Source organism: Apostichopus japonicus, chromosome 14, assembly GCF_037975245.1.
Source record: "Apostichopus japonicus isolate 1M-3 chromosome 14, ASM3797524v1, whole genome shotgun sequence".
In the NCBI taxonomy this organism is placed as follows: domain Eukaryota; kingdom Metazoa; phylum Echinodermata; class Holothuroidea; order Aspidochirotida; family Stichopodidae; genus Apostichopus; species Apostichopus japonicus.
In genome coordinates this window covers 16335946-16455094 of record NC_092574.1, presented here as the reverse complement: position 1 = coordinate 16455094, position 119149 = coordinate 16335946, and the positions used below count along the sequence as shown (strand labels likewise).

The following is a 119149-nucleotide window of genomic DNA, read 5'->3' as shown; positions in this document are numbered from 1 at the left end:
TACGATTTGTCCCAACATCAGCCTATGCATATAACACATTTTCCTCTCCTCAGTTAGGTAGCTATAGCCCATTTGAACTTGCATTTGGACGTAAGCCGCCAAATCTTACAAATTTATCGTTCAATCCAATGGCAGGATTATCACAATCTCATGGAGAATATGCTGCATTGTTAAAGAAACGATTTGATCATTTGTCAAGGGTAATGTTGGTCTTACAAAATAAGCAACAAGATGCTCAAAATGTTAAGATAAGTGCAAAACTGGACAAAGGTGCAATTTATTCAACGGGTCAATTAGTGTATCTATATAAGCCAACGTCTTCCTCCTTGACTGCGAACTCTCGCAAAATTGCTGCTGAATGGTGTGGACCATTAGTGATCCATCAAGTTTTTGATAGGACTCATTATTTGTTGGCCACTCTCAAAGGAGAAATTCTTAGTGATGTATTCAATTATAACAGGCTTAAACCATGTTTTGTAAGAGCATCTTCTGAAACTAAGAATATCACCAACATTCAGAAATTGCGTCAGGTCTTGAAGACAAAGGGTTCATCAAGTGAAAAGCTTGCACGAATGCGAAATGTTTTGAGTAGTAACACTTCTAATGCAGAAAATGTTAATGTCATGCAAGATGCACATATTGAGTTTCATGATGAGTTTGGTAACATTTTGCCAGGGGTAACTTCAGATCACGTCATGTGTCTTATGTCCACTAAGCCAATGAATGTTGCGTCCTTTCTAGAGAATAGAGCACATAATGAAGGATTAGCACTTCCATATCCTTCCATCAAAGATAGCATATTAAGGCAAAAGAAAGTTTTTGCAAAAGCTCCACAAGGAGACATGAAAGTCCAACGTGCTAGATACAAATTGGGTGAATTACAGGTTCTGGTCACCTATCAGACACCATGTTTTCCAACAGGCTTTAAGAGTCATGATTTTTGGTGGAATGTAGGAAAATATTCCAACACAGAGGAAATAATGAATTTTCTCCATGAAAAGGGATTGAACATTACAGGCAATCCAGGCAGGATGTTGCAAACATTATATGGTTAGAATGTATAACTGCATATTGCTTTAAGTTCAGATGAACAGGTGTTTTACCCACGATTGTATGAATGGAATGCGTTATGGCAATTACCTGCATACCTATTAAGTGGAAGTCATTGTACTATATGGTGTAACAATATAAGCTTTATTGTTAAAAACGCCACCAAGTGACCTAGTTTCATCTTTTATAACAAATGTGTAATGAGTATACCTTATTTCTCCTTATGAATTCGTTCAAACGTTTACCCGGCAATTAGAACCTATCCGGAATATTAGCAACATGGGTTTTCATATATCGAGAAATATTTTAAGGATATTTACATTTGCATCATTTATGTTATATATTGAAGGCTATTTAGAGACAGCATTGGTGATATGCAACTTTTGCTTACAGCAACAGTTATCGAAGCAAATGAAAGTATAGATCTTTTGAGGAAGTTATGTATATATTTTCTTTTCCTCAAATATTCATGCAAGTTAATTTCTTCATGAAGCAAGAAGTTGAAAAGACAAGATGTTAAGTATTATGTTAATTTGAAGAAAGATTTGTTGATGTCATAGTCTATGGGGTCTCTTTTATGGTATCGAATATCTAGTACTTTGGTACTTTACTAGATCAATTCGGAGTGCATACCTAGGGTCACCATGCTATCGAGTCACATTTTGTTGATTTTCTGGAGGTGAATGTATATGATTCACAAGGTTTCAAAGCAGTTTTGAAACTATGCCTTCATTAAAGAGGAGGTTTTGTAAATGAGTTTGTAATACTTTAAGGTTCGTTTTTAATATACGAATTTTTTTTATGGAACGCTAAGGTGGTTCTGTTCAGTTAAGAGATGACTAAGTCAAGTTTTCTCTGATCTCTCCCCATATCACGGCATGATTTCACTTTTGATATAAATGTATTATTGATGTATGAAATGCATAAATGTATTTTGTAAGAGATACTGCATATTTTGCTGTGTCATGTAACTTTAAGATATCTTAATGATATTTTTTTTTATTTTTTTGGATTACATCATATGATGTCATCAATATTGAAGAGGTACACTTCAATTTCAATTTCAAGGAGATAGTGTCAATGTATATACATATGATCATTTTTAATAATTCGTAACCTAGATGTTAACCTTTGAGATATATGTAGACCATTTATTGAAGTCAATGAATATTAGTGAATGTGCTTACAGTACTCTACCTTCTTGAGATAATGATAAGTTAAAGCAGTATGATGTTAAAATTTTGGAGTATCCAAAAATTTTAAAAGATTGAGGGGGATGTTATGAAATAGTAATACCATCTCTTTGATGTTACCGAAACACTCCATCGAGACACCTTACAGGGCCTCTTATGTATTTATCTAGGTCATGGATTCAGTTTTCCCACGAGAAGTTTTAACTATCTTATTGAATCTTGGTACAGGGCCTTTTTCCCAAAATAGATTCCATTATGTCTGTGGAACATTCGAGAAGGTTCTCTCACGTGGTATGGAAGTTTCCATAGAAAAGGGGATGGACTTCCAAACTCCCAACCAATCAGGGCAGATCAGTGCCAGCACAATTATTTTTATATCATTAAGTTAATACAGGATGGTCAGGTTATTGGCTGCCTACTGATTATGCGCAGTGAGATTTTATGGAAGTAAGGGTATAAAACACGGCATGGGGCCGAAAGTTTTATCTCTCTGTCAGCAAATTTATGACTTGATCAGCAAATTTATCACTCCGCCGAAAGTTCATCACTCCTAATTGTTTAATTGACGGAGTCAAGTCAAGTCAAATCATTGTAATTTAATTTTATTTGTAAAGAGAATCGACAGAGAAGAAATTATACCGAATCATTAATCAAATCCTATCTCGTCAAATTGTTTTTCTGTGAACTCATTGTTTTCTTCCGTTCGAGACATCTCCTGAAGAAGCATAAAAACGGCATCAAGATATCCCAGTACCTTTCTATCGCGAGTCCCGATATAGTTTTACTATCGGAGGAGCCGGGCTCGTCACAATATTACAAAAGTAACAATACAACTTGTATTTACAGAGATATTTACACCGTTCCGTTTGTCACAAAAACACGAAGAAACAAGGAAACAAAATAAACTGTTAGTATGATTGACTCTTAAAAATGGCGAAACACACGAAATACTCGAAATCTATCAATGTAGGTCGTTAATGGTGCAATTTACAAACTCGTAAATACCTTGTTGGCCTGTTGGCCTTCAGCACCCGAAAACATAAATAACGTTTTCTTATGGATGGCCAAATAAGCAGCTCTGCCACTACACTGAGTAACCCCTCCATAAACATCATGGCTGTGGGGGAATCGCCGCGGTACTACGAAACACTGAACGAACAACTGACTTTAGTCCCAAAAATTTGACGTCTTTTATCATTATTGCGATAAAATATGAAAAGAACGTTAATTCTGTAATAGAACGTCTTATTTAAGGTATGTGCGTTGGATACGGATAAATTAGTAAACTTAGTTGCAGAATCTTTTCGGCGCACTCACCAGTACAATTGTACATAGCAACACAGAACAGAAAGATAGCTCAGGTGTCTGAAAAGTTTTACAAGGCCTGCCATTGGGGACTGAAATGTACAAACTTCAATTTTGTCCAATCAACATGACTTGTATATCAATGGAAAGAGAATTTTCTGACGTACTGTCCGAAAGGAGAAAGTATTGACTATTCTTTTAGAGGGGGTAATCTTGCTTTGACAGGAAAGCCCATTAAATCGATACACATATTCTTATATCACACTTTGCAATTGTTTAGGCGGAAAGAGATTAACATTGTCAGTCGTCTTCCTCGTGAAGATATACGAGCTTAAACAGTGTTATCACAATTTAAAAGTACTTAGTGGTTGACGAGATAGATTTATCTGTCATTGAAAGAAATGAGCAAGTTCGCAGTGAGTTATGGGAAACAAAGATTAGCCTCCACAGTGTATACCAAAGGGCACATTGTCAATAATGTTTGCATTTACGGTGGCATACTCCTATTAGAGTTAATGGAATGTAAACATGTTAAAATTTGAGCCAGTATATTATATATTTAAAATTTAGCACAATTTATTAAGTAACACTGACACAATTACCACACCAAGCACGTAAGGTGCCGTAGCATACGCCAATTAAAAGTCCCATTGAGTTACACACTAAATCGCAAAAGTAATGTGGTCTCTAAGTCTAGATAAAAGTTCTCACTAGCTAAACGCTACCCATCACCGGATAGCTGACAAGTTTGCCTTTCATTGCACTATCAATTTTCTATATCATGACAATGCAGATTTGTTGCTATCCGAGCCGAAAGTTTTCGTCACTTGTAAACAAACCTCTTCACTCAGTATAGAAAACAATTTTCGTACGCTGCTCATGGGAGGCCTAAAGAGGTCTAAATTTGCCTCTATTGACCCAATTTTTGCACCACATGTGCTTCCATTCATGCCCTTCACCATGCAAGCCACAAGAAACCAGATCATGATTGATAACGTATGAAAAAAGATGTTCTCCTATTGCATTTTGGTACTTTTCCTGAGATAGGAGAATATCCAGACGGATTGATATAGACTCTATTAGGAGTATGCCACCTTCAGGATTAATCACTCCTTACTTTTCAAAACAGGAACTGCGCCCTCGAATTAGGCCGAGCAATTTGATCTACACTGACCGTTTTCAGAAGTGCGACAAAGGCCGAATGTGACGGCGAGACTTGATTGACCAGGAGAGCTGTCTTCAAAGGAAAAACACACCACTACTTACGCACTGTACTCATTATCAGTGAAGTAATGTTAATCAACTTAATTTCAAGCACGAGAAATACACCGATATCAGACTTGGTTCTATCTTTCTCAATCTTTGCCGATTTCTGATCAGTCAGCTATATTCATCAATGACGTCACAGTTGCTATCAAACAAATGTTTGCAGCAACCGCTTTAGCATGGTAATATACAACGAAGATACAACAGATTAAAAAGAGAAACTAGCTTTATAGTCCTGAGTATGCGGGAATCTTGACCAAAATGGACACTGAAGAGAGCAAAGGACCAATTGACTTCGATTTCTTCGGTGATGACGCCGAGAAGGATTCGCAAATTTCTAAACATCGAACGACAAATGGTATAAGACACCTGTCAAAGGAGAGCCTCAGTCAACACGATAAGGCAATACATTCTACAGATAACACTAGGCCCAGTGAAGCTATTCAAACAAACGGTAGGTTCAAAGATACAAATTTATCGGACAGTGATAATGATAGTACTAGCGATGATAGTTCCGAGAGTGAATCGGACGGAGAGAGGACCGCCCGTACTGTAAGCAGTCGTAGTACCAATATAAGTGTAAAAGTGCCCTCAGCTCTTGACAATATTAGTGACACAGAATCTGATGGTAACAGCAGTGGTGCAAGCAGGGACAGTGAAAATGATGATAGGGAAAACAACAATGAAATTAGGCCCAAGAAGGAAAATGGGCACAAACTAACAACGGGTATGAAAAATCCAGAACCGAAAGAAACACCTTCAGGTAGTGAAAAGAAAGCTTCTCGTGCTAACGCTCGACCAAAAACAGCGAAAGCTGGGAGGAAGCATCATGATAGTTGGACCTCTGAAGATGTTTCGGACAGAAATGGCTCAGACCTTTCAAGGTCATTTTCCTCCTCAGAAACAGAATCTAAATCATCCGGTGATTCTGATTCAGACTCAAGTGTAACAGATGTATCCCCAATTCACAGCCCAGATAGAAGCAAAAAGTGTGAAGGACTAGACAAATCATTTGAAAAAAGGCAGAAGCCAAAAGAGAGAAGTAGGAAAGCTGAGAGTGTTCGGTTTGTAGAAGTAACCCCAGGATATTCCATTCATGGCAAATCAAGATCGCAAAATCAGGATTCCGAGACGAGAGAACTTAGTATGTTGCTGAGGGCTGTTCTGGAAATGGACGAGTGTCCAAGCAGAACTGACCTTGAATCATTGCAAAGAAAAATGAACAGACCATCATCAGGCAGACCAAAGAGAGGCGGGAAGCGCCCTCAGTCTGCTCACTTACCACATCAACGGATGAACATGTCATTTAGCAACAATGAGGTTCAAAGGATTGATCGAGAAAATCAGCGACTTCTCGGTAAAATCTTGCATAATAAGCCCCAAGTTCCAGCAACTCGAAATTCCAAACTACCAGGTTCGTCCGAGACACCTGGACAACATATGAGTCATGCATCAGTACGAAGGAAGCGAGAACAGAGGAAAATTGAGTTGGAGAACATGGTGAGTGGTGCTTAAATACTGTACATAGAGTATTCTTTTGCAATGCCCAATGAATCGATTTAAAATCTCTGTCCTGTAGCCTACACGTACAATGTATGCAACTTGAAACCTTCGGTCATGAAGTAATTTTGCTCTGTCTTAGCTGATGTCGAAAACATTTCAAGGTATGAATCTTAATTAGAATTAGGTACATTAGATCTTCATCAGAGCAACGCTCTACCCTATAATTGGAGGGGAGGGGGTGGGGGATGGGCTCCTTATTATACAAGTATGGGATGTTCTCTACCACACTGTAGTTCATGGTAAGCATTTGCAAATCCCTGCATGTGAACATTTCTTGCAAAGTTTCCTATCTTATAATGAACTTTGTTATTCATTGAGTGAATTAGAACACAATTTACTCATTTACAGAGCTTTTTGTTTGCTAGTATCAATCATCATCAGTTTTTATATGTTTGCTCTTTCTGTTTTGAGTTATCAGAGATCAAAAATATGTTTATTCATGGCCTTATCTCTATAATTTCAATCCCAATGCTCATAACATACTTCAATTCAGTCACATACTGTAAGAGTTTATATAGAAAGGGATTGTCCTGAGCACGTTCAGCATTCTCTCATTATGGCCAATTCCCCATCTACTTTTGAATTGCACCAATAGACACATATGTTGCAAAACCTGTACTTAATTGCATACGATTTCAATCAAAAAGTTACATATCAACAGGCCGCCAAAATTCAGGCAATCTACAGGCTGATTGCCAGTGAATTTTTCAGTTTGACAGAAGCAAAATTAAATGACACAGTTTGCTTAATTCTGTCAGTAGACATGAAGAACAAAAATATGATAAGTTGGGTAACAATCATCACTTTGCATTTAGGAAAGGGGGAAAAAATTGCATGATTTAATATGCAGATAAACCCTGTGTTACTGCTTATTATCAGCAAATATTATTGAGCCTTACACCAGTTGATGTGTGCTGTAACTCAAGAAAATGCCTAACTTGATGTTAGCAAGTAGATAATATATATAGATATATAGATATGTAGATAATATAGATCAAATATACCTCGAACAGTAGAGAACATGACGTCACCTTCCCAAATACAGATTGCGTCATAACCCACCCTCCATATAGTTCCTACAGTAATGACAAAATAAACCGCGTTTGAATATAGATTAATTTCTTCCTTAATTTTCAGTGAAATTTCTTATAAATTATATATGTTTTAAAAAAATCTTTAAAGCCGTCATATATGTAATGCATCGGGGATTTCGCGATGTGTACATAATATATAATAGGCAATCACCTGTGCGTGAACACGCGAGAGTGTATTTGCTGCGGAAATGGGAGTGCTAACTTCAAGTCGCTTGTTTTGCTTATTTGCCTGCACTACGTCAATAACCAAATTGATGCGTTCGAACAAACGGTGCTTTTGGTGAGAAACTGGTAAATTTGAAAACCAGATTTCTACAAGAAGAAAACGTTGAATGGGGACAATTTTCACATGGATAGAAAGAGAAAAATAAGAACTATGAGGACAATGTATCCAAATCTTCCACCAGACAATTCCTTTAACCTCTGAGCTTAAGGTTGGTCAAAGCAGACTCAGTGCTAACACATTACTAACTAGTTGATGTGAGCTTATATATCAGATTGCCTCTATGTATCTGTAGTCCAAAGATGCATTAATATGTCTGTTGTCTTTCCTTAATATCCCACACAGTAAGTTTTGGGTAAAAGCCTATGACTACTTAGAGCAATACAGTGGTGTAACTGACATAACCACACATATCAATGTACAGTGTCTACCATCCATACTAATCACTACTACAGTATGTTAATTTGCGTAGAAAATCTTTCTGCCTCTGAAAGCAATAAAGTAGCAATACCCACACAGTAGAACAGAAATGTAAATAACCGATCCAAGATCTGTTGTGAAAAGTCAATTTTAAATACTAAGCAGTTTTTTATGTTGAGGAGTACCTTCATTATTTCTGACTAGATACATTGTTACAGTACAGGTTCAATGTATTTTGTGTTTGAAACGCAGATTTATACTTAACCGTATGGTACAGTAGTCATTCATAAAACATGAAACGGTAAAAAAAAAGCCAATTTGTTTGAAAACAGGACCTATGAAGATTTCTATATCCAACCTAAATCATTTTCTCAATCTTGCCGTATTGGCAAAAATGAAGTGGTATGGGTCCTTTAAACAAACACTGTACATAAAACGAGATAGATTTTTGAGAGTCTTTTAATCAAAAATTGTTTGAAAAGAGACCCTTCATTACATGAGACAAAGAAAATGAACAGCAAGTTACTTGTTTTCAATGATTAAAATGAAAAGTGACTAGAAGAAAGAAACCTCTGTCCTTGATTGTCAGACTCTGTCCATGACAGCCAGGTTTACCCTAGTGCAACAAAAATGTTAACGGTAGCAAATCAGAACGTGCATACATGTTTGCACACAGTTAAGTGTGTCGCTATGGTAACCTGAAAGTAAATCTAGTGTTTCATTTCTTTTACCTTCTGTCTAATAATTATGAAACCTTGACTTGTTTACTTACGGATAACCATTGTTGAATATTTAATTATTTATTAAGACCTGATATACATTACATGGCTTGATCAGAATCTTGTAAAAATTAACAACTGAATTGAATCAGAGGTAAGAGGGAATATGGCCTTACATACAGTACCCACTGTTAGGTCACATTAAAATATATCTGCAATACCAGGAAGTAAAATTTTATTTAAAAAAATGAAAAATGAAAAAAAATAACCAGAACTAATAAACCAGATTATTCCCAGTTTTCCTGATTCCTATTTGGAAAAAAAAGGTAAAAAAAAAACAAAAAACTTGTTAACCTTCTTGAAAATTGAACTGTTACATTGAACATTATGCATCAACTGGTATTGTACACTTTAATGCACAATACAGTATGTGGTAAGTAAGTGACAGTAATTACTTTGCTGTTAAGTTATATATTAACCCACTCACAATATTGTTTTGTATTGTTTAGGATTTCTCCCTGTGAGGCTTTTAGAGATTGCGGATGACTGGAAAGACCGTTCACCTTTTATTAAATTGAAACTCTGATGCATATCATGTTACCTTGTCTCTTAGGAATAGTCAAAAGATTGTTTGTTTATCTTCTGCAAGGGAAATGAAAATCGGAGTGTTTAATTATAAATCGCACTTGTTGCCACATCTTGTTTCGCATTAATCAGTTTTATAGTGTTAGAAAGGTAGTCTTCATATACAGTAGTTCATCTATGTACAGTGTTTATAGAAACTTCAAGGGAGAAAATTTTGAAATTTGAGGATTGAGACTGGTTTGGCATAAATAAAGTTGCAACCGTAATAAATCACAGCATCCAGTGGATATAGGATATCGAATTGTTCCAGGTATGAAATACAGTAAAATGTCATATATATATGCGCCTGTTCCTTTTGTCCTGTGTGTACAGTTTTTGATAGCAGTACACCCTGTACAGTACTTATGATATTTAAGCACAGGGGCGTAGGAAGGTACTTTTGAGTGGGGGGGGGGGGCTGAAGACTGCTGGCCGGTCTGGGGGAGTGGTCTAAGGGGAGGGGGTGCCCCCCTCCCCTTTGGAATTTTTTGGCATTTCCAGGTGGCCTCAGATGCAATTGGTGCAATGTAGCACACTTCAACACCCACTCCATTTTGTAAAAACTTTTGCATTTTCACCTGGCTTTAGATGCAATTTGGTGCTCCAAATGAGATTTTTTTACTCATTTGGAAATGAAAAAGGGGTTTATTAACTTGCGAAGCAGGGGGGGGCGGAATGATACTCCATATTTTTCACTGGGGGGGCTGGTGCCCCCCAGCCCCCCCCGGTTCCTACGCCCTTGTTTAAGCAGTATTGTGAAGCCACTTCCTAACTTCCTCACTAATAAATAATGATGTGTGTATGTGTGTGTGTGGAAACTACAGTGTACCATCAAATCCTGTACATAATCAAATTTGGTGTCCGGTTGTGTACTTACTAAATAATTACTGAACCACACACTGCTTGTTCTTCCAAGTGTCCAGAACCATTCTGTGAAACTTACATTGAATGGTTGGATTAGTTGAAACAGGGAGTTGTTATGGAACAACTCCCTGGTTGAAACTTTTTCACAGGAGGGTCAAATATCTTTTACTATGATCAGCTTGTTTATTGTCCAGAATACGATTGCCATGGTTCATAGAGCTCTCTGAAGATTGTATGGCGTGTACTGTGGTGTTTAGCATGTCGTAGAGGCTATATTAGGTGCACGTATAAACATACAACATGTGGTCATTTCTTCGGTCAAACTTTTATAATTCACAGTAATAGCAGCATATGTTGATCATATTTACACAGTTTCAAGACATCCATATTTGGCATCAAGAAGGAAATGAATATCAGCAAATGAAAACAAGAACAGTTGAAAGGATATGATATAAAAAGAATTTACCAATATGTTTTCTCTCTTTCATGGTAATATTGACTACATAAAAACTCAATACTCTTTCAATGGAGAACTGTGTAGATAATGAACTTTTTGTTCATTCATTATGAATATCCCAACTGGGGTAGAAATGATTAAGACTGACTATTTAGTAAATTTTATAGTCAGTCTCCATCATGGTTCCCTGGGTAAATCCATTCCCATCACTAATTAATATTTTCTAGCATAATATGATAACTAGCATGTTAATATAGTTATAGTACTTGAACATTATAAGTTTCATGGGTTCATTTAACCCAGGTTGAAGTCTAGATATATTCAGTTGAGCACTAGAGTACTTCCTGCAGATTATCGCAATAGGGCTACAATTGTTGTAATTTATAGGCCTGCAAGCTGTAACTTATGAGATTGGTCTAAGTTGAAAGGGCAAGTGGTAAACTGCAGTTCACCTTTGAACAGTGAGCACTTGGTATATCCTATATAGGACGTACTGTATACACTCACATTATCCCATAAAAATTAGGCCATCTGTATTGTTCCCTAATATGTCCAATAAATACAAAAACTGGGCAGCTATGAAGTCTATGGTCAAACTCAGAATCTTGTTCACTTTACTGGAATATCAAAGCATCTAATTTTACTTTAAAGCTTCACAGTATCTGGGAATAAGTAATAGTTTCAAGGTTCAATCTTCAGAAAAAATAAAATATACCCAGCAAATTTTTGCATACTAAATTTGGGCCATCGCTCATGACCTCAAATACCTAATTACCTGTGTGGTTAAAATCTCAGCATCCTTGACATTGCATCATACTTTCATTAATCATAAATTTACTATTTTGAAAGAGTGAAGGGGAGAAAAAATGAAATGTTTAATATGTTATGTAGGAAGGTCATTCAAATTCTGACACCCCTAAAAAATACACGATTTCATCATGACAACCTACAGCAAGAGACAATTTCACGGAAAACTACAAAGCTACAGTTATTTTCTCTCTAAAATGACCTGTGTGCAAGCAATTACTTACATATTTGTCAATAAAAGGAATTTATAGTTTTGGGGTGTTTTAATTCTTGGTGTCCGAACTTCGCAGTGTCCATGCTATATACGAATATCTCAATATATCGCTTGAAACACAGTGCTTAAAATGTCTTTTTCGTTAACAGCAAATTCTCCAGAGAATCGAGTCAGCAAAGGCAACTCCTTCCGTCAGAAAGGATGATCACGAGAAACATTACCAGAGGCAAGTGCAATATTCCAACCAAGTTGGGAAATCCCCTCACCGTCCTAGCAGTGCGAGAAGAACAGGTGAGTTGCAATTAAAATGCTCTACATACAGGAAGTTGCTCGAACGATTTCCGTTTTCTTTAAAAAGAGACTTAACAAGTGAAGCAAAACGAGGAGAGCTACGTAGCTGGTACAGATATTTAGATAAAACTATATACGGAACTGTACTTGCTTGTACCTCGGTCAAGTGTCCTAGTCTGTGTCGCTATGACAACACACGTGTAGAAGAATAAGGCTGTCTTTAAGAGCTCTATCATTTATCATGAAGACAGTTCTAGATTATCTGTTCTCTCTTACTCCATAGGGCAGGGCACATACAACATAGCTCTGTATAGTGGAGGACTATGTACAGTAGATTCTATGTTGTAGGGTGGGTTGTAAGGATCTAACAATATAGGTTTGTGGGAAGTTAGTTTGTTGTCTTCTTTCAAACAGTTGCAACATATCTAGAAAAGTTTGTTCTCTGTATGCCGAGAATTCTCATTTGTTCGTCCGAATTAAATAGCCGAATGCTGTAATTATGCATCTTTGAAAGCCATCATGATATCTGATGCTAAAGTTGTAATATTCCACCATCTAAATATATCTCAGTGCTCAGTATAAGCATCTTTCTTATGTAAAGTCAGCCGCTGGGGGTTCTCTCATGAATGTTAAACATTTATCCTTTCGTTTTAGGGTCAACTTATGCCAACAAAATGGCAAAGGCCTCTAGTATGTCCAGCCTGAATAGCGACTTCAGCAAGAAGAGTACTGGATCAAGACCAAGCAGTAGCAGGCAGTCAATCTTTTCAGAATCGAGACCCCCAGCGCAGTCTCGTCCAGCTTGGGATGAGCACTGGCAAGCAGGCTGACCGTCTAGAGGGTTGTCTGGAATGCTAGATTTTCCTGCAATAACATGCAGAGAGATACTTTCAGTTCATTTCCTTTTTATGAAGTAAAATACCAATTTCTATTGAATTAGGTGTTAAAGGGAGGTTGGAAGGCTACTTACCTGCTTCTTTGATGGAAGGGGCAATGTGTCCACTCAGTATTTGAAACAGTTGAAACAGTGACCCAGAGATAGTGGTACAGTAGTTCAAATTGTGGTCTATTGGTTTTGACTCAAGCTAAAATAATCAGTTATTCATCATAGCTAGCTGAACATAAATCATAAAGGCATCCTTGTTCAGCTCTCTCTTCGATGAAAGCTGACAGAGGATTGTCATGATAATGAAATGTGTCTGTTTAAGGAGGGGGGGGGGGGGTTGCGAGCATGTTTATAAGGGAATTTGCTGTTTGTGTGATGTATTGAGTGCAATCTGAAATTTCTTGTCCAAAATTGCTTTCAGTTTAGCATTGACATATCCACAAATGAAAATATGCTCAACAAAAGTGAATAAAACCCTGCATAGTACAGTACACCAGAGAGGCAGTTATCGAAAGATCTCTAATGAGGGGAGGGGAGGGAGAAGGGGGGAGGATGGGGAGTTTAGTACTGTTGTAACTTGAACACAGAGCTAGTTTGCAGCATTATAGCATGATAGGGGTGAGAGAGATTGCATTGAGATGGAAAAGACCATAATATCACATTTCTGATACACACAAATCTTCTACAGGAGCAGCTACCATTTTGTGAGACTCTAAAAAATGTTTCACTATGCAGACAAAATTAAATAAATCATAATATTTCTACTTGACCCATTACTTAAGTTTGCACAGTAGGACAGCAACAGCATTCCATATGTTATAGAGGTTTTGCTCAGTGCTGGAAAAAATACATATTCAAATGATGTTAGGTTCAAAACTGGTTTTAAGAAGCAAATAAATGGCAACATGAAAAGTCGTCAGTCACTTCTTGTACATATCATTTTGCTGCATCCACAAAGAATAATCTATCTGGTATTGCATCGCAATAATGGTCCAATTGCTTTACAAGTCAAAAGGTCTATACCAGTTCTGTACACAGGAACGATACTTACTAAATGCGAAACAAAACTGAGAGACTCCACGACCGCTTTACTAATTTCGTTGATCTGGGCTCTGAGTGGGGGGAGAAGTACAACTTTAAACCTTACCGGTAATTTCACTTGTTGGAGATGAAGGATATATATGTTGATCCAATTTTTGTAGGCCACGATTGAATGATCTCTCTCTATTTAACAGGCAGCCATTGCTGTAGCAGTCTCTATTGGAAGATTTTACCAACACTTTTGAAGGTACAGCAGGTGTCTTATCTTAGACTTGCAAGTTTAATTACAAAAGATTTTTCTACAATTCTTTTCCAACATGCAAAACATCCTGCTATTCCTGCTGGTGTCAGTACGAGAGATGCACGTCTTAAAGTTCATTAGTACTGCCCCCTTCCCCTACCCCTCCCATATTATATAAGGTTATGACAGTGGCGGAGCTAGGGGTATTGGTCAGAGGGGGCGAGAATGGTCTGTATGGGCGCTTTCGACTTTATCTAAGCGGAGCGCCACCACAGGTTGGCGCGGAGCGTGCAGAATTTTTTTGAGTAAAGATACTCCCTAGATCGCCGGAAATGACCCTTTCCAGGCCTTGCTAACTTGCAGATAAACGAAGAATAAATAGGTGTCATCGCCAACAAAATGTGACAAATGTCAATAGGTAGAAGAGAGCAGCAATAAAAAAGTCAATAATCGCGAATAAGTAAAAAGTGGTAAATAGCTGAAAAGGGCGCCAGCAGTCCATTTGAGTCCGTCAGGGGGGGCATCCGCCCCCCCCCGACTGTATGGACGCTCTGCCACTGGGTTATGATGACTTGTGTTCAAGTTTCAGTAATCATCTTACCCACACAACCTAACCTGTTCATTTTATTCTTTCAGAGACATTTCATTATCTAATGTAGGGCTTGTGAAGGTCTGGGAATCATTTTTTTGTGTGGTTGTAACTTTGTAACGTCAAGAAAAGTACTTCAAAGAACCTCTGAACAGTTCAATTATTAAACATGCAACGGTTTGAGGACAATCCCAATGGTATTTTAAGCTTCCATTGATATCACACTGAATAACCTTTGTTTACTCTTGAGTATTCCATCAAGGCTACAATTCTTCTAGATCAGAAACCTATTCTCTCCATTTGATATATCTTGTTAGCCCTGCAGTTTATGTGCGGGAAAACTGAGAACGTCAGTTCGGTGAAGTGGATGGTCAAATATCATTCGTTCTGGCTTGAATTGCCCTTTGGACCCTGAACAGCTAATAGAGTAGTGAGCTATTACCTTGAAGTATCATTCTTACCCACCTTGTTGGCAAACTAAAATTCTTTTACCTCGTAGTTAAAAAAAAAGAAGAAAAAAGTTGGACCACTTCCAAAATTGTAACCTTTATAAAAATTCTCCAGTGTGACCATCCAATTGCATGCACATGTCTAACATTGTGGAAGGTTTATGGGAATGGTTCTGGCCTTTGTAAAATAGAGTTTAAAACATTGAGCAGGGTTTAAAATATTCAATTTTAAAATGAATCAAACAGGATTAAAATGTGAAGTGATATCCGAAATGCCTCCATCAGCTTGAAATGCAGTCACTCTATGACTCCAAGTCACACATAGAAATGTGTGAAATGCGGTTTTAGGTTTCCTCGTTTCATTTTGGCAGATGCAAACGGAAATTTGCTGTTTGGTAAAATCTGTGGCAAATGGCAAATCAATTTCTAATGGCAATCTCAAGTGGCAAAGCAAGCAAGGGCGTAGGAACCGGGGGGGCTGGGGGGGCGCCAGCCCCCCAGTGAAAAATGTGGAGGGGCAGAAGTATCATTCCGCCCCCCCACTTCGCAAGTCAAAAAACCCCTTTTTCATTTCCAAATGAGAAAAAAAATCTCATTTGGAGCACCAAATTGCATCTAAGGCCAGGTGAAAATACAAAATTAAGTTTACAAAATGGAGTGGGTGTTGAAGTGTGCTATATTGCACCAAATTGCATCTGAGGCCACCTGGAAATGCAAAAAAAATCCAAAGGGGAGGGGGACACCCCCTCCCCTTAGACCCCTCCCCCGGCCGGCCATCAGTCTTCAGCCCCCCCACTCAAAAGTAACTTCCTACGCCACTGAGAGCAAGTGTCATGTTAAGTTCATTTCAGTCAGTCCCACCACATTAAAACATTACTATCCAGTATATACCGCAGTGTGTGGGCTGAGAGAGGCAGTGAGGTTATACCTAAAGCCGCATGCAAGATCTGTTCTTTAATATAAAAGCAACCGTTAGAAAGGAGCTAATTCAGTTCAAATACATAAAAAATTGAAAAGCAAGCACAAATTTGTTTGCTCCCTGTGCAACTGTTCTTAACTTCTGTTATATTTTACTAAGTTAACACACAAAAAAAAGACACAAAACAAAACAAACAGTGTGGATGAATGGTATAGATAAAAATAAATGATGTCACTCTGTTTCAAGTTGACTGCAGAGTCCAGTTTGCAAGTTGTCTGTATTCTACTGTGAAAACAATCCTGAAATATAAGAACAGACTTGTCACACTGAAGATTAAAATACGAAGAGCTGAGACATGCCTAAAAAATTGCACAAATTGGGCAAATTTGTGGTATAAATCGGAATTTGATTCTAGGTGACCATTTATGCTCTGTCTAGCATATTTCTAGGCGCTGCTGTATTAAAGATGCAGAGCTTTACGTTCAGATTAACGTTGGCCAAGCTCCATGCTGAAGAGAATGCGAACTCATATTCTATTACTACATGTTTACATCTCTTGGGAAAAACTGGTCTAAATTTTGTATTCTTTGTTTTTTTGAAAAGCAATACAGTATGCTACAACTGTTTGGATTCAGTCACAGGATGTATGGAATCCAGGGGTTGTTTACTACAACAACGTGTACACTTTAGTGTAGGGCGCAGCAAATGTGGTGGTATTCAATCAACACACTCATTGACCTGAACAGCTGGTGATGAGATGAGATAACAAGTCGGTCAATATCATGTGTAGGTACTTAATCTTATCTCTGCAGTTAGCTAATTACTACAAGCATGGTGGTAAAGAATATCCTTGCAAAGGGCATGACACAGATTTAATCAAGAAAATAAATACTGGGTGTGTAAAGTGAGTTTGCAAAACAAAAAGAAAGATTTTCATCGCAAGATTAACTGAACGTACCAGTCAGTAAGATTAATAAGTTCAAACCTTAACAGGAATATCTTTGCCCCTTAATCTTGTCAGTTAAAGGAGAAATGGTTGTAAAATGAACTGACCAACGATCCTTCAATAATGTCTCTCCTGGTACACAAAAAACGATATAAGAAATAAAAATTGGATGTGTTTCCCTTTCTTGTAAATAATTAATCCGTCTCAATTTCCTGTCGGATAGAAGAAGATAACTGTAAATATATTTTTTGTCTTTTAGTTGATTGTGAATGATGAAAGCAGACAATTACTACATAGACGATACCTTGACGTAAAACCAAACATTTATTTTGTATATATTGCTGTTGCTTACATTCATGGTTATCTTGGCTTGGTTACATTTTTCTCATAAGAGTTACATTTATTTGTGTGGATTAAGTTACAATTGGTTTCATTCATTAATTCCTCCATGAGCCTTCAATATGTATGAATATTGATGTGCACTGAGGAAAGATAAAGTACTAACTGCGCTACAGAATGTCTCTAACTTAAAGTTGGTAAAGAGGGATTTTGTTAGGGGTTAGACAACGGAAGAAGACTGGTCTTTCGGAAACAAGTGTTCCCTTGAGTCCAACCTTGTAATAGCACCATAATAATTTGATGAATAATAATGTTTGACCCTGCTTGATGATTCTAAACAATTACATATATTGAGAAACCTGAGTGGCTTGTGAAACGGGAGGGGAAGAGGGGTGCATGGCCCCCACCTCCCATTTGTCAGTCGGAGAAAGATGGTTCAATCGTGGGAATCTTGACTTTCAGCTGGGAAAGATAGCTTGAATAAACAAATTACCCACATATCTGACTTGAATATATACAAACTGTTTTGCAATATGTATTCATTCATAGGGCTTACTGTGCAAAATTTGCTTAGTTTTTTTCTTTTTTTGGGGATAAATTGTAAAAGTTGCTTGGACATTGTTGTTGTTGTATTGTAGAAGTCTTAGATTGAATGTTTCATGTTCATTACATTTATACCCAGTATCAGAAAGTGCATTATTTTTCTCAGCTCACATATTTCTGTAGCTTTTATAAGTTCCCATTGATATTATAATATATTGAATTGTGCAAACAAGGTGTTGAATGTAGTGAGTGGTTTAAACAACATAATTAAGTGTGTATCATAGCTTGATGTTTTTGTTAATACGTTGACGTAATCGTTGGTGCTCCAATTGATGCTATTTCTGTAAGATTTACGGCATGGTAGGATAATTTATTCATCACATCTCTATTTGGACTGTGCTGTATTCACCTGGTTGACCTATGACCATACAACTCGTACTGTTCATAAAAACAATTATTGTCCAACCCTTTGATCAACAGAACAAATCGTTAGGTCCAAAATTTACACCCCCCCCCCTATTCCTATTTTTGGTCCCCCTATCCTCTTGGTTGATAACAAATCTCAACATTTATGATAATTTTGTGATTATTGTGGTTACAGTTTGGCACTGTAACACAAGGTATAATTCTTTCATATCTATCCTAACATACAAACTAAATGTAACCTAGGCAATTTTTCTTTCAAAGTCTACAAAATGGACATATTAATAGAACTGTAGTGCACACACATACACACATAGCAAGAACGAAAAAGCAATACTGATTTACAACTGTATTAAACTTGTATATTGAAGATCAGTGGCATACAGTGTGAAATTTATGTGGCAGATAGACGACATATTTCACACTGCTAAATAGGGCAGTAGTCCTGAAGAGGCATAATTTAATACTTAATGTTGGCAGTTAGTAGGACAGTTATATAAGGATACCCCATTGGACTGGTTAGTTACCTGCTGATGTTAACTACAGGTGACATTTTGAGATCAGACGATGATAATGACAACATTAATGGACTTGTTGAACTTGATATTCATCAGATGTCTGCAAAATGCTTTATGGGAGGAGTTTTTTTCCTTTTCTTTTGTCCTCCTACTGTATATAAAACAGTTTGTAAAGTATCAAAGAGAAGGAGAAACTGTGAGCTATGTTCCACATCAAAGCAAGCGTTGATTGCCGCAATTTCAAAATAAGGTCCATTGATTCTGTTGATTTATGAAATAAGTGAAGAAGTGCCGTCTAAATTTGTTTTTGTTTTTGTGTGTGTGTAGGATGTGGCTTAGTTAAGATCTTACTGTCTATGAAGTTATAAGTATTGAATATATTTGTTAAATAGGAGACTTTTCAATCATTAACTGTAATAGTACTTTGTGTTTTGATCTGGTACTATGTCATACTTATGTTCCCATAACTTATTATAGTGTATTGTTGTCAGTTAGTGAGTTGATTGTAGTAGAGTAGAAGACAGAATTTGACGCATTTGTGTAATGATAATTTGAAACCGATGTTCTGTCAAGTTGGTTTCAGTGATGTTCTAAATATACTTAGAAATGTTCATGTTGTGTATACCATAATAGCAAACAAAGAAAAAGACAAAATAATTAGGGTACTTTTAGAGAGAGGCAAAAACTTTCAGGAAGTTACTAAAGCTCACCTTGACCTTAGCTTTCATATTTGTCTATTGATGTGTTCCATTATCTTCCTTCTTTGTGTGCCTTGGTTTTACGTGAAAAATAAAACAATAAAGCATCTAAGCAATCAGCTATCATTTAATGTCTGTGTTCATATTTTTGTTAATCGTTTATTCAAATATGCAATGGAAAATTCTGACACTGAACTTGGTGAACTTTGACCCTTTCAAGGATGACTTTTGACCCTTCTGAATGTGAAGTCTGACCTGAAAGGTGAAGCACAGACAGGGCACAGGAAATATTGTTTTGAGGTGTAATCAAGTTATATGCTCAGCCTTTCCAAAGTGATATTACTTGCTGATTTCTGCACCTGAAAAATTGAACATAAGGGAGGGAATGGGAACAGTTGCCTCTTAGCTGGTATGTGCCTCCTCTTTACCTTCAATGTTTTAACATCCCATTTGGTGTCAGGACATGCCCCCATCCATCTTAATATTAAATGAATGTATTTGTGAAGTTTTGAGTCTGTGAATAACAGTATAAGTGTTTAAAAGTCCTCCCTCTCTCTCCCTCACCCCCCCCCCCTCCCCAAAAAAGAAAGTAAAAATCATCTTGTGATTTATGCAATGACTATCTGCATCGCTGCACCATTTTTTCCAATCTTATTCAAAGTGCCGTTTGGCTTAGTTCAGTTGGACATTTACAATCGCATACAATAGTTATCAACAGAGTACAGAAATTCTCGAGCATAAAATGATGACACACTACAAACTATACAAGTCATTTCAAGCATATTTAATAGTATCTCTCGAAACAGTCCCACATCTCCCAGCCTATAAAAGAAGCCAATCCAAATTATCATATAAAGCTGTGTGATGTAGAAAAGATTCCAATGATGGACAACTGCCTTTAATATTCCACTATAGAAAATTTTCACTTCTATTTGAATATATGATGATCATAATACTCAATGATATATATATATGCAAGACATGATGCTTGGGAAAAATTTAAAGCCACTGGTGCTTGAATTAGTATATCTACTGTTTTCTTGTTCTTCCCTCTGCCCCCAAAACCAAGGTGATATTTATAAATACCAGTGTTAAACTGACATTCACTTTCACTCTTTTAATTTCACTACGGAAATGTAAGAAATAGATGTGTATGATCCAACACCTCACATTGGGCACATTGGTATATCTGGCACAATGGAACTGAATGTTTTTCTTCAGTTTGTGCAGGAAACTCAATATAAGTATCTCTGCCACAACAAGATATTCCGCTTTGCTCCATTACATTTTGAAATATAATCTCATATGTGAGAAATGAAAATATCTTTTTCCAAATAGCCACAGGTGCCATGGCTACGGTATGACTTCTTGGCTCTTTTGGTATTTTAATAGTAATATAATATTAAATAAACCAATACAACCAGGAAGGCTGGAATCTCTTTTCTCAGTTAATGCCATTTATTGGATCAGATTCATATCTCTGTGTCAGATGACCTATGACTGTTGCACAGAGATACCTTCACTTCTAAGATTTAACCATTGCGGTCAATCAATGAAGAATAATAAGGGTATTAGCTCTGCATTGCACACAGTATCAAATGGTTCTAATTTGTTAATCTGGTGGTGTGACGGACAGAATCTACGAGCAACCCTGCCTTTAACAAATATCAGTCTCTTGGATAGCTGGCCAGAGGGAGGAAAGACGAGATTTTCCTTTGAAATGGCTCTGAAGGGTGCAAAGAAATTAGGGAAATAATTTGCATACTACTTGTACGAACTTTTGGGTTACTTGCCATTGGCAAGCAAATAACCTATGCAGTCAAGTTGGTTTGTGTTTGTACGTGTGTGTGTATATGTGATGCCCTAGCTTGTTAACACGATATCTCAAAATAGTTGGCACGTGGCCTCCCCATAGTTAGTAAAATAACCCTACTGTTTAAGGTGGAGGTCAAGGTCATTTGGGGTCAGCAGAGGGCAAAATGTGAAAATCTCTCCAGAACCTGAACATCAAAGAAGCTCATATATATGTATGATAGGATAGCCTTATGTTGTGTAAAGTTTATAGTTTGGAATGCAAAATGAACATTGAGGGAAAGTTTACCCTGACTTCTCTGCTACTGAAGGGGTTTCCTTGTCTGTATTGGTAGTACAGTAAATATGGTTCTGATAGGAGAAATTGTGCATTTCTAATACCCATTGCAAAATCACATCATATTGTCCACACAATGACACATCCATCCCTTGGAATGAAACACTATCAAAACAATAAGCTAAGGATGTCTGCTTTCATTCATACATATTTCTCCGTGACGAAATTTGGAGCAAAAAATGATTTCTGATCTGTGTATATGAAACAGCAAAGATTCTAGTGATTACTTCAGTGGGTCAAAGTTATGATGCATGAAAGATGGACATGTCCATCTACAACCGTTTTCTGATTTTTTCCCTGTAGAATCCATCTTCTTTCTGAATCTCTCCATTCCTGACAATTAATGAAACCACTCTCCATCTTTCATCGAAATGAGTGAGACATGGGACTGAATGGGCAGCCACATCCTCGACTGTGCTTAATACTGCTTTCATCTTCAGTTTCAATCTATCGTCACGTTTCCTCGTCCTGAGTCTGTAAAGCAACAAGTGTGCAAACCATTTGCTTAGTTAAAAAACCATACAGTATTTTGCAATAAACGATAACATCATAACAGAGGTTGATTAAATATTAGAATGTCACAAAAGACGACGAGATTATTGCATGCACAACTAAGTGATAAAGCATCGTCACGTATGCAATGAAACCAGATTCGTACCATGCACAGTGCAGCCTCCATATACCCTAATTTAACACCTGTAATGGGATCGTCTTCGATAAATCTTGCCTTTGGTAAAATAACAAGGAAATTATGAACCAAGTTGCTTTCTGAAATGTAATGTTTTGCTTGACCTTCCATGAGAGAAATATTATTCCATATATGAAAAAACATATTCATCCTCTGATTTCTATTCCAGATCAACTTTTATATTTTGCATTAAGGACTACAATGTTTTTAAATGATAATACTTTAAAGAAAACAAACCAAAAGTGAGCAACATATCTTGAAAAAAAACACTTGAAAAAAAAAAAAGTAAAACCATGAGCACATCAAATCAATTTCATTAGGTACAGAAACAATCAAAGACAAACAAAACTATAAGCTATGTAAAAATTATTTACATAAAAATTAGGTTTTACCTTACAAACACATTTCTTTGTCAATTTCAACTGTGCATGCTGTTTCATACTGGACTTTTCCTTTTGAAATAATTTTTCCTTTTACAAAAATTTGCACTATATATTTTCTTTTAAACCTGAATCTGAATTTTGATTTTATCCTCTCAGATCTTTATATTTTTTTTGTGTCGATGCTGAATTGTTTTTTAAATCTCCGGAGTGTTACTGAATTTACCTGTCGTTCTTGATTAACTTTCTTTTCACTGAACTCCCAAGTCGAATTCTGTCCTCTGTCCTGTAAATGAGATTTGAGAGTCAAAAAAAGGACAACACTGACATCAATGTCAGATTACAGGAAGATTTAAAGATTAATGCAACCATGGCAACAATCACGCGCTGACGTTAGCTTGAAGGGAAATTAAGGTGAATCAAAGGTAAAACATCAATCAAATATTGGATTACTGCAAAAGGGCACAAGTCTATGAAATGGAGTTTTTATTACATTTAAAAGTTTCAAACTTCGCAAGTGTCATGTCTGTTTTTATTTCCCAGAGCAAGATCGCGCCATGCACTGGTGTATATGCAGATCATGTAGCTCTTCAGCTTACATGTAAGATCATTGGATCTGTAATTCTGTATCATGATGGCGGGGGGAACAAATGCTCTGAGGGTGTCAGAAAAATATTTACTGCAATTTGAACATGAGTGACCATTATCTGTCATTCTAGCATATTTGGAGACAATACCGATGACCTTTAAACATCTGTTGTCACAGTAACACTTTTTAATATCAACATGTCCGACTTAATTTTTTTTTTTTATATAACTTGCTTCCTTTTGAAGTGTTAAATGTAATTTGAACAATTCTGAATAGAGATGTATGGTAGGAACAATAAAAATTACCAATGGATACATTAGGATCCTATTCTTTTGAAAAGGTCATCAGTATTGCCCACCTCTCCCCCCCCCCCAAAAAAATCTAGAAAGTCAAATAATAATTTCCAATGCTAACAGTTTTAACAAGCACTTTACTTTCATTCTAACAGTCATTCTTACGGTTTATTGTCTATTTTAATACCCCTCAATGGCTGCAAAAATATTGAGGATCGAAGCCTCTAGGATACTACTTTTGAAGACTTCTAGCAATTCATAGCATGCTATAATGTGGGGCCATTACTGACGGTCTTTAATGGTGTTTTTCTCTGTTAATTCAATACCTTGATTTGTATACCATCTTCTGTTAACCTACTTCTGACATCATCACAGGCTGTGAGTAGAGAGCTTCGTTCTTTATTAATTCTCTTCCTCTGCTCTTTTGGTGTCTCTCCTGGCAAGATGGAATGAAGAAAATTCAGAATGTCCCCAAAATTCACAAAGAACAGCTCACAAAATTCCTGGAACTTGATGGTAAATTATATACAGTTGCAAAGTGACTTTTCGCGTTACTCGGAGAACTTCAAACAAAAGCAGTATCCACAGATGCAATCAACGGCATCAATGGATGAGGTTAACAGGATCACCAGAGGTTTGTTAAGTTACTTTCAATAGAGGTTAACACAGGGTCAATGAAGCCATAAACAGTATCAATTGAGACTTAAAACCCGTGTCAATAGAGGCTTAAAGTGACATCAATACAGGCCAATAACGGTATCAATACATGCTAATCAAACTTATCATTACATGAGAGGCTAAAAACTTGCAAAAATAGAGCCATAAAACAGTATCAATAGAGGCTAAAGTAGAGCCTAAAATCAATATCAAGAGAGGCTAAAAAATGATATCAATAAAGGCTATAAATAATATCAATAAAGACTAAAAACAGTATCAATACAGGCTAAAAATGCCTTATGAATAGAGGCTAAAGCAGCAAAAAGAGAACCTAAAACAATATCAATAGAGTTTATAAGCAGTATCAATAGAGGCTAAAAACAGTATCAAAAGAGGCTAAAAACAGTATCAGTACAGGTCTCAAACACTAATTATACAGGCCACAATTAGTATCATTAGAGGCTACCAACAGTATCAGCAGAGGCTACAAGGAGCATATGACAGGCCAGTTTCATAAAAGGCTACAAAAAGTATCAATAATTCATATACCTGCCTGACTGGTAGCATTGTCGGTCGATAGAGCCCAGTTCCTGACCTCTTTCCTGAAAGACACCAGTGTGTCCAGAGTACTGCTCAGGCTCCCTCCATAACCAGTACTACTTTCATCCTTAAAATTGAAAGATTGTAAAATGCAGTAAAACATAGTCACTGCTAGGAGTAACAACCCTGAGATAGTAATGGTCATTGAACAGAATTCTGCGCTGAAGCTTCGGCAGTTTATTAAACTGACCAAACTTAGTGATATGAATATTCTTAATATCTACCTAGACATATGTAAACAACAATAAAGACTGCAGAGAAATGTACTATTGATCAAATACAAACACAACACCTGGGTGAAGTGTTCTTCAGTCTCAGTGATCACCAGCAGATTTTAACCTGAGAAACTTTACTTATAAATCTATTAGACCCTTTGATAGTTTGCATTCAGCACTATTGTGAATAACATAACAGCAATGGTTGGCCAACCAATACTGGTACATATGTCATATATTTCTTTACATACATCAATTTAATGTAGACAATGTCAACTGATACATAGGTGATCAGTGCAGGATTAACCCTACATATTACTTATCATTCTTGTGTCTTACCTCTCTGCTCGGAAGATCAAAGCCGAGACTTGTGAGGGTGCTACGTACGAAGGAACTCACATACGCAATAGTAACAGGACTTCTGGTAGAGCAAGGGCACTGTGAGGTAAACATACATGATCAAAGAAAAGATGCTGAAAATCTGTTTTGAAATATATAGTAAAGGTTTGGTTCATGAATAAAGTCTTATTAATTATTCAAAGCAGTTTATATTCACAAGAACAGAAACCTGACAGGGAAATTATAAACAACTTTGAAAGAGCAAAGAATTAATTGCCTAGAAGAGGGTTCAGACCATTGACCCAATCATGACAAGTCCACATGTACTCTAACTAATAACTGAGATTTCCAGTCCATTATGGGTGGTGATACCTATACAACTATGTTTAGGCTAGGCATACCACAGTCCCAAGCCACAATACTTTGCACACTGGTTTATTTATCAAGTCAACAGTTTTAACTATGCGTAAGATATTTCCGACAACTTACTAAAATATCAAAATGAAATTATATATATATTTTTAAGAAGTTTACAAGTAAATCCATGGTTATTCTTACAAGAAAGTTTCAATCTATAACTAAATTGGTCTAACTTCATTAATGTGAATAACACTATGTCGTATTCTTTGAAGTGATTCAATTCAGTAAGTAATTCCAGTGGCGTAGGAAGGTACTTTTGAGTGGGGGGGCTGAAGACTGATGGCCGGCCTGGGGGAGGGGTCTAAGGGGAGGGGGTCCCCCTCCCCTTTGGAATTTTTTGCATTTCCAGGTGGCCTCAGATGCAATTTGGTGCAATATAGCACACTTCAACACCCACTCCATTTTGTAAACTTAATTTTGTATTTTCACCTGGCCTTAGATGTAATTTGGCGCTCCAAATGAGATTTTTTTCTCATTTGGAAATGAAAAAGGGGTTTTCTGACTTGCGGAGCGGGGGGGCGGAATGATACTTCCGCCCCTCCACATTTTTCACTGGGGGGGCTGGCGCCCCCCAGCCCCCCCGGTTTCTACGCCCTTGAGTAATTCTACCAAAGTGCACCACACAACTTACATCCCAAATTGAATGATACGGTTAAAGTATACAAGTATACAAACCTACCGATTGTTGTGATGGTTGCAGCTGAGCATTGGTTGTTTTTATCAGATCCATGATAGCTTCCAAGGCTCTTGGAGTGTCAAAATCATTTGCAAAGGCTTGTCTGACTTTCTTGCTGGTATCACTTACCCTGAAATCAAAATGTTTTTATAATAAAGTCAATCATGTATTTATCAGTTTGTAGACATTTTGCACTAACATGTATGAAATATTTGATATTTTTACAAGAAAAAATTGAATCGTGAAGATGGTTTCTCTGTAAACTCTTTGGATGGAGACAGGAGATCGAATAATGGGGTGGAATGGTGCAGGGTGGGCGGGGGGGAAGGATGGGCTAACACATATATGTAACACATTTCTGTTCCTAAGAAAACATCACCACCTCCCCCCACCCCATACCTCCCCTTTCAATGCAGCTGTTGAAATTCTGTTACTGGTTTCACCCAAAGCACACTTTTTGTGGGTTTGAAACCTACCTTTGATGTGTAAGTGCTTCATCCACAGGACCACTGTTAATTTGGCCTCTAACATAGGCCTCAGAGTCACTAAGAAATGATGTGATTTGATTTGTTGTACTAACAGCTTTACTGAGCGAATCCTCACCATATTCAATATCTGCAGACACAAAAACAATGAAAGTCTTTTAGAAGAAGTTAGCTTTTTCGAAAGTCTAAAAATAAGAAAGTGTATATGTTAAAATATGTCAGAATTTTCTCCTCAAATTTACACAAAGGTAACATACAATTTTTTATATCGAACAACACCAAACTAGGCCATGCATATTAAGCCTAACTCAGTTCTGGTGCATAAAGCCCTGGTAGTCAAACGTTTTTGTTTTGTAACCCCAATTTTAAAACTTGATCTCCTTGGCGACCATCCAGTTGCAAATGTTGTGGCCTAGGAAATGGGTCTATGAAGAAGGAGCCATCCCCTCACATTTGAGAAAGTTTTATGATTAAAAATGGTTGGTATATTATGCAACTAAAGTAATTTACATATAAGAGCTTTTCCACAAATGTAGACAATTTTTTTTCCTCCAAATGTTTGTAGATCCTCCACAACATTTTGGTGGTGACCACATGAATGAATATTAGGGTCCTATAGAATTGTGTGTATTCAGTGTGGTAAATCTCACCAACACGGTTAAAGACAGGAGTATTCAGTGTGGTTACCATCACCAACAGAGTTATAAATTATTCAATGCAGTTATTATCACCAACAGAGTTTAGAGAAATGAGTATTAAATGTAGGGATATAGAAAGGACTATTCCACTTGGTTATTCTCACCAATTACAGCTCAGGAAAGGAGTATCCATTGTGGATACTATCACCAACAGGGTTAAAGAAAGGACTCAGTGTTCATTATACTATCACCAAGTAATGCTTGAAGAGAAGATTCCTTAATAGGTTTGTATGTTATCAAACTACTTCACAGGAAGGGTTAATCTCTTTGGTTGCATACCATAAACAAACTTAAAAAGGTTGGATGTTTAGGAGGGGGTGGGGATGAGGGGTGGGCAGAAGGGGGAGTTGGTACTCACTGTGGTTGTATCTCATCAGCAGACATAAAGTCCTAAAATGATTGGCTGTGTAAGATTCAAGAAACTCAGGAACACTAATCACGTTTCCGAGAGATTTGGACATTTTATCAGAATCTCTCTTGAGGAACAGATGACCTAAGATGCAAAAAGAGAGAGAAAAGACATTCCATTCTTAAGGGCATAAAAGAATTTTGATTTTGTTCTTTCTGTTAAAGCAACTGTTGATTGTGAAACAGATATTAATATCAAGTGAGTCTAAATAAAGAAAACAAAATAGTTATCAATGGGATTGCATTCTGGTGGTCCAGGAGTGATAAAATACTGTATTAATAAAACATATGAAACACAGTTCATCAAGAGGATGTTATGCTGTCAAAGCAGTACTGTTATACACCCATATGAAACAATAACACCCTTTGCCCACTCTTAAAACTTTTACCCACGTTTTCTTATGCACCACTGTTTGGGTAATAATTTCGACATGCCTCCAAATTCAGGCTGTTTATTGGATAAATGCCAGTTAATTTCACCATTTGTCAGTCAAAAATATAGGCACTTGCATTTTTCCTGGCAGTAGACATTAATTAAGAACATTAACACATGATATTAAAGCAGCATTTTGCATCCTTTTCTATGATTTTTCTCAACCTCACTGACTCCACTATGCCATAACGACAAACATAACTAGCTTATCTATTTAAATCTTACTTCAAATGGTGGCATTATAGTCGAAAATTTGCAACTTTCAACTTTGTTTTTCTCCAAGATATTTTCCGTTGGGATCCCAATAAACCTCGCCCACAATATGAATATTTAAACACTTCGAACGTCATTAACCAATACGTAATATAACACCATGCTTGATTTGTGTACAGTCTATATGGCAGTAATACCAGGGAGTTCCATAACAACTCCCTGGTTGTACCAACGCAAAATCTTGAATCTATTTTTAGCAACGGCTCATAACTAAACCTGCATCTCTGATTGGTTGAATTCAAACTAGTGGGTTTGGGGGAACTGTATGCGATTAATTTTAAATGTGGAATTTGTCGTGGACACTTATCTCATTATCTGCAAATATCCTTAATTACTCGCCAATTAACGTTGTTGGCAGGGAAAAACTTGGCTAATATCTTAATTTGCTGTTTTGTGATTGATATATGTAAAAAACTCGATGGACATGTCAAAAAAGTAGAAAACGGCGACCAAATGCAAAATGCTGCTTTAAGATGGGTAACGATTGTCAGACAAAAAAGTTGGCACAACTTCCGTACCTCACACAAGCCCCTTATTACTACTTAATTATCAGTAAATGATATAATTGGGCTGTCCACATGCCAGTACAGTAACTGATATGTGTTGTAATACATGTAATACATACATTTATGTAATAATACATAAATGCCAGTGAGAGCTTTATTTCTGCCAGAATATCTTTTTAGGTAAGCACTTGCATTTCTTTAACAAGTGGTTAATATTGTGAAATTCTCAGCCTGTTCGGTATCTACAATAATACCAACACTTGTCTCCTTAGGAACCCTGATAAGGGAGAATCTGTGTACCAACCACTGCTACAAAACAGGACAGGCAGTTTTCATTCAGTGTGTTATGACACATAGTTACTATAATTGCAACCTAGCAATATCCTTAGTAAATTGTCATCATGGCAAGCTATCGCATGTGTTGTATCCGGTTTTTAGACGAGATTTTTACTCACCGGCATGAAGAAAATAGTTTGCCCACTGATTGGTTTCAAAGCAGCCTTCACATTGGGCAATTTCATTTGTATGGTGAGGAAAGGCAAGATCAATCCCTCCAGTATGAATGTCTAGAGATTCTCCAAATATTGCACTAATGAGAGAGAGAGGAAGAGAGAGAGAGGAAAACTGAGGAAATTTAGAACAGATTTCATAAAGTAAATAGAGAGAAAATTGGCTTTTAAATTGACTTTAAATAGGATGTAAAGAATGAACGGTAGAAATATAATAAGTGTAGACCACAAAAGGGATTTTTAAAGTATATACATCCCACATCTAACAGCTCACACCATAGACTGAGGCAATTGTGTTTGGTATTGATGAATAGAAAGTGAAGTGAATATGGGTGGTAGGGGGGTGGTAGGGGGGAACTAGTGTTGAGGTGATTGTGAACATTATGTGTAATTTGTAACAGGCTAAACACAAAATGACTCAACATTCCTAACATACCACCACTCCAGCATTAACCCCCAACTTCAGATAACACTGCTATGCTTTTTCTGTCTCAAGGATACCTCCAGCTAATTATGCAAATTTTAACTTTTTTTTATGATTACTTTTAAATAAAATTTTCATTAAAATTTGGACTATTTTTGCATACCTTGACATAGCTGAACATTCTATATGCCAACCAGGTCTACCCTTCCCTGGTCCCCATGGAGATGTCCACCAAGGTTCCCCCTCTTTTGCAGCTTTCCAGAGAGCAAAGTCGTTAGGATGACGTTTCTCTGACTTTTCAGTTTCCTGAATGTCATATATGTCAGTGTCATGACGATGGAGCTTACCGTATCTGTCTGCTCCAAATGACTTGACATCAAAGTAAACACTTCCTGAAGAAAAACAAAATTAACAAAACTGATAACGACATTTGCACAACGACAACAACCACTAAATATCCTCAAACTGACGAGGAAAAGGTCATAGGAGGTAAAGGTCGTAGGAGGTAAAGGTCGTAGGAGGAGAAGGTTGTAGCAGGAGAAGGTCAAAGGAAGAAAGTTCGATGGAGGAAAAGTCAAGGCCTCCACAAAGTGTAACTCTACTGTTATCTTATGATAAAGAGATAGAATGCCAGCCAACAGCTCCTCGAAGACTTGAAGGAATTTACACAAAATTGTAGTCTTGATATGTCATAGTTCAAGACAAAAGAAAAATTTGAGCTCTAGTAGTACTGAGTTTTGCTATAACTCTTCTGGTTTGCAAGATATTTTAATGTAACCTGCAGCTATAAAAGCGCTTTGAGACCTATCGATGGTGTAAAGCACTATACAGAATTGAATATTATATTATAATGTATTGTCCATGTAAGTGAAATAAAGATAAGAGATGAAGAAAGCTTTACTTGTTATAAAAACATATACTGTCCATAAAAAAGATATGATTCTGGACTATAGAAGACTTAAAGAAATAATGCATTATGAAACATTGTTGAACAGATTGCCCATGATGATTTTTTTTGTTATTTCATAGAGAAGACAAGGGACAAAGACTGCAAGAATTCCTTCCTCAGTTCTGTGTTTTGAGGTAATTAAAAAATAAACATTGCCTGGCTTCCAAAATGCCAGCATCCCACATCAATATTGGTGGTTGGGGAAGGGAGAGGTATCGAATGGAGTGGAGGGGTAGAACAGGATAATATGTGTAAGTATACTATATCCATAAGCAAGAAAACTTTGTAGAATGCTCAGAGTCACAGACATCAGCATCTTGCAAAGTAGTAATACCAAGGACCTGCTACTCTAGAGTAGCAGCTCCCTAATAATACAGTATTATGTTCTTTTGTTATAATTATTTCAGCAGGTTACTTCAATAAGTTGTTTATACATTGTTGATCAACTATTAAACAACATAACCAGACATGTTTGCACATTTCATACCAAACACCTTGAAATCTTGCCTCACCTGAAGGAGTAGCATATGCATAGCCATTGTTTATAATTCTTGTAATGAAATTCAGAATAGCTGGTATGTGATCTGTAACCCTTGTATAATGAGCAGCTGGTTGTACCTGTTAAAAGACAGGGAAAAAAAGTTCAGGATGTGTCAGCACAGATCCAACCAGGCTTATATCTGGTGTGTTTGTCATAGTGATCTTGTCAAAAGGTTGATGGCTTTTATCAGGTACATTCACCAGGAGAGACAGAGCTTCAGGTTCAGGCGCATAGCCAAGGGGGAGGGCAAAGGGGGCGGCCGCCCCCCCCCTTGAGCATATTTTTAATTTTTTTTTTTTTAATGTTTTCATGATATCGCTAGTAATTGCAAAAGAGAAAATGCTAAGATGCAACTTACAAGGCCTGGGAAGTGCCATTTCCAGCAATCTAGGAGGCATTTTCAGCCAAAATTTTCTTATATGCTTCGCACCAACCATGGTGGCACTACGCTTAGATAGTTTGCAATGCCGTATCTACGGCTCTGATAGTTTGCCTACATTTTCGCCCCTCCCTTGGCAAATTCCTGGCTATGCGCCTGTTCAGGTTTGATGCAGTTTAGTATTTAAGGTAGAAACACAAATACATAATCTGACAGATGGACAACGAAGGGCAACATCATTCACTCACCATCTAATTTTTACAAGGACACTGATGTCAGTTATTGTACAATGTTTAGCAATACTGACTGAGGATTGACACAATATTAAACTTTACCTGTGAGGTAGTTTGGTCTGAAATGACATATATACAATCCTTTTAATTTCTTTTTTTAAAGGAGTAGGTAGGTACCCAAACTGTTCTGAAAGTACCTTCATTGCTGTCATATCCTCAAGGAACCTCTTCTCTTCTCTTCTAGTTAAAACTTGGAAATCTTCACTTCTTTCGTTAGCTCGTTTTATGATCTTATCGTCAATATCTGTTATTCCCATCACCTGGATAACTCTGATGTCGTAAAAAGTTTCTAAGATTCTTCTGATGATATCGAATCTGATGTAGGAACTGTAAAGCAAATTGTAATTCTTGTCATTAATTGACTTGAGTTGAAATTTATCTCTAAATTGATATCTCAAATGACAGAAAAATTAGGTAACAGCAACAAACGAAACTAATAATCATGGCACATGAACAACAGAAGTGATAATTGTAATAAATCAGAGATATCAACTACATGATTTGTCACTGTTTTTAAGTAGGACTAAGAAAAAAGGATTAACATTAACTCTAGACAAAAATTTTTGTGATATAATTTATCAACATTGGATTATATTCACTGTATGAATTGTTGAGATTCAAGTGAAAAACACGACTATTTCAACAACAACAAGAAACTCTGGGCCAAGACAGCTGATTTAAAAAAAGTAAAAAAGAATGATTACAATTAGTTTACACACTTGACTAGAAAATTTGGAAACAAATTTGATGCTACTGTAGCCAACTGTGCAAATTGGGTGAAATCTTACCTAGCATGTCCTATATGTGCAGCATCGTAAACAGTTGGTCCACAGGCGTACCTGAAAAGTAATAAATCAAAGGTAAGTCCCTGCATGCTCTTAACTTCTGGAAGGTCAAGAATAATGAGAATGTGGTGGTACCTTAAGAGCTTAAATTTACTTCACATTTAAGACAAAACTCAGTCTATATAGACATTATTTTCCATAACATTGAATGTGTTATTACCAATATTTCCCAGGTACATGCAAGCCTATTAAAATGGGTGTAGACAATTATCTAGTGTATATCTCATTGACAAGCCCTAAAAGGAAGAGCAAGTTCACATTTTAATCAATGGCATGTGTGATGCTGGTCATGAATATACTCCCCTACAACAGCCAAGAAAACTCTCATTCCATTTTGAACAAGTATGATAGTGAATAATGACGAGACTTGGCCAAAATTTGACTACTGTTTGTCCTTACCATCTTGCTAATTTTCCATGAGGTAAGATTAGAGGGACTAAAGAATCTCCTTTGACCTTCTCACACAATGTATTCTGAACTTTGACCCCTGTGTCATACCCAGAAGGGGTGCTCCACTGTTCCTGCTTAGAGCACAAACATCGACTGGAAAAACCTATCGATCTTGTTTGTATATTCCAAGTAGTGAATACCCTGCAACATCTTAAGGGTCCAGCCATTACTAACCTGTAAATAGGAAAGAACAGTTACTGTATGCACATGCATTAAAATCAGTGATAAAACACTGTAGAGCAGCACCATTTTTATGTGACACCCTATTGCATAGGCCTCTTCTAACTGTGTAAACAATCATATCATACTCAGTCATAGAGATAACCAGGCTTGGCATATCTCCCATTTTTACATTATAATTTTCCAGCAAAATTTGAATTCTTATGGTTTTTTAACTGCAACCACTAATGGGCAGCATGTTTATGTTTTTTACCTGCTTTAGGAAAGAAGTGAAGATTCACTTGAATTTTAGAAAGTCACTAGTGACTTCCTAAAATTGTAGCCTACCTCTACAAGATGCTTATTCCATTGTGTTCTGCAAGTACTAACGATAGCTTCAAAAGTATTTATATGCAGTCTTTATTGCGAAGGTGGGTAAAGTTGGAGTTTATCCAACTCCCCATATTTCCCCTTTATACACCCAAAGTATCAATGTTACTAGTGGCTGTGCAGGATTTAACAGGTAGAGGGAGGGGCAATGATGACGATGATTGGAGGTTAGGGCCTAACTTTAGAATCCGTACCATATGGATGGGAAAGCTTACTAGGGGCTAGGAATTAGGGTTAGTAAGTAGGGAATAGGGTTAGGGGTTAGGAAGTAGGGCTATAGGAAGTAGGGAATAGGGTTAGGAATTAGAGTTAGGAAGTAGGGAATACGGTTAGGGGTTAGGAATGGTACGGATTCTAAATTAGTAGGCTACCGAGGTTAGGGGTGTAAGGGGGGGGTTGTTCCTACCGTCATCCCAACCCCGTTTGCGCATGCCACTGTCATAATTGACATCACTAAGGCTTACGGTCTAGCATTAGCAGGTAGCTTAGTTTAAGCTTCAGGCCAAGGAAGTCTGCAAGCTTATTTCGCGCAACTACTTAGCCCTAATGGATATGGAATATATACATTACTACAACTGTCTACCTTTTTTCTACAAATAGGGGAAGCATAAATGATTCCCTGCTGTTTCCGGTATTCTATATTGAAGAAAGTTGTCAGTTGACATATAAATATCCACTTCACAAACGAGTATACCTACTTTGTGATAGAATGGTGTTGTTTACGACAAGTAGAATTTCTATTTTAACCGGTGTAACCGGTTAGTAGCTGCTGTTAGTGGCTGCTAGCTTCCGACAGGCCATATCCGACAATTATCCTGCAGACGTGCGACCATATCTGCGTATACACGTATATTCCATGTATCCCATTGCTATTACTCGATCTTTTATTTTAACTAACTAGAACTAACTTTTATTTTAACTGCTAAGGAGAATGCAAATTTAAACTGCATTGACCTAATAGAAACGAGGATGATTGCAGCAGGAAACAAATAAGCCTTTTGCATTAAGTTAAATACTTGTTTCCTAACTATAACATGGACAGCTCTTTTTCTGGCATAAAAAAAAATGATGAATTGTCAGACAGGAAAAAGTGTTTATAAAAATAAGAATTACGTCATCATGAGACAGTCATTAACAACAAACTGAAAAACATCTGACGGTCAAGAGATTATTCTTACGTGAAACCTTGATCAAAGATCGGGTATTGTTACTCGGATGAGATACAAAGCGGGACGAAACATCGAAAACCTTATAAGCCATTCTTAGAATTGTACAAACTGTAAGTTATGTTAAATTCTGTTGATCTATAGTAAGTAAACTTAGGCTAGGCCTTACATTTTACAAGTTACATATAGCAGTGACATACATCTAGGCTCTTCACTGCGTGTAGTTTGAAGCCTAGGCTATTGTATTAAATTGTGATACAACCTAACAAAGCAAGGCACAAGTTGAAGTTTGGCCTTCGCAGGTAAAGTCAGCACAAAGTTTAGGTCAGTATGTGTACTTTGTACAACAACCCGCAGGTAGCGTGTTTACAACAGTAGCACTTACTGTAACGATAACAGTTTGAATTAGGCTAGGGCCATATGGTATTTACATGAATATATCTGCATAAAGAATGTAACAACCACGTAGTCTACACTTATTATTTATTGGGCAATCTCCCAATGAATCAGTAAGAAACATGTATCCTACAGCTCTTACCACAAAATGCGACAGTTAGTTAACCAAGCAAAGTGCAAATTACACTTTTGGTGAAGTTGCTAAGCAAGGACCCAACTTGATCAGTATTCACATTACTTCTTTCAAACAATGTAACCTATCAAAGAACTTTATAATTAGAAAATAGAATGCTATTATATGTATAATAGCACAGGACAGTGTTCTTATTTTATACAGCATACCACAATAGTTCCAGGACTGACAATCCTACTTCTATGGGAGTGTCATTCTTCAAAATGAAAAATATGAACTTTATATGGCTCAGATCACACATTGTAGATGTATACTAAGGTTGCCAGACTTCGCTGGGGACATTTCCTGGATTCCATGTTCATAGAATCAGCTTGAAACGTTAGCTGTGATTGTTTAGAACGAAAATTAAAAGGCAACCATGGTCATTCAATAATTTCACAGCCTATAATTTACATTGTCAATTGTTTTACACTAAGCTGCATAGTGAGATTTTCAAATTCTTTATTGTTTTTTTGGGGGGGGGGGGACTTAAATATATTTTTTGACAAATTTTCTTGTTTCTGAATAAGCTGTGTAGAACCAACAAATCACTGAGAGGCAAGTGCTGTAAATTCCACCCATCCCTTTAAAACATGCGTTGCAGGTGCAAACCCTTTGTATCAACCATCAGGGGATGAATATCACTAGGGGGCCTATAATTTCCAGAATAAAATGTGGTCACCTTAAGAAATGCTAATTAGAGAAGTTACAGTAAATGGAAAATCTACCAATGCTCAACTTCTGGCAATAAATATAGCCATGGCAATTAGAAGCTGGCTAAATGGAACGGTTTATCTTAAATATGAAGGTTTGTTTTGTATTAATGAAGAAACTGAAAGCAATTTTTAATTGTTTATGTATAGAAACCACCACTAGACCATCATGGCAGAGGCTGCTCGTCCAGCTAGGGAGAGGTCAGCTGGCTCTGATCTGGAGGAGCAAACGTACCAGTCTTTGAAGAAGAATCACGACAAAACACATGCAGATGTCAAACTTGCCCTCAATTATGATGAACAGGGACTCATCTCCAAAGCTATAGAGTTTTATCAAAGAGCTCTAAAGGCTATTGCTAAAGGCCTCTCTTTGAACTGCAATGGAGAAGGAACTGTCGGTAAGTTTTGGTTTTCTATTGATGATATATTGTGAAGCAAAGATTATTATTGGTCAAAATTGATTTTCATGGGTTTTTTTTTTGTAGCTCAAGAGCTTTTAGTATATTCCTACAGTATATATTAAATAATACTGTGATCTGTTTCCTTGAATAAGGATACGTCCATCAAAATAAGTCACATTCTGGCAACCACGTCTAGAGTTTCTAAGAACAATCTCTTGTGGCAGGGATTTCATTGAAATGTTGTTGTCTTCCACCAAAGAACTAATTTAAATCTATAAGAGTTGGAGGGCCATTGAGGTGCTTATTTCTGCTCATGGAAAATGACTATGTTTCAAAGTTGAGTTTACAGGGAGGCTCCAATTCTCCAGGAGGTTGAAATTTGAGATAAGAAATATGAGGCATCAAACTGAAATTCACCTTCAGACTTGAACTCTGATACAAAATTGTGATCAATTGATTTGAACTTTTGTTGAAGAAAAAACAAGAACAAGAACAGAAACTAAACAAATGCGACTCATGGTGTCAACCCCTTTTCCATGAGAAATATCTCCAGCATCTGCAATCTTGAGAACTTTAATGTAATACATCTACCTCCAAAAACATTTGATTACACATGAAAAACTTTATGAAAGTACTTCTTTCCTTTGGTTTATTGGTTACATGACACGTAATAAAAGTAGTCTCAAAGTAATGGCCAGCAGAGTGACTTCACTTGATCACGCAGTATTAAATATTGCAAGCCAGCAGTCGACGTCTCTACGATCAATTCAAAATATGTTGCCATTGTCTTCATGTCAAAATAAATTGGCATATATACTTACAGTATGTTCTGGTTCTGTACATGCCATCTCAACTCTATGTGAAGTATATATACGTTGCAGATTCAGCAATTCTTGTTTTGCTTTTTTTGAAAGTATTCTTTAAACATGTTGTTGATACAATATATTGTTAATCCTTCCATAGGAGATACATGGGAGCAGGCAAGGAAATTACAAGATAAGATGCGGAAAACAGCTCACCAGATTAAATCGAGGTTGGAGGCACTGGAGCTCGATCTCACGCCATACCCCCAACAAAATGGAGGACAGAGTCAAAGCAGAGAGGAAAGAGATTCTTCTATGGGAAGAACTGCAGTAAATGGTGATGAAAGAAATGCACACAGTAACAGCCAAGAGCAGCCCCCACCGTACACGATGGACTCCGCTACTAATGGGTGGGGGGAAACAGAGGCCAGGGAACTCAGCATGAACATGGCCATAGAGAGGGACCTGGATGAGCTAGGTCCACCCCCCTCATATGAACAAACGATGGAAGATGCGTATGAAGTATATGGTATTGAGGAAGGCGTTCAAATATATTTTATCAGCTCTGCTGGTTTAGTCAGTGCCCCGAGTATGCCATCAAGTTTGAAGATTTACAAATTCCTGGACGAGGAGAGAGTGCGTGAAACGGGGCAGCCGCCAGCTTTCTTGCAGGTTGGAGAATGGCTGTACCCACTGGTACCAGGTCAGTCACCGGCCCTCAGAAGCAATGACGGTGCTTATATCTTTCCAGATTGTGAATCAACAGACCAGGGTGCATGTGTTGGTATAGTTGTGCCCCCTAATCTTAGCAGGTGGGTGCTCATGTTTTATACAAACTTGCCTTTTGCTTTTTGTTTCTCTATGTGTTTTCTCTTCTTACTAAGTAGCTTTTAGCGCAAAATTTATGTTGTTTTCACGGTATTTAAGCAAGAGTGGCATACTGTGTGTGATGCGGAAAGACTTAAGCACTGCGATGATATTGTAAGTGAAGAGAACATCATGACGGAGTTACCAAAGGGAGCACAAAAGTTTTCACACATATTGCATTTTCATTCTTAACAATGTCGCAAAATTTCAAATCTGTCTCACTATGTCAGCCAAAATTTGTAAGATGAAGTTACCACTGTGACTGACTGCGGAGCTGTTGTTTAACTTATTTTTTCTTCATTTTTTCCTTCACTTGTGCAAGAAATATCGATATCAAAGAACAGTTAAACCTGTCTTGTGTTGCGGGTGGAATAGTTGTCAACCATTACTATCAATAGACTGGTAAAACTACCAACATAGATTTACAATCCATCCTTTTATAACAGTTTGTTTTCTTGGGGGCCCTGATGTATAATGCCAGATAAATGACTCTCCTATAATGGAGTGTAATACCATCTGTGTGGATGTTTCAAATAATAAATAATGATACAATCGATCAATTCATAGATGTAGTGGCGAGAGAAGTTCAACTGCTCTTTATCTCTTTTCGGGAGGTCAATCCAACGTCAATTCAACAAGTGTTTTCTTGATTTTGTTTTTGTTTTGTTTTGTGATTTGGGTTTTCTGTGGTATCAGTCTTCCATCTTGTCTTTCAATGATTCAGTGCAAAACTCAGAAACTTCCAAGAGACCATTAGAGAGCTTACCGCCTTGAGAGATCAATCTGCCGAGTCATCAAGAGAGGCTGAAAGAGCCAGTTCTGTGACTCCATCCGAGAGGACGAGGCCTGCGTCAGCCAAGGAAGAGACAATGGAGGTTGAAGATGAAGAAAAGGGGCAAGGAATTAGTACTACCATTGCCAAAGGAATTGAAACAGGTAAGAAAACTTACTCATAGCAGCTTTAAAAGCAAAGTGCTTACACAGCAATCACACCCAGCACTTTATCTCTTAATGTTTGTTAACTTTGTTTGTTATAAATTAAGGATTGCAATTCTATTTGGTCCAAATTGGTATGGAAAGAATAGATCTAATAAGTTACATTGATTTTGCTTTATAATTAAGTATATTATTTGCCTAGACTTCCTCTAACTGGTTCTGACGTGTGTAATAACGAATCAAACGTCTTGTAATGGTTAGTAAAATTTATTCAAACAAGTTTTATATATTGATCTATTAAATCCTTCTGTTGCACTGTCTTCATTTCATATTAAACAATTGTTGACATTATTTAGGTGTGGATGTAATAGCTATTTGGATTAGGTTTTTTTCTTTTTCTTTTTCGTTGAAGTTTTTAAAATTTAAATGCTACTTTGGTTTGTGACAGGTGCATCATGGCTAAGCTGGGGGTTGGGTAAAGGGGCAACTGCAGGTGGTCACCTCCTCAGCAAAGGGGCAGATAAACTCAAGAGGCATATCAGACCAGTGGAAGACCCAAAGGAGTTTGATGAGAAATATCAAAAAGGGGCACACTATGCCCGAAAAGTTACCGGTGGAGTTGTCACAGTAAGTATTGCATTGTTTATTGATGAAAATAGTTGTAGTTGGGTGATTGCATCGTGGTGTTTAAGTCAAGTACTTTTATCCGAGTACCAAGTACTTTCGAGTACTATGTCACATGTGGTGGTTTCCAATTAATACTTTGATTGTGCGTTTCAGGTAAGCAATGCAGCACTTGGTAACGCATTGCCATCTACTTGTAAATACCAATAGGCAGGTTATTGCTTTAGGTGATATGCATCTTGGTGTTTAGTTCAATTACTTTTATCTGAGCACCAAGTACTTTTCGAGTACTACATCACACATGGTGGTTTCCAATTAATACTTTGATGGTGTGTTTCAGGCATAGGCGTAGGAGGCGGGGGGGCTGGGGGGCTGCAGCCCCCCCAACCAAATTTTTTGGTGAAAATTCGGGCAATATGCTGAGAATTTTTCGGGCACCTACTGGAAGAAGAAGAATTTGCAATGTGTTTTTCATTTTTTTGGGGTGAAAATTCGGCAATACGCTGAGAATTTTTCGGGCATCTACTGAAAGAATAATAATTTGCAATGTGTTTTTCAATTTTTGGGTGAAAATTCGGGCAATATGCTGAGAATTTTTCGGGTACCTACTGGAAGAAGAATAATTTGCAATGTATTTTTCATTTTTTTTTGGGTGAAAATTCGGCAATATGCTGAGAATTTTTTCGAGCACCTACTGAAAGAAGAATAATTTGCAATGTGTTTTTCAAATTTTTGGGTGAAAAATTCGGGTACCTACTGAAAGAAGAATAATAATTTTGCTGTGTTTTTTTCATTTTTTGGGGGGTGAAAATTTGGGCAATATGCTGAGAATTTTGCGCCACCTACCAGTGGCGGAGCGTCCATACAGTCAGAGGGGGGCGGATGCCCCCCCTGACGGACTCAAATGGACTACTGGCGCCCTTTTCAGCTTTTTACCACTTTTTACTTATTCGCGATTATTGACTTTTTTTATTGCGCTCTCAAATACCTATTGACATTTGTCACATTTTGTTGGTGCAATTTTCTGACAAATGGCGATGACACCTATTTATTCTTCGTTTATCTGCAAATTAGCAAGGCCCGGAAAGGGTAATTTCCGGCGATTTAGGGAGTATCTTTACTCAAAAAATTTCTGTACGCTCCGCGCCAACCTGTGGTGGCGCTCCGCTTAGATAGTGTCAAAAGCGCCCCTACAGACCATTCTCTTTCCCCTGACCAATACCCCTAGCTCCGCCACTGGCACCTACTGAAAGAAGAAGAATTTGCAATGTGTTTTTCTTATATTATTATTATTATCATTATTGTTGTAACAACTTCCCCAATAATTCTAACCAATATGGAAGGGTAATACACGGAAAATGATTTTATGTTATTGGCATGTGATGTAATAACCGATGAATGCCTACATATATGCACATTAACATATGGAACGCGCGCGGAGCGCGCGAAAATTTTGGTTATATTTTTCGGGCAAGTCGTTACAGCCCCCCCCAAATCAAATGAGGCTCCTACGCCTATGGTTTCAGGTAAGCAATGCAGCACTTGGAAACTTTGTAACACATTGCCATCTATTTGTGAATTATACCAATTGGCAGGTTATTGCTACATCCAGCTATAATGACTGTAAAATGTTTAATTACTACGCAGTACACTTTTACAGTTTTAAACTTCATAGCAGAGTAACATTTTCAATTTGCTCTCATCCGATGTAATTGTTTAGCATTATGTCATGAATTATCATATGATTTTGCATGTATGCACTTAACATTGTGCCAAAATATTAAAGGTTTTCCACGGATGCTCGATGAAGTTACTTCAAAGAATCCCTTAAAATCACACCATCATTTAAAAATTGCATCATCATATAATGAGGTTACATTACCAACTAATGAGGAAAAAATGTAATATAATTACACCAAGAAATCATTTTCAGCACAAAGAAGCTTTACCATGTGACAGAACTTTACCTGAAGCAGGGTAACACAAAAGACATCGTCATTCTTACACATGTTGCTGCTTTTGAGATTATTATTAGTTCTTTTGCTTTTACGTAATGTGAAAGAGATGTCAATATACAGTATATCTACCTATCAATTATGCTGTGTGATGTTCAAACTATATCAAAACTGTCAATTACACATGATGTACAAAAGGAAACTCAAAAAGTGCAAATGAAGCAAAATATTTTGGTTATTCTAGTATATTTTGATCTTCCTGGAATGGTATTTTACTTTCTTGCGTTTTGAGGTTTTACGATTCAAAGTTTTCCTTTTATATATATTCAAGTAACTATATATATGTTTGGATATTTATAATGATAAAAAAGAAAAAAATGACATCACATTTATGTCTGGTTGTTATTCCCAGGTGAGTGGTGTTGTTATTGATGGGCTATGCTACATGACAACCAAACTTGGAGAGGTTGCAGCTCCTGTCATCCGGGAGCAGACCGACAAACTCATCAAGAAAGGAGATGGAGGCCAGAAGAATGGCAAATGGAGCAAAGCTTTCAACGGAGCTGCAGAAGTAGCAGTTAGTGGAATAACAGGTTTGTCTAAAAAGGGCGTTGTGGTCAAGTGGTTAAGGCAGTGGACTTGTGATTTAAGGATTACAGGTTCGAGCCCTGGCCAGATCATTGTGTTGTGTCCTTGGGCAAGGCACTTTATCTCCATTGCCTCTCTTCACCCAGGTGTATAAATGGGGACTTGCGAGGTGACTTGTAAATATAGTTGCGTGCGCCCGTTTGTGGCTGCACCCTGTGGGAAGTCCCCCAGGGGACATGTGGCTGTGTTGCACTGTGGTGCCCTAGGAGAGATTGTTTGAATTGTGCACACTTTGGTGTTCAGGTGTGACAAGTTATCAATGACCAGGGTTAAGTACAGCACGGCGAGACTTTATTGTAAGTTGCTCTATATAAGAACTGTTAATTATTAATTATTATTTATTAAAAAAGTTAAATTCATTTTAGTCTCCAGGATATCTTGCAAAAGTTAACGATATCAAGAGTTATACTTTTGAGAGAATACTTTTGGAATCATGTGTGCCAAAATTTGCTGATTTTTACTTTAAGTATATATTCCTCCTCTGTGGGCAAATCATTGCTCCTTTAGTCTCCTCATTGGTTAAGTTTCAGTTATGTTTGGCTAAACCATAGTACCTATTTAAAGGTAAAATCTGCATCGCTGTAGTTCATTGTTTAACAAAATTGTTAGCAATTTTTTTTCAGCAGATTTTGGTTAAAACTACATCCTAATAGGATTTTGTATTTGTGGCGATACAATTTTTTTTACCAATCTGCTTCTAATTCTTGTGAATACCTTAAGTGATGACCTCTTACCTCCACTAAAACAATAGGCTTCATCACGGTGGGATGAATAGTTGTTGTGATTTTAAACTGAATCTTTAGTAGTCAGTACTAATTTTCAAGAGCTTTCGAAACATTTCAATTGTTGATTTCATATCACCATAGCAATTTTTTAAATTTTTCTTTTATGTCTTTGCAGGAATTGGTGTTGTTTATACAGGGCTTGAGACAGCCGCTAAGACGTTGGCAAAGAGTATACATAGCTCTACGGTTGATGTTGTTCAACACAGGTAAGTCAGATTAGCCAGTAGAAATGGCAAGTTATCCTTATTGCTGAAAGCACATCAATCTACATTAATTTAAAGCACCAAGAGAATTGATTTTGCTCTGTAGTTTTGGGGCATTTTAGTGGTTTTTCTTGGTTTTATTCACACCCTGATGGTGCTTGTTGTTGTCAAATGTATAAAAAAAAAATAATTGAAACATATTAAATGACCACATACGTTTCTGACAAATTTGTTAATCAGCATTTAGTCAAACTTGGTACTTTATATAAACCAACAATATTGGAAGAAATTATGAAAAAAATAAAATATAAGTCAATAAATTTCTTGAATTATATTTGATGGCAACCTGATCAATTTCAAAGGTTAAAAAGTCACCTCTAAATCATTATTGCTTGTAAGTTGTTAATTATCTTTGTTCTTTTTCCTTTGTTCTTTTCCTCTATTGTTGTTTTGTGTATATCTGTACTGTTTAACTTGTTCAAGGGGGACTGCTAGTACAAGCTAATGCTTTTTCAGTCCTCCTCCACCACCTTGTTTTATCTTGACTTTGTACTACTCCTCTTTCATTGTTGTGGAAATATACTCAAACTCAAATAGCAAGTGTCTGACAATTGTACCTTTCAATCATTGGTGCTTTTCAATCATAAGGTCCCGTGTTCGGGTAACTCCAAGATTAATGTATGTCGTCCAGTTACTGAGTTGTTAACAATTGACAATTCATAATCATGGATGTTAAATATGAATCTAAGAGACTGACTTAGGTCAGTTTGCGGCTTCGATAAGCCAATGATGGCTTCTTCGCGAGTTCCTGGTCGCAGGAGGATCTAAAATACATACAATTGATTAATGATGTCAAAAACAAAAAAAACAGAATTCGAATCAATCTCCTGCTTTAAAGAAGAAAAAAAGAGAGAGAGAGAGACCTACAATTCTTTAAGTCAAATTAATGTTCTAAATGTATCTAGTTTCACCATTGTGATATTATTCTTCTTTTCAATACAACAATATTTTAAGAGTGTCCAAAGACTTGGTTAGCAGAATGCTTATCTCCCCGGAGACTCTCTAAAGGAAATAAAAAATGAAAGGATAATAAAAGTAATTAAAGCAAAAACAATTAAGAGAAATAGAAATAACAAACAAGTTTAGCAATAAGATAAACATGAAAATTCAGTTTGTAATAGTTTCAATACTAAAATCAGCAAACATATCACTCATGTCATCCATCGTATATATCTGTAATTTCCATCGATGATGTAAGTATTCTAATGTTATCAGATTGTTACCTTGCCTCCACTATCATTCTTCTTCGGTTTCCGTATTCTACACTCTGCCAGGTATGGTGATCCAGCAGCCAAACTGACCGATAACTCCATGGCAACAGTGGGCAATGTGGGTGTATCTGTGTATAACTTTAAGCATCTCGGTGTTAAAGCTATAGCAAAGAGAACTGCCAAGGATACTGGCAAAGCACTCGCTAAAGAATATCAAGAGAAACCCGGAGCAAATAATCAAGAGAAACCCGGAGCAAATAATTCAGACCTGAATCCTTCCTAAAGGAACAAGTCTTGTCAATGTTATATAAAATATATCATTTTCTCATAGTTTTGGGCATTTTTGATGATGGTATCGTTTCCATGAGGTACTTGTAAAGTAATGGCTAGCTGTGACCATTCTGTAAGAAAGCTCTAAGAAATAAAAGGAAGAAAATAATCCCACCAACTCAAATGAAATGAAATCTTTGCTTATTAAGTTGTAAGTGTTCTAGGAAACTTTACAGTAATTATCTCTTAATAAGAAAGTGCAGTGATTGGTAGCATGTCCAGTAGGTGACATTTGATTTTAAATGGGATTGCCTATTTCCAGATTTGGAGATATTTCATAACATTAAATATTATAGTTAATCCTCTCACTTTCATGAGGAGTTTAATCATCGAAATGTGAATTTGGATGCAAATAGTTTTCTTTCTTTGCGATGGACCCTTAGAATTCCAAAATGATGCAGTAGATTAGACTCTACTTCATTAGACTCTTTTTTGAGTTTAATACACTTTGAAATTTGCCACTATGTGATGTAGCAAAAATATTTGAGTGGTAACTCTTCAGTAACTTGCTGAAAGGTCAATGAAATTTCACGTTCACATGGCTACAAGGCTTGTGTATACAAGGCATGGATATTGATTGGTATGAACACATTGTGCATGCCATAACTCTGCATTAGCACTGGTGAAAGCCGGGAAAGTGAACATCTTTTTTGGTAATATACACCCAAAGTAGTTGTAAAAAGAAGACAAATATTTCGACATAAAATGATAGGTATGTAACAACCCATGAATTTTGTTAACAAGTAGATTTCTCCTTGTAAAAGAGAATATAAAATTTAAATAAAAGAAGAAGTGCAATTAAAATATAGAAGTGTCAGCAAACGACTTTATGAATCTATTATGAGGATGATAAACATAAATAGAAATTAAAGTCAACTTTGAAACTAATGTACTATTACATAGCTTCAAAAAGGAATCAAAGTTGTGTAACAATGAAAGGTTTATTGGATAGCAGGCTGAAATTTATCATTTTGATTGGTTTGTAAATAATTATTAAAGATATTCTGAGAATTATGGTTTTGCAATTGAACTCTTGTTTATACTGGAATATAATTTCTGAGTAAATTAATTATTTTCTTATAAACGCCCATTAGTGCCATTTGAAAAATATCAATTCGTTGCTACAACTAATGGGTATTAATTCGTTGATACTAATTATTGTTGGAACCAATAAAAGAATATTTTTCAAATGGCACTATTAATGGGTTTTCTTGAGTTTTGAATATATGTTAAGTATACTGTCATATTTGTTTTTTTTTTGTCTTTCAACTGCAAATGCTACCACAAGTATTGGAGTGTACCTGTCCATGCTATAGAGGTTTTATATGTTCTTAGGTTTGGACATGGATCATTGTGGCTGTTTCCTTTGGTTGTGATCGTCAGTGTAAAGAAAGAATAGAAAATGAGAATAGAAAATTGTGGAAAAAAAGGTGCCTCATGCAACTCTTCTGTTTATAATTGCAACTCCATGATTACATTTTGAGGTGCCTATGGGCAAAAGAATGACTTAAACTTGAAGAGAAGGGTGGATTGTGCATGTAATATATATGATTGTGGCAGGGTTGGTATGAACCTATGAACCTCTTTTTATATTTTCTGTATAATAGTGTGTATTCAATTTAACTTGAAATTTTGGTCATCGTTGGTGCTACTCTAGTGGAGTAGCTTTTACATGGGTATATCCGTGCACATTGTTACATCAAAGAGGGCAAAAATTTCATTTCCCATTCATTCAACTTTATGAGCTATCATTTTCATAGTCACGGCATCGGAATGACTTTTGTTGCATCGTTCTGTAAGAAGGTTTATATTATCATATATTTATTGAATGTTACTTTGTTTTGTATTGTTGAACTATATGAGAATTTTGTAGGATACAAAATACTGAATTAAAAGGGAAGAAATTGCCATTTTCTATTTTGTTTTATTTTTGTTCTTTCTTTCAGTGATTACAAGGATAGCCAGTTAATATGTAGCCTATTTGTAATGTAAAAAAAATTATCCAGAAGGGTGGAATCATTGTGTTGGGGGTGGGTGGGAGGAGGGTGGATATTACATCGCTGTGGCCACATCTAGACTCCTTGACTTAGCGTTTTGTAGCAAATAACTTCTTCTAAAGAAACTGCTACATTCTTAAAGGCTGATGACATGCTGATGTTGAAGGCAATGCTGAAGACCTTTGATGACATGAACCTTTAATAAACCATTTGGAAAGACTTTCGAAGTGTCTTCATAGCATTGCAATTAATTAACTTCAATTGTATAGACCTAAATGTATATTAATGTTACCATGGCCAACTTGTTTTACCTGAGATGAATGTAAGTGAGCTGGAACAGGAGGGACAGTTGAGGGGGGGCATATTGACCCACCAATAATGTGGTTGTTCATCATGAGACTAATCTAACAGAAAATTACTAAAAAGGCACAAAATATAGCACCATTTTGTATTTCAATCACACTTATTTTAGTAACAATTTTAGTAACAAACGACAATAATGTACCACGTACGCGTCATCAATTTTGTCTAAAAGTGTAAACGCCTCTAAGAATGCACATGACATAGGTATTTTCCTGCACTGTGAGAGACTGCATTCTTTGGATTTTTTAAGGTGTGATTTCTCGGTTTTTCTAGGTCATTTAATGAAGAAACTGCCCTTCATGACCCTTTCCTTACTAAACTAAATTAAGCCAATGATTTACATGTCTATAGGTAAACAGTGAGCAGACGACGGTCATATCTTGCGCGGTTTGGTAATGGCGACGAAATTTCCACGCTGGCACAGCTAATTTTGGCAGTCCGCCCTCTACAAGATCTTATATCCAACTCTATGTAACCACCGTATCTTAGGTGGAACCATTGAGTAATTTGTTTTAATGGAGTTGTTAAAACAAATCCCTGGTGAAACGACGTTGTGAAGACACGTACGACCTTGAGGCAATGCTGTTTTTGAGAAAAAACAAGCGTTGGGACAATAATTGAGCTAAGTTATTATGCTAGTACACAGGAAGAGATGACAACCTATTTTTCATGAATGATTATAATTTGAATAGAAGAAAAATAGTACAAAACAATAAATCACCATGCCGATAAATTTTCTAATAGTCACAGCAATAAATTTACAAGCTTCAATGAAACATTGCAAGTTACAAATCTTCTGTGTGCTATAGGCCCTAATTGTTATACCCGGTGTGAAGTTGTCAACAAATAACACTTTTGTAGCCAGCTACCACATGTCATCTCTAGTGGCACTGGCGGAGCTAGGGGTATTGGTCAGAGGGGGCGAGAATTATCTGTAGGGGCGCTTTTGACACTATCTAAGCGGAGCGCCACCACTGTACAAACTTTTTTGAGTAAAGATACTCCCTAGATCGCCGGAAATGACCCTTTCTAGTTTCCTTGCTAGTTTGCAGATAAATAAAGAATAAATAGCTGTTAGAGCATTTTGTCAGAAAATTACAGCGAGAAAATGTGACAAATGTCAATATTTAGATGAGGAGCGCAATAAAAAAGTCAATAATCGCGAATAAGTAAAAAGTCGTAAAAAGCTGAAAAGGGCGCCAGCAGTACATTTGAGTCCGTCAGGGGGCATTCGCCCCCCCCCCTGACTATATGGACGCTCCGCCACTGTCTAGTGGTTGTTATGCTCACCAAATAGCCGTGACAAATCTATGTGAAAAGTAACTTACTCAACATTCTGATCCACATCTCTTCATCTACCTGCTCTCTCACTCCCATCAAACCCCCTATACCCTCCCCTCCCCCTCCACCCACTTCATTCCCTCCAACAATCCATCCGATCCAAGACTCGAACGAACTTTCAATATCACCGTTGTTTCGCAGTTATATAAACAAGCAGACGCCCAAAATATGTTAGGTATTTGCTTCCGGTGACTGCTTCGACGGCTAGTATACAGCGTAGTACCGAATCAGGCTTTGGGGGAGTTCCCTGGCATGGCGCCATTTAATCGAGATCTCTAACCAGCCAAAATGTTACAGTATTTCTTTGAACTGAAGAAAATATTGTGATTATTTCGTCAATTTCTTTAGCTCTGTAAAATTTCAGTCTTTGTTACGGTTTGGATATTCAAAGAGTGGGATTATTTTCTGGAATTGATGTGGAAGATTTTACGTATGGAGGGAGTGTGATTTTCAGTTTGAGTTGTATACACAGGAAACTTGTCATCTTTGAAACAGGTGATAGTGTGACCACATGCACAAGACAACAGTTAGCTCTCAAATAATAAACCATTATGAAGAAGTGTCACAAGTCTTGAGTTGAGAAGGATCCATTTTATATCAAATTTTCGCAATGACTGAAGAACAAACTGTGCAGCAGCCACCACCTAGAAAGGTAAGCATTTCGTAATTTCTTAATTCATGAGGCTAGTATTGTTTTAGCACACTAGTGATATTACTAGTGACAACGATTACATAATAACCGGCTATATTGCTACGGTGGGAAAACAAAGGTTAAACAACGGACTAGTTGAGCGAAATATCAACCGGTTTTTCCTCCAAAATCTCAGCGAATAGGGAAGAAATATATCTTACATTGCTATGAATTGCTTATCGAGAATTTTGAGGATGCAAACTGTAGAAGGTTCCAACCGTTGATCACATGAATAAAACATTTTGCATAATTTGTCACTGTAATCTGTGAACTAAAATTTTAACTGTCGCCATACATAACTTTATGACGTGATCAAAATGGTGTATTATTTATAGTACTTCAAACCTCAACCTCAAGTGAGCATTGTCAAATAAGTAGAAAAAACATGATTTATTGTGGTCATTTATTCTCTGCTGGTTTGTCTTCATGTTGGGTAGCCACTGACATGACATTAAAATGGATTATACACTTTCAGAGTGGTTGAAAGCCATGTCAAGACCAAGGAACAATTATAATTGAGACCCATGTAATACACAGCATCAATATATGAAATGTACAGCATAATTGGGTACAATACCATTACCAACCCATTTATGTGTTGGTATTCTGTACATAACTGTGTTAGGCCATCAGCTGAAGCTCAAAATGTGGCTGTAAAATCAGTTTCGTTCCAGCAACAACGGGTCTAGACTTTTAATGCATTTTTGGGTAGTTTAATGCATCACAAACATTATATCAAAAGTTCTCCAAAAAATTTCCTGCAGTATTTTTGTAAGAAACCCTTGAAATTGGGTATGTTATGTAGACATTACGTGCTACGATGCTATGTATTAGGAACACATGTGCTAACGTTAGATTTGGTAGTGGTGCATACATACCACTCTTTTCTTATATGTTAAATTACGACTGATATATTTTTTTGTAAAATAGTTGGGTCAGGGTTACAAGAATGGTGGAAGAGGATTCTGGACTAAGGGTCAGTGAGGGTTGTTTTCAGGCATTACAAGTTGTGCCCCCCCCCCCCTCCATTTTCGCCAAAATGGTAAAAAATCACATTTTCAACTTTGAAATATGAAATACAATTTTTGCACATTATAACTTAAGGGTTTTAATTATAAAAATGTACCACTTTTAATAAACTCAGATATAATGCTTTGTAATATATCAAATATTTTTAGATTTTCCCCCTATGTTATGAATGCATTTCGTCTGTGCATGTATGCGTAAATATACACATATAATGAAAAGTTCCTCTCCATAATTGTTACACTCCCCATCCAAACTGTTTTACAAATGCGACCCCCTCCCCCTCTACTTTACATATAGCTAAATCCCTAGTTACAATGAGATGTACCAATGCCCCAAGACCAGTGAGCTATTTCTTTTGTATAAATCAATATATAAGTTGGCACACTAAGACGTCATGGCATATCGTAGATGTGAAATAAAGTTATAGTCGGTATATATCCGTTACCTTAGTACTCTTTTTACAGTCTTCTGCAAAACTAGGTACTTTCTCCTTGTTAATGAAACGACATGTTTATAATTCGTATTCCTGCAAAAAGAGTTTCCAAGGGAGTTAACGTATAAAAGAAAAGATCGACAAGGTTTCGAATGGTATTTTGAATAATAATAGTTCTATATTCTACAAATAATATGAATAATAAAGGTGAATGGTACAAATAAGTGAATAACAAAGACAGTTAACTTAAGCCCCAGATAGAAAGAAATAATGTATCTATTAAGACTGGGTCGATACACTCAATGGTGTAGTAGAGCTGGGCCTTTGCGATGATTCAAGATACAGGTTCTTCATCAAAAGGCGCGGCGCGGAATTAATAAGTGATTAAAAGTTCATCCAAGGACAGTTGTACTAGTCTTAACAGTATCCACTTCAATTCACTGCATGGAAGTCAGATATGGTATGGAAAAGGGAAAGTCTATTCCGTAGTAGAGGTGAAGATAATTAGATGAAATAAAAGTCACTAAAGACTTGAATATCCTTCAGTCAAAACTTGAACAGATGCACAGAACATATTAACAATATGAATAAAACAGGTAACGAAATGTTACGGCAAACAATAAAGAACTGTGATATTGGAACAGGGTCAGGGGCGATGGTTCCCCAACAACAGTATATAAACCTTTGACTGGTTTCAGGCGCGGTATTTGCGTCATCGTCATCAGTAAATGTAGTTGTGAATATGCAAGAGGTAAAGCATGCCCATAACACCCTCCTCCCCCCTCCCCTCTCAAAAAAAAGTGTGATTTGAAGAAAATGTGGATATTTATCAAAGGTGTCTGGTAGGTAGGGTAATCTACGTAAAACTACTAATAGCTAAAATGAATATATGAATAAGATCATGTTTTCTGGTTCCTTTAAACTCTGGGGAACAAAATAATGACAACATGACTTTGAAAAAGTTAACCCTCTTCACAAACTTCAAACTTGATTAAAATTTCAGACTAAGATATCAAGATTTAACACCATCACAGTTCATCCTCCAAATCATCGTCCCCTGCATCAACAATCTCAACATCTTCTTGGAAGTTGCTGCAATTTCTATATTTACATAGGTCTGTACACGGTAGTTGTGCATTCATTCAGGAACATCTTCCTTTAAGACATTTGCCGACTCTACAGCTACTGCTGACACACTGAAGCAAAACATCTGGGTCAGGTGGCTTCGTCATCCAAGTGATTATAAGGTCATCATTTTCAAGTTTCCATCCATGTCCCTCTGGTGAGAGTGCATCAATCCTTTGCTGCAATGCCCTACTGTGAATAGCAGCCTGGTTGGTGCAGCGCTTAACATGCTGGATCAGAGCATCTTTTGTTGGTGGTAAACTCTGCTCTGAGGAGGAGATGAACAGAACACCTTGTACCATGAAATTCGATATTTTTGAGTCTCACATTTTATGATGGGGTACCAATATAATTACAATTCAGCTAGAAATATGTTGCAAATTACTTTAATAATTTCAATGGAAAGACTAACCTTATATTGCATCTCAAAGCGTTTAGAGAATTTTTTAATTTTCCTTGGGGGAGGACCCCCATATTCCAAAAGTCCTAGATCCACCCCTGAACACTCAATGAACCACACATTGGAGAGAGAGTACTTTACCTTTCAAGATCTGTATGTCTTCCTTGTCAAGAATTGTATCTAGTTTCTTCAACATAGAGAGTGGTACCTCACTTCAATGGCAACACGGTCTTTTCCTCTAATATTCATAAAATCTGGGCTCATCTTTTTCCGCTCTGCTGCTTGTCGAAGCAATACCTTAATAAAATGAAATAAAAAAAGCAAATTGTTTTGCATTTTCTGTTGATCAAAATGTAAGTTTGAACAAATAAGAACTAAGACAATTTTATTTATATACCATGTGATCTGCTCATCTTCTATGGACAAACAAAGACACATTCAAATTTTGCAAACCAGTGTCATGCAAACAAGAATTAAAACAGGCTTTTTTTTTTGACAGTACAGTACATTATCTCTTAATGTTATGGTTTCAATTATACAATGGTAGATTATATCTGTTACTAATAATAAAGGAGACAGATACTTGTTCATTTTGGTAAAGCTAGACAGGCTGACAATAAGACCTTGCAAACCTAACCTTATTGCACCTTTGTTACACTTATTTTTCTAACTAATATAATATCTCTATCATTTCAAATAAGGGCCACAGTAAGAAAACTATGAAGCCTGTATTTAACACTTAGGCTAGTGCCCAGATGGAGAATTTGAAACAAATTTCCGTTCCTACCACCATATAACAAAACAAATCAGATGACCATGCCACTAATTATATTATGTTCAGGTCCAACACTGTGCCCTTTGACTTGGATTATATCCCTTAAGAGCTACTGATCTTGCATTATGCAACTTCTCTTAACACTTCAACTATGCCACAGAAGTACAAGTAGAGTCGTGTAGTATGCTTAGGCTTACCTCCATCGAAAGTCTCTGCCTGCTGCAGCTTGTCCCGTTTGCAACGCCTAGTAATGTATTGTTTCTTTTCCCACATATAATAAATTGAACAGGCAATACACCAGAGCTTCTGCTTGGTTTCCTCGATCTTTTCCGTCAATTCTTTGTTTAAAATCATATGGGGTCTCCTCTGGAACTGTCCGTTTTGTTGCAGCAATGTGCTTGCTATCAATGAACCGCCTGTAACACTAATACTAGGCCTATGCTGTTGAACACACGCTTGATCGTAATAGGCCATGGAGTAATCAGTAGTACGGCGATATCACTGTCTCCGCCGCTGAGATTAAGCCAATCTTTAGCGCAGGAAGTAACTTTAGTCCATCGTTTATTCGTCAGAGCCTTGAATGCTTCAAATTTTACAGATTCAATGTGCACTGAGCACTGTAGATTTCCGTGTGTCGGAGACTGACTAGCGCCCGTGGGAGCCGCCATGTTTGTTGTTTTCTACGAAGATTGCACACAGAACTCATGGCTCATTGGACAATTCATATCACATGGTACAGATATCTCACTGGCGCACAACTTTTGAACGTAAAACGGCAAGTTTCTTAACATACGCAATAAAAAATATAGTTCGATCTTTCGAGCGGAATTGCAAAAAAACTGCAGGAAAGTACATGGAGAACTTTTGGATCATTAATCTTAATTAATTTATGTATTCAATGCTGTAGAGAAATTTTAGACCCGCAGTTGCTGGAACGAAACAAGCGAATTTCGACCTTCAGCTGATGGCCTATGTTGGTGTTATGACAAATATACTGTAATTTGATCTTACTAAACCATTTAGAGTCCAGAAAAAAATTATACATTCCAAACATATATCAATCAGTGCATTTGTTAAACATTTTGATTAAATCAACGGCAGTATTGCATCGCCACAATTTTGTTTTGTTTTGTGACAAACGTAATATTAAATTTTTGCTCAAGAAACTAGAAAACATGCCCTTACTTGGCTGCTCTGTACAGTTAGAGCCCTCGAATATCAATCAATGATTTACAATACATAAATGTAATTACCGTCAAATCATGTAAGCAGGTCAAAGTTTTGAATGTAAATTACAACAGACAGTATGGAAACTATGTCTATTGCACATTGTACTGTAGCATTAGTAATTTTCATCATTGCAGTTCAAAGTCAACAACAAATTGTTCTATCCACTGAAATTACATTTAATAACAATATAATAATACAGTGGATCAACCTATAGCTGAGCACTAAATCAGAAACAAGAAGTAGCTGCTCTAGGCAATTAACAAAACAATTCAATCACAATCAAAAGATCAAGTATATAAAGAAGTATGTCTTTAGGTAACTCTTACATGAGCATACAGGTTAAAGTACTCATATGTGAGCATATCTTCAGGACTTGAAATTGACTCTATGTTCCACTTTTACTGCACAGGGTTGCCAGTTTTACTGTGACACAAGCTGCCAAATTAGTGGCCAATTGGGGTGGAAAAAAAGCAAAGTTACATCGCTGTAGCTAGCCACATCTGGACTCTTTGACTTAGCATTTTGTAGCAAATTACTCCTTAGAAACAAAATTTGGTCAATTCTTTAAGACTGATAACATGCTGATGTTGAAGGTGATACTGATGGCCCCTAGAGACATGAGCTATAAACTAAACCCTTCGGAAAGGCTTTTGAAGCATCTTCATAGCATCGCAACTAATTAAGCTCAATTGTATCGCCATCTGTTCTCATCAATGATTAACAACCAATTGATCTTACCCTTATTGGCCGCTTTGATGCCTCTACAAGGTGATTAATGTCATCTACTTTTAGAGCGTATTACTCATAAAAGTCTGAATCGTTGCTATGTTGTATATCATGATAGATACATGTACATATTAAAGATACCATGGAATTCATTATTCGTTTACCTGTATGTAATTACCATGAAATCAAGTTAGCATGGTCAAAGTCGAAAAACGTTAACTACTACAGAGACAGTATGGAAATGTTAATTGCACATTAATGTATTGACATTGCATTAGTAATTTTCATTATTGCAGTTCAAAAGTCAACACAAAAATGTTCCATTTTGGGCAATGCCAAACTGGCAACTCTGCTACTTAATTGTCTAACAACAAACAAAAAATGCTATTTGAGAGACTGTGCAATATGTTTGAGGTTACTTGGAAGTATGTCAGTATTAAATATTTAACAAATCATTTTGCTGTTGTATATTTTCAAATAAACTTGAATTTTGCATTGTGATCCAGTTCTGTGAAGTAGTCACTCTATTTAATCTGAACAACTCATAATGCCTCATATTATAGAATTCAGTTTTCAAGTGTCATTGAGAAAAGGAACAAACATTCCCTTGTAATCAAAGATACACATGAAGTGTTTCTCAACTCGCTCTGATAAATGTGAGAGAATTAGTCTGGGACTCAAATTGCTTGTTGTTAAGACCTTAAGAAAGACCTACATCAGAATATCATTGACATCGTACTTGAAATTTATGATAGTTTGCATCCCTCACAGTTGTGAGCTCATATGAACTCTGGGTTTTTCATGCTTTAAAATAAATGATAACAGTGATAAATGGAATATTTGTTCCCGCACAATGTTATTTTTTAAATTGAAAAGTAGTCTATAATGATAGAGAAGAATTTTGTTGTTCTTTTCTATTATTTATAACATACTGTTCCTCTGAAATCAAAGCGGATGTACATGCTTATATTACTACACAGGTACAGTAGTTTTCAATCTTGATTTCAATAACATGTTTTGAAAATTTACAGCTCAGATGAAGTCTTGCTGTTGAATAGTGTATTTATGTGGCTTTCAGATTCTGGAACGTTTGACATGTATCAAGAGCATTCGCTATTTGTTTGAACACCATAGTTTACCTGCATGATGCACAATGTTTGTCAGCATAAAACTGGAATCCCTTGCCAGGTCTTGCCTTACTGTAACTTTGTAGACAGCTTTGATGCAGGTGGGATTTGGAAGGCTATTCGGACGTTTCAAAGAATATATATAATATGTTGGGAAAGTAATACTAGATACCCTATATCATGTTATCCCAAGGAAAAGCAGTTATATTTCAAGAAAAAGTTATGCTAAACCTTACGATCCGCTTATGCAACTCTCTTGAACGTTGTTATGACAGTCTCAAACAGGCAACTTGGAAAATTTCTCAAATGAAAATCAGTCAGCAGTATATACATGTAAACGTATAAACTCCTTTGATACTTAACAGGTGAACAGATCTAATTTTATGCAGTTGTATCCATAATATGACAGTTGTGGCAAAACAGTACTACAAAAAAAAAAATTATTGCTTTCTGTATTCTCTTATATGGTATGCTTTCTAAATTATTATATTAATTTGGTTAATATATATTCTATTTCCCACCATGGCATTTCTTCTGCACTACTGATTTGATTAAATCAATTAAATGAATTGAGTTTCAATAATGGAAATGAGTTGTGGTGCCATTATAATGTGATGTACAATATCGGAGGTTTCTCTTTCGTAAAGGCATTCAGTGCATCATGCCTATAGTCCTACACAGTCAGTCCCCTGTCAACATTTCCATTTATTTTCCACAAATAGAAGGGACTGTTATGTACAGTATGTCAATATCAGATTGCACAAATAATAAGACACAGTATGTAGAGCATCAAATTCCACACTTGAGGAGATAATTAAATATGTGTCAAGTTCCAATCAAAGGCACAAATTACTATAAAATTTACAGTATCAAGTTCCATAGTTCAAAGAATTTGAGGTACTTTACAAGTTCCACATTCTTAGCCTGGCCACTATCAAGTGCTAACTGTGGAATGCTGAATATTAAAAGAATTGTAGTGTAGCAAACAAGCAGCATCATCCATCACCTGATGGTACCACAATTCATTAAAGACCGTCTTACTTAGATTACATCACCATGACAACTTGTGGACTCAAAGATGGGTCACAAACTTATGAGTGCCTAATAGGCCGTTCCTATGAACCTACTGTCCACCTACTGTATCAAGGGGAGGGCAAATTCCTCCACTCTTTTTCTGCGTGGGAACGGGGCTAGCCCGAGCTTGATCAAGCCCCTTGTGAGAGGTGGGGTTTGGACAGCTTAGCCCGGCTAAACGTTGTAAATAAACAATTGCCCAACCATTTTGTGTTAAGGGTTAAATATTTCTTTTGGGTAAAGTGTGCAAACATTTTTTTCCAGAGTTGTTGGAACAATTTTACGAAAACAAAGTTGGCATATCTGCTAGAATAATACTATTATTTTTAGGTTTCCATTTTGTTTGCTTTCAGATTGGAAACTATGAAGGTTTTTTTTACTTGAAGGATTTGTTAAAGTAACCCACGCGACAAGTCGTACCACCCAAAATATTGCGTTTCAGACAGATCAATGATTTCAGTGCGCAATGCATTGACTTTTTCAAAGCTAATAAACGTCGGCTGTATCAGGAAAGTCCCGGTAGAAAATAGTACATGTGCACTGCTTGGATGATGTATGCAGGTGCCAAAAACACTCACTGCCTAGCTGTCGATCGCTGCTCGTATTCTCTGATGGAATAATTTATTACAATTGTGTAACTATATTCTCTGCAAGATCGTGGATTTTCCACGTTTTTGTAGCTTTGTCACATTCTGTACCATTACACGTGTTGGACATTTTCGCCGAACACATAGTCATAATCCTTTGCCCACACTTGCAATCATTAAACTGGTATTTCAAATAAGTTTTTTGAGTACAGTCATGGACAGAAATCTGATGATAAGCTGATCATATTGAATACAACCTTAAAACTATGCCGTTATAATGAACAGAAGAACAGTGTCTATAAAGTGATAATGAGAATATGTTTAGTACAAAATGCCGATATATTTCCCGGTTTAGATGTTTCCTAAGGTTTTCCAATCATGCTGCTAGCCTGCTTCTGCCTGTAGTTAACTCGTTGAACGTGGATTCAAATTGCAGGGCTTATCAGCGATTTTAATTTTAGCTCTACATATGCATGCTTGAAGCAAGCCTGCATTCGTGGGAACGGCCTATTACTTAGATTACATCACCATGACAACTTGTAGACTCAAAGATGGATCACAAAATTATGACTGTCTTACAAACAATATAAACCAAACTGTTGAAGAAATGATAAAAAAGTGTATTGTAAGATTTTGAAGCTATCTAGCCATTGTAGCATATGGCTTTTGTGTCAGACTCAGATCCATAACTAGTTCCATTGATGGGATAACATAAAAAGTATTAGAATATAGTCATTTTAAATTGGAAAATTACATTGTGCATTTAGTTTAGAGGTGTTCTGTGGTATCATATACAGTATCAGATTACCATGTTCCAACAGATACGCTCTCCTGTTTCAATTGGATAGTTGTAAAGTTGTAAAGAAAACTATTGTAATAAAATTTATAGTAAGGCTCGTTGACTTGTGCTGGTACTGCAGATATGATCAAGTCACAGCTATATCAATTTGAAATTTAACGCCGATTAAATAGTACAGGCTAAGTTCAAATTGCTCTAAAGTGAAAGTATAGACAAAGAAGTAGAAGATAAATTCACACATATGACGAACGACGTGGACACTTGGGTGGTAGAATGAGAAGGAAGGGCTTTTATATGTGATTAATGTTAATGAACAATAATGATGATGAATACTAAATGTGATGATAATAATAATAATTGTCTGGTAATTACCAAAACAAATGTTGAGAATAGAATGGAATAATAATTACATTATAATAATATTAATAAATCCAGTTGTATAAATCTTGTCATCAACATCTCTTCACAGGTGAAGCTTCTTCATGAAGTACGAAGTGTCCGTTCGGAACAATTAGTAAAACTCCATGCTAAACACCAAGTAGAGACAGAACTTTTGGAAGATATCAAGTAAGCCTGCCTCTCATTACTTCCATATTTAGCCTACTCTGCTCATGCCGAATCAGAATCTTCTCTGTTTTTCCTTTCCATTTAGTTGAAATGTTTTGGAATTCAAATTTAAGCATTTGATAAATCTAGAATTTAATACTTAACCAAACTTTTAATCTCTTAAGAGAAAAGTGTGTTATCAATCAGACTCTATTTGTGAGCTAGTGTTCCACAATTTTCACACTAGTATCAAACAGAAAACACAAACTTCTTATCTGCTACAAGCTCTGGCACTATAGATGTATATTGTTGGTACTTGGTAGATGTATAGCAATTAAATTTGGGGGTAGTGAGGGGGGGGGGTGGTGAGGGGTTGGTCTGATATTTTTATCCTACCAGGATTCTTCTCCTCGTCTTTCTACCACAAGAACAACCTTGAACGACTTCCATGACTCCCTGCTACTGTATATTTTTAGCAAATCCAAAATAAATTTGTTTATAAGTTAGGGTAACCTCTGTTTCTCTTTGTCACTATCACAGGGAGTTTGCTAAATCCAGAGCGGCTATTGAGAAGAATTATGCAGCGGTAAGTGTAGATTGTGTAAATTCAGATTGCAGCCCGGATTAAAGGGCTATCTTTGGTTAATACAAGGTTGTTGAAGTGTGTTCCAAGGTCCCTTTTTGCATTGTTCAGGTTTTGCTGTATTAAAGAAGGATTAACATAATTTCAAGATTGTTGAAATCATTATTGTTGTCCTTTAACAAAGAGCTGACGGTCAAGGTAGTTTCCTTTTCTTTTCTTTTTTTGTGTGAAGGTGGATATATTTGTCTTTTATTCCTTGATAATCAAACGTGTTGTTAATTACTGTATAATATTTGTTAATATTTAACATAGGCTTGCAAGAATATAAATTGTGACATTCTCTTGAGCAGCTGTACTGCATCCCTTGTAAGTTAAATGTTTTGATAACATTCTACTAAAATTTTTATGTTATAAAAATGTAAACAATAGAAAACTGACCGGGAAACTCTAAATTATGTGAAAAGAGCTAGGGAACCTTTGGATCGAATCCTTGCCTAGAATCCCATCCAAAATTGAAAAAAAAATCATATTTTTTTTCAAACTCTCAAGTGGTTTCTTCATTATAACATTCCAGTTTAATAAGTTTGAGATTGTTTTATCAGACATTTTTGTTCAGGGAAGCCTGTTTAAATCTTTATTGGTAACCACTTTTGAACTGCTAGTTTCCATCGTTATCCTCATACCCTGTTGGATACAGGAAATGACAACAAATGTACTGCGCCTCACCAATTCCATAGACCAAATTTGCCTTTGAACTACAGAACCACATACACTGTACCTGTAGTGTCACCAGAAAGGTGCAGTGTAAACGACTTATAAGGTATTACTACATTGTAGTAGTGTGATGCATGGCTAGATCGCAGGTTGGATTGGTTTCTTGAAAAAAACCACAAAACAATTGTTGTCAAGTAAAATAAGACATAGTCCATATCAGAGTATACTGTAGGATAGTCAACACAATGGTTTGAGTGTTGACATATATGCGGTGATCCATAACGAGGTTATGAAACAAAACCAGAGAGAACATTGAGACAAAAAACTGAAAGATTGCATCCACTGCCCTATTAGTTCAAGAAATTCCAACACTGCTCTTGAGCTTGATGTCTATTTACACAAGAGTAAAATCGATTGAAAACAAAAAACAGAATATGGTACTTTTTACCACAATTCTGTATTTACCTGACATGATTCGAAAGGACTTGTATGCACTGTACAAACCAATTTACAATGTGATTTTGATTTGTCATCCCCAAAAAAAATGGAAATTTTATAAATTACTTTTTCTGAGTTCTCAGTTTTGAGTCCCTTAAAGAATTTAATCGTGGCTTTGATACTCAATAGACCTTGATGTGTGTGTGTGTGTGTTTCAAAAATACAAATTAATTTATTCATTACAACTTTACAGAATCTCAGTTTACTTTGGATTAAGTAACTGCAACCAACAAATAAATATCAGTTGCCTTTAATTGTTTGTTATACACAACATGCATGTAATTTGACCTATTTTCTCTTTGTATCCTAAATTTGTATTTGTATACATTAATCCACGGTATATGAGCATGGATGTTATCCCAGAGCATGGATGTATGTACATTTAAGGTACACTTCTCATTTCATTCATGAGTTACTGTATGTCTAACTTTTGTCATTTGTGACCAAATATTAATCACTGATGTAATAACATTTGTTCCTCTATATAATTTTAAGGTCATAATCACTTTGCTGAATCACAGCCAAGAGAGAATTTTTTTATTTCTGATTTCTGACTATAGTTGAGAGACTATTTCACTACATTCAAAATGCTTGAATAGCAAAAGGTTCTTAAAAGCTCGCAGATTTTCAGCGTTTTATAAGTGACGAGAAATCTGACGTTCTTTTTAGCGTCGCGCTGTTAACCCACTTATGAATATGCATATGTCCTACATTTCAGGGAAATATTATTCTTTCTAGACGAATGTCGTACTATTAAGAGTTGAACTGTAATTAAAGTTTGCTCTGAACCTTTTACACTGTCTCTACTGTTTACATGGATGTAGAAATTCCTTCCAAAATGATCATCACAAGTTACTGTTTACTTTGCCCTAACAGTTTCAGGGTATGTATGTTTCCTTTGCCAGTCATAACGAGAAGTCTTTGGTTGTGGTAATGAGTTGTTTAGTTGTTTCTGTTTCTGTACAGAGATCACATATCCTGTTTAAAGGGATTTCCTAAGGAGGGCGGGTTTATTTGACTACACATTTCAAAATATTTTGTTGAACAAATTCTTTATTGACTTCACATCTCCTCTTCTTACCGGATCTCAAGAATTGTAAGTCAATGAGTTTTAAAATCTAATCACAGATGAATGATCAGGGATGGGAGGGGGTTCATATTGAAAAAGCATTTGATAATTCTTAATAAAGGACAATCCCATGTGGATATAACGAGAAGGGCAGATTTTGTTGAAGAAGTTTCATTTGCATATCATCCAAATGTTTCGCTATTAAAGCATTTGAACTCTTCTAAGTGCATCAGTTTTCAGTGATAAAATCAGTTAGAAATCATGAAACACTTGTTTGCCTGATTATATTGGAATTTTATGACAAAGTTTACTTCTTAACGATAATATCTTCATAGATGTAAGACTAATTTGATGACCAATAATTGTAATACATTTAAGAGTGATACAAGGTAGCATTCCTTTTAGAGAGTTTGCCAGGAACAAGGGAAATTGTGTGAATGTAGCTAGGAGAAGCTATCATAAAAAATCCTGTAATGCTCTTTAAGAATATTTGGGAATGCAATGACTTTTATGATAAAATGTGGAATAAATTATGCTTTAAAGGTTATTTAGCTTTGATATGTCAAAGTCCACAACAACAACAACAACACAACACACACATACAAAAATAAAAAATAGAAACGTAAACTTTAGTGTTAATACTATTTCTAAAGCTGTTCCTGTTTTTAGATATTCAGGCTTCAAAGATGACATTTGCCAGCATTTTTGATATATTTGTGTTTTGATATATCAACTAAGAAACTGACCTAATGGTCTATGTGTTAGACTAAGAGGGGGGGGGGTCAGGTTGTTTACTAGAGTGAGGTAAATTGGGGTGGACATTTACTTTAAAGGCATTGAAGACTTGCGCACAAAGAAACGTCTCATGCCGGTAATCTGACCTAGTTTCGAATGAGGTGTAACAGAAGTGTTAGACACCACCATCGTTCCCAGAAAATAGACACACAGCTTGCTACCGTCGGTAATTAGACACTAGTGCACAGTCAATACTGCAGCTACGGTCAATACCCACAACACAGTGTAAATAGCAGCGATGGACATCTCAGGTCTACATAAAAGATAACAAGATATCACGTTTCATTACTGTGTGTATTTTGTAGCGACACAAAAAAAAAATTCACTTGCAAGCAGCGGAAAGTTAACTTTTTCACATGGCGGCACACAGTTTGGGGCGAGTCTTCAATGCCTTTAAGTATCGTAAGTGAGCAAGTCATTGATAGATGAGAGGGTACTCCCGGATTTTGTTTGTTTGTTTTACTTTCATAATGAAGCAATAATAATGATGGCGATCTCAGGCTACTGGGTTTAGTTTTCAAACATACTTCCTTCTTGGACTGACTATATGTAGCTATTACTGTGATAACAAGGAAAGACAAAGTGAATGGTGCCAGATTGCCGAGAACCTTGAAGGAACTTGTTAAAGATTAAGTTTTGTCCTAGTCACTCCCTCAAAGACTCATAGATAAATTAGAAATAACGATAAAGGTACTGTACACTTAACTGTTCAGACAGTTTCGAAGATGCTTTGACATAGTATGTGTGAAATAAGTTGTTTTCTTTGAAGCTGAATGAATCTTTGAAAGAGATAAATGAAAGCTTTTGTCTCATATTGTAGTTGCCAAGAATAGCTAGTAACCATCCTCTTAGCCCCTCAACTCTCCTTTGCAATGATTAGCAAGATAAGTGTAAAACAGGTAATTATGGAGAAGATATCAGTGGACCAAAGTGGGCATGAATAGTTATTGTGGTTGTGTCTGCAACTGTCTAAGAGTATAAAATCCCAGTGGAGGGATTAGGGATGGGAACCCTGGAAGTTCCGTATTTTGGCCAAGAGAATTCAAACTCACTCTATTAAATCAGCCTAAGATGCCCTGAAAAATGCTGAGATACTTAACTACAAGCAAACTGAATAATTTTAAATGTGGAAGGTTCCAGAAGGTTCCTTCTTTACTATAGTGTTATTTGAGAGAATGGTGAAAGGGGGGGGGGGGGTTTGGGGGGAGTGGGATGGGAGGGTGATGAGCAGGAAGAAAGAGCTGTTTAGTAAATGTTCATAATTTGAAATTGTAGTAAAGGACCAATGATCAACCTGAATTTTTCCTTTCCCTATACCCTTTGAGTGGATCATGTTTTAATATATATAAATATCCAATGGACATGGGACAATTTTTCTTCAACCCGACATCCTTACCTTCATGCTCTACAGTACTACTTTAAATGTCCATGCCGTTAATGCCATAGTTACATGATCCATGGAGTAAATCAATGTTGAAATTTCTGTACTGTGGTTTGAAAGGTTCTGAAGGTGTTCCTATGTAGTACAAAGCGGCTTTGCGCCAGTTTTGCACTTGTATAACAGTTTGACCATTTCTGTTTGGCAAAGCATTTTGTGAAGTGATACCAGATAAGTTATTCCCTTTGATCTTCTAACTTTCAGTTATTGTACTATTGTGTTAGAACAATAGGACAATGCCACAGTATTGTATCATACACCATACACAAGGTACTGTGTGTGTACTGCTTACTAGGCAAATTCAAATGGCATATTCAGCCACTAAGTCCTGTTGTATTGCATGGGGACAAGAATGCTCTGATGACCTGTAAAACACCGATTTACTACAGTTATGACTACTCCGGTAACAACATAACATGTGTCCTAAGTGCACTCATTTACTGCTTGGATACTTAAATTCGCATGTGAGGATCATATGGTCAAGAAGTAAAACTCTGAATTATTGGTCCTCTTTTCAACTTTGACTTTTAAAAGCAAGTGTTTGTTATTACCAACTACTCAAATGGTATTTACTTTGCTAGGAGGGGATAGCTTTCTAAATTGGGCATTTGATTTGTCCAATCATGATATTCAAACAAATTTGTTTGTTAGCTAATAAAGCTATTTCATATGCAAAGTGAGTTGTTAAACTTAACTTGTGAAATCTGTCAGGTGTTCTGTTATGTAACCTCACTGTAAGAATCACTTCGTGAGGTCAAAGAAATCTTTCATTCCTTTCGGGGCCTTCTGTACCCCTTGACTCGTCTGTTCAAACTAGAGGCCAAATGGGAAACCAAGGCGCCAAGTAATACAGTATAATGTATTCTTATACAGAGAATTGTAGATTTCAGAATTCACTGTTTTGTGTAATAATTTTACCTTGCCTTATAAATCTGTTAAAAAAAGCTTACATTGGGGACAGAGCTTAAAGGTTTGCTGTATAGACCCCAACTATAGCACGCTATCATGGAAAAGTTGCTTGAGATTACATAATCGACCTACCTTGGTCGTAAAATGACCTCTTTTTACCAATTAGTCTGCAACGCCTACCACATTTTTTTTCTTGTATGAAGGTCTTTGTGTGAACACTGTATGATTAAATAACTGCATGTAGACATGAACATATTTCCACACAGTGTTTACACAAATAGCCTTATGGTGTTAAGAAGCTATGCAGGCTAATTGTACAGCCTGTGGTCGATTCACGACCGTGGCAGTTTTCTCCTACAGTAGCTATGGGGTGCTATAATTGGAGCCAATAAAGCAGATCTTTAATCTTACAGAATGAGAACTTCAGACTGCTGAACTTATACAGCAATAAAAGCAGAAATAAGTTCAGCTGAATTGCTTAATGATGACATCATTCACTCTACTGTTGCCAGATGCATTCACAAAATTTGAAATATTCAAATCTTGGCCGTACCTTTACAAACTGCTGTGAGGATGTAGAAAGTTTCCAGCATATCTGTTAAAGCAAACAACCTCAGCCACTGGAAAAACCCTGTAAATCATTTTGTCAGCTTGCAGCCCAATTATGAATTGATTTCATTCATGGTGTACTACTATAGGTACATGTATACAGTAAGTTATATCTAACCTGTTTGGGTATTTGGTACTGCATTTCACATGTATTAAGGGTTTTGTTTACAGTATTATTGGTCACTATTTAACAGGGTTGAAAGAATATCGACACGTGCATTGAGGAAAACATTGTTCGTACTCCTGGATAAAGTCATTTTATTTTCAGTAAGTGCACTGTAAGTGTATGAGCATTGATTTCACCTACACAATCATGTGTACTAAATATGGTATGCATGTATGTACTTGAACCAAAGTGTTCCAGTATAAAGCATACTTCCTATATTTTATTGAGTGTACAGTTACTACAGTACATACCGTAAGTGCACATATTAAGTAATTCAATGATGGGATGTGGTTTAAAATAGACGTTCTCATGTGTGGCATACTGTATGCGCCAATGTCAGATGTGTGTGCTATCCTGTGGTAGTGAACATTAGGGTTTTCCCATGAAATACACAAAAGAATGCATTGCTTGCAGAATTGGATAACAATGTAAACCAACATTTTGCATAGTTTGCTGATTGATTGAAATACTAGGCCTTGTTCACGATGGAGATTTGCAAGGGGGATCAGGACCTTGTAATCCCTCTGGAGGGATATAAAGCTGACCCTTGGATGTGTCCACATTTGAGAACTGGGGGGTGCATCAAAGTCAAACAGAGGAGCATTATAGAGGGGCAAAAAGTTCACAAGGATTATTTACAATCAACCATCTAGTTTAAGTGTTATTGTATTGTCTGATTCTGAGTAGGAGAGCATTTACACATACAAAGATGATCCCCCTTGCCGTATCAGATCCCTTTTGCATTCTCACATGTGAACAAGGCTTCCGATTAATCAATTCATCATTTATTACATAACCATTCCAGTTATTACCTATAATTCAGAACTATTATGAACTTCCTCTCCGTATTTATGAATTTATGTTCATTAAGTCCTAAAGAAAAAGACAAAATAAAAGTATCACTGGCCAAATTCTTTTCACATTTTATACCATCTTGGGAAGATTTTTCTAGTTGGGTGAAATTTTTCTTTGCTGAATGGGTGTGTGTCATCATCACAGGGGTAAACTTTTTCATCAGGCCTTGGTTTGTGTTTGTGACCATTTTCAGGCAAGTTTACCAACTTGTCTTAATTTTTTTTTTTTTAATTTGCACAGTAAATATATTATTAAGAGAAGTTCTGTGTGTTTTTGCATATAAAATTAATTACGATAATGTCCGACCTCATCTGATGAGTGGAACTGGTTTTTGTTCAGTGACATGTGTATTCTAGTCTAGCTTTTGTTGTACTATACTATCAAGTGCCAAAGCTGTGAGATTGTTTATTCTTAGATGACCTCTGACCTCATATCCTTTTAATCCCATTACCTGAGTCAATAATGGTACTGGTATTAAAACTAAATCAAGGACACACGTTTCCAAAAAGGAATCTTTTTATGTGTGTTATGTATATATTTCAAATTGGTATTAAATTCTGTATGCATCTGTGCCGTTGTTTGGTGAAATTTGGCTCTCGCTAATAAATTCAGAAAATTGCCAGCGCAGAAAAAAATGAAACAAAAAATGCCCTTCTCCATTTCATTATTCCTTGTACTAATTTCATTTTAATTTGCTGGTATAGAAGTAAACTGTGAAAGGAATACATTCAAAGACTGCAATACATGCCATGGACTTCAACAGGACAGCACATGTTGTATTAAAACTTATTGTACTGTCCCAGTTTGAAGTTTACATATTGTAAGGCTTATTTTAGGTAGTTCGGGAACGGTAAGCCGGGCCTTACACTGATAACGTCGAACCGAGCGTGAAACGTGAAATAATCAGGAAAAGTGGGTACTGGATAATATATGTCTTCTTTTATTGATTCTGAATAAAACTGTAACTTTAGATAATTAAAATGTAAAGAGCCCGAAGACTACAGACGTATAAATATAAATTACGGAGCCTACTGTTCTACGTCTGTAGACTTCGGGAGATAAACTTCAACTCCTCGATATGTCTTTATGAAACACTTAAACCCCTGATTCCAAAATAACAAATTAAGACGCGTTGCACAGGGCACACGCTCTGCCCTTGAACCCGATTGGTGTAAACTTTTAACTCACCCCTTACCAAACTCTTGATTGGTTGAGTGCCAACCTGATATGCAGATGAGCATATGCAAATGGGCACTCAACCAATTTGAACCAGTTTGGCTGTCTTCCAACCCCAAATCATTTAAAACAAAAGATAGGCTTCTAATAGCGTGTGATTTATATCCCGCCACACCACAGCGCAAACCACCAATGCGGGAGCCATGGGTGACGTCATAACAACAATAACTAGAATACGCTTCACAATAACAATAACTAGAATACGCTTCACACAGGATTTACCCATAATAGGAAATGTCCTCATTTCCAAATTAAAACTCAAACAAGTAAGCAATATGTTACCACATACCCACTTCACGTACCTACAGTAAAGTCTATTATTCTGTAAATACACATGTATGGTAGAGTCCGTGTTTCTTATGCAACTGTGTCGTTAATGTTTACCTAACCTACCCAATTCCTGTGCGACTGTGTACCGATTAGCTTAAAACTATTTTATCTCTGCTTCATATGTCACGTGGTGGTTTCTTATCAGTTTAAATTCAAAGATACAAGCAGACCAAAGTTCAAGTTTGCATTGAGGTTTCTAATTGAAATAATAGTCCAGTTTGAAAGAACAAGATAAACTGTCGTAACAGACAATATTACTTAAAAATCCACATGTACAGTAAAGAAAGTGCACTGAGAATCGAATTCTTGTAGGAAGCAGCACAGGGCACTTGTTGTCCATTTCCCCAACTCATGGACAAAAGAAAGTTATCTTTATCCTCTGTTGGCCATTAAAAATATTCCCTGCTTACCTGAAAATTTTCATGAGACAAAAAAGAGGAGGGAAAAATGAAAATGCAGAAAATTTTGAGAAAAAAAACATGTCAGGGACTAATTTTTTGCTCCCATTTTGTATAGCAGTTTTAAAGGCTCCAAACATTCTCTTACAAATTACTATGGTTCTTGTATACAAAAGCCTGCTATGCATCTCTTGCACTTGTATACAAAAACCTGCTATGCATCTTTTGCACTTGTATAGTAATTTGCCTAATTTGCATAGCATTTTGTGATGTGATACTGGATAAATTATTCCCTGAAAGTTGCTTAAAATATTCTTGATAAATACATAAAAAATAAAATAATTGAAATCATCTGTAAAGCATTGTAAATTTGCTCTCAGTTTATGGCTGAGATACTTTAATACAGTGCATGGTATTGTTTTGCTACTAATTACTTAATTAATTTACTTTTCATACCTATTTACTGTATCTATGTACTTTTTATTCCTATGTATAACCAACAGTGGTTTCAACACACTGTCAAGTATTTTCAAAAGCGAAAACATAAGCCGAAACATTAAGCTTAGGAATTTCGAGGCTTTATTAAAGAGTATTTTTTTGTACAATTGCGAACTGTGGGGCACAACGAAGGATCTTGATCGCAAAATTGACACTTTTCAAAGGAGACTTTTTTCGTAATATTCTCAACATTAGATGGACCAATAACAATTGGTTATCAAACAATGAGCTCTACAATGAAACCAACCAAACACCTTGGTCATCCATAGTCGCACATAGAAGATTGAGATTTTTCGGTCGTGTAGCAAGACTCCAGGAGGACGCTCCAGCAAAGGTTGCTTTAAGACGAGCATTGAGACATACTGCTAAACCAGTAGGAAGGCCTGTGACTACCTTGCTTGGAAAAATAAAGTCGCAATTTAAGGACGTTAACATTAACAACTTTGAGGAAGCAATAAACCTTGCGCACGATTCTGATACGTGGCGGAGGTTAATCACTGAGCATGTCGGATAGACGAGACTCAACTTACTACTACTACCTTATACCTATGTACTTTAACCTTGACCACATAATACAGTAGCTGGGTACGATGCCATAATAAGGTACATATCAAGACTTTACTACTGTACAAGTACTGAAAATCACATGTTATCTTCAAGACTTTAACTGTGCGTAAACTTTCTTGATTTTCTAGACAGTGTAAACCAATCATTTCTTAGAAAATTCTTTCAAACCCAGGTTTTCAGTACATGCCGGCTCTTTTTTCACACTATTTTGTCTTTGGCAAATACCTACGAGTGTTCTGGTGCTAAATAAATCTTTAAGTATATATGCAAATTTTAATCAAACAATGATAAACTGTTACAACTGTACATTCTTTGAAATCAGGAAAGTTCAAGTACGGAGCTATCCTTTTCTCCCGGCACAGCCTTAGCTGTTTTAGTTAATACTTCTCAGAGAAACTGTTCAAATCAGTTTTGCAGACAATCAAAACCTCACAGAAACAGAAACCCAAACAGCTTGATTAATAAAACCAAGTTTTACAGCAACCTGCACAATTACCTTCATTTATAGTTGTAATCTGTTATTGAACTGCAAATCAAATCCCTGAAACTTTCAGTTATCATCAAATAAGCATAACAAAAAGTTATAATCCTATCTTGTTATTCTCATAAATCTGACATACAAAAATAAATGATAAAATTGTAGAGTTCAGTAACTACTTTCACTTTAACAAATTATTAATTTCATGGACATATTAACAGCATGGTCATGATTTATTTGTATAGTATCAGTCAATTGTTCAGAAATTGACAGAGCACAAGATTCGAATGGTATGTCACTCAAAATTGATTTTCTTTGTTGACGCAATTTTCTCATATAAAATTGAGTGTTTGATGTCTATTAATATATACTGCTATTAAGGTGCTCTCATAACAGGTATCAATTGTCCTAGATTAGCAGTCTGCAATATTTTTAAGGCCCACATATGACCCAGTATACTCTATGAAGATTTAGACAAAACCTTCCGTGATCCTCCACCCCTCCAAATGCAAGAAAGCTCGTCTGGACAATGGTGTTGTACAAAATGACCTGGTTAACAAAATGACATGTTTGCTGCATTTACCTTTGAGTTTAAGTAATCACAGCTTTGTGGCCCCATACTTAATCTTTATAGGATAGATAATTTACCTAAAACCCTTCAGTCTTATGTAGGGTGCTTTTACACTAGATCCGGATCAGATCCCCTAATGTTATCAGACGATCATCTCTCCATGGGGTAAACTTATGCATTGATCCTGACGCATTTACTTTATAGTCGTACTCTGATCCTCCCCCGCTATCCTCCTATCCACACGCTGAAAAATCGGGTTTGAAATGTGTCTTGCGCAGCCGCAGATCGCGTAGTACGTATACTTCAAAACTTACCATTATCATGGTTGCATAGCTTTACGGTGACAATACTACGCCATTGCATGGCCCATATGCACTCAGTCTACATAGGAATGAGCACATGCATGATACAGGACTGGAATTTCTTGCAAGAATGGATGTGACGTAATGGGGTCACCGGATATCTCGGGTCACTGTTGATGCTGGAGTGTATACATTGCAAAATTGATCTCAATATCCGGATCAGATCCTGGTCTCTGCCAGCATCAAAATAGGAGGATCAGATCAGTCTGAACTGCATTTAACACTACAGCAGTGATTTCGACGTCAGGATCAGATCCTGTGTCAAAGTATTAGTTGGCCTGACATTTCGATCCTAGCAGGATCTTCTTCAGAGGCTAAATGACAAGTCACAGTAACAGAAGGGACAAAAACACGCACAGAATACAGACAGGTTAATGAGCACGGTGAAAGGGGATTATAAGTGGACAAGGGATGGAGAGAAGAAAGCAACAGGGGAAGAGGAGAGGATCAGATCCTGACGTCGAGATCTGATCTGGATCTAGTGTAAAAGCACCCTAGAGATCTTTGTGGTTTAATACAACCAGCTGCTCGAAATTGGAGATTTGTGAACAATTCATTCAGAATTCATTCAGAAAGAAAATTGTGTCCTACAAATTTAATGAATGTCTTTATATTTATTTTACAAATCTTTTAACTCATTAGCTCATATTCATTGCTCTTTGTACTCTTTAAGATTTTTCTATAAATGAACACAATTTTCCACAACTTTTTCTAGGACAATATTAAAGTATAACACCGAATTACTGATAGCTTGTGACCTAGGCAGCTTTAATATGTTCTGCTATGGAACATAGTCAGTATACAGTCTGGTATAGGACCTAGTCTGGTAAACCTTCGAGTTGGTATAGTTTGTAACTTCCCATGACCTCTCACAGAGCTTCCTTATAGGCCCCATCCTGTCCTTGTCATTGTAAAAAGAAAAATTGTTAAAGTTCAGGGCAGGGCAGGAAATTGAATGGAAGGGCAGGACAGGGCATGGTAGGGTAAGACAGGACAATGTAGAGTAGGGCAAAGGATGTACACAAAGAGGCTATGCATTCCATAATCTGTTGTTCATTGTTTATATTATAACTGATAAAACTGACATTTAACCATTCTACTGTCCCTCAGTTAGATGTGATCACCACATAATGTATTGCCAATTTGATTCATGTTCTGTTGTATACAGATGTTATGAATACAAGAACATTTTGATGAGTCCAAAAATGGAAGTGTTTGAAAAGTGGGAATGCAGACAGTTGTTCACCTTGTGTGACATACATGTTGTAACTTGTCATGAGGAGAAATTAAAAATGTAGTTGTCATTGGAAGTAACTAAGTTCACTAAAGATTCAAATGTGTTGAACTTTTAAGATATAATAGCCTAGGTTTGTATGACTTTTAAGTTTATCAGTATGTTAAGTCTAGTTTTAATGGTTGAATGGCTGGTTACAGTTTGTCTTTATTTAACAGTAATTGATACCACAACTCACAGCCTGAGCATATCTGTGAGTCCTCTCTGGTAAAAACTGCATTTCAAATATCTATTTTGCTTTCGTTAATGTGATTTGGACTACATGATTAATGATATAATTAAAATGTTATAAAAATAATCCAGATTATTAGGTGTCTCTCACAATGTTTAATGCCTTGGGTTTTAAAGTGAGCCTTCTTACTGTGGATATAAAAATACACAATAAATCAAGCCTATCATAAATTTCATGAATTTATATAAGTTCATTACAGAAGCATAATACCATGTACCTGTATACAGTGCTATTTACTTATGTTGTATGTAATTCCCTTACACCTGCAGAGCCTGTACAAACTCAGCAATCAGTATCTTCAAAAACGAGAGTTTCCTGGGATCCCAGAAGAAGCTCAGGATGACAGTAGTGATTGCAGGTGAGTTGTAAGCAATTCCAGAGAACTGTCCGTGTCTGCAGGATCTGGTAAAGCACGATGGTATTGATTCTGTGAACAGATATTGGCCATGTTTTGAAAAAGGTATCCTTTAAAAGGTCATTAACATTTGTCCCAAATATGCCTTGGAAAAGCAAATCTGGTGCATATCTGATTTTTCAACATTTGTTTTATTATTGCTGACTTTGCGGTATATCTCATGTAATTTAACTCTGCCATAGCATTTGGTAATATTGGGTTGATAAGAAAGTCAAAAAGTAACTCTCTTTAATCAACTTTTAGCATGTGTGTCAAAATGTGCTATAGAAGTAGAACTCATAAAAAGATTTCCCTTTTCAAATCTAAGGTGAGAACCCAATATGTTTGGACTGTGCCTGTTAATATATGTTGTTACGTAGTTTGGGGTAATAAGTTCAGGACAATGCTATTCGATGCTTCTTCATTTATAATCGGACTCTACAAAAACAAAATGCCAATGCTTCCTTTCACAATCTCAAAACATCAAGCATCAACAACCTCTGCTACCTTGCAACACTATCACCGCTATTGTCCCACACAACCTCGGCTTCTCCCTTTTCTTGTGTCTCTTTATTACCTTCGCTCCTCACCTCACAAAAGCCACAGCCCAACTGCCCTAAACCCCTCTCCTCATCTCTAGCTCTATCCTTTAATCCTATTAGCAAGTCTTTGCATGTCTAAGTAATCCCAGCTTTGTAATCCCCTTAAGCTATCCCTAGGACATAAGCAGCTTTCTCCTTACTTGCAGACTTCATAACATATGTGGTTATTCATATTACTAAAAACACCAAAAACCATACCTGCTTTAATAACTGTCTCCTCTGTTCGATGAAACTTCATCCACCTTTAAGCTGCCCAAACTGGAAGGGCAGTTCCAGGATTTTAATAAGGAGTGGGCTTGCATGTGTTGAAGCTGACTCCCATGTCGGGAGGTGTAGGGATGGGCCACCAGAAAACAATGAAATTTTAGAAGTGAAATGGTGCATTATAAGGCATATATGCTATATATTAGGAAATAATTAAGTCTAAGAGCATATTTTTATGTGAGGTTGGAAAGGGGTGGGTGGAGATGAAGGGGGGGTGGACACCTCCAACACCATCCACATCTCCTGGATCCATCCTGAAGTATGACCATGGATGCATTGGAAAGTGTACAGAGATCAGAGCAACTACTGTATAGAGATGATAGGCACATCTTTGTAGGAGGGTAATATATGGTCTATGCAAACCTGGTAGCACCAATAGTTTTCACTGTATATGGTTGTGTTGGTCAATCCTTGCCTACATCCCTTACTGTGCCTCAATTCCAGGTGATGTTCAGTGCAATGACTAGGAGCCCTTCAAATGATAGAATCTTTTTGAATGACATTGATCATCTATAGGGCTGTGAGAATTGTTATCACAAATATACCGTAACCTATCTTGTGTTTTTGTCATACATAAAGACACTCTCCTATGTCATGTCTGTCTTTACCTACCTAATGCAGAATCCAGCTTCAACTTTTTAAAGTAAAAGTGCATTAAATACCAAATTAATGATGTACAGTTAAGGTACTGTGTGGTATATACAACTGTGCACTGTATGGTATATATGACTTGACATTGGCCATTAGGGGAGTTAATTTGGTTGTGCTCATAATCCCTCAGCTTTGTCTTTGTAACACTTAATGAAAGTATGTAACTTGAACTTTCACTGGAAGTATTGAATTTTGAAATCTATCTTGCAAAACATTCTAGTGTTTGAATTGTATGCAGTGGTCTCTATGGAGTTTGTTTGTACTTTAATCTTTCCTCTGTTACACTTCATGTAGAATGCCATTTGACCTTTCAGTGATAGCTTACAGTCGAAAAAATCTGTACCATCACTCATTAATTAGAATATAATTACATTGCATTGTAATGAAGTTGGCCCTGAGACAAGTTGAGAGTTCCTTTGTCCTTTCCCGATCTGTTGAACTCTTTCCACTAAAGGAAGAGTCAATTTAGAACTTCTAATGCGTTGAAATGTTGAATTATGAAATCTGTCTTGCAAAACATTAAGAGTCCCGATGGACTTTGTTTGTTCATTATGGGTGCTTTTACACTAGATCCAGATAAGATCCCCTGTAGTGATCAGACGATCATCTCTTAAGGTAAACTTATGCATTGATACCGACGCATTTACACTTGAGTCGTAGTCCGATCCTCCCCCCCCCCCCCCCCGCTATTCACCGGTTGTTGGTAAACAAATCGGATTAGAAATGTGTCAAGGGCAGTCACGGATCCCGTAGTACGTATACTCCAAAACTTTCCATTGTCATGGTTGCATTGCCTTAGAGTGACAATACTACGCCATGCACGACCCACATGCACTCAATCTACGTAGAAATTAGCACATTCATGACACAGGACTAGAACACTAGCTAAACTATCAAGATGGATATTCAAAGACTAGTTGCTATGGCATTTATGATTCTTATATTGTTCCATGTGAGGATAATTAGGATGCAAGCTATTTAACAAGAAGGACTCTCAATTTCATTTGTGGACGATTGCGTGGAGTGTTAGAAAGACAAAAAACCTGATTTGAAGAAGCGTTTGACGTTGAAAAGCAATAACACTATGAAGGCTAGCAACAAATGTAGAATTAAATCGATAGGCACAGTATTCGGAGTTGCCACTGGGACAGTATGTGTCATATCACACGGTGTAACCAATTGATGCTTTTGTGCAATTACATTAAAAGCAATACCCAACAGGCCAGAACATTGCCAATATATAACGCGACAATGAGTAATGTGACTGAAGGACTGGAATTTTGCCCCAAAATGCATGTGTGATGTAATGAAGTCACCAGATATCTCGGGTCACTGTTGATGGGGAGTATTTATATTGCAAAATTGGTCTCGACGTCCGGATCAGATCCTGGTGTCTGCCAGCATCAAAATAGGAGGATCAGATCAGTCTGAACTGCATTTACACAACAGCCTTAATCTCTAAGTCAGGATCAGATCCTGAAATCGAGATCTAGTGTAAAAGCACCCTATCATTCCTCTGTTACACTTGATGAAGAATCCCATTTGAACTGTTAGTGGTAGTTTATGATTGACAAAGTCAGTAGAGTAATGACACATTGGAATATTTTGTAATGGAATTGATCCTTGAAAGTTTCCATGTCCTTTCCTACACTACAGTATATACATCTGTTTCTTTCTGATGAAGAGTCCATTTTAAGTCTTTAGTGGAAGTGTTGGATTATTTACTGTGTATAAAGATAGTGCTTCATTGAAGCTTTTAGTGGAGGTATACAGGTAGTATAAGGTTAACAAATTGGTATAGTCACTATGGTAACACATTAGTGTACATTTACAGTATACATTACAGTATAAATGAACTTGACCCTTGGGAGTAGCCAATATCTGTTTTCTTTCTAATGAAGAGTCCATTTAAAACCTTCAGTGGAAAATGTTGGATTACTGACTGTGTATAAGATACATATAAATATGACATTATATTTCATCAGTTTGTATGAAGTTGTCTCTCTAGGGATATTTGTCTGTCCATCCTATCCTTCACCTTTCGCTCATTGCTTCATGAAGTGTCCATGTCTGGATCTTCAGTATAGAATTCACTGTTGAATTATGAAATCTGTATGCATGGTACTGCAGCATATTTAATGTATTGTATCCCTTGGTATTGAAGTTATCTCTAGGGAGATAACTTATCGCTTCCTTTACCTTTGTCTTTGTACATATGGTGAAGGAATTAAGTTTTGAATCAATCAGGGGAAATGTTAAATTATGATACCTGCATGGTAGTAAACACAACACTATAGACTATGGTATTGCATACTGTTTTTCCTAGTTAAAAACATAAAGTTTTCCATAGGCAGTTTGCCCTTTCCTTTTACATGTATCTTTTTGTGTGGTTCAAGTTGAATTTGAACTTTCACTGGAAGAGTGTCAACTTTTTCTTTTTGCTGTGATGTACGGTATATACAGTATACTTGGTATAATCTGTGAAAGTACAGCCAGTGTATACTTTGATATACATCTAGTTGTAATGTAGACAGGAAGCTCTAATCTCTATCTGATATCCTTTAAGCACAAAGGCAGGTCTTCTCCAACGATCCAGTTTTCCTGCCATACATGTAAGCATCTTTGACAGTCCATTTCCCCTCCATTGATGTGCAAATTCACTTAAAGGCCAAAAACCTTACAACATAAATTTCGATTGGGCCACTTCAAAAAGTAATGGTTTACTGTTATCTACATACTGTGCTGTACATGTGGCAAATGTTTAGCCTAGGTACCAACCCAAAAGTTTGCAGCATTTGCAGGTCATGTAAACTTCTAGAAGAAATTTGGTTTTTTAAGTAAAATTTGTTATGGCATTATCTTAAGGGAACATTGCTAATATTATACTCAGAATTTCCTTCACAGGACAACTGTGGTATACAACATTGAGCAAGTTCTTTAAGGCATGTAGTAGCATCACAGACTCTGAAACGACAGGCATTCAATCTAGGCAATATGGTGTTAGCATATATGGCTGGCAATAGAACTTGCATCCTGTAGATTGGTAACCCACTGCTTTATTTCCACACTCTACTAGACCTACAGTCTGCAGATGGAGTGTAGATGAAGTTCCATGGGGCACTTTGTCAGCCGAAATGATATCAAAACATGTCATGATCACTAGCATATACATATCAGCGTACATAGCCTAGTGGTTAGGGTGTCCGCATATAAAGCAGGAGGCCTGGGTTTTGAATCCCGGTGGAGGCTGGAAGTTTTTTCACTGTTCTGGATTTTTCAACTCACTACGATTTCAATTATAACTAAGATAGTGTAGGGCAAGAATCTATGCAGTTTCACTACTCCTTTGCCTTGTTCATACCAGCCTGTGATAGATGTCAGCCCTTAGACTTTAAACTACACACAGAAGAGTATGCAGCATTGAAGCTGCTAAATAACTTAAGGCTAATTAACACAAGTAAATAATTAATAGTTCAGTTTGAGCTAGCTCCTCAGTGACGCTTGTCATCGATTATAACAAGAAATTGAAATCTTGAGTCACACCAGCCATTTGGTCTGCAGGCTGCAGTACAGTACACTGGTTAGTGTACAGTTTGCATGAGACTTGAATTTCTTTCTGTGATTGAACTGTAACTATGGGTCTATGACATATCATATGATGTGTAGTTATTCAAAATTGGTGGTTTTAATATTGGCACAAGACATAATAGAATAACACACATAAAATTTTCAGTAAAATTTTTAAATAGAATTCCTGTCCTTTCATATCCTTTGTGACTGTGAGAGGACTTTCAGGTTAATAACTTGAAATATGTGTGTTGATAATCGAGTCAGCTGAGGAAGCTGTCCCACGATTCCTCTAGTTCGTTAATAGCCCTGCTTTGTTTCTTGATGACCTATTTGTTTCAGTGGTAAGTTGCTCATCAGCAAACATGCTAAAGAGAAGTGTGTTTAATAATCATCATTGAAAAAGCTCTTGAAAAGTGTTTGAGTACCATTTTTTGTTGTTTTGTTGTTTTCCCTTTGGGAATTGTTTCTCTAATTAGCTCACAGTGGAACCATAAGGAACAGTATTTAGAAACCTGTCAACCATTTAAAGCAACAATAAGTGTGAACTGCTGTACTCGGTTTCATGTAGAACATACAAGTTAAGTACATTGCAAATGTTAAAGTATGTAGCAGAGTGGCAGGTGTCCAGAAAAATTGCTATAAATACTTCATGGTTTTTCTCAAAATATGCCCCACAGGTGATTTAATGGTCATTCATGTTTAAATTCAGCAAACATTTTATTGCATCCATCAATCAATTTTTGTTCAGAATTTCTTTTCAATTAAGCTATCTGTGATATTCCTCATTGTCTAGGAAGAATAATCATAAGATCCTCCCAAAAAATTTCATTATAGACCATAAAAAAATAGTACTTTTTAGCATACTGAAAGTTAGAGAATTTCTTTTTAATTGAATTGTTCAGAATTTCTTTTTAATTGAGTTATCTGTGATATTCCTCATTGTCTAGGAAGAATAATCATAAGATCCTCCCAAAAATTTTCATTATAGACCATAAAAAAACAAAAATTGGTACTTTTTTGCATACTGAAAGTTAGAGGAAATATGCAGTACAGATGGTTTTTAAAATGTCTGTTTCATTTTGAATGGTACTGAGTCTACTGACTGGAAAGTGTTCGGCCTATGCAGCAATGCAGTTGATCATTTTTCAAGATATTGTACTGTACTGTATATATGTGTGTGGCCATTTAGCATTGAGATACACAGTAAAGCTGCTCTCTAAGTAATGAGAGGAACCCTAAGTAAATCTCTCATACTAAATCCCAAATTGAGTTGGCGAGGTAGTCTCATCTTTGGAGATCCCATCCCATGCTGTGAGTGGAATGTTTAGACAGAGATGGTGATGGTTGCCCTTTAAATGGTCTTCATGTAATTTTGCCAGACATAAAATTGTACATGATATCACATGGCAGGAGGACAACAAAAGTTTTTGTTTTACACTTTAATAGAGGATGACTTTTGGCACAAAGTTAATTCCGATATGTTGTATTGTAGATGTTTAAAAAAATACTGCTATCAATCCAGGTTATATTTCTATACAATGTAAAAAAGAAATTTTTTTTGGCCGGGGGGGGGGGGGAGGAGGGCATGACCCTATAAACACCTTAAATGTGGCTGCTGGATTACCATAAAGTCTACCAACACACAGACCATTGTAGGTTAATTTGCTCAAATGCATGACAAAAATCTTAGTAGGTGAACATAAGAATTTATGGCCTTAAATATTTCATATTATCAATGGATCCACCAACACTCCCTCTCCAATAAGCTGAACAAGATAATTCAGGTTAGAACTTAAACATAAGGAACAGACATACTGTCCTAAGGGAAACTAAGTTAGTTTGTTTGACCTGTTAAAATTTGAAGGCAGTATAGATGACATTTATATTATAACACAGACACATCATGGTACTATTCTTTGGGCTCTAGGATTGTCAGTGTGCATTCCTTTATGCCAACTTGCTGATGGATGGATGGTGATGTCAGATCATGTCACTATGGCAACATCATGTTCATTCAATAACATTCATTATGCACATTGTTCCTCATGGCAGCTGTACACCTGCACAGAGATATATGCATGGTATGGAATGTCAAGTACTAAAATAACAGTCATTTTGACAGTACAGTGGTATTTAATTGGATCATGTGTTTATCTGTCTCTTCTCAATGTCTGTACAGTACTCCTAACCTGAATCTGGTTTTAGATTCGTTGCCGGAGGCAAGAGGAAAGATCTGTGTGATGTTAACAGCGTATGTGTGGGGTGTATGTTCATGTATGTGTTAAGGGGCTCTATAGGTCTTCAAGGAAACATACCTGGCATCCTGGTAATGAAAGCTGTTGTTCATACTCTTACTTTACACATGTACTTAAACCTCCTAAAGGGTTTCTCCCTCTGAGCTTCAAGGGTCAACAGGATATATCTCAAATGGTGGAAAACTAGGCCATTTTTCTGAAAAATATTTCACAGTATATATATAAACAATGTCATGTACCTCTGAACAACTATTTAAAGGGATGTGTTAGCTCAAAGTTGGTTTAATGTGTCTATATTTTCACATAGGAAGACTATTCTTTCTGGATATGGTTTAAAATTCTATATTGTAAAATCCCCATGAGTGAATGACATGGCTGATGCCCGCAAGGGATTTCTACAAATCTTTTCTGGTTCTCTTCATCTTAATCATTATCAGCAGTTAGTTTTTATATGCTTAAGCGACTGCAAATGTGGGAGAAGCCTGCAAGGGCTAATGGATTACAACTTACATGTTGGGTGGCTTCCAATTCAACATTTTAACCCATAACCCATTATAAGTCTTGTTAATGGCATCATTTATGGCATATCCTATGCTGTCACTAAGTCCTATTACTCACAGCTTACTGTAGTAGGTCAGTTTGAGGTATTTGATGAACTCTACCTTGATATTTTGTATCTATTTCAATCTCAACAGAACCATTCATCAGGTATGGAAGTCACTCTTGGAAGAAACCAGCAGGGTAGCCCAGTCTCGCTTAGCTGCGTCGGAGGTCGTTTCTGGTCAAGTTGCTGATTCCATTAAGTTACAGAAGACCATGAGATTGCAAACATTGAAGAAGGTAAGATGAGACCATGAAGAGTGTAATCACGCGGAGAAGAGTAGAAGGAGGAGAAGGACCGTAGGCTTGATCTAGTTCATTTCTATGGCTACCCTTTGATGTTTTCCAGCAGTGACTTTTGGGGAAACAAATATAAATTTTACACAATGAACAGTCACCAAGCTGATGTTTCACTACAGTTGGGCAGTGAGATTGTGTGCTGGTAGAGTCTGTTGTTTTATCAGCTTAAATATTCCCTATTTATCAATTCATCCAGCTACACTCCCCTTCCAATTGGCCTTAGACCTTAAAAATAAGGAACAAACATACTGTCCTTTAGGATACAAAGTTAGTCAGTTTGTCATGTTAAAATTTGAAGGCAGTATAGATGACATTTAAATTATTTGCATTCCTTTCTGCCAACTTGCTGAAAGAAGGATGATGATGTCAGATCATGTCACTGGCAACATCTTGTTCATTCAATAACATTCACTATGTGCATAATTCCTATAGACTACTCCTGGCAGCTGTACACCTGCACAGGGATATATGAATGGTACGGAAAGATTGTACTAAAATAACAGTCATTTTGACAGTATTGGTGTTTATTTTGATCAGGCGTATTTAATCTTTTGGGGAAAAGAAGTATCAATTTTACACAATGAACAGTCACCAAGCTGTTATTTCACTGCAGTTGGGCAATGAGATTGTGTGCTGTTAGAGTTTGTTGTTTTATGAGCTTGACAATGCTGTAATTTATCTGCAAGAGGTTCTCTCCGGGAGAGAACCGATAGCATTGACTTTCAAGAATCTACACAGTAAACTGTTGCGGTACTTATTCACATATTATATAAAAGCTTGAAAGGGTTGCTCTTCAAGTAGTTTGTAAATGACAATATAATAGAAGTGGAAGATTATTCAAATCTCTGACAAATCAAAACAAGAGATAAAAGGTTCTGTGGAGAAGTTATCTCTTAAAGTAGATACAAAGTAAAAGATGCTCGAATAGGGAATGTATAAAGAGCAATAGGAAAACTGAAAATCAGTTTGGAAATCTTTGTTGTATTGTAGATTATATTTCCTCGCAGCTGATATAGGTAGGGACTGTGCATGGGGGGTGTCTTGGACCAAGAATGACAAATTTGGGTGTTTTTCAAATTTCATTGGCTGGAGGAATTTAAAGGTCCAGCCAAGCAGCATTTTGGTGGTTTTTGGGGGACATTTTGTTAGTGGCCACCAATTTAAGATAGGTGAAAAATTGTTAATTTCCCGCAAAGAACATTGATTTCAAGCATTTCATCTTGTTCATACTTTGCACATTTTTTTTAACCACGTTCCACTTTGTCATGTGCAACTAGGAGACCACCAATTGACACGAATTGTGAACCCACACAATTTCTATGAATTGTCATAAATTAACAGCAAATTTGAACTTGGCATTTTTTCTCCTGTTTGGATACAAGTTTGGAGGGTTGCATCACAGTAAAATTGGTAACCCTGTCATGGAGGAGTGGTCAAATTCTTCCCTGCATTGATGTCAAACATTTCCCAACTGGACGTCAATATTAAACCAGTTGATCAAAATGATAATTGCTCAGTAGAGAGATGTAAAGTTTTTGGAGTAATATATTACAGTACCATTAGAATGTTATCTATTCTATGCGCCCACTGTTTTCAATTGCCTGGTGTTGGCATGCTACAGTATATCTGTATCTGTTGCTGCTCAGGTGAAAATGGATTTTGGGTTCTCCAAAGCTTAAAGTCTGTGCATTTCTGTTTCCATAACTGTTTATATGCAGAATGTCAAATTGATACTTTAAACAGGAAATAAAACTCAATGTTGCAGTTGCTCTGTAAATAAGAGTTAGGAAAGTGAAAGGAAAACAGAAAAGAAGAAAATTGTTTATTTTACAATTCAGGCATACTAGGCAAAGATTGGATTTCTTGTTTCCATTTTTGTCAAAAAGAAGAAGACCTTGAGAGAAGGCAAATGCTGTTAATAAGCTTTCAAGATGTGTATAAACTTGAAATGTGGGACTCAATGCAAGGTTGTGTTTAATAAATTAAGTATATATTTGCCCCAAATATTCACTCATTTTGGTCTCTATATTCAGAGTGTATTACATGGTCTAGCATAATCCCTCCCCCTCACCCTCCTCCCCTTTACCCCCGTCTCAGGTGGTAAGGATTCATTTCCAATGTTTAGAAACTTCTTGAAGTTACATTCAGAAATTCATGGCAATTTTTGCATTTTAAACTTAAAAGTACCATCATTCATAAATACTCAAACCAGTCATATTTTCATGTTTTTGCTGTCTTTCCTTTTTGCTCTCACAGTGTGACGAATTGTGCAAAGCTTGGGATGATGAAGTTCAATACTCAGTGAGGGAGCTAGCAAGGTCTAAGAAAAACTACTCAGAGGCAGAGAAGGTTGCTCAGGAAGCTAGAATGAAACATGACGAAGCAACGCAAAGGTAATAGCCTAGCTACTGGAGGATCTTATGTGAAGTGTTCGCAGTTTGTTTGGAAAACTTAACAAATGTCTTCTGTCACACAAACAAGAGCTTTAAGTATGTTGTTAGTTTGTGTTATTGGTGCGGGCAAGTGAAAGAGGAGGGTTCATACCACAATTAATTGCTACATTGGTTTTTATTCATGTGCACTAAATTTGTCACGTTCCAAGGTCACCCGAGCATAGATATATGTTTTTCGACGAACATGTCTTACACACCATATGATAGCTTATGGCTTGAACTATCATGGCATTTTATAAATTTATCCACTATTACTGTTTAGATTTTTGTATAGACACTGAAATTTTTAAATTGATTGATCCTCAACCCATATACTAACACTCATTGTGGAATCTTCGCGTTTCACCAACGAATATCTCAAATGCCTTAAGTTGCCTTCATTACTCCTGCAGTTAATTCATCCTCTTCAACATTCAAGCATCAAACAGAATGATGTATAAATGAAAACATGGCCATAAAAGTCGTTTCAGTAGGTCCATTTTAGGAAAATTTTCCCGGCTGGTTGACTAGTTTTAGGTGGATTTACAGTGCTCTAATTATTTTATGGTATCTACAGTAGGAGGACAAGATTTATTGTTTTAAGAGTGCACATGTATATTATCTTCACCTCTCTACATACTGACACAACATATTTAAGTCATTCTTCGTACTAGTCTTATTTTTCTTTAACTATGAAATGCATTGGCATCCAAAACAGAATCAAACAATGCAATGACAGTCATACAATTGATTGATCCAACAGATGTTTTCATAATTATAAACTACTGTATCTTTACTTTCCTTTTCAAATGAGTATCTAACACTTCATCAACGGTCTCTAACACTTTTACAGCAGATGTTGTAAGGTCTAAACTAATTTGCATATGATTTTCAAGCAATTAGGCTAATTACCTACAGTTTCATATGGCCTAAAAAGGAATATATACTGTGTCTGGAGCCACTGTCGCCCTTAAGAATAATCATACCTTCTTTGTGTGGAGATCCATTTTCAAAAGATATTGCTCTAATTTATGCTATGTAAGGGCAACTGTATGTAGTATTCTGTACCATTACTCTCATATAAATTAAAACCCAATGACAAGCAGTAACCCTTTGGTTTCATGCAGTCTGTTTGTTTACCAAGAAAAGCCTGGAGAGCAAACAAACCCATTTGATAAATCAGGAACACACACATGTTGTGTTTAAAACTCTATACATGACCGTTGTACCATTGTCTCACTATAACCTTCAATTATTTGTTCATGATATGGCTTCTTGATATTAAAGTCAAATCTGGTCATCTGATCCAAAACAGGTTAAATAGAATCAAAACTTATTATTGCATCACTCCTTGATGATTTGTTGCTGTTTTACTGTACAGGATTGAATTCCACAAACTGCAATAATTGAGATTTAATTGACTCCAGAATTATAAAATGAAAAAGGTTTAAAAGGACAGAATTTTTGGTTAGGAAAAGATCTAAAACAGGCTTCTAGCATTGCAAGTTCTTTGCAACAAAATGTTTACCTCATTAATACTTTTGTTTAACCTTAACAATTTAAATTGGCTCACAATCAACCAAAGTATTGAATATAATGTAAACTTTTCTTTTCTCGGTCTCTATCTCTCTTTCTTTATCTGTATATATATTTTTTCACTCAGGCTAAGAAAAGGTTCTCTCAAGCTCTTTCAGTCCAAGAACACGTTAGAAAAAACATGCGCAAGACTCGGTGCAAAGAGGAGCGTAAACGACAAGAGATCGGCACATTTACGTAACGACTACTTGTTCCAGATTGCATCTTCAAATGCTCATCAGCTTAGATTATTTAACACAGATCTTCCCTACATTATGCAGGTAAGATGTGAGACAGTCATACTTACTGTAAGAGTACAACAGCAAGAATACAAGTAGATATAGAAGTACCCTTGTTTCTTATGAGGACCAGTATGATATAAGTACAAGGCTCTAAGATTTTATAGTCTTGCACGAGTATCTAGACTAGATTTTTCTAAAATTCCTCCAGTACCAGTGAGTGTAGATATCCATAGAGTATGTATGGGTATAGCAGGTATGGGTGCATGTTACTTGCTAGAGTATGGGTACAGGTTCAATACAAGTTTGCAGGCAGGGAAAAGGTACTCCACTTTGTCACTTATTTATCTTCTCATGACTACTCTGCCCCCTGCTCTCAACTGTGTCTAGAGTAAACCGGTAACATTTAAACACTGACCTACCCCATCATTCTACCCATGTTCCCTACCCTACCCTCCCCCATCCCCATTCCCACCTCCACCCCTTCTCCAAAGTGCCTTATTTAGTGTTTTATTCACGAGCTATTAAAATGGTTTAAAATGCTTATCATAGCCATTGGAAAGTGAGTGGTAACCATCCATTTAATTCCTACCTCGTTAGATGATTCTGTGTCTTCACACTTTTTGCATGTATTGCTCAAGATCGCCCCTCCAAAGACCAGGGACTTATGACTGCCTTGGTAAATTTTGAAAGACATACGCAACTTGTTAAAATTTGTTCTAGTTACATGGCAAATTTTTCTTCCAGAATTTCGGCTGATGGATGTGTATCATTAGCCGTTTTCGTTTCAGAATAACTTTTGTTTTAGTTTTGCTGTACTTTTAGAGTTCTCTTCCATCTTTTACATTCGACAAAATTGCAGTTTTCCATGTGTTTTTTGTCGACTTTCAACCAACAGGCTCTCGATGGCGAATTACACTCGCGCCTCCGAAAGTATTTTATGACCTTCTGTACAGCAGAAATAGAAGCCAGCACTTTTACCAAAATGTGTGCTGAGAAAGTTTTGTCAAATTCAGAAAAGGTGAAGTACAAAATAACTATTTTATTTCCTAACAGTATGAATATTCATTGTTGAACTTTCACAAAATAATGTGCGGGCGAATACCTTGAAACCATGAAGGGGTGAAGGGGTTACCTTCGGGCAAAATGGCTTAAAAGTCCAAAAAGATACACCAAGGCAGAATGTTTCTAATTAATATTCACAACAGACATTTCCCGCTAACGAGCGACATTCATGCCAGTAAATATAGCTAATGATCAGGCTGTGAGGAAGCATTAAGATCCAGAGATATGGTTTTACAAACGATCTTATCAAATCTTTCTCGGGGTTTGTTTGTATTTCTGTTAAAATGCCTCGGTGAACTGCCATTGTGAAATGTTTTCCACTTTTTCGCCTCAAATTTGGGATTTTGGGTTGCTTTATATTTTGTTTTTGTAATTTAGTGTTTGGATATTCATGACAGCCTTGCAAGGCTTTGATCATTTGCTAAACCTGTTATAAAATGAAAGGAGAATCCTAAGTGATTTGTGAAACTTACACTTCGTCCCAGCAAAATGGCTATTAGACAGTTTGATTGAATCACTACCATTTTAGTTCTTGGATATCACTTCCATTCTAAGCAAAATGTTCTCCATATTTATCCGTTTTCACATATTTTTTAATTCATTAAATCCACCCAGTAACTGGTACTTTCATTTATTTCTTCTTTTAGTTCTTCTTTTGAGGAGGGGCGGGGGGGGGGGTTGTGAAAAGGGGCTTCATTTGAACAGATACTTATTATCTTGAGATTGCAATAGCTTCAAAATTTGATTACAATTTCATAGTATTCCTTTTTGCTGTTATAGAAAATTGTAGAATATATATTATTTTTTTTGGGAGGGGGGGGGGCAAATTTTGTTTAACTTTACCTTAATTGTAGAAACACTGAAAATTTTCATCTATTGTTGAATTGATGAATTAATATCAAGGGCAGTATATTGATTGTTTTGATTAATTGTGCCAATTTGAGTCAAAATGACAAAGTGGAGTGTCAAGTCAAACAGTCGACACACTCAACCTCAAGTACTCTGTAAATGATATCAATTTTTTTGAACTTTCTAGTTGATTAATTCCTCATCTGTACAGACAAAAGGGAAATTATTATTTATTTTGTTTAATATGGAAAGGAAAAGCGGTACTTCAGGTGTGGTACACACTATATCAAAAGGAAACCCCTTCTCAGAAGCTGCTATAATCTTTACAGATGTATGCATTTTATTATATCTTAGTTAATATATCTTTGTAGAAGGAAATAAGTTTCAGAGCTGTATTCAATTTATTTTCATTTTTTAATATACCTTCTGGTTTTGATTAAAAAGATTTTTTTTCATGAAATCTAGATGTGCCTTTTAGAAATGTGGCCAATTTTTGGCTCTTGCACTGCTGACTTTCTTAAGTTTACTTCCTCTTTCTTATTCTATTCGTTTTTTCTTGTTTTTTCATCCCCCAAAAGAACAAAAGTGTCTTCACACCCTGAATATTTTCTCTCACTTTGTAAACGAGAAAAATTTTACTGAAATTAATGTGAGTTAATTTCAGTAAAAATTTTCCTCCTAATTAGGAGGTAAAGTTGCTATGAAGTATAATGTTCTTTTGACAGGGTTTTCTTGAAGATCTGCGTTTTTAATGTTACTTTTTCTCCACATTATATCATAGATCAACAGAGAGTTTCATCACGAGACATTCTTGAAAGCAAACCCCGTTTTTACCAACACCTTGCAATATACATATGATCCTATTCCATCAGACTCAGTAAGTCGTATCATGTTTATCAGTGTTTACATTTTGTAATCTTTCTTCAAACAATGGTTTCCTTTCTTTTCTTTTCTCTTTTCGATATTGGTGAATCTTATGAATGAACCTTTAACTTTCCTATCACAGTGTACAAAAATATGAACTTTGGCTTATGTCCAATTAATGTAGACATAGGGGTGTCAGGTATCATAGTTAAGTTCTCTAAATTAAGACTTTAAAGGTAGTCAGTATAGGCCCCAAATTAAAGAACGCTTTAATTGCTAGAAGTTTTTCAAAAAGTACTTTCCTGGAGGTCTTTACTCTCCAAGTTGTTCTCAGACGTTGTTAAGGAACACACCAGATGACTGAATGTCTAAGTGAGGCAAATTTCCTCCAAGGTTGTAATATAAACAGAATTTTATATTTGAATAACTACCATATTTGGGGCCAGTACAGCATACCTTTAAAGTTCCTGACACTTTCCTGCAATGATTATGAGCCTTCTTGTTTTGTTATCAACATGCGTTTTTTTTTTCCATCAAGCCCATGAATAAAGTGAATATTATAGTGGTACATGCTTTTGATTATGTCTTAAACAAATTTGTAGTGAATTTCCTGCATCACCAGAAGAAATTTGGCAAACAAGAATCCTTAGAACTTGAAAGGGTTTTACTAACTAAATTAGTCATTCCTAATTCTGTAATTAAAAGTTCCCATCACTATGAGCATCTCCTTCCGTGATCTTTCATGCTATGTTACTGACTAGGCTCAGGTCTCTGTAATACATAATAGACTTCACCTTGGTTTAGCAATGCTGAATTCAGACTTTTAAAAGATGCGATCTGCTCTCTTCTCAATGCAGGTGACGAGTATTATCGTTGACGACACAGAGGGCCTGTACTTAGAACGGGAGGCCAGAAAATGGGCCACCGAAGTGGCCAAGATGTCCAAACTGTCAGAGAGTATTAACAAGCAGATTATGGATTACCAGAGTAACACAAACCCACTCCAAGTTAGTGTTTCTCATATTGTACAGATGGGCAGTTTGCAGCTCACAGACAAAATGTTCCGCAGACCGCAAGCTTTTCAAGACGGCCCCCCCCCCCCCTTATATATTTGTGGCCTGTGAATACCTTATGGGATGAACCACAGGAAACTTCAAACTGTGGGGAGTTTTGTATGTAGTGTAATGTGACGTAACATTTTTGTGTGTAACGTAACTGTTGGGAGTTTTGTACATCCTATTGACTATGTGTATACCTACCTGCAATAGGATATGACAACATAACTGATGACCTATGTCATGTAGACCTTTCTATACTTCCCCCTGTGAAATAAACTTTTCCTGGTTTGTCATGGGAGAAGGTACAAAATTTCACTGTGTTGTCCACCCCTGTTGTGTAGGGTTAATATGTCATAGAATTGGGTGAATGAAATTATTCTTTAAGGTATGTTTTTTTTTCTCTTTTTATCCCCTTTTCTTACAAACTATCTGCGTAAATATGTTGCGAACTGTTTTATTCTGGGTAAAAAGGAATCATTTGGAAATGAGAGGATGCTTGTAACAAACTTTTTTGCTTCTGTTGAAAACCACATTTATAATTTTCAGCATCTTTTTAAATAAGCACTCAGAAGCAAAAATTGCCTTGGGCTCATATCGATATGTGATCTGCAAGTCTGAATAGCTGCTAAAATTATCACAGTTATGTTCAGTTTGTTTAAAAGGGAGGGGGGGGGTGCGGGGCAGGGATCAAATTTTTTTTTCACATGTTAAAATTTTAGCATTCAGTTTATGATTTGTACAGTAAGCCCATAAAGTACAGCTCCTACTTATGACAACTTTATTGTTGTATCAAACTGTCCAAAAGTGACATATTTTAAATATGATATATATTAATATGGTCCAGATGCAAGACTTTTTAGATGTATCGTATTATACCATATTGTTCTACACAGTTTGTCGTGTGTTGAGACGACACTTGAACAAAAATAATTGCTGTTTTTCATTCTTCTTTTTGCAGGGATCAATATCCTCAGATAGTGGCTTCTCACAAGACAAAGATCCTGATATTAACTTGGATAAGCTTAGGGACTATCTACGAAAGGTTGAGACGACTAATCTGAAAGCTGAAGCTAAATTAGAGGTCCTTAGGAATGGAGGAAGTAAGACATCGTACAGAACTTCATGACTTAATTTTGTGGGCAATAAATAAATGTTAATACTTCTGCACAATGATGTTTATTTAAAGTTAAATATTTTGATTGAAAGGGGGTGAGTGGCGAGGGAGGGGGGGGGGTGTAGGGTTGTATAGTATGCAGTTCTTTTTAAATATATATATATATATATCTACAGCATTGTTATGAAAGAAATGTTGTGGATGGTTTGGAGCTTAACAAATTATACAGGAAAGGGAAAAAAATATGACATGATAGCAATTGTTCTGCTTAGGGTAAGGTGAGTGTAAAATACGAGATGTCATGCTGAAAATAATCCTGTTTTCCTTTCTCTTGTGACCAGTTGAAGTGGATGAGTGGATACAGAGTGCCTTTGATGCGATTGCCAAAGAAGCAGAACTTGAAGCACAGTTACACCCTCCAAATAACAAGTCACCCGAGGTAAGAGTGGTAACCAGAATCCCCCAACACAGGTTGGGAGAGGAGGAAGGGGGCTGGGGGTGGGTTATTGGTTGAATCAGACCAATGTTCAGTGGTGAAAATTATTTCTGAGAGTCCCCTTTTTGCCCTTGTCCCCTCATCCCTCTCACCCTCCACCCCACCCTTTGTGCTTCTACGTGTCTCTTCCAAGATTTTCATTATGTCAGAGGGAACTTGAAGCAATTTCATTTTTTCCTTTGTGTTTAATAAATAACTCCATTTGGGCACAATCGAGTCTGGTGTAGTTAAAAAGGTATTCAGTGATTTTATTTAAAGTCAACTTCAGGAAATATTTGGAAAAACAATAACAGGTATGTGATCACTATTTCAAACAATAGTCAAAGGTAGACCTGGGTTAACCTTAAATATTCCCTATAACAGTTTGATTAGAGCCAGCAGTAACTTAGTATTGCTGAAGAGAAACTGAAAGTTATCAGGCTGAAAAGCTAATGATCAGTGTTATGACTGTAGGCCTTGTATTGATACATCCTTGTTAATACAATTGTCAAATGGAGTACCGTCCTAAGCTCATGTCTTTATCATTGACATGCCAAGGTTGCATGCTTTGTTTGGAAATCTGAATACAATGGTGCTTTTGTTTTATGTAGCGCCATGCACCAACACTCTTCAGTCTCACTGTCAAAAGTATAAAACTCTCCAAGTTACTCCCCCTTAAGCCCTTTAGTCCCCCATGTCCCTAGTCCATTCAAAGAGGAATATTAATTACCGCTGCAAGTAAAAGACATGCGAATGTGTTATGTACAAAACAATAACAAGCAACCGAAACATGCAGTGGGCTCAGTTATAAATGCCATGAGTAAACAGAAAACTGATGAAGATGATGGCAAGTTGATTATTCTGATTTTGTAGTGTCACCGCTAGAAGTAGGGGAATCGGTTGTATTAAATGCAATGTCTACCAATGCAAGTAATAGCAGAACAAGTGCATTCAGTGAATCAGAATATTTGCCATCGACTTATATACATTCAGCTCATGCCACAGCTTACACATAAACCAGAAAAAAACACTGATGTTCTCTCACAGTCAAGATAAGAGTTCCAGTCAATACATTGTCTCTTAAACCATTTTAGTTTAGTATTCAATAACTATTCTTATCAGAAAATGAGATGCTCATGAAAGAAAGAAGAAACAGGATAAATATGGATTCCAAAAAAAAAAAAAAATTCCCTGCAAAGAGAAAGACATAGGAGGAGTGCACTTTGAATGCGGTCATAGAAAGCTTTATAACAACAACGAAGTCTTCCCCACAGAATTTCTCGTCCTGTTTTCCATACTCTGTGGTTGTCACATCAATAGATATGCGGACACTCAATGGCAGCTTCCTTGTGTGTTCGCCAAGCAACAACTGATTTAACGTGATCTGTTTTTCCCCTTGAAAGAAGATGACAGTATCGTGCTATAATCGTTCCTGTTAAGTTTACAATCAAAGTTACTATCGATGAAGATATGTCAATCAATTATTTGATGAAGTAGTTTCATTTTCATCTCTTTGTTTTAGATCAGTTGATTTAATTCAGGATACTTAGACTTCCTAAAAGTAATATTGAGATATTACACAATATTCCTGTAGATTTTACACAATATTCCTCTAGATATATGATATTCTTGCAGTCATTACACAATCTTCTTCCAGTGGGTATTACCAGGGGCGCAACCATGTTTACGCCTGGGGGGATTTACCCACCCCCCATCCCTCCCCCAGAATAAAATAACCCAGAATTAGCTCCCTGATTGGCAGACATAATATTTTAGAATGATCCTAGTGTACAGTATATAAATATATATACAGCCTAAACACTTAAAATGGCTTCAAATTCTTCATCTCAGCACCCGCCATTTGATGAAACTTTCCAAAAGGGCATAGCTTCTCCAGTAAAAGAAGGTCATTCCCCCCAACCCCTCCCTTTGGTTATTAGTACACAATATTTCTATAGTTATCCAAGGGTATTTCCTGTAGTTTTGCACCCGACAGGAACAGGCCAGTTGCAACAAATGAAACTTGTTTACATAATATGCAAAAACTCTGCTCAGTATATACAAAAAAAAGAACCAAATACAAGGTGATAATTTTTCACCATCGGTTTGCCAAAAGTTTTCAATTTGTTTATTTCATTTTTTCCTGTTTAGCAAGAGGAAGATACAAACCAAACCTTGAATACGACTTTCGATGTGACAGAGACAATAAACGGGACCTATGACGATTTAAACTCCACCGTCAACGACAACGTCAACATGACCAGACAAGCCCCTCTGAACTGTACAAGTTTATACAGCTACACAGTAAGTACAAAATATAATATTCAATTTTCATGTTTATTACCCATTCCTGTCCGGTGGCTACTGGTTTCATTACCATTATTGAAGTAGGACAAAATAACAGAAATAAAGTCAATTCCCACATGTTAAAAGTCAGAGCAGAGCTGAAGTCGACTTGTGCAGATCGAGTTCCAGTGCAAATTCCCAAAAGAGTTGAAGCATTTACGAGTCTCTCATGAAGCAACAACGTTTAGTAGGCTGCTACTCCCTGTCAGGATGTTAAATACAGGATAATGCCCGATGCTTCCGCATGGCTCTGTTTTATAGTTCGGATCTCATCGTTATTATGTCAAAGTAAGCATCCTGCCCCTTCAAACTTATTGCTCTCTTCTCAGTGTTAAGGACACCAGAGCCCTTGGTTAAAATTAATCTGAATTTTAAATATATGTAATAGGAAATTAAACTTCCATCACATTTTGTTTCTCTCCTGAACAGTAATTATATCATAATCATCTGAAATATTTGTTTTCATCTTGAAGAAATCAGCTCTCTTATGTTACCAATGGATCCTCACACAGTCCAATGGAACAACATTTGTTTGAAGCCATAATCCTTCAAATCATGATGTCAGTTATAGCCAGGAAAGACAACACTAAGCTTGAATTACAACTTTTGGTTATTATTATTATTTTGTCATTGTTCCACACAGGCACAAAGAGATGATGAGTTAACGATCGAAGAAGGAGAGATTCTAGAGATTGTGGAAGAGTCGGAGGGTGATGGATGGATAAAGGTAAAGAATTCCTTTTATCTAAGCAACAGAGGGCGCTCTTCTTAGCCAGTACTGTAATATGTTGTTAAGAAAGATTTGTACATTTATCTTTTGCATGTTTTATGATATCAGCACTTGAACATATGCAATCTATTTATAAAATAAGTAGAAAATTTAACCTACCCCACAACTTTTTTTTCTTTCTGTTTTTCATTATTTGTTTTTCAAATGCTAAGATTCATTCTTCAAGAATGTTAATAAGGAATTTGTTTTTTGAATAACAGGTGCAAAAGAGCGGTGGTGATAGCGGGTACATCCCCGAAGCATATGTTGAAGTACAGAGAGTCAGAGGGTTCTCCATGTCGGACCCCCTACGCGATCATCAAGATACCAGGGTGTCATCTGAGTACAGTCAAGGGTCGGCCAACTCCTTAACAGACTACGAAGTACAAGCCGTAACTGCCAGCATGGTCGCTGCTCCAGATTCTGGAACACCAGCAGGTACGCTGTCTTCTCGTTAAAGGGATGGATGTTCTGGTAGCAGAAAATGTCAAAAACTTATTTTTGGAAGAGAAAAATATTCCATGAGCTGTCAGTCATAAATGCCGACTCCATATCTTGTCCTTATAAACTTGAGAGTCGGTTGATTGCTAAGCCCTCGTTCACTCCAGTTTGTAGCCAATCAGATTTGAGATCCTTGTGACTGATCAGTTTTTCACAAGCTTGGCTGCAGTAGGCTGTCAAATCTTTCTCGTTGTTTTATGCTTGAAACCGGATACATTTGCGCGATGCGGCGGCAGTCTTACACTTGACTTTAGTTTTAAAAGAAAGTTGTGTCATAAAGCTGAACAAGGTATTGAACAAGGTTCTATGTTCTGTCACGTTTTTTTTCTTAATCCATAGTGTGCTTTGTCCGAGCTCTTTACGACTACACCGGCTCCAGTTCAGAAGAGCTCTCTTTTCTCGAGGGTACAGTCTTCAAAGTCACTTCAAAGGGTCAATTAGGAGTGGACGATGGGTACTGGGAGGGGGAACTAGCTGGACGGACAGGCGCTTTCCCTTCACTGTTGGTGGAAGAAGTTGATGAAAACGGTAGTGTATTGGGATCAGAAGAAGTAAGTACTCAGGGCTCTCAGAATCACTTTACTTTCTCTCTCAGATTTCCCCATGTATTCCTATTCTTGTTTTACAATTTTTAGGTGACTTATGATTTGTCGCATTGTGACTTTGTAAAATGGAACTTGTGTGCGAAATTATGAACTGTTTATTGAGTTCATCAGTTTCCAGTACCATAAATGGTACAAACAGATATGCATGCATGCCATGAATTGTTATATTGCTGTGTACAGTATAAACCTATCATTGACCTACCAGTTCTCCAGGCTGTAAGTCATGTTTAGAATTTGAGTTTACATTGAGTCAAGATGGAGGCATGTCTTTTCGTCTTCAAACAAGATTCGTAACTTTTCTGTTTCTCGTGCAAAGATTTGTTTCAATGCAGCTTCTTCCTTCTTTTTTTTCCCTCCAGTTTTGCCTTTAAATATTTCTGAAAAAGTTGATATCGACTAAAGTATAACTTGTTCAATCAGGAGTTATGCTTTGATTTTTAACATTTTTCACTTAAAAGCTTTCAGAACCTTGTGAAGAATTAGTCATACCAAAAGTGACCATTACAGGAATCCCATCATCAGATGACGTAGAAATGAGAAATACTAACAATAGCCAGGATAAGGTGACAACGAAACATGATATGTTGCTCATTAATATCATAACATAAAGCCAGCCTAGCATGCTATTAAGCTTGCACTGAAATGACATTGACATTTGGAAGAACGCAGATGTATCGGAAAACAGCATTACACAGCTTGTAGCCTGCTATACATTGCTTAAACCTCTTGCATCTTCGCCAAACAGATGAATTAAAGACGAATTATTTATGTTGATATATCTGACAAATGAACAAAACTTTTAAGTGCAATTCTTCTGACTATATCTTTCTTGTTTTCCAGATAGTCAGTTTTAACCTGCATGAAATGTCTGGAATTTTTTGCTCCTTTAACAGAAAAGTCCAGGTCAAAATTTATTTTTGATATTTTTAAAGAGGAACAAATTCTAAACATTCTGGTGAAATTTGCATTCCATGGCTATGCACTGTGTTTGAAATAATGACAGTTGAAGTTGCCCCTTTTTTATCAAAAGTGAACTTGAAGCAAACAGGTGTGATGTTATTGTTGCACATTGACAAAATAATGTTTTGTTTTTCTTTAAACTTTACGTCCATTTATATACTCCAAAACTGGATGCATCCATTATGTGCATGTACCACAGGCATTGGTAATTGATAAACTTCACATCCCCTTAAGGCAACCAGTAACCCTATCCAATCCAAGGTTAACACAATATGAATGAAAAATAAATAAAAACAAAGCAGTTTTGGTCAGTGAGCAACTATGATACCACCCCTGTTTGCTTCAAGTTAACTTTTGGAAGAAAATCATATAACTTCAACTGTGAATATCTCAAAACATAGAAATTGAATGCTAGATTATGCTTAATTATGTTCCACTTCAAAAAATGATTTTTACCTGATTTTTTTATAATTTTTGGATGATCATTAATAGAAATGTGATGTTTGAAAATGTGGTAAAAAAAAATTGAAGAAAAAACAAAGACCTTAACAATCAAGAATAGGTAAACTGAGAGGGCAGCTTATGACGTTTCATATCAATTTGGTTTATAAATGCTGGAATTTGTTTTCATTATTGCTTGTTGCTTTTTCAGTTCACATACATTTTTCGATGAGGTGTAAGTAAGATGAACTATGAGGTTTAGCTTCATGAAGATTTGATTTTTTGCGAGAATTTGGATATTTAGTTTGGGTAAATGATGAGCATATAGTAACAAAAGAAAAGGAGAAAAACTCGCACACACAAAGAAACAAAGGCTTTAATTAGACCATCAGTTAATTGAATATCATTCACAGCACTGTTGCCAGATGCATTCATTTAATAAAAGTAAAATTATCAAAATCATATCTTTGCAATGTGCCGTGCTATCGGTGAAGGCTTTTACCCATCAATGCGGAAAAACTCATTCAGAAAGCGTTAGTTATTACCCAAACGAGAGCCAACGAGTGTTTTTTGGTCGTCGCAATTCAAAGCGGAAAGAAAATACAAATGTTTAATTATCAGAGAGCATTAAACTTGTAATACCTGCAAAATACAATTCCCCTAAATAGTTAAATATACCTAAATGAGGCAAAAGTTTGGTTGTTAATCCTTGCAAGATTGGACTCTCTTTGCATCTTGTTTAAAATGCATGTGAATTGCATGTGTAAACCACCCAGTTGGGACAATTTTTCTTATACTGTGCTTTCATGTCCAACTTTCAAAGCACTGGTACTGTCAGTATTAGCAGTATGATTATCATGTTTCTATCAGATAAAGGTTAGAAACTGTTCATACTGTGAACATGAGTGCTTATAAGCATGATATGATAGGACAGTATAGAGTGGTACTAGCATTAGAATCAGATAGAGATTAGGAACTGTTTATACTGTCAATACCAGTGCTTGAAAATATGGGAGGACAGTTTAGAGAGACACTAGCATCAGAAAACTGTTCCAACTGGCTGTATAATCAGCATGGCAAAAATCTTTGAAAATGGACATCCAGTGAGGATGTTGTACAGTTAACTTTCTGATGCTAATAGCACAATTATTCTTTTGTAGGAGAAAAAGCAGTGAAGATGTCTCTGAAATTGTACTTCAATTTAGTTAGATATCCTTCAGCTACCTGGTTTCATCAGTGGTTTGATCAAAAGTCACCAGAAGTAGTTAAATTTATTCTTGTTAACATTTTGAATCAAATCTCAAAGAGAGAAAATTAAAAGTTGTACTGTGTAATTCAGTAAATGGGAGAAACAATTCATAAGGTATCACTTCTAGCTTTGTTATATTATGGTTCTTTGAGTAGCACAAGGTCAAATCTTTTTATTCTGTAAGCTCTCAAGACTTCCCTTTTATGTAGAACCAAAAAGGAAAAGAAAACTAGGAACCGTGAGTTTACTTTGTAGTTTGTATTGACACTTCCGACTTTCACTTCTTGTTTCAATTTCCTGGAATTGCGAAATGGTGTTTGTAGATGCTTAATTCCTGCTCAAGTCAGGTCGAACAATCCATTTAAAGAGCACAACGAAGCAATGCCTTCAACGTCCAAGTTTTTCAATCGTACAGGGATGTATCATAAACTGGCGTGACCGTGGCATCAGTGTCTATGAAAATGTTAGCAACCTAAAAGTTTCCAAATTTTTATTCCCGCTGGTTCCAACTTTTTTTTCGAAATTATCGCCAGACATTTAGTAGTGTCTATTTGAATAATTCAAGTAGATGTCTCCTTGAGATAAAAATCTTGGGTGCCTGCCCATATGCAGGATTTATAAGGGGTGGTACATTTACTGAACTTAGATGTAACCTTTCTATGGAAGGCCGTCTTTCTAGAGGGGTCTGTTTTGGCATAATTAAGGATGCTTCGTTGCAAAAACGGTGTTGTAATTTGCAACGAAATCAGTTTCGACTTTTGGCGCAGTTAGTGTTAACAAAGAATCATTCTCTACCCAGGAATTTACAAACTTTGAAAATGGGTAGAAGTAAAATGCTTGTGATTGTTGAGCATGTCTGACTATTATTTGGATTTCTAGCATATTTTGGGGAAATACTGATGACTTTTAGACTTTACCGATGAAGGTAGTCATGGTAATGTAACTGGTTACTGGTGTTTTTTCATACTTTTCTGCATGCATGAAAACTCTTTGGTTTATTCCTGTCATTGGTGGGTTCCATTCAATAGCTGTAGTAAATTGAAAGAAATATTGAGCAAGAAAAAAACCAAACACAAAACATAACATCATGTAACTATCAAGAATTTCAAAACTTTTGGGATGATTTGCTTTGGTATTTTTTTGTTTAATCTTTTCTTTTCTTTTAGTTTGACGGTCAAAGCAACATTTTAGAGTTGGTTCAGCAATTTGGTTTATACTCAAAAGTGTTATTCAGAATAAGAGCAAAATGTATACAACCAAAACAAAAAAAAAGCCACAAGAAAACACCCTGTTAGAGTATTTTATTAAATTAAGTTACCTAGGGAGTATGTAACAAATTTGGTTCGATCCTAAACATTTCATCAGCAGGACAAATTTCATAGCAGGTATGAATCATAAAGCTATTTCAGAAAAGCTCCAAAATTTTCAACTTATCACTTCAGAAACTTGATTTCAAGTAAGCTATATATTTTATGGGATATCGCATATTAAATTATATTGAGTAATAAGTAAAAGCAAACTCAGTAAAGCTGCTTTAGTTAAACAGCTATTTGTGTTTAATATCCCAACAAAATTACACAAACTAATTTTACATTTGATCACCAATTTGACTTCAATCAAGTTATTGTCAGTTGTTACAGTGTTCCTTGCAAATGCTTCAGCATATATATATATATATATTCAGTGTTGGAAAATTGCAAATAGCTGGTAGTTATATTTACCAGTTTTATTGTTAAATATTGTATGTGAATTTAACAGCACAAAAGTTTTATGAAAGCTTATCTTTGTGCTAATGTATGTTTTGCAAATAAAAAGGGTCTCAAAATTTTTTAAGAATCTGTTTCGATGTAATTTCAACTAATTAACAATACCCACTGTGGATTTGGGTAGTAGATATGCATAAGACCTAGACACGTCCAACTTATACTAGTAATTGACACATCAGAAGGGGACCTAAGGTTTTAGTAGCCTGTAGTCGGTGAAAGTTTCTAAATATGCTTTTCTGGAGGTTGTGAACTTTCAAAGTTTCCTCAGGTATAGAGTGTTAAATTTAGACAATTAAATGTCTTTTGTGACGGACAAATGGTCTTAGAGACGATGTAAATTGCTATCTGAAGTTCCAGGATGGCTGGACATCATTTGACTTTACAGCTTATTTTCATGAAATACTGCTGATTCTTTAAGTTGTAGATATTTCTGATGAGTTGAAATTTTTTTCCATTAGCTTCTACATCATCAAGTTATCATTTTGCTTTACAAATCATTACACATGTCATTTATGATGCTCACTCTCAGGATGACAAAAGCAATTTTGGTCAGATCAAAGAAAGTTTTTGCCAGAGAATAGTATACACTTCCTACTACCCAGTGATCATATGGTTATAACCATTCTATCAACTGAGCCATTGGGGTGAACCCTTTTCATCTCCATGGTTGCCAGATAGGGAACTCAGTACATACTTTGATTACAATAAAACTGAGGCTAACAACCATTTCTTTGATGGAAACGTATGGGGTCTTTAATCCCCTTTCGGCCAAATATTTGATTCACAAATAAATTTAATAATTTCAAAAAATACAGTAGCCAATCTTCTATCGATGGTTTTGTTTCCGCAGGATATAGAGGAAGAAGAATGTCCATCTCCAGACTTTGGACCGCCTGACTTTGCACCGCCTGATTTTGCCCCCCCTCCATTGCCGGAGCTATGCTTCACCCCGGGGATACCAGAGGAGGGTGAGAGCGATGTAGTTACTAGACGAGCTTCATACAGCGGTACTTACCATATTGCGCTTACTAATATTTAGTTATGCTTTCATTTCTAACAACTACAAAAAAAAAGGTTCCTGGATATTCTTGTTGCCCTCATTAAATTGTTAATGGGTTCCTATCCATTACCCATGTCCGGAAACAAAACCAATATATGCAGGTATGGTGGATTCACGTCTAACACAAAGTCATCGTATCCGTAGTATCAGACTAAATCATCTCTGAACAATGTTTCAGTAATTATCGACTTTTTGTTGATCAATTGTGGTAGGAAAAAAAGCTGATCATGTGACCAAAAAATGATAAATCTATGGTGTTCCTGCAAGTTCTACTATAAACTTTTTCATTCACTCAATTGACCGTTGAAAAGCATGTTCTCTCACCAAATCATACATTCAGTCAGAAGTTAGCCAATGGGTTGAAGGTGATGCAGCGATCTAGTTCCGATGGTGTTGGTATGGTGTATTATGTAGTATGAGTATGGACTCACAGTAGAAAGTACCAGGGAATGGTAGTTCAGTTCAACATTAATGGTGTCACCTGGTGCAAGTCATGGTGCTGTAGGCTTAACATCTATATTTCCCCTTTGCCAGCTAAGTTCCTCTTAGTTTCTCCAGTGTGGCTGTTTCTCTAGCCATTTGTTTATTATGACAAGACTGAGTGTGTCTAACCCCTTTATACCCATGGCAGACAGAGGATGGAGGCCTATTGAAGTGTGAATTTGAGTAGCGAGACATGGAGAGTAACAGAGGTGAGGGGTGGGAGGAAGTGGTGTGGGGAAGAGGGCAGTCAGGGTTCTTTGTGTACCCAAATATATTACAGCTTAAGTTAAAAAAATAACTGCCAGGACGGTAGGACCACAGTATATTATTTTTTTATTTTTGTTTCGTTTTTGTTTTTTTCAATTTTCTATCAGAGTAGAGGCGGTGAGAAATGGTGGGGCTGTAAAGGAATTAATTAGGAGCAGAAGTGTAATATCTCTGGATCTTCTTGACTGTAGGCCCCATTGTCACTCACTATGGTCAATTTCTTTGTTTAGTAATGAATAAATTAAATCATAAAAATAAATCTAAGAACTTGTCTCTTGCTTGTACGTCCCAGCTCTGGTCTACGCTCAGCACACATTGACTCTTTCCAAAAAAATGAAACATCGCAGTTACCGACGGTTTCCATACGGCTTGAATTCTGGTAAAGAGTGTCTTCTGTAAAGCTGCACTTGTCTTGATTCTTGCACCATCATTGAATATGAAATGATATTTTGGTTTTCTTTTCCTTTTCTCTGTTTTACTTACGTAGTAGAAAGATAAAAAAAAGGCACTGTATGTAGAAAGCAGAGTTGATTTATGGGATTTGCAGTTAAATGATCTGGATTTTATTTTATAGTACATGAAAGATGAAAGAGATGCAGTATTTTATAGTGTTTTATTAGGATATTACAGTTCAAAGCAATAGACCATGATATGTAGAAGTCTACTGTGGTGTACGACAGCGTGTGAGATTAGAATCAAGGGGCCTTTTGCAGAAAATGTTTGCACTTTTAGTGAGCAATCGTATTATACAGAGAAAGGTTAAGTCAATTTAATTAGTGTGATGGGGTCTGTTGACCTCATCACAACAACTGTAGCCCACACAGATAACAGTCTGCAATGTATGACTGGGTGAGCTGTCTGATTAACACAGAGTTGTAAATATAAGACAATGGTAGTCAAGCTCAGTGATTCTAGGTAACAAAAAATTATAAAAGCAAAAAAAGTTTAGCTGTCAAATTTGTTGTATAATATATGTATTTGTACCATGTATGTAACTCAGGTAGAATATCATTAGAAATCCTTCATTTATTAAGATATTCCACAATTGCCAGATACCTTCAGGATAACCACCACAAATATTGCTCCTCCATTGACACTAAAATTCATCACTTTTCTAGGTTGCCATTGCACAGATAGAATTTCTCTACTAGTATGTCCTACATATCGTATGATTCATATCATATCATATGATAGATATATGATAATATATCATATATGATATGATATGACATATGATATTATATCATAACATATGATATCATAGCTGATTGGTTGTTTGAACTATAATAGCGCTTTTCCATTTTCTTACATAACCGTTTATTTTTTTCATTTACATCAAATTCAGCAGGCCCGGTTGCATCGTACCTAAATACCCCCGAATAGGTAAACTGATAAATTGGTATCGTCCCCAAACTGGTATTCTACTCACCAAACTTACACATCTCTCCTACAGTGTATGTCTTGGTCCTTATCATTCAATAAGATATTCCACAAATTCCCAGATGCCTTCAGGATAGGCACCACCAATATTTGCTCCTCTATTTGACACTTTCCTAGGTTGCCAGAGCACGGATAGAAGTTCTCTACTAGTATACATATCACATGGTAGCTGATTGGTTGGTTGGCCTATCTTAGCACTTTCTCCAACTTCCATACCATGACCATTTATACTTTGCACTAGAAGAGAATTTTAAGCTTATTTTATGTATTCCAGCATTATTTGGATTTATATCCTTCTTCCTAAAATCATCGCCAGTACTACTGATTCTCACACTATTATTAGTTTAATTAATCAGTCTTAAACATCAAAGCATCAAAAACAATGATGGCAACTGTAAACAGCATTGACACAAAGGTCGTCCTTTTGAAAGTTCGACCGAGACTGCGAAATTTCTGTTCGGAGGTAAAATCAGGTTTTGAGGTCATCTGATAGACCTTTCGCTGGTTACACCAAATTCTGGTTGCATCGTTATCTAAATACCGTCTAATAGGTAATATGTTAAATTGGAATGACCCCCAAAGCTGGTGTCCTATTTGCCAAATTTACGTACACATCTCTCCTGCAGTTTACGTCATAACGATCCATTATTATTTTCACTACGTCCTTTTCGGACAACCAAAAATGCTGTTTGGAGGGAAATAAAATGTAAGGCCTGGTTGTCCATCTTTAAAAATTTGGCCTGTCCATTTGGTCGGACATACACTCCCCTCCTTGTTGTGACTTATCTGCAGCTCTAGGTCAAATGTTACAAAGTATCAACTAGTCAGAGTTTGTAGGTGGTGAGAGAGAGAGAGTGTGCTGTGATAATGGTGGCTGTCATCCATACTTCCTTATCGAGTTCAAAGCTAGCAATCTGGCGTTTTAGTTTTTTTGGCCACATTATTACCTGGGTACATATTTAACCCTAGTTGCATAGTAGCTTGCTTGTATCATTTTACAAGGCTAATTTGTTTATTACATTTACAGCTAGTATTTCTGCAAAGTAAATAATATACATCAGCACTTGAGCATTAACATTAAATGCTTGGGAATATCATAAAAACTATAATTTGGGTCATGTGAGGAGCAAATTAACATATGTCACAGTCAGATGATATCCAAAGGAGACAGTGGCATAGCCTCCCTTGTTCCCCCCCCTTCCCTCTCCCTTCCCTGCCATTGACAAGACCATTGTCTCCCTTCCTCTCCCTCTCCTTCCATTGACAAGACCATTGTCCCCCCTTCCTCTCCCTCTCCTTGTCACAGAGTGGGAAATAATTGTAGAACATTCAGTTAGCAGATGTACATCACCACTCCTCTGCCTGCCCCCCCCCCTCTCCTACAACAATAAACACAAACAGCCCACTTTGAAAAAGGTTTCACTTCCTTCCATCTAATATTTTTTATTTGCTTGTAGTTATTATTAACTGCATGATTATAGATTTTGCTAATGGCTATAAATAACAAATATTTTGTATTTCCATTGATAACCTGCAACACAAGTTAAATGCATAAACATTCACCTTTCATAAATTTGCATGACAAACAGTGTATGAATAATGAGCTGCATGAACATTGGCGTATGCAGTGAAGAACTCTTTTAACAGTCTCACTGCAAGGTTGTAGCCATTGTAATATTGTGGCCATCAGGGGCAGATTGGTCTATCAACTTAATGGTTCGGAACAGGTTCGCTGCAGGGTCTTAGACGACAGTGGCGTGCACAATGGGGGAGGGGGACATGGTCACCCGCCTGCCATCGTCAGTTGAGGGAAAATGGTTCAGTCAAGGGACAGTTTAAATTCAGCAGGGTGAGAATTTGACCTCCCCCGTGTGTAAACTCCTTTTTTTCAACCCACATGGGAATCACTTCAATAAATGACCTCAGGGCCATATCGTCATCTCTATAAAATGCTTCATTCATCTCTGGGCCTTCCATAAGAGTGTTAGCCCCTACATAAATTATTCAGAGGAAATTTAGAGTCTCCCCTCCGTCCCTCTCCCTCGCTCTCCTCCCATTTGAAATCCTGTGCACATCACTGGGAGCCAATGAAGGTAGTGCCAAACCCAAAGGCCCCAGTGCTCCCTGTTAAATCACTAAGCAGGTAGCAAGTTATGCTCCAGTCTGTGCCATGGTCACAAACCCTTTAGAATGTAGTGTTCTATTTTGTTCTGTTACTTTGTTTTGCAGGCATGGAAGGGCTTCATGGAAAAATTGCAAGACCAGCTTCATTTGCTAATTTCGGTACTCATTTTTTGTTTATTTTATTTTGTTTTTCATCCGTGTCAGATGCATGTATTTAAATTAACAAATTGCATGCGTCATGTTCAGTTTTCATTTAACCATAGTGAACATACCAATGGAATGTTCTGATAAATCTTCTAAGTTTTGGTAATAAAGAAAGGAACAGAAAATGGAGGTTGATGCACTTGAAGCAAATTTTCCTCAGCTGAAAATGAGGACTGTTTACTATAATAGCTCACAAGTATTGTTGATATCTACAGAACAATTTGTAGAATTTTTTTTTGAGAGATTCAAGTTGTTTATTCAGTTTCAGATTCAAATAAAACAGTATTAACTAGCTTAGAGAATATATAACATGATTATAAATGGATACCATATGTTTGCATTGTGGAAAGTTTGAATCATGACATTGCAAAATCTTTTCTAACACGAATGAAACCTCTTTTGTAAAAGGAATTTAAATTAATAAATGAAAAAACATGGCGTTAAACTCATTCCAACTTTCAGATTTGTTCAATGGCTCATGATATGAAGCTCTGCTTTTGGAAACCTGACATTTTGCCCTGCTGTTTGTTCTTTTCTTTTTGTGTACTATCATTTCTCATTCTTCTGATTGAATTTATCGGGTAATATGATCGCGTGTGTCATTTGTACTTGAATAAGATGCAAAGAAACAAATGGACAGTTTGATACTTTTGACCATTTCATTGGGCAGAGTTGTCTCAGGCTACTCCTGTCCAGGTGCTACGGATGGAGAAACCTCAAAGATTGACCATTTGAAGCGATGTGTGTTGCCTTTTCAGAAATTGTGGTAAAGTGGACGGTGCTTAGATGGAAAAAAGTTGCCAAGTTTTTCCTTTCAGACCTCTGCAGTTCAAAAAATGGTAGAAATTTTAGAAATGTAAACTCCTTCATAGCATTTGGGTTATGATCAACCTAAGACTCATAAAATAGGTCATAGTGATACAAAGTGAAGGTTTTAATTTACAGCCATATTAAACTGAACGGCCAGGTAGATTGTCGGCTAAAATCTTCACTTACTACAAATTGTCAATTGTTTTTAACTATTTGCAATATTCTGAAAGCTTCAGCATCCCTTGTGATGTTATCATACTTAGTTTCGATTGGCAATGCAAGGCCTGCCAATCACACAACTGGCCCATAAAAAATCTTTAATAATAAAGTTGCTCTATGATTTATAGGGTTACCTTAAATATAGTTAGTGGAAAAGTGGGACACCGATTCCTGGAAGAAAAGTTTGGGTTTTCAAAGAGGGCTGCATATCAAATGGTGGCAGAGTAACAACTTTATATACCAACCTGTAGTACTGTGTCGAGTCTCTTTGGTTTTACAACAATATTTGTAGGAAAAAGGTGAATATTGTGCTTCCAAAACGGTCACATAGTGATGCGTACTACAAGCGTTCTTCTTTAGATTGCGTATCACGAAAGCAGTGAAATTCTTTGGACGTCACAAAAACGTTTTTCAAAATTTGGAAAATTTAGCTTTTTGGCAGGACAAATATATTTGTTACCAAAAAAAAAATATGGGCCAGTAAAAAAAAAAATGGGCCAGTCCTGATTAACCAGAATATATGGTAACCTTATGTATCTATGTGTTTTCTATGTGTTTGTATTGTTTTTTTTTTGTATTTTATGGTTTTGTCATGTACTAGTCCTTGCTTAGATCATTCATTAGAATGATATGACTTGTAACTAAATTGAAATTTACATCCCTTTTCTCAGGCACTCTAGCTACAGAGTATGAATACCCAGACAGCTACAACACACAGCAGATAAGGTCTGCTCCTCAGAGTCCTATGTCTCCCTCTATAAAGCCGGTAAGATGGTCATACATTCCATTGTAAAAGTTGAACGTATGTCATACCGGTTTCCACTGTACATCACATAAGATCATGAAAACGAATAACTACATATTTATATACCCAGGAATGCCAGATAAAATAGTTAGTAATACCTTGCAATGTATTTGAATATATTTGTCTCCCTCCCTCCCCTCCCCCCCCCCTGTCCCGTCAAGTAAATGTTACTCAATTTAACATGACCTCACAAGCAGCAACAACATAGTAAAAAAATTGATAAACAGAAACACCCTAAGACACATCAGTGAATAATGTAGTATTCACATTTTGATGATCGATTTGGACCTTTCTGAATTAGCTTCATAAATGGTTCTCATAAAATGCTGAAAATAAAGTGGTTGAGTTCAGTGTGTACAAACTTTGCTTTTGGGCAGCAATTTTCCTATTTTGTAGAACATTTTCCTATGCACTAACATACAAATCGTTCTCTGCATATTCACCAAATGTGTTGCTTTAGCCCCCAATTTACACTGAGTGTCTTTTCATCTTTCCCATCTTCATCCCAGGTTCGAAGTGCACCGCCTCCACCATCTGCCAAGAGTGCTAGAGAAAGCTGGGGTCAGTATGGTGAGGAGGAGATAACTGAGGAAGCTCTGGTGTAAACGACTTAATCCCAGGCCTTAAAAGCCACGGACATGTTACAGCTAGAGACATAATTAGTGCACCCTATACTGCCTCAGACATAAGAATTGTATCAAATCTTGATGCCATAAGGCGAAGAAATCTAGCAGCGCTTGGCCTTTGATCTGTGAGTGTGCTTTTCCACAAATCCAAGATTAATGCATGTCGTCCAGTTACAGAGTTGCTGACAATTGACAATTCATAATCATGGACGTTAAATATGAATCGAAGAGACTGACTTCGGTAAGCTTGTTGCTTTGATAAGCCAATGATGGCTTCGCGAGTTCCTGCTTGCAGGAGGATCTAATATGTACATACATTCAAATTAAGATTTAATCCTCTATCAGGAACTTCATACATGGGTTTGTCCAAAGTGATAATTTTTTTCTTCGGAGACAATCATGCAGTCAAGTATTACAACAAATGGCATCAGAGCAAGAAATAGTCTCAAAATACAAATAAATAGATTTAAACATTTTTTAAAACTGTTGTCAATCATTTCATACAGAAGCTGCCTTCACAGATGATGGAACATGTATTTTACTTGAGATTTCTTCCTCAGGTGCCTTGCTGAAGTTTGTTCAGTCTTCAATGTAATCATTTCAACTACTATTTTCAAACACTCGAATGTACTTTGTAGTCAAAATCAAATTTGGAGTTTGGCTGGTAACAAGTTGTCGCAAGTGTATAGCATCTAAAGTGTTAGTTTCATAGCCAACTATGTTTTTCTTTCTCTATTTGGGCATTATACTGGGTCAAATTCTGGATGTTGAAGTTTGGTTTGAAATTGTGTACTTAATACTTTGATGGCTTTCATAGGATTCTGTATATTTTGTAACTCTTTGACAATGTTTCCATCAAGTCAAAAATGAATCTTAAAAATTCAGAAAGATACTTACCAATCATGGAAAGAAAAAGGAAAAAAATACAATTTGTCATTGAATATAGAACAGGATGATTCATCTCGGTTGTTGGATCCAAGAATAATATTTCGTTGTTGCTAAAGATCTTTGTCTCTGTGTTAAAATTGAAACACTTGACTGACTGTAAAAGATCTCCCCTATTGGTATAATAATTACATGCAAGTGATTTGAAAGAACACCAATCATCAAATTAAGACACTATAATCTGAGATTAATCGTGTTCTGTAGTTTCATCGGCGAATGTACATTTTTCCCCTTTTTTTCTCTGTTCAAGAGAAGAACCAGTCAGTCATGCAGTTAACTTGATACAAAATTTCGAATACCCTTCTGTAATGTGTTCAATGCATTTAAAGGAAAAGTTTGTGTAAATCTAAAAATTCCCTTTTGTCTATGATATAGGACTTCCAAGCCATCAAGTTTATTATTGTTATTAGCAGTAGTAGTAGTAGAGGTAGCAGTATTGCCATCACATTGGGTTAGATTTGTCAAATGCACCTTGTTACAAATAATGGTAATAAGGACAATTTTAGAATATAAGGCAAAGGTCTTCCAAGTAATTCAGACTTTTTAACAGTTTTTGAGTGATATCATTTTTTTTTTTATACAGCAATGATTATCTTGCCACTTAAGCCTGGATTTTTGCCAATCTCTTTCAAAATGCTTAAATTAATAAATAAATAAATAAATGTAACTGTTATGGAAACGTTATTATGCAGCATAAAAATGATGATATCAATGGTAGCTAACTTGTCTTTTATGAAGTGTCAAAGTGTAAACTATATAGTCATTTGCGATATTATTATTACCATTATTATTTGTTCACATTGATCTATCTATATATAAATATATATATATATATATGTAGCTATATATATATATATATATATATTTATATATATATATACATACATGTATATACATATATATAAACTACCTTTCAGTTAATTAAATAGCAAAAGATGGTACTCTCCAATGAAAGGAAAATCCAATGTGCATTATGTACATAAAATTGTCACAGGATTTTGACTCACACACCCGGCTAAGCTTTTATTTGTCAATTACGAATCATCTCGTATTTCTCTGCTTTTTCTAATATATTATATATATATATATATATATATATATATAATATATATATATATATATATATATATATATATATATATATATATATATATATATATATATATATAATATATATATATATATATATATATATATATATATATATATATATATATATATATATATATATATATATATATATATATATATATATATATATGCATTTTAGTGACTGAATTGTGGTGAGAGGCAATTTAAATCTTATTCTAAAATCCCAAAGCTGTTAAAGATTCTGTAAATTCTTGCAATGTTTGGGAAAGTGTTGTCACCTCTTTCAACCTAAAGCAGTATTTAAAGAGTTTTAAAAGATTGCAAAGGCTTGAGCTAAACGTTAAAGCATCTTGGATACAATTACAAATATTCAAAAAGATATTTGAGTGTTATAAAAAGTTTCTGGTTGTTTTTATGTCAGGATTAAAGGTTTGCCATGTCAGGTTTGAATGTATGAAATACTCATTGCTGTTTGTTTGGTTGCTATAAACACATGTTAAAATATTGGAATAAAGTGTAAATACCGTATGTATCGTCTATAGAATTTTTTTTAGAACAAATTGGAAGTTTGTTCCTTTTCAGCTGGATGAAGCATTTAGGCAACTGTATATTTCTCTGTATCATAAAGCAATTAATGGTCTTAATTATGAAGAACATGCAGAAATTTATACTTAATAACAAGTTAGATGATGTGCAAGCTTAATGTTTCCTTCTTTTGATACGTGAAGATAAATTACCATTTACTTTAAAAACAACAAAAACAAAAAAACATTGTTAGCTCAAAGCCTGAGCAAATGTGTTTAAAGCTTTCAGTAATTATGGACATAGATGTTAGATATATTTTACTAAAAATGAAATAAAATGGCACAACTCTATGTATAGAGGTCAGTCCCAGTTATGTATGAGGAGTATAAGATTACTTAAGCTTTGAAACTGGAGCTGCACAAGTTTGAGGTATCTATCTCTCCTGGTGGGCCAATGTTTACTATTACTATATCAAGTTCACTTTTCCTTATAATATCGGGAGAGGGTTAGATGGCGGTGGGGTCACACCATAGAAATGGGTATATCCAGTTTCGACAGAGAAATGATCCAATTTCAAAGCCCCCCGGCCATAAAATAGATTGTTTTTTTAAGTTTACAAGGTCCCATGTCTATTTGGACTGGCACTTTATGACAAATATATATATACGAAAGTATAGTTAAAATTTAATCTATCTACATGCCTTTTTCGCATCGTGTTGTCTTGAAATATTGATTGTGAGTTTTGCTATCTAACTATTCATGTGACTTAAAAAATCAATGACTTTCATAAAGAGCAAATGACTCTCTTCTGCATTTACTAAAAATAACATTTTCTAATAAATTGATAGAGCATTTGTTTTTGTTAAAGTATTTCTTTTCTTGCCATTTGGCTCATTTTATTCTCTTGTCTGTTAACGTCAAAACAATTAATATTTTCAGGAGAGAAGCAGAAAACATTCCTGTCGAAAGTCAGAAACTTTCTTGAAATACATCCATTTCAGCATTTCATATGGTTATAGAAATGATATTAAAGTTCATAAAAATCATTAAAATTCAAATCTCAAGAATATGCTATTACTTCTTGAGTTTCCTCTCAGGGGTGCATGGATATAAAAAACTGTCCTGTAGTAGCCAACAGATACTACTAAGCTATTCACTCCCTTGCTAGACTTCAACGCCTCTTGTACTCACAAGGTTTCAGAATGCTTGAAAGCGATGACGGAACCTCCTTGCATGGATTTTTCTTTCCAAACTCGAAAAGGTAAAACATCTTGTTCGATAAGTCCTATAACGAAAAAAAGTAATAGAATACTTGGAATGCAGAGTTCAGAGCAGATGCAAAAATCTTAATCCTCTTAATCATGTCAGAAGCTGATGGAGGGCAGGGAGGATAGATTTGAAAAGGGTCTTTGTTATCCCCTGTCACTTCTTCATGTGTCTAATCAACACCATTATCTGTAATGAATCCCTAATTGAATATATTATTCTCTGTGCCCAAACCTGAACCGCATGACTCTACTTACAGTGTCTGATATGGTGATCCATACAATTCTCCAGTTTTCCTATAGATATTTTAACAGACAATTCCTTGTATTGACCCAACGTAGTCTGCAAAAACATTCATCCTGTTATAGTGTAAAGTAAATCCAATTATGTCTATGTAAAACTTGTGGGCTTAAGAACCCAAAGAAAATCCCCCAGTTAGCTGTGTGCAGAATCGAAGTGAGTCAATCACATTAGAGCCACCTTGAGTCTTAAGCAGTGTTCTTTCCCGAGCGGAGTCACGTTAACCAAGGGAAGAAAAGAGACTGATGAACTTGTTGGATTTACACACATTCGAAATTTAGTGACTTGTGTCATGACTCTTCACACCGCTGGCTGTTTGTAACTCTGGTATAAACTACCATGCAGTATTTAGGTACTACTATAAACTGCTGAAAACCTCTTTATTCAAATATAGCCACAAATCCAAGAGTAGTTTTAGAATAAATTCAGTCGTTCCATTCAGATGACTATGTCATTAACTAGAGCATACATGATACAAAACTTAATAAAAAACACCCATACACTTCTGAAACTTCAAACTTCTTTATCTAAAGTGACAAAGTTGTGTTTGCACATCAAAGAACAAACCTTGTTTTTAATTTGGAAACCAAGCTTGAACAGCACTTCAATGAAAGCATCAACTGCTTTAAAGCGACTGGCAACTTCTGCTATCTTCAGAATTCCACTTTTAGAATAATCAAAGGGAGAAAGAATACCCAAATATTTCTATATGGAAGTGAATAAAAGTGTCCAGTACCAATATGTGAGTACAATCAACACAAGCTTCTTTACCCTCTCAACAAAATGCATTGAAATATCTTGATGATATCAGTAATATCAATATCACAATTGCAGATATTTGTTGTTCCCTGTAAGATATCTTTAAAGTACAGAAATACATCTCTGAGAGGGAGTACATTTTCAACAGAATATATTATGTAGCCCTCCAAAGGTGCAGCAGATTGTTTATAATGTAATATTATCCAATTCTTGCAAATGTACCTAAAGAACAAACTAAGACTACAATTTTGGTTTCATTTTTTTCTTCTTTATTACTCTTACTTTCATGGGTCTAAGACAGGGTTGTCCAACCTTTTGCAGAGGAGGGCCACATGGAATGATTATGATGAAGGAGGGGGCCGCATGAACCCTTCGCTCGATTTTTCGCGCGAAGCCCAAGGCAACAAAATGTGAGCACTACGGGCGGAGCGCACTGATTTATTTTCCTTCCTGATTAAACAGATGAATAAAGTCCAGCCGACACCCCCCCCCTCCCCTCCGCTGAGAGAGTGTCACACAAACTGACCTCTATGCAGATTTTTGGACCCAGAAGGTTCGAATGATTGATTATATAGCTTCGAATTGTTATCAATAAATCTGCTCACTAAATTTCACACCGTAGAGCATCTCTGGCGGGCCGGACGCAACCCTGCGGCGGGCCGGACTGTGGCCCGCGGGCCGTAGGTTGGACAACCCTGGTCTACGACCTCACTGAATTCACATCCCCCACCCCCTCCCCCTTTTGTATGCCCCTGTTTGCAATCAACAAATGTTACCTGCATTTAGTACACAAAAAGCTGACTTGAGCTACGAATTGATTACTCACCCTGGTTTCAAGACTCTGTGGGCTTCTCTGAGGTAATCTATCCAGTTTATTCCCATCAGGGACAAACAGTAGACCGCCACATCCAGCGACTCGGACTTGAGGGGAACCTGAAAGAATTTATCCATATGTTACTTACGGTCAACAAATTTTAAATTTCATGTATGACAGATCATTACAGAAAAATGCAGTGCAGAGTTGCAATAGAAACACCATTATTATTATTGGATAGTTTCCTTTTATATGATAAAATAATTTCTTGAACATTATTTACAATTTATGAGGCAAATTACACTTCAACTGTGTTTGTGTGTGACAACTATTCCAGCAAAATTGTGCACCACAACTTTTAGCTTCTAACTTGGAAGGGTTTTCTCTTGATCAAGTTTGAATATATTGAATTTCTTTTAATTACATTAGGCCCACAAGTACATTAATCAATAACATAACACTTTCAAATGGTATCACAGAATAATTTACAAGCATATCACACAAAATTAATCTACCGCTGTAATTTCTGGTGTAAAATGTTACAAACTCACAGAGTAAATCTCTTGTTTGATATGCTACCAGGTCTATCTAGCAAAACATTGTGGTAACTCCAAGCAAACATGACTTTGAGATATGCATCACACGTTGATTTCTTCTTGTTTCGTAAATTAGAATATATTCTGGTCTTCCACATAAGGGTAAGTGTGACACCATCTGCCAGTTGACAATCAAGGTTTTTGCAAAATGTGAGTCAGTTTCTAATGACTACCTCCAAGCAACAAATGTGAATTACATATCACTCTACCTTTGAAATATTGCACACAGTGACTCTCTCATTAGCTGGGAAAATATCAAAAGAGTGGACCTTCTGCTTCACACTCTGGGCAATCTTCGCTTCTCCACAACCAAAGTCTGCCACGATACAGTTCTGTGGTCTATATAAAGAACGAGAAAAAACCATTTATACCGAATACTGAATAATTCCATCATCAAATTCTGCAATCTTACAGACAGAGATAATTCCTTGATCAGGTTAACCAGAATGACAAAACAATTTCTCATGTTCCTTTAAGAAAGCTACAGTTGAAAAGACATGTTTTAAATCAATCTTTCATTGTTTAGGTGGAAAGAAATATGCATCAATATAAACTAATAAAAGTTTTCAAAACTTTTGATAAAACAGTTTACCCAATCCCCCCATCCATACCACCATTCCTACCTTGGGGACATGCCTTAAAATGTGTTATTGTTTCCACTTCCACCAATATAACTTCACATTGGGTCTAGGTGATATTAAAACTCTTTCCTTTTTGTTCCACAAAAATAAAACTGAAGAATGTTATGTTTAAATGTTAATTACTCAATATTCAGCAAAACTGTATGTGATTATAAGAACTGACAATAAATTTATTAATTGAGAATGAAATGTTGCTTTTTAATTTACATTAACCATGTGAATTCTACTTCATCATAACATGAAAATTATGTTTCATGAATCAACCTCGGACTACATCAAATTGGCATTTGCAGTATTAAAACTTGTTGACTACTTTGAAATGTTTGATTTTAGAGAAACTGTTGTCTTTTTAATAATTATATTTCTTCCTACCTATTATTCAAGTACTTGATGATAACATCCACAGGATTCTCCGGCCACTGCTGTATCTGTTGATTAAACCCGTCGTGATAAACTTGAAACAACGACTTGTTGCCTTTAAACTGTTTAAATGATTCGTGTCCACTACTCTTGTACAGCGTCTCATTGATGAACCTGAATCGGGCAGATTTCAGTTGGTGTCCCCAAGCTTCTCTTGAGTTCTTCCAAATCTGATCTCTCCTTTTCTGCCTTTTTTTACTGACATAAATAATATCTGTCTGTTCAGAGACCACCGGGTTACGAAACTTCATCTCAGATTTCTTGCCATTGACACCCTCTCTAGTTTCTATCTGATTATCATCATCCTCATCACCATCAGCCTTTCTCTGCTTCTTGGCATTCACCTTGTCCTTCCCTACCTTCTTCCTTTTCTTGTTAGTCCTCATTTTGGTACTTGTGTGCTCTTCATGATCCTTTGCTAACTCAGTACCTATATTACTTCCTTTACTTTGATAAGAACCGACCTTCGCTAAAATCGATTCCGATTGGCTTTCTTGTGTATCCCTATGTCTAGATTCCTGACAAACAGTTTGCACATTTTGTATTTCAATTTCATCGGTCAATTTCTTAGACATGCCTTCATATTTATTGTTTCTCGGTTTCCTTTTCCTCTTTTTCCTTTTCCTCCCAACTCTAGCAAGGTCCTCGTTTGCTTCGACTTTGTCTTCACTGTCATGCTTCGTTCTACCACCACCAGTACTGCTACCAACATCTAGCTTTCCTAAGTAGTTGAGTTGCTTTCCTTTTGCTTTAGGTTTACTGATGGCTTTTTCTCTTAAATTACTTACTTTTTCTGTACCTTCTCCAAGTGATTCTTTGTTATCAACAGTGGTTTCAAATTCTAGCACTTGAAAAGGTGTTGGTTCCTTATGGGTTTTACGCTTTCTAGACATTTTACCAGTTTCCCTTTTCATTATTGTTTTATCTATCCTCGCTGTTTCTTCAGCATAAACCTGACAATACCGGGATCTATTTACTTTAACTCAATTGAGCAAGAAAAGACTTTGGTTGTAATATGTTTCGATGATGATCAAACATGAATCAATGGTACTGTAGTCAGCTGTCAACATCACCTGCAAACAGAAAACAAGGTAATTGTTTCCAGTAAGAGCAAGGAAAGCAAACAAAATAACATTTATCCACATAACCATGCCAGAATGAGGAATCCTCTGGGACAAATTTGTTACAATTGACATAGACTTGAGGCAGGATTTTAGTTACAATAAGATAAGTTTGAGTGCTACTGTAGTAATGTATCAGTAACTACTAGAGTTTACTCAAGATATTCACAGGTCTTTCAAATATATATGCTAAACGTCTAGGATTGCTCCTTCAAGACTACATTATTGTCAGCCCATCAGTGCAATCATAATTATTTTTAATGTTTATCCATTGTTTTACATTGTTTGAAGATCCCTTATGTTAATTACCCATCCGCCTGTGCCCATCCTCTGTGCTAACTTTAACCGAGGCTTAGGACTTAGCCCTTCTGATCATTAAAGTTAACTAGCCTAGCCCTAACTTAGGTTATAGCCTAACGTTTGATAGTACTAGTAGCATACATACTTAAAGGTATGATTTATTGGCCCAAAATATGCTAGATATTCAATTATGTTCAACATTCTTTAACTGTTTTTATTACAACCTTCAAGGAAATTTTCCTCACTGGAACATTCAGTCATCTTGTGTGTTAATTAAAAATGTCTGAGAACAATTTGGAAAGACCTTCAGGAAAGTACTTTTTGAATTCTTCTAGCAGTTATTTATAGCGTGCTATAATGTGGGGCCTATACAGACTACCTTTAAGTTATACTTGGTTAAGTTAGTAGGGTCAATGCTATTTAAAATTCAGTTTAGGCCGTTAGGCCTACCACTGGCACTACCAAATTAAGTACCACTATAGTACCACTGCCAGTACCACTTGTAGTTGTGGTATCATACGAGGCGGTAAAAAGTGTTCGAAGCACTGTATAACCTCAGATCAATTTACCTGGCCTATGTTAGTACTTGTATGGTCCTTCTGAATGCCGGAATGATTCGTGTTCATGAAAAGAAACACTGACACTGTAACTTGTAACTTGTTAATTTCTATTCTACAGTAGGCTACTTGAAGAATCATGTGTTTCGCGGAACTGATCGAGGTCAATAGTAACATGTGGAAACTAAAGCAAGAAGGTGACCATGTAAGTATAGCCTCGAACTGCCGACAATCAGATATCCGACCTAACGGTAAGAACTGAGATTGAGTTACGATACTGTTCAGTTGTGAGTTGAGTCGAAGATTGGGAAAGCATGTTTGGAAGTAGGTGGTTCATTGGAAAAATTGGGACAATTCTGACGACTATGTGCCCTCAAAGATTCACGGAGTATAGGGGGAACTTTGTTTTCTGATGAGATAGCCAAAGCCTGGTGGTTTCCAATGACGGAAACTTTGGTACTCGTTGCCAAAATTCAATGGGTCACGGCACGGAAAATTGGTGGTGCAGAGGATGGTCAACGTGTAATGTTTGTTGTGGGTGTAGTGCTATGGGTATGAAAAAGGTCGCAGTACATATTACAATTCCTTCGAATTTCTTCGGAGAAATTAGTTCTTTGCAAGGTTGAAGGTCTGCTGTATATTTCCCAAACATAGCACGCTATCATGTACAAGTTTCTTGAGAGGATGTAATCGACCTGCCTTGGTCGTAAAATGATCCATTTTTACCAATTAGTCTGCAACATATTTTTTCTTGTACGAGGGTCTTTGTGTGAACGCTGTATGATTAACTACACTGTAGACATGAACATAATTCAGTGTTTACACAAAGAGCCTAATGGTGTTAAGAAGCTATGCAGGCCAATTGTACAGCCTGGGTCGATTTACGACCGTGTCAGGTCTATTACGCAATCACAAAACTTTCCTAGCTATAGCGTGCTATAATTGGAGCCAATAGAGCAGATCATTAATTCACGCTCCGAGCAATTCGTGGGATCAGCTTGCGATAACGAACACTGGTGGTATTCCACTGTTTCTCTTTGCTAGGCTCTAAAATGAGTAAAACTCCAATAACAGGTAGGCGCCTACATTGAGTAATATAACTGGTGTATTATGGCGTAAAGGGCTTGTAGTCTATGATTATCTGTGAGGGCTTTCCTGCGGAGCGAGGCGCAGGGAAAATTAGGAAACATACACGATGCTTTTCAAAAAAAGTCACACAGGAAAGAACCTGGGCACGAAAATCCAAACTATTAAACGACTGCTCCGCTCTCAACCCCAGTCCCCTT

The 119149-nt window shown here is 36.4% G+C and overlaps 5 protein-coding genes and 1 long non-coding RNA gene across 21 annotated transcripts; 3 read left to right on the top strand and 3 right to left on the bottom strand.

Annotated features, from left to right (window-relative positions):
- The first annotated feature begins 4723 nt into the window (after positions 1-4723).
- On the top strand, positions 4724-19813 carry LOC139979653 (uncharacterized). Its single transcript, XM_071990662.1, has 3 exons — positions 4724-6314; positions 11949-12090; positions 12745-19813. The coding sequence occupies exons 1-3, from the start codon at positions 5076-5078 to the stop codon at positions 12918-12920; spliced, it is 1557 nt and encodes a 518-aa protein (XP_071846763.1). The 5' UTR covers positions 4724-5075; the 3' UTR covers positions 12921-19813.
- Positions 19814-20451: 638 nt separating this feature from the next.
- On the bottom strand, positions 20452-35275 carry LOC139979542 (probable cysteine--tRNA ligase, mitochondrial). 3 transcript variants are annotated; one of them, XM_071990461.1, is made up of 15 exons: positions 35129-35275; positions 33831-34055; positions 33375-33425; positions 32724-32913; positions 31886-31991; positions 30588-30816; positions 29947-30080; positions 28230-28364; positions 27165-27303; positions 26692-26818; positions 25593-25691; positions 24988-25105; positions 24108-24217; positions 23126-23185; positions 20452-22305 (listed from the first exon to the last, which is right to left on the bottom strand). In XM_071990461.1, the coding sequence occupies exons 2-15, from the start codon at positions 34046-34048 to the stop codon at positions 22285-22287; spliced, it is 1737 nt and encodes a 578-aa protein (XP_071846562.1). In that variant the 5' UTR covers positions 34049-34055; positions 35129-35275; the 3' UTR covers positions 20452-22284. The 3 variants fall into 3 exon arrangements, with proteins under 3 accessions (XP_071846562.1, XP_071846560.1, XP_071846563.1); XM_071990459.1 differs by having other exon boundaries at positions 35014-35164; XM_071990462.1 differs by lacking the exon at positions 33831-34055 and having other exon boundaries at positions 35129-35253.
- A 127-nt stretch (positions 35276-35402) lies between these two features.
- LOC139979543 (spartin-like) lies at positions 35403-47608 on the top strand. Of its 2 annotated transcripts, none has more exons than XM_071990464.1 (8): positions 35403-35700; positions 37028-37275; positions 38242-38893; positions 39673-39884; positions 40333-40511; positions 42876-43056; positions 44012-44102; positions 45434-47608. In XM_071990464.1, exons 2-8 carry the CDS (start codon positions 37047-37049, stop codon positions 45651-45653), a joined length of 1764 nt encoding a protein of 587 aa, XP_071846565.1. In that variant the 5' UTR covers positions 35403-35700; positions 37028-37046; the 3' UTR covers positions 45654-47608. The 2 variants fall into 2 exon arrangements, with proteins under 2 accessions (XP_071846565.1, XP_071846564.1); XM_071990463.1 differs by having other exon boundaries at positions 35407-35709.
- Positions 47609-49613: 2005 nt separating this feature from the next.
- Positions 49614-110050, top strand: LOC139980175 (F-BAR and double SH3 domains protein 2-like). 12 transcript variants are annotated; one of them, XM_071991625.1, is made up of 22 exons: positions 49614-50053; positions 59867-59964; positions 60484-60529; positions 73815-73903; positions 81977-82121; positions 84438-84574; positions 86277-86469; positions 87326-87448; positions 89123-89218; positions 90063-90212; positions 91222-91363; positions 91719-91816; positions 94004-94156; positions 94842-94925; positions 95189-95405; positions 95808-96019; positions 96532-96636; positions 101340-101457; positions 102592-102678; positions 105969-106022; positions 107768-107862; positions 108411-110050. In XM_071991625.1, the coding sequence occupies exons 1-22, from the start codon at positions 50012-50014 to the stop codon at positions 108504-108506; spliced, it is 2580 nt and encodes an 859-aa protein (XP_071847726.1). In that variant the 5' UTR covers positions 49614-50011; the 3' UTR covers positions 108507-110050. The 12 variants fall into 12 exon arrangements, with proteins under 12 accessions (XP_071847726.1, XP_071847725.1, XP_071847733.1 ...); XM_071991624.1 differs by having other exon boundaries at positions 101340-101496; XM_071991632.1 differs by lacking the exon at positions 96532-96636 and having other exon boundaries at positions 49615-50053.
- On the bottom strand, positions 51633-58044 carry LOC139980176 (uncharacterized). The gene is made up of 3 exons (XR_011797472.1): positions 54052-58044; positions 53221-53376; positions 51633-52947 (listed from the first exon to the last, which is right to left on the bottom strand). It is a non-coding gene; the product is annotated as an uncharacterized lncRNA (long non-coding RNA).
- Positions 110051-110652: 602 nt separating the features above from the next.
- LOC139980166 (uncharacterized) lies at positions 110653-118642 on the bottom strand. 2 transcript variants are annotated; one of them, XM_071991612.1, is made up of 6 exons: positions 117876-118636; positions 115838-116958; positions 115034-115163; positions 114241-114347; positions 113223-113319; positions 110653-112374 (listed from the first exon to the last, which is right to left on the bottom strand). In XM_071991612.1, the coding sequence occupies exons 2-6, from the start codon at positions 116797-116799 to the stop codon at positions 112261-112263; spliced, it is 1410 nt and encodes a 469-aa protein (XP_071847713.1). In that variant the 5' UTR covers positions 116800-116958; positions 117876-118636; the 3' UTR covers positions 110653-112260. The 2 variants fall into 2 exon arrangements, with proteins under 2 accessions (XP_071847713.1, XP_071847714.1); XM_071991613.1 differs by lacking the exon at positions 113223-113319 and having other exon boundaries at positions 117876-118642.
- Positions 118643-119149: the final 507 nt, after the last annotated feature.

Bases quoted from the DNA above. Each gene is read 5' to 3' on its own strand.
- LOC139979653 (XM_071990662.1), top strand. From the start codon at position 5,076: ATGGACACTGAAGAGAGCAAAGGACCAATTGACTTCGATTTCTTCGGT. The intron at 6,315-11,948 runs GTGAGTGGTGCT...TTTCGTTAACAG, and splicing joins AAATTGAGTTGGAGAACATG to CAAATTCTCCAGAGAATCGA. The intron at 12,091-12,744 runs GTGAGTTGCAAT...CTTTCGTTTTAG, and splicing joins TAGCAGTGCGAGAAGAACAG to GGTCAACTTATGCCAACAAA.
- LOC139979542 (XM_071990459.1), bottom strand. From the start codon at position 35,039: ATGCTTCCCCTATTTGTAGAAAAAAG. The intron at 33,426-33,830 runs GTAAGGACAAAC...ATTACTTTTCAG, and splicing joins CATGGAAAATTAGCAAGATG to GTACGCCTGTGGACCAACTG. The intron at 22,306-23,125 runs GTAAATTCAGTA...GTTGCTTTACAG, and splicing joins AAGTTAATCAAGAACGACAG to ACTCAGGACGAGGAAACGTG.
- LOC139979543 (XM_071990464.1), top strand. From the start codon at position 37,047: ATGGCAGAGGCTGCTCGTCCAGCTAGGGAGAGGTCAGCTGGCTCTGAT. The intron at 37,276-38,241 runs GTAAGTTTTGGT...ATCCTTCCATAG, and splicing joins CAATGGAGAAGGAACTGTCG to GAGATACATGGGAGCAGGCA. The intron at 43,057-44,011 runs GTTTGTCTAAAA...ATGTCTTTGCAG, and splicing joins AGCAGTTAGTGGAATAACAG to GAATTGGTGTTGTTTATACA.
- LOC139980175 (XM_071991624.1), top strand. From the start codon at position 50,012: ATGACTGAAGAACAAACTGTGCAGCAGCCACCACCTAGAAAG. The intron at 59,965-60,483 runs GTAAGCCTGCCT...TCACTATCACAG, and splicing joins GAACTTTTGGAAGATATCAA to GGAGTTTGCTAAATCCAGAG. The intron at 84,575-86,276 runs GTAATAGCCTAG...TTTTTCACTCAG, and splicing joins CATGACGAAGCAACGCAAAG to GCTAAGAAAAGGTTCTCTCA.
- LOC139980166 (XM_071991612.1), bottom strand. From the start codon at position 116,799: ATGAAAAGGGAAACTGGTAAAATGTCTAGAAAGCGTAAAACCCATAAG. The intron at 113,320-114,240 runs GTGAGTAATCAA...TTATTCTAAAAG, and splicing joins CACAGAGTCTTGAAACCAGG to TGGAATTCTGAAGATAGCAG. The intron at 112,375-113,222 runs GTTTGTTCTTTG...TTTTCGTTATAG, and splicing joins GTTTCCAAATTAAAAACAAG to GACTTATCGAACAAGATGTT.